Source organism: Notechis scutatus, chromosome 3 (genome assembly GCF_049901735.1).
Source record: "Notechis scutatus isolate UNSWTSFEM ecotype Mainland chromosome 3, rNotScu1.2, whole genome shotgun sequence".
NCBI lineage: Eukaryota > Metazoa > Chordata > Lepidosauria > Squamata > Elapidae > Notechis > Notechis scutatus.
This window is the reverse complement of record NC_142011.1, coordinates 344,613-482,679: the sequence shown is the minus strand read 5'-3', so window position 1 is coordinate 482,679 and position 138,067 is coordinate 344,613. Positions and strand designations below refer to the sequence as shown.

At 58.3% G+C, this 138,067-nt stretch overlaps 3 protein-coding genes across 4 annotated transcripts; 2 read left to right on the top strand and 1 right to left on the bottom strand.

The window, feature by feature from the left end:
• Nucleotides 1-18,688: 18,688 nt before the first annotated feature.
• On the top strand, nt 18,689-87,684 carry SLC12A5 (solute carrier family 12 member 5). The gene is given in 27 exon segments (XM_087959073.1): nt 18,689-18,935; nt 69,565-69,659; nt 69,871-70,002; nt 70,301-70,447; nt 71,262-71,316; nt 71,980-72,110; nt 74,451-74,692; nt 77,363-77,574; nt 77,860-78,027; nt 78,465-78,563; nt 78,961-79,018; nt 79,309-79,483; nt 81,195-81,313; nt 81,473-81,571; nt 81,657-81,776; nt 81,967-82,049; nt 82,052-82,070; nt 82,537-82,705; nt 82,827-83,022; nt 83,294-83,463; nt 83,678-83,809; nt 84,113-84,220; nt 84,591-84,713; nt 86,054-86,250; nt 86,373-86,387; nt 86,506-86,639; nt 87,255-87,684. Coding segments are annotated over 27 exon segments (3,396 nt in total). The 5' UTR covers nt 18,689-18,826; the 3' UTR covers nt 87,344-87,684.
• Nucleotides 87,685-93,751: 6,067 nt separating this feature from the next.
• On the bottom strand, nt 93,752-103,174 carry NCOA5 (nuclear receptor coactivator 5). The gene is given in 9 exon segments (XM_087959072.1): nt 93,752-94,805; nt 94,911-95,039; nt 95,042-95,233; nt 95,905-96,104; nt 96,231-96,357; nt 96,440-96,570; nt 96,650-96,904; nt 98,398-98,464; nt 103,043-103,174. Coding segments are annotated over 8 exon segments (1,692 nt in total). The 5' UTR covers nt 98,436-98,464; nt 103,043-103,174; the 3' UTR covers nt 93,752-94,185.
• A 5,840-nt stretch (nt 103,175-109,014) lies between these two features.
• Nucleotides 109,015-113,901, top strand: CD40 (CD40 molecule). Of its 2 annotated transcripts, none has more exons than XM_026687493.2 (9): nt 109,015-109,078; nt 110,324-110,417; nt 110,659-110,784; nt 111,023-111,169; nt 111,440-111,533; nt 112,048-112,106; nt 112,312-112,428; nt 112,988-113,013; nt 113,166-113,901. In XM_026687493.2, the coding sequence occupies exons 1-9, from the start codon at nt 109,028-109,030 to the stop codon at nt 113,286-113,288; spliced, it is 837 nt and encodes a 278-aa protein (XP_026543278.1). In that variant the 5' UTR covers nt 109,015-109,027; the 3' UTR covers nt 113,289-113,901. The 2 variants fall into 2 exon arrangements, with proteins under 2 accessions (XP_026543278.1, XP_087815196.1); XM_087959070.1 differs by having other exon boundaries at nt 112,048-112,155; nt 112,240-112,428.
• Nucleotides 113,902-138,067: the final 24,166 nt, after the last annotated feature.

Genomic DNA, 138,067 nt, shown 5'->3' with positions numbered 1-138,067 from the left:
GTCTCACTGCTGATTCAATGGCACCTCTCAGCTGATCCAATGGAATCTCAGATCTGACCCAATGGCATCTCTCAGGTGATCCAATTCCATCCCTCAGCTGGTCCAATGGCATCTCTCAGCTGGTCCAAAGGCATCTCGCAGCTGGTACAATGGAATCTCTCACTCGGTTCAATGGTATCCTCCAATCTGATTGAATGGCATCTCTCAACTGGTTGAATGGAATCTCCCAGATGTTTGAATGGAACCTCTCAGTTGGTCCAAAGGCATCTCTCAGCTGGTCCAATGGCATCTCTTCCCTTGTTCAATGGTCCCCACCAATCTGGTCGAATGGCATCTCTCAACTGGTAGAATGGAAACTCTGATGGTCGATTGTAATCCCCCAGGTGGTACAATGGCATCTCTTACCTTGTCCAATGGCTTCTCTTACCTGGTTCAATGACATCTTGTGTCTGGTCCAATGGTGTCTTCCCAACTGGATTAATGGGATCTCTCATATAGCCCAATAGCCCTCTCCCAGCTACTCCAATGGCATCTTTCAGCTGGTCCAATGGCATCTCTCAGCTGGTCCAATGGCATCTCCTACCTGGTCCAATGGCATCTCTTACCTGGTTCAATGTTCCCCTCCAATCTGGTCAAATGGCATCTCTCAACTGGTTGGACGGAACCTCCCAGATGGCCAAATGGAATTTCTCAGTTGGTCCAAAGGGATCTCTTACATGGTTTTCTTGTTGGATCACTTGCCTGATTCAACGGTCCCCTCTCAGCTGGTCCAAAGGCATCTCTCAACTAGTCAAAAGGCATCTATCAGCTGATCCAATGGCATCTCTCAGCTGGTCCAAAGGCATCTATCAGCCTATCCAATGGCATTTCTTAGCTGGTCCAATGGAATCTATCAGCTGATCCGATGGCATCTCCCAGGTGACCTAATAGCATCTCTCACCTAGTCCAATGACATCTCTTACCAGGTCTAATGGCATCTCTTACCTGGTTCAATGGTCCCCTCCAATCTGGTCAAATGGCATCTCTCAACTAGTTGAACGGAACCTTCCAGATGGCTGAATGGAATCTCACAGTTGGTCCAAAGGGATCTCTTATATGGCTTTCTTGTTGGATCACTTGCCTGATTCAATGGTCCCCTCTCAGCTGGTCCAAAGGCATCTCTCAACTAGTCAAAAGGCATCTATCAGCTGATCCAATGGCATCTCTCAGCTGGTCCAAAGGCATCTATCAGCCTATCCAATGGCATTTCTTAGCTGGTCCAATGGAATCTATCAGCTGATCCGATGGCATCTCCCAGGTGACCTAATAGCATCTCTCACCTAGTCCAATGACATCTCTTACCAGGTCTAATGGCATCTCTTACCTGGTTCAATGGTCCCCTCCAATCTGGTCAAATGGCATCTCTCAACTAGTTGAACGGAACCTTCCAGATGGCTGAATGGAATCTCACAGTTGGTCCAAAGGGATCTCTTACATGGTTTTCTTGTTGGATCACTTGCCTGATTCAATGGTCCCCTCTCAGCTGGTCCAATGGCATCTCTCAACTAGTCCAAAGGCATCTGTCAGCTGATCCAATGGCATCTCTTAGCTGATCCAATGGCATCTCTCAGCTGGTCCAATGGCATCTCTTAGCTGATCCAAAGGAATCTATCAGCTGACCCAATGGCATCTCTCAGCTTGTCCAATGGCATCTCTCAGCTGGTGCAATGGTATCCCTCAACTGGTCCAATGGCATCTCTTAGCTGATCAAATGGCATCTATCAGCTGGTCCAATGGCATCTATCAACTGATCCAATGGCATCTCTCAGCTGGTCCAAAGGCATCTTGGCGTCTCACTGCTGCTCCAATTGCACCTCTCAGCTGACCCAATGGCATCCCTCAACTGGTCCAATGGCATCTCTTAGCTGATCCAATGGCATCTCTCAGCTGGTCCAATGGCATCTCTCAGCTGGTCCAAAGGCATCTATCAGCTGATCCAATGGCATCTCTTAGCTGGTCCAATGAAATCTATCAGCTGATCAGATGGCATCTTCAGGTGACCTAATAGCATCTCTCACCTAGTCCAATGACATCTCTTACCTGGTCCAATGACATCTCTTACCGGGTCTAATGGCATCTCTTACCTGGTTTAATGGTCCCCTCCAATCTGGTCAAATGGCATCTCTCAACTAGTTGGACGGAACCTCCCAGATGGCTGAATGGAACCTCCCAGTTGGTCCAAAGGCATCTCTCAGCTGGTCCAATGGCATCTCTTCCCTTGTTCTATGGTCCCCACCAATCTGGTCGAATGGCATCTCTCAACTAGTTGGACGGAACCTCCCAGATGGCCGAATGGAATCTCTCAGTTGGTCCAAAGGGATCTCTTACATGGTTTTCTTGTTTGATCACTTGCCTGATTCAATGACCCGCTCTCAGCTGGTGCAATGGCATCTCTCAGCTGGTCCAAAGGCATCTATCAGCTGATCCAATGGCATCTCTTAGCCGATCCAAAGGAATCTATCAGCTGATCCAATGGCATCTATCAGCTGGTCCAATGGCGTCTCACTGCTGTTCCAATTGCACCTCTCAGCTGGTCCAATGGCATCCCTCAACTGGTCCAATGGCATCTCTTAGCTGATCCAATGGCATCTCTCAGCTGGTCCAAAGGCATCTATCAGTTGATCCAATGGCATCTCTTAGCTGGTCCAATGGAATCTATCAGCTGCTCGATGGCATCTCTCAGGTGACCTAATAGCATCTCTCACCTAGTCCAATGACATCTCTTACTGGGTCTAATGGCATCTCTTACCTGGTTCAATGGTCCCCTCCAATCTGGTCAAATGGCATCTCTCAACTAGTTGGACGGAACCTCCCAGATGGCCGAATGGAATCTCTCAGTTGGTCCAAAGGGATCTCTTACATGGTTTTCTTGTTGGATCACTTGCCTGATTCAATGGTCCCCTCTCAGCTGGTCCAATGGCATCTATCAGCTGGTCCAATGGCGTCTCACTGCTGTTCCAATTGCACCTCTTAGCTGATCCAATGGCACCTCTCAGGTGACCCAATGGCATCCCTCAGCTGGTCCAATAGCATCTCTCAGCTGGTCCAATGGCATCTCTCAGCTGGTCCAATAGCATCTCTCAGCTGGTCCAATGGCATCTCTCAGCTGCTCCAATAGCATCTCTCAACTGGTCCAATGGCATCTCTCAGCTGGTCCAATGGCATCTCCTACCTGGTCCAATGGCATCTCTCAGCTGGTCCAATAGCATCTCTCAGCTGGTCCAATAGCGTCTCCCAGCTACTCCAATGGCATCTTTCAGCTGGTCCAATGGCATCTCTCACCTGACCCAATGGCATCTCTCAGGTGATCCAATTCCATCTCTCAGCTGGTCCAATGGCATCTCTAGGCTGGTCCAATGCCATCCCTCAGCTGGTCCAATGGCATCTCTCAGCTGGTCCATTGGCATCTCTCAGCTGGTCCAATGGCATCTATCAACTGATCCAATGGCATCTCTCAGCTGGTCCAAAGGCATCTCTCAGCTGATCCAATGGCATCTCTCAGCTGGTCCAATGGCATCTATCAACTGATCCAAAGGCATCTCTTAGCTGATCCAATGGCGTCTCTCAGCTGGTCCAAAGGCATCTCTCAGCTGGTCCAATGGCATCTCTTACCTGGTCCAATGGCATCTATCAACTGATCCAATGGCATCTCTTAGCTGATCCAATGGCATCTCACTGCTGATTCAATGGCATCCCTTAGCTGATCCAATGGCGTCTCTCAGCTGGTCCAAAGGCATCTGTCAGCTGATCGAAAGGCATCTCTCAGCTGGTCCAATGGCATCTCTAGGCTGGTCCAATGCCATCCCTCAGCTGGTCCAATGGCATCTCTCAGCTGGTCCAAAGGCGTCTCGCAGCTGGTACAATGGAATCTCTCACTTGGTTCAATGGTATCCTCCAATCTGATTGAATGGCATCTCTCAACTGGTTGAATGGAATCTCCCAGATGTTCGAATGGAATCTCCCAGTTGGTCCAATAGCAAGTTCCAGCTGGTGCAATGGCATCTCTTCCCTTGTTCTATGGTCACCACCAATCTGGTCGAATGGCATCTCTCAACTGGTAGAATGGAAACTCCGATGGTCGATTGTAATCACCCAGGTGGTACAATGGCATCTCTTACCTTGTCCAATGGCTTCTCTTACCTGGTTCAATGACATCTTGTGTCTGGTCCAATGGTGTCTTCCCAACTGGATTAATGGCATCTCTCATATTTCCCAATAGCCCTCTCCCAGCTACTCCAATTGCATCTTTCAGCTGGTCCAATAGCATCTCTCAGCTGGTCCAATGGCATCTCCCAGCTACTCCAATGGCATCTTTCAGCTGGTCCAATGGCATCTCTCAGCTGGTCCAATGGCATCTCTCAGCTGGTCCAATGGCATCTCTCAGCTGGTCTAATGGCATCTCTCAGCTGGTCCAATGGCATCTCTCAGCTGGTCCAATGGCATCTCTCAGCTGGTCCAATGGCATCTCTCAGCTGGTCCAATGGCATCTCTCAGCTGGTCTAATGGCTCTCAGCTGGTCCAATGGCATCTCTCAGCTGGTCCAATGGCTTCTCTCAACTGGTCCAATGTCATCTCTCAGCTGGCCCAATGGCATCTCTCAACTGGTCCAATGGCTGGTCCAAGGGCATCGTTTACCTGGTCCAATGGCATCTCTTACCTGCTCTTGTCCCAACTGGTCGAATGGAATCCTTCAACTTGTTGAATGGAAACTCCGATGGTTGATTGGAATCTCCCAGTTGGTCCGATTGCATCTTATAGATGGTTCAATGGTCTCCTCTCAACTGGTCGAATGGTGTCTCTCAGCTTGTCATATGGCATCTATCAGCTGGTCCAATGGCATCTCTCAGCTAGTCCAATGTCATCTCTTAGCTGGTTCAATGGCAGCTCTTTTTTTTCCAGTTTTAGAATATTTACAAGAAAATGTTTAAAAACAAACACAAACATAGAATTATACAAAAATAAAATAAGAAAAACTGTATAGTCAGAACAATAAACATATTTCTTTCTATTGCATTTGGTAGTAGATTGGATATTTCATAAAAAACAATAGTAAATAATAATTGGCAAGTATTCCTTGTCACTTACAGATTACATATTAATTAATAAATAACATCTGTTACTGTATTATTCCTATTGGATTATAACTGGATCATTTAGTCGATGAAACCTTCATAGTGTTTATATAATAGAAAAGAAGCTTGAGATCGCTATTATTATACATTCGATATATAAAACTATATACAATATATTTCTTAGACTCATTTATACTATACACTCTTTTTCTTACGTTCTACCCAGCTGTACCATTTCTCCCAAGCCAGGTAATATTCTGAGTCTTCCTTCTCACTTAATTTAAGCGTGAGCCTCTCCATTTCGGCACATTCATAGCTTTTTTGAATAATAATGTGTATCGGTGGTACACTAGGCCTTTTCCAATATTGCACTAAAGATATTTGCGCTGCTGTTAATAGGTGGATGGTCATAACTTTAGGGGATAATCCCCTTTAATCATTCCCAGGAGGAACAGTTCTGGTTTCCACTCCATTCCCCATTCAATAATTTCTTGTATCCATATTTTTATCCTTGTCCAATATTTCTTAATCTCAGGGCATGTCCACCAAAGATGAAAATAAGTACCAAATTTCTCTTTACATTTCCAACAGCTTGGATTTGCTGTTGGATATATTTTAGCTAATCTAGAAGGTGCCAGATGCCATCTATATATCATTTTATATAAGTTTTCCTTGTATGATACTGATTTAATGTAAGATTTCTTTGCCAGATTTCCTCCCAATCGTCCAAATCTATATTATATCCATAGTTTTTTGCCCAGGCTAGCATTGGTCCTTTTACAATTTCCTCAGCCAATTCATATTCTAATAGGTAATTGTATAGTTTAGATATCATATTTTTTTCTGGAGTATTTTATCTAATTGAGTATTTCTTATTTCAAAATGTGGAAACTCTTCCCAGGTTCAATGGTCCGCTCCCAACTGGTTGAATGGAATCTCTCACCTGATCCAATGGCATCTCACAGTTGGTCCAATGGCATCTCACAGCTGGTCCAATGGCATCTCTTAGCTGGTCCAATAGCATCTCACAGCTGGTCCAATGGCATCTCTCAGCTGGTCCAATGGCATTGCTCAGATGGTCCAATGGTACCTCTTACCTGGTTCAATGGCATCTCTTACCTGGTTCAATGGCATCTCTTATCTGGTCCAATGGCATCTCTCACCTGGTTCAATTGCATCTCTTACCTGGTTCAATGGTCCCTTCACAACTGATCCAATGGCATCTCACAGCTGGTCCACTGGGCACCTCTCAGCTGGTCGAATGTGGTTCCTCCTGCGATGGGTATGTCTGGCCTGGTATACAAGTACTCTTTCAGGATCAGTGCAGGTCCTAGAGGCACCAGGGCCAAACCTTCTGCTTGGATTGGTTTACCTACCTCCCCACCGAAAAACTCTGGACAGATGATAGGGTGCTCCTGATGGAGGAGGGGAAGGCGCTGCTGCCCCCCCCTTCCAGATCTTCCTGCAAGTCCTGCAAGGCACAAACCAGATTGTGGCCCCTCCTGTGTGGGACCTGAGCAACAGTTGATGGACATCATGACCCCCCCCAGTCCTTCCCCAGACCCAGGGCAGGAAGGTGCAGTCGCCCCGAATCCCATCGGGGATGTGGATTCTAATCGTGGCTCTAAGTCATTCAGGAAAGCCTTTGAACATTGGGGTAGCCACTGCTTCAGTCCCACAGCGCAATTCAACACCCAGATCTTGCACCCTGCGACCTACAGAGCAGGAATCTGCCCTCAGGGGAGGCCTCCATGAGCCCTTTTTGGTCACATTTTAGGAGGCACCACCCATGTCTTCTTCTTAGTTCACAGCTGCAATAGTGCTTGTATTTTCATCTCGGTATTATAATGCAGATATTCTTCAGAACATTGGCAAGATCATTAGTTTTAATTTCTAAACAAGAATGGAAACATTCAATGCACAGCACAGCTTTCTCCCTGTCTGTTGCTCCTGTTCTTTTTGAAGAAATTATATCTTTTAATGGCTCTGTTCCAGTCACCCCACCAGGTCTCCTATTACACTCTTTAAAATAGAATTTCCCTTTCTTTCCTGTGCTCAAGAGCTCAAATGGATTGGCTTATTTGTCTGAATATCAGTATCTAGATAATAAAAGGACGGATTTTGTGAGGTACTACACAATCCCTGTCCCACTAGACAACCCAGCCCCTGCCCCATACTTTGTCAGCAGGGGTGGGATTCCATTTTTTTAACAGCAGGTTCTGTGGGCGTGGCTTAACTGGTGTGTGTGGCTTGGTGGTCATGTTATTGGCTGGGCGTGGCCAACTCAATATCACTCACATCGAGGCACCATCTCCTTGCCTGGCCTCTCATGACTGTGGGGATGCTGCAACAGTCGTAAGTGTGAAAAACGGTCATGTCACTTTTCTCAGTGCCATTGTAACTTTGAATGGTCACTCCACACAAGCAAAGTACCAGAAAAGGAGGGGGAAAAAACTCCAGAGAAGTTCCTGAGACAGGAAGTCCAGTCCTGCCAAGAATGTAATAAGGGTTAACGGAGAGGCAGTTTCTGTAAGCAACACCAGAATGTTTCCTTCCTGCCTTCCTTACAGGATTATCCCAGTAATTTCTTCTAACAACCGGTTCTCTGAACTGCTTAGAAGGTTAACAACCGGTTCTAGCGAATAGGTGCGAACCGGCAGAATCCCACCCCTGCTTGTCAGAGGTATTCCCTACCTGATTCAATGAAATCCTAGGCTGCATTAAGGGAGGGATTGAATCAAGACGACATGAAGTGTTGGTTCCACTTTATAAGGTCTTGCTAAGAGCACACTTGGAATATTGCATCCAGTTTTGGTTGCCCCAAAAGAAAAAAAAGATGTTGAAACTCTACAAAGAGTGCAGAGAAGAGCAACAAAGAGGATTAGGGGGGCGGAGGATAAACCATTCAATAAATGCTTGTAGGAATTGGGCATGGCTAGTTTAAGAAAGACTAGAGGTGACATGATACCAGTGTTGCAATCTTTAAGGGGCTGCCCCAGAGAAGAGGGGGCCAAACTATTCTCCAAAGCCCCTGAAGGCAGGACAAGAAGCAACAGATGGAAATAACCAAGGAGAGGAGCAACCTGGAACGAAGGAGGAAATTCCTGACAGTAACAACAAACAACCAGTGGAATGGCTTATCTCTGGGAGTTGTGGCTGCTCCATCACTGGAGGTTTTGAAGAAGAGACTGGAATGGCAGAGGGCCTCGTGCTTGGGCAGGCGGTTGGACTGGAAGCTTCCCCCGGGCTCCCTTCCGACGTCCCAGGATTCCTTCAGCAAAGGCAGAGCTGGAAATCAGGGGAGGCCTTCAGAGAGCTGCCTCTGCCTTGAAACAGCCCATAGTCAACTGCACACCACAAACTGCATCAGCACAGGAGGCCTTTTGTGACACGTTGGCATGACACTATGTCATCAGCTCTTTGATGACAGTGTGTCAACGTTCTGACTAATGAACCCAGCCAATTCAGCATTCCGAGACTGTTTTATTGAGTACATCATTTCGGCATGGATGAAAACACAACCGGATCTACCTATTTCCTATGGTTTCAGTATAATTAAAGAATAGATAGCTGCCTCTCTTACTGTCACAGGTCACATTGTCCAATTAGATGTTCTGGCATCTGTGTAGCCAGCTGAGAAACAGAAAGATGCCTGTGGAAGGCCTGATCTGTTTCAAGGTTGACAGTTGGATCCCCCTAGAACAGGGGTGTTAAACTCACGGCCTGCAGGCCACATCTTGCCTGTGATGTGGTTAGATCTGGCCCGCGGAGCAAAACAGAGAAGGACTGGCTTGTGGTGCCTCAGGCCAGCCCAGGCCAGCCAGGTGCTGATCTGCAACCTGGTGGCAGCCATCCAGGCCAGAAGGCAGTGAGCCTTAGATCCAAACAGCCCTCTTTTCCTGCTTTTTAACTGCAGCTGTGGCTCGTTCGGCAGCTGAAGTTGAAAATCCTTAAACAGCACTAGGGCCGTCCCATGGGATTTGGCCTGCTAGATAAAGCCCCGGATTATGTTTTTATCAATGTAGTTCCTTAGTTCCTCCATCTCCTTTGGGGTCATAGAGTACATTTTCAGCTTGTGGACTTCCCCCCGACCTAATCCCGATAGTACAGTCAGTAGGGCGGGTGGGGAGGTAAGACGTTGCATTCCTTCTTGGTGAACACCCCCAGGTCTCTGCCTCTTTAGGAATGAGCAGGATCTCCGGCAGCTGCTCTGAGGTGGACTTCAAAGGATCCCCTTATTCTTTGTTCTCTATTGTCCGGCCTCTCCCTCAAGGGCTCCCACTGGAGTGGGGAACCTCTTTGCCGGCCTCATCTTTCTCTCCCCTTCCTTCCACCATCTGGTAGGGTCCCATTGGTCTAGCCAGGACGGCCCCAGGACCACTGCTTCCATCATTTTCAGCGCTATCATAAAATGGATATTTTTTGGTGTTGGGGTATCTCTAGCCGCATGGGCTGTCAGGTGCATCACAGGGGAGCCCCCTGTCAGTGAACCGCCCACCTGCTTGAACTTCATGGATTGGGGCAGCTTTCTCACTCTTATTCCAAGCTTCAGCATAGTCAGCATGCTCATGAAGCACCGGGTGCAGCCTGAGATTATGAGTGCCTCCCTGGGTCCCCGACTTAGTCCCTGGGGTAGAGAAGGGACGGAGGGTTCCACTTACCATTGGGTCGCTCTCCCCCTCATCCTCGCTCTCCTAAGGGGCTGGCTGCTGGTCCTCCTCGGCCGGAGTTCCCTCCCTCACTACTAGGGAAGGAGACCACCTGGCGTGTCCCTTTCACTGCAGCTTCTTCGGTTTGGTGGGAGCAGGTAGCCAATCACTTGGCTGCCCTATGGTCCCACAGGCTGGAGCAGCTGGGAAAGAGGCCACCGGGGCAATGCTGACCTTCATTCCAGCGGGCATCATTCTTGGTTCCTCTTTGGCTTTGACTCCGGGACATGCTTCTTGTATTTTCTCATGTCAACGTCTATCACCATTGCCATCCGGTACCAGTTGTGGATCCGGTTGGATATTCCCCAGGACAGAAGGTGTAGAACAGCTCCCAATTCAGGCCATCTTTGAAGAGGTAGACTAGCCCCCACTCTGGTCAGTGCCTCAACTTTCCAGGGGCCCCCCGAAACTCCAAGGTGTACTCTGCCACCGTTCAGCACCCCGAGGGCTTGTATCTCTGATTCAGTTTTTCTGGGTTTGGGTGTCATCTTTGAACCTGGCTCAGAATTCCACCAGGAAGTCATCAATGTTCCCTAATTCCGGCGCTTCTTCATCACGGAGGACTGTCATCCCCTCTGCTACTTCCCCTTCGAGGTTGGCTGTCACAGCTTTCATGATCGCCACCTCATCTGAGTAGACTGGGGTGTACTGACCCAGGTGGGCCCACACCTGGTTCAGGAAGAAGGACAACTTCTCCGGGCTCCTGTTGAATGTGGCTTTTATTAGGGGGGTCTGCAGGTGGAAGCAGGGGTCCCCAGTGCCCAGGAAGCATCTCGACATAACTGTGAGTCACCTTGAGGATACCTAATATAATCCAATAAAAGAAACTTTGTATGGAAGAATTTGTAGAGTTATTCTATTTGTCTTTATATTCAGCAAGTGAATCAAAAGACAGAATAATAAAATGATAGTTATCTCTTCCCTTTCGTCCCATATCGTAGAAGCAGGGGGTAGAATATTCCTGATCCATTCCCACCCCTGCACTGCGTGGCAAGCTGAGAACCGGAAAGATGGCTGCGGCAGGCCTGATCCACTTCAAAGTTGGCACAGCGTTTATGTCAGAAAATGTTTTATAAAATTTGCCATATTTCAATGCCACAGAAACCATGGATCCGGATTTTGGGCGCATTCTGAAGGCAGCTCATTTGGGGACCTCAGTCCAAAAGGTTTCGCCTAGTGAAAGGCTGCGGGCACAAGAGCTCCCGTGAGGGGCATGGGGCGTGGGGTTGGTCCTTGAGTGCCCAAGAGGCCCCACGCCAGTCAGGCTGCCACCCTCTGCCCTCTTCATTTTTGTCTGATTTCTTTCGCTTGAACCTCCCCCCCACCGGATTCCCAGATTCCTGATCTACTTTGCCATGCTTTGAATAACGGAATAATGGAAGGGACCCTGGAGGTCTTCTAGTCCAACCCCATTGCACAAACAAGAGACCCTGTACCATTTCAGACGACCGACTGTCCAATCTCTTCTTGAAAACCTCCAGGGATGGAGCCCCCCCCACCTTCTGGAGGCAGAAAGAGTTTTGGCTGAACCTGTTTCGGCAACCGTCTTGGTGAGGTGCGTGATGTAGGTGGCAACCCTGCACCGTCCTTCTCATTTCTGGCCACCTCTGTGGGCTGGAAGGCTGTGGGGTGGGCTTCCTTCTTCCAAGGTCGGAGGCGATGGGGTTGCAGCCATTCTTTGCAGTGTATCGGCAGAAAGGGGGAAGGGGGGCCCTGATCCTCCCCCCACACCCGAGGGGGCAGCGTCCTTCCTGAGTGAGGGGTCCAGTCCACCCGCATCTCTCCCAACGGCTCACAGTGATGAGTGACAGCCTTGCAGGACTCTCCTCCTCCGTCTCGTCTTATGACCTGGGAGTCTCCTGTGTGACCTTCAGGGATCCACCACCGTTTTCTGTTCTGCGGGATCTTTTTCCCTTCCTGGGGACACTCCAGCCTTCTCCAATATCCTTCTCCAAGTTCCAGCAGTCACCTGATCACCTCTCTCCTGCCTCTGGTTTCACCTTAATCCGCTGGACTTGTTTCCTCCTCTGTCCTCCTTCCTTATTCAATCAGAAGAGAGCTGGAAGGGACCTTGGAGGTCTTCTAGTCCAATCCCCTGCCCAAGACCCTATGCCATTTCAGACAGGTGGGTGTCCAGTCTCTTTAAAAAAAACTCCCAGTTAGGAGCCCCCACAGCTTCTGGTGGCAAGCAGTTCCACTGGTTACTTGTTCTTGCTGTCGGGAACTTCCTCCTTCATTCCAGGTTGCTCCTCTCCTTGATTGGCTTCCATCTGTTGCTTCTTGTCCTGCCTTCAGGGGCTTTGGAGAAGAGGTGGACCCCCCTCTTCTCTGGGGCAGCCCCTCAAATACTGGAAGACTGCCATCATTCACCCATAGACCTTCTTTTCCCTAAACCAATCCCAGGGGTGGGATGCGACAGGGTTAACTACCGGTTTGGGATTTACGGGCTTCCCTGCATGCTGTGAGCCGCGCGCCTGTAAATCGTCATCAGCACGCTGAGTGCAGAGAAGCAGCCTTTGAAACAGCCCTCTTTTCCTGCTTTTTTAACTGCAGCTGTGGCTCGTTCGGCAGCTGAAGTTGAAAAATCAGGAAATAAAGATCAGGTAAGAGCCCGGGTGGGCGGGTGGGTGGGCAAAAACATCAGTAGACATAGAACCGGTTCTATGTCTGCTGCTCTCCAGAGCGACCGGTTCTACAGAGGTGGACAGAACCGGCAGAAACCCACCCCTGCCCTATCCTGCCACTGTTCTTCCTACGTATTTGCCTCCAGGCCTTCCGTCCTCTTAGCTGCTCTTCTCTGCACTTTTTCCAAAGTCTCCACATCTTTTTTTTTTTATTGCAATGTGGGTGACCAACACTGCATGCAGGATTCCAGATGTGGCCTTACTAAGGCTTTCTAAAGTGGTACTAACGCTTCACATGACTTTGATTCCATGCCTCTGCTTATAAAACCCAGGATCGTATTAGCTTTTTGGGCTGCCGCGGCTGCCGCACAGAGCTGGCTCACGGAGGATTGCTTCTACTTTCTGCCCCTCCTTTCTTTCAACGGAAAGGTCCTTGTGATCGTCACATCAGCTGGCAGGTGATTCCAGGTAGATCCTTGACTTACGACCTGGAGTGGAAGCTACCCATGACTGTCACAGGCCGCAAGGGTCACTAAGTGACATTTCAATCCTAATGAGCCCCACCCGCCACCTCTGGTTTCCCCAATGAATCTTGCTAAACAAATGGGGGAGTACGTGGCCACCGAGTGGCAGGGGAGGCTCCTGGAGGCCTGGTGCAGCCCCAGACTGGGACGCTCCGGGTCTCCCAAGGGCTGCTCCACTCCCCGCCCCTCGGGACTCCCCCGGGCAAGGCCTGCTCCCTAGAAGGCCACTCAGCCACACCAGGGAGCCTGAGGAAGTGACCAGGGCAGGGAGAGCAGAAACAGCCTGCAAGCCTCAGGCAACGGCCCCACTCAAACGCGGCCCCCCACCCCCCCATAAGGGACTGCGGAGCCCAGCAGCCCCCAGCATCCTCTTCTGCTTTCCATCCACAGGGGAGCCCGAGGCTCAGGTTAGCTTTTTGCAGAGGCTGCAGCCTCATGCTATTCTTCTCACCGAATACAGGAGCTGGGAGGGACCTTGGAGGTCTTCTAGTCTGACCCCCTGCTCAAGCAGGAGACCCTCTGTCATTTCAGACAAAGGACGGTCCAGTCTCCTCTGAAAAGCCCCCACAACTTCTGGAGGGAGAAGTTCTAGCAGGAGGGGCTTCTCTTTCAAGGTGTGTCTGGGCCCCCCCTTAGAAAAGCTGGGCGGGAAGCTGCTTTAGGCTTCCGTGTGTGGCTGAACGGCCGGCCTGGGAGGAGGCCAAGGCCTGCCCGGACCCAGCAGGATGGGCGGAGGTAGGCGTGGGGGGGCAGGGGCTGCTGGAGCATCCCTGTGGTGGGACACAAGGATCAACAACGGCAGGGAAACTGCAGCGGCCATAACTTTGAAAGCAGGTTTGAACCGTTTTGGGTGCCTGTTGTAACTTTGACCCGTTGTGAAGCGATCGGTCATAACTTGAGGGCTACCTGTACTTGAGGCTCCAGCCTTCTTTGGACATTTCTTTCCTGGGCTTTTCTGCGCCTGCAGCCGACAAGGCTCCTCTCAGGCCGGAGGGTTGCATGCCGGAATGGCAGCCTCCTCCTGCCTGCTGGCCCTTCCCTTTCCCTGGCAGCGGATGGCAGAGAGCACGTTGGCGAAGGAGCGCCGGGACGCTGAGCAGAACTGCTGGGAGATGATACAGGAGGAAGGGCCGGCCTAGGCCAGGCGCGGGAAAGGAAGCAGGCCGAGAGAGAACCTGGTCTTGGCTCTGTTTGGTGCCCTGGGCCGGAGGGACACTCTGGCCGTCTTCCCAACCACGGTCAAGCGCCAGCAGTTCTTGTGGCATCTGTTTCCTTCCCCGCCTTGAAGGGCTGGCCTCCCTCTTTGGGTCCTCCCACCTATTAATTTAAACATTAAACATTTAAAAACCGTGAACGCCTGGCCTGGCACCAAGCCGAGCTTCTCAGGCGCAGTTGTCCAACCTTCTCCCAGCGTTTGGGGCGGGGGGGGGGGGGGGGAGCCAGGTCTTCAAAGCTTTAGGGAAGGCTGGGAGGGCCTGAGGCCAGCCAAACGTTGTGGGGCGGAGGGTTCCGTGGGGCAGGGGATGCCACCGAGAAGGCAGGCTTTCTACCGTCTGGGAGGGTGCCCACCCTATCTGAACTGGTTGGGGGGCGGGGGTAGATGTTCCGGGAAGGGGGTCCCTCGGATAACCTGGCCTTGTGCCAGAGAGGGCCCAGCGGTGCAATGCAGCCGGTTTGGCCCGGTTGGACCGAAATGGTAGTCAAGAAAAAGCCACCGACGATCAGCTCAGAGGAGAGAGGAAAGCGCAGGATCGGCCCTTCCATCGGCCCCCTTGGCTTCCCCCTTCTCTCTCCTCTCAGCTGGTTGGGCATTGCAAGACTCAGCTGGTGCTTGGAAAGCTGCGCACGCGTATTAGGTGCGTGCGCACATGTGCGGAGTGCACGATCACCGAACTGTAGTGAAACTGGTAGAAACTGAGAGGGCCCTAGAGGTCACGGTGACCACCCTCCTTTCCCTTCCTCTTGTCTTCTCATTTGCCAACTACAGGTAGTCCTCGACTTCTGGCCACAATTGAGGCCAAAAATTATGTTGCTAAGGGAGACAATAGTTGAGTGTGTTTTTTGCCCCGTTTTGCGATCTTTCTTGCCATGGTTGTTCAGTGAATCTGGCTTCCCCGTTGACTTTGCTCGACAGAAGGTCGCAAAAGGGGACAAGGGCGACCGTCATTAAGTAGGAACCGGTGGCCAAGCATCCATATTTGGATCCCGTGATCCTAGGGATGCTGCGACGGTCACACGTCACTTTTTCAGGGAAGCTGTAACTTCAAACAGTCACTAAATGAACAGTTGTAAGTTGAGGATTACCTGTACTTGACTTCTGACTTTGGGGACACCTTAAGGTCCCTGGCAGAGGGGGAACCAGTAACGGAAATTTTGGGTAGTTCGGAGAACCGGCCAATCCCGCCTCTGAGTGGCCCCGCCAACCCCATCTCTTCCCTGCCTCCCACTGAGTCCCAGCTGATCGGCTGGGTCTCCTTGGGTTGCCCTGCAGAGGAGAACGGAGCTGGAAAGCAGGTCAGTGGGGTGGGGAGGGAAGGGGGATTTTGCGGTATATCCTTCCCCTGCCACGCCCACCAAGCCATGGCACACCTACCAAGCCACGCCCTCAGAACCGCTAGTAAAAAAAACTTGAATCCCACCACTGGGCAAAGTCCTGTTAACTCTCCCTGTCGGCTCTTGACGAACTCGCCCCGTAGAGAGCAGGGACCCTGGTGGCCCCCAACAGGAAGCAATCGGCCCCCAAGGGCACCCAGAGGCTCTCGGGGAAAGGAGCTCCCGGCTGAGCCCAGGGCTTCTCTGATCGCCCTTGCCCAGCGAACGGCTCCCTCCCTCCCTCGCTGCAGGCTGCCTGACACGGCCTCCCTCTCCGGCGTCCCCCTTCCAGGGGCTCCTTCCGGCTCCAGGGCTGGATTCACAGAGCGCTGCAGCAGACCCGCTTGCAATTCAGCCGGTTGTTGGGTGCCAGCCAGCCAGTCTTCTTGGCGCCGAGATTTCGGCCATCCTCTCCCTGCGGATGTCAGGAGGCCAAGTTGCTCGGGCCCTCCTGACCCTGGGGACTCGATAGCCACCACTGGCCGCGTTCACACAAGGTGCTTCCCCAGGTGAGGGAAAGGTTGAGCGGCAGCAGGGGCACAAGGCCCCAAAGCCTGATTAGATTTATTTGGGTTTCTACGGCAGCCCACACTGTAATTTTAGTGACTCTGAGCAAGTGACAAGGTTAAAAGCTGAAAACGAACAAGCCGCCCCCCCCCCCAGGGGTTCTCGAGAGGATGCAGCCCCCAGCGTAGCCTCCTCCCCAGCACCCAGAAGAGAGCGGAGGTGGGGCCAGCAGGGCCAGAGGGCTGCCAAGACCCCCTCAGAGGACCCTCCTTGAGGAAAGGGGGCCAGAGATGTGGGGCAGACGGGGCAGTTGCAGCCCTAGGCTGGGGGCTTGAGGGGGCACCCCCAGCCCCTCGGAAGCAGCCTGGGAGCCAGCTCCACGGGCAGCTCATGGAGCAGAGGGGCAACCCTGGGTTGTGTGTTTGTGTACGTAGCCTGGGTGGCCGATGCGTCGGAGTCGGGTGCCAACCCGAGAGGCAACAGACGGAGCTCACAGGGGAGGGAAAACAGCAAAATTCAGCGATCATGTTAGGCACGTTGGGTGACAAAGGGGTCTCCACTGCTGATCCTTTTGGGGGCCTGTGGGGGCACAGGTGGGCCTCTCCTGGGCCAGAAAACCTGGGGGAGAGGGAGGGGTTGTTCCAATCGGCAGAGAAGATCCCGATGGGGTCCCTGCATCCTGGTGAACCCCCCACTGCAGCAGGAGCACAGAGGCCCTTTGGGACCTCTCCCCCACCCACCCCGAACCTTGGGTATGTCCTGTGGGGGGTCTTGAACCAACCCCCCTCCTGGTCGGGGAAAAACTCAATGAAGAGGGGAAAGGATGATTCTCTGCTGGAAAGGGGCTGTTAGTTGTCCGCCCCCAAGTGCAGAAGGGCCTGGGGTCTTCAGTCCTCTCCCAGACCAGGCGAGAACAAAGGGGGATGGGGGCATGTGGACCAGGAAAAGGGGGGGATGGGGGCATGTGGACCAGGCACCTAAATGCATGCATTACCTGGAGAAGGAAAGCAGGGAGGTGCTTCTCCCCTCTCCCCCCAGTGCATCCTCAACCTGGGGGGGGATCCATGTGACAAGCTCAGCGATGGCCCCTCCCCGACGGCTTCCAAGAGGCCTGGAGAGACCAGGGGGAAACTACTGCCCATTCTGGCCCAGGGAGGGAGGGGTCCCTGCCTCCTGCTTGCAGGTGCCCCCCAAGGCCCCAGCGTGTGGTGGAGCAGTGGGAGAAGCTGGGGGCCTTGGGGGGGGGTCTTTTCCCAGGGTCTCCCCCCTTGCAGGGCAAAGAGGGTCTCGGCCAGGGCCTGGGGACCCACAGGGGGGCCCACGCTGGGGGTCCCTGAGGCAGCAGCTGGGCTGGAAATAGAGCCAAATCAGAGGCGTAATGGGGATAACTGGGAGGCCAGTTATTGATAGGTTTCTTTCGACACGTATGTGGCTGGTTTTTGCCCCGGGGCCTTTAGCTGCCTGCAGATCGAAGCAGCACAGAAGCGCCTGAGCCAAGCAGACGAACCCGCACAAGAGGCCAGCTGGGGCCCCAAAGGAGGCTGGACTCCCTCTTCCCCCTCTGATGACCCACCACTCAGCCCACCCCTCGGGGGGGGGGAGGAGGAGGCCCCTTTGGAGGGTTGGGGGGGCTTCCCTTCTACTAACCAGGAAGGGCCCCTTCTGGCTTATCTTCACTGGGTTGGCCTGCCAGGTGTCCAACGGTGGATTGCATCCTGGCCCCTTATAGGCTGAGGGCCTCCACCTGTCCCTTTGTTCCCACCTTTTTCCAGGTAAAGGACGCTGCAATTCAGTGGTTAGATGGCCAAGACACAGTCAGAGGCCTCCTTCACAGTCATAGTTTAGTCTGCTTTTAATTGAGGGGGAATGTACCTTACGCCATAGGCTAAACGAAGGGCCCGCTGGGGGAAACCTGGGGGTCCCTCTCAGGGCAGGGCTGTCCCCACCCGAGAAGAAGGCTACTCTTCCACGGGGTGCGGGGGGAGATGGGGAGAGCCGCAGCCCCTCATCCAGGGTGCAGCCTTGGTCAGCCTGCAGGGTCTGCCGGGGACCCGAATCGGCTCCTTCTGCAAGGAAGGGAGGAGCGGGGTTGTTAGGTTGGGGGGCTGCGAGCGAAGAAAAACCCGGTATTTCGCAGCTGCTCCGGGACCCCCAAGTCGGAGGCTCGCCGAGGTACTTAGGTTCCCCGTTCGGCCATTTTCAGAGAGAGGCAGAAAACGGGGGGACCCCGTTCAGTTCGGGGGCTCAGCATCTGATGCGCTCCTTTCGCCGCTTTCCGTTCATTGCCGCCCTTAACACCTGCGGCTCTTCCACACGAAGCCCCCCGCGCCTTTGTTCTACCGGCTGCCGCAGTTTCCTTGCAGTCCCTTTTCCCCGGGAGGGAGGCGGGGGCTGCCCTGCTCCTGGAGCCCAGGAGGGAAGGGGCTCTGCGCCCCCCGGCCCCGATCGGCCACCAGGCTGCGCGCGGGGAGTTCCGCCGATTAACGGCGAGCTGTGACGCGCGAGGCGTGGGGGGCAGCGCGCGCTCATTCGCTCCCGCCGCCGCCGCCGCCGCGTGTCTCCCCTCCCTGCCGCCCTCCCTCCTTCCCCGGCAGAGCAGCTGGGCGGCGGAGCGGGCGCGGAGCCAAGGCGCCAGCACTGCCCACCGGCCGCGGACCCCGCCAGTCCTCGCTCAGCCGCCGCGCCGGAGGAGCAGCCCAGCCGCCGCCGCCGCCGCCACTCCCAGCGAGCGGGCGAGCTCGGAGAGCCTGCCCGGCGCAATGAGCCGCCGCTTCACGGTCACGGCCGGCGAGGAGCTGCGCGCGGGCACAGCGCCGGCCGCAGAAGCCGCCGAAGCCCCGGCGCAGGTGCCGCTCAGCAGCGGGCAAGGTAAGGCGCGCGCGCGGCTCGGCTCGTGGCCGGCGGGGCTGCTCGGCTGCCCACGACACGCCCTCCCCGCCGCCTGCCCGGCCGCCGGACCTCCGCCCGCTGCCCGGCGGCCACCGAGGGGCAGAGCTGGCGCCCGAGCGGGAGAGGCGGCGGCGGGGCCGGGCTGGGGTCGCCTCGGCGGGCTCGGTTGCCGCGACCACCCTGGGCTGGGCCGGGGGCGCTTCGGCCGCCTCGCCTCCTTCCGCTGGAGACCCTCCTGGGCCGGAGGGCGTCGCGGGGCCGGAGTCGCGGGGGAAACAGCCCCCCTTGAGATTGTCCGCGCTCCTTTCGGCCAGTCCGTCTCGAGCCCCTGCGCGGGTCCCGGGGCGGCGGTCGCCGGGGACAGAAACCCGGCCGGGCAGCCGATTCAGCCCCTCCCGCCTTGAGCTTCCTCTCCTCGGAAAGGGCGAGAGGCCGGGGGGGGCACCGGGCGGGGGGAGGGGGCGAGCCGGTGGGCCTCTACTTCTTTGCGGTGCTGGGCGCCTCGAAAGCCCCGGGCCCACTGAGAGCCCCTTGGCTGGTTTGGAGGCTTTTTCTCCTGGTGCTGCGCCCATTTCCCAGACGGTTGGAGCAAAGTGGGGGAGGCCGCCAGGTGACCAGTTGGTGGGCAGTTGGTTTAAGGCATGGAGGAAGAGGAGGAGGCGCCGGTCCTGTCCGGGTGGTGTGTGAGGGTGAAGAATTGTCCAGGGAGGAGGGAAGAGGCACCCTTTAAGCCCTGATTTGTTGAGCAAGCCAACATGGCCATCCAACTGCCTGGGTTCTGCCCTTTATAGCTTTATGATGTGTGTGTGTGTGTGTGAATGCAGCCCCAGTTGACTTGATGCCTTGAGGTCAAAGAGGCAGGCGATTCCCTTGAGGTCTAAGCCTCTCTGAAAAAGACCCCCCTCTTCAGACCAGGAAACTGCTCCTGGGGGCAGCAAGTGCGCTTGAGGGTGCAAGAAGGACCCCCACCCCCACCCCACGGGCCCCACCTTGCCAGGCCCATCAGTTGTGGCTTCTAAGCCACAGCCCTTTTGTGGCTCCTTGGCTGGCTGTGGGAGGGGGAGGGCGAAGGCCTTTCAAAGTCCAGGCCCTGGAGCCATGGGGCGGGGTGGGGATGGGGACACACACACACACACACACACAGCAGCTCTTTCCTCCAGGGAGGATGTGTGGAGGATTCCCCCTGGGTGGAGTCTGTGGGACCTTGTAGTAGCGATCAGTCAGGCGGAGAAATCCACTGAGGGCGCCAAGCAATTGAGAAGCTGCTTCCTCACTGGAGGAGGAGGAGGAGGAGGAGGAGGAGGAGGAGGAGGAGGAGGAGGAGGAGGAGGAGGCCCTCCGTGCAGACCTTCAAAGGATCCTCCCGGCCAAGGGAGGGGAGGGGGCAGCCAGCTGGGCAGGGGGCGTTTTGGGGCAGGCAGGCAGGGGGGACGCTGGCCAGAGGCGGCTGCTGCTGCTGCTGTGGGAGGGAAAGAGCCATGATGGCCACTGTGCCTCCCTTCCTCCCTGGGGGTCACGTGCCAGGAGTGCTGTGCGCTGCTTATCCACATGGGGGGGACTGGAAGGGTGTAGGGAAAGCCACTGGGGGGTTCGGGGCCTGGAGCAGCCCCCCAGGGAAGGCCACAAGGACCCCCAGCCTAGGGGAGAAGGGTCCCCCAAGGGAACCTGCCTGATAGGTTGTCTAGTAAGGGGCCACGGGAGGGAGAAGAGGGCAGGAAACTGGCTCTCCCCCTCCCCCCCCCTCCGGTCCTGGGTGGGACCCCTGTAGGAGACTGGATGGGGGGAGGCCCCCTTCCTTCCCCCCCTCCCCCCGTTTCTCCTTGTTTTCCTTCCTTCCCTGCTCTGCTTTACTCCTGCCTTTACAGGTGGTCCTTGACTTACAGCAGCTCGTTTAGTGGCCATTCAAAGTCCCAACAGCTGAAAAAAAGGGACTTATTGCCGTTTTTCACACTTATGACCGTTGCAGCATCCCTATGGCCACGGGATCAAATGTCACGTGCCTGGCAACCGACTCGTATTCATGACGGTCGCAGTGTCCTGGAGGGGGGCAGGTGATCCCCTTTTGCGACCTCCTGAGGAGCCAGGCCGGGTTCACTTCACAAGGGCGTTATTCACTTAACAGCTGCAGTGATTCACTTAACAACGGTGGCAAGAAAGGTCGTAAAATGGGGCAAAGCTCCCTCAGCAACTGTCTCACTCAGCAACAGAAAGGTTGGGCTCAGTTGTGGGTCGTAAGTTGAGGACTTCCTGGGGGGGTCGAGAGGGGGGGCAGAGCCCGGGGACAAGGCTTCTGCGCTCCCTCAACCCCTGGGCCTCCGGAGGAGATCCCAGCCGGGGCAGCCTGAGATGACCCCGGGGGCTGACCGTCTCTTCAGGGCTGCCACGCCCAGAGCGTGTGGCTTCGGCGGCTGCCTGGGACTTCCCTTCGGGTCAGCTGGTGGGCTTCTGTGGCTGGGTGGGCTGGAAGGTCTCGGCCAGGGGCTGCCCTGCCTTGAAGGCCTGTGGACTCCAACTCCCAGGCTGCAGCTGGGCTGCCTGGGGAATTCTGGGAGTTGGAGTCCATGGGTCTTAAAAGGGTCGGAGGTTGGAGAGCCCTGCTCTAGGCTCTGCGAGGGGCGGGGAGGCTGGAGAGCTTAGGGAGGCTTCTGGACGGGGGGGGGGGGAACTGCTTGAGCCGCCTTCCCTTGTAGGAGGCTGAAGCCCTTCCGGGTGAGGGTCAAACCTGGCGGCCAGGTGGGGGGGCTGCTTTGCCAGAGAAATCCGGCTTCCGAGCCCTCCGGGGTGCAAACTCCAAGCTCTCCCTGTGGCTGCAAGGGGACCCCCAGGGCGGGTGGGGAGGGCCCGGTGGAAGGGCTGCTTCCCACCCTGCAGCGGTTGCAGAAGAGCCCTTAGCCGGCTCCAGACAGCCTGACACCTGGCTGACATTTAAGCCGCACAGCCCCTGATGCTTCCGCCCACGATGCGGCTCAGCCTCAGCCGGTGGCATCAAATGGCAAAGTGGCCGGGCAGATGTGGGAGGCGGGAGCCTGGAGAGGCAGCTCCTGATTTCACAGGGCCCTGCGCCCAGGGAAGCCGGCCGCTCGCCCTCCCCCTCCTCCTCCGAAAGGCACCGGACAGGGGTGCTGCCTGTGACTGGCCACTCTGGCCTCCCTGCCCGGAGGGGACCGAGCACTGGGGTGGTGGTGGCTGCAGACAGAGACACCCCCTGAGGAAGAGGACCAAGGGATCCCCTTGGGGGGCTGTTTCTCTGGGGAGTGTGAAGGCAAGTACCCCCCACTTCATGCATGTCTGAGAAGGGGACATTATTGGAAGACCCCCAAGTGTCAAGGCAGGCTGCAGCTGGCAGGCAGGCAGGCACATTGATAGGTGTGGTGAAAAACCAATGCAGCCGGGGCCCTGAGTGCCTGCAGGGGCAGATACCATGGGGAGGGGGCTCAGTTGGAGAGCTGGAAGGCTTTATTTTAGGCTGTGTGTTGTCCTAAGGGAATCTGGGAGGAAGCCCCTTCCCCTCAGTCCAGTGCCATCCCTCTGTTTGCCCCGGCAGCACCAAAAGGCTGGCAGCGGATGGACCGGTGTGCAGGCCCAGGGCTGGGAGGGCAGGGAGAGAAGGCCACGCCTGCCCGAGTAGGTGTCCACAGGAGCTTCCAGGCCAGTGGATCCTGCTGTGCCCGGCCACTCCAGCCCCCTGGCATACCTGAGCTCCTTTGACACTCGACACCCAGGTCTTGGCAGGCAGGGTTTGTGCCGGGCTTGTGAATTTGGGCAGGGCTGTATCTGGGTTGCTGTCTGAATGGCTATCATGGCTTGTTCCCTGGAGAAATGGTGTATTTCCTGGCTTTGTTTGGGTCACTCTTGGCTGTTCAGATCCAGAGATCTAGAGGCAGCTTCTCAAATCAAATCAAATCAAATCAAATCAAATGAAACCTTTATTGTCAATGCACAACATGTGTACAAGGAAATGGAATGAGCCTCTCTTGGTGCAGCTCCCTGAAACACAAAATACACCTCAATAACTCAAAGAAACAGAAATCCCTAAACCCAAATAAGTAATAATTAACACACATTCCCAAATTAGCTATATGTATGCCACATTACATTATATTACACCGCCATGAACATGTTGCACGTTGCGCTGGCACTGCAAGCTATTGGCATTCAGATCCTTTTGCAACGTGGTTTATGAGGGCCTCCGTTTATACAACCAAGAATGACATATTAGCTTTTCTGGCTGCTCCCACACATGGCTGGGTCATGTTTAAGGGATCGTCCACTAGGACTCCAAGGTCCCTCTCACAGTTCCTGTTTTTGAGCCAGGTTTCGCCTAATCTGTACTGGCACCTTTGGCTTTTCCTGCCTAGCTGTAAAACCTTGCTTTTCTCCACATTTTGTTGGATAGGGCCCATTATTCAGGTCTGTCAAGATATTTTTGGATCCTGCGCTTGTCTTCTGGGGTGTTGACTATTCCTGCCAGCTTAGTGTCATCTGCAAATTTGATGAGTTCCCCTTCTATTCCCTCTAAGTCTAAGTTGTTAATGAAGGTACTGAAGAGTTCTGGGCCTAAGAGGGAACCTTGTGGCTGCTCACTTCCCTCCATGCAGACGTAGACCCATTAAGGGCTACTCCTTGAGGACGGTTTGCCAGCCAGTTGCAGATCCATCTGGAGGTGATGCCGTCTATCCCACAGCATCCCAAACTATCCCAGCTGGTTTTATTGCACCAGGCAAGAAATTAATTCTGAATCACTGAGCAACTTTGGATTCCATTATCTTAAGGTGTTCAGAGGTTGGGAGGAGCCCAGTCAGAAAAGGATGTTGGGGGACTTCTGGTGGATTCTGGGCCCCCCAAGACCAGGGACGGAAGACCTCTGGGGCCTCCAAGGGTCTTCAGCATGTAAGAGTCAGACGGGGGACCATCCGCAGAAGCTGCCTCCGTATCAGAGGGTTGCAGGGGCTGCATTTGAGGGAGGGGCTTGCTCTTGATGGGGACCCCCTCCTCTGAAGGAATAGCTTTGCAGCACATGGCCACAACTAGACGGCTGCTATGTGCTTTGCGCAGGGCAGCCCTTGAAGATGCTTCAGAAATTGCAGCTGGCCCAGAGTGGTCAGGCGGCCTGATGCTGGTCTGGTCTGGTGGGATCCATTTTGGGAAGCCTGGCTGATTCCCGGGCTTAGTGGTGCCTATTGCACAGTTCCAGCTCCCCTCCGCACCCCTAAGTCCTTGGGGGAGGGGGCATATTTTGTAACTTCTGCATTTGTTGGCAACAACCAGTTCAGCCTATAGCCAGAGTCCTTAGACTTATCTACCGCTTCACAGTGCTTCATTGCCCTCTCTAAGCGGTGTAGAGTGTGAGCCTCTGGACCCCAACAATCTGGGTCCTCATTTTACCCACCTCGGAAGGACGGAAGGCTGAGTCAACCTGGAGCCTGGTGGGATTCGATCTGCCAAATTGCAAGCTGCCGGCAGTCGGCAGAAGCAGCCTGCAGTACTGCACTCTGACCACTGCTCCCCTGCAACCAATTGGGATTCCATCCGCGCCAGGTGTCCTTTATTCCCTCTGTTTTTGCAGTGTTCCTTGGCTGTCCCATTCCCAAACGGAGCAATTCAGACAATCGGATTCTGCGAGGAGCCTTGACACAACCTCCCCCTCGTTCCTTGGAGCTCAGCCTGGGAGGGTTTGTGCTGGTTGATTGACCCTCCATTTCCCAGGTGTTTCTGGAAGCCTTGACCCGAAGCAGAGGAGGCGCCCCCTGCTTCCCAGGCCTAATGGCAGCCTCCTGTGGTCACATGGTCAGAATTCAGACATTTGGCAACCGACTCGTATTTATGACCGTCGCAGCGTCCCGGGGGGGGTCACATGATCCCCTTTTGCCTCCCTCTGACAAGCAAAGTCCATGGGGGAGCCAGATTCACTTAACGACCATGTGACTAACTTAACAACTGCCGTGATTCACTTAACAACGGTGGCAAGAAAGGTCGTAAAATGGGGCAAAGTTGACTTAGCGAACCTCTTGTTTAGGAACCAAAGCTTTGGGCTCCATGGTGGTCGTGATTCCAGGACAGCCCAGGAGGCTCTGCCGGAGCAAGCAGGACCAGGGCTGGCTCCCGGGAGGCCTCAGCCGGTGGGGAAGGGCTCCGAAGCCCCCTTCCATCCCTGCTTGCCTGGCTCCAGCCAGCCCCGGCTGCCCTGCCTCTGGAGGGGGTGGGCTGGTTCAGGCATGGGAGCCCCTCGGCCCTGGCCCCCCTTCGGCCTCTGCTCCGCCTGGCTGCCCAGCCGCGTCTCCCCCCCTTGCCTCGCCTTCCAAAGGGGGCGACTGGGCCTTGTGCTGCCCCCGGGGAGGGGAACCAGAACTTCAACTCCCAGAATTCCTCAGGTTTTGCCTTCCTACACATTCCCTTTACGGGAATTTCTTTCACGCCAGGCACAAGATCCCAGTCGATTCATTTCTGCTCTGATGTGTCATAAGCATAACAGGCTGGGAGGGACTTCGGAGGTCTTCTAGTCCAACCACCTGCTCAGGGAGGGGAGTCTGTGCCATTTAAAGGGTTATCCAATCTCTTCTTTAAAAGTTCCAGTGTTGATGGAGCACGCCCGACTTCTGGTGGCAGGCTGTTCCACCGGTTACATTGTCCTCACTTTTTTGGAAATCCCTCCTTAGTTCCAGGTTGCCTCTCTCTTCAGTGGGTTTCCATCCGCTGGAGAACAGGCCGACCCCCCCCCGCCGCCCTTTGGGGCAACCCTCGGATATTGGAGGCTGCTGTCCTGTCCCCTTCGTCCTCCTCTCCGTTAGGCGAGACATGCCCAATTCCTGTAGTCTTCCCACAGGTGGGTGCAGGTGGTCCTCGCCTTACGTCCACTCATTTAAGAACCATTCGGGATTACGACAGTGCTGAGAAAGTGACTCACCAGCAGTCTTTACAGTTATGGTGGCTGCAGCATCTCCCTGGTCACGGGATCAAAACTTGGGTGTTTGGCTGGCCAAGTATTTGCCACACTTGTGACCTTCCTGGTCAGCTTCTGACAGGTCAGTGGGGGGACCAGGGCTCACTTAAAGACCATGGTGATTTGCTTAATGACCATGGCATAATAGGTCACAAAATTAAGATTAACTTACTGACCACCCTGCTTAGCAACGGATGTTCTGGCCCCAATAGTGGTTCTGAGTCGAGGAGCAGCCGGGTGCTTGGCCAACGCCCTCATTCTTAACTTGAGAATATGTATGTGGGCAATTTTTAAAATAGTACCTGCTTATTTCTTTGTTGTTTTTATTGTTTAACTCGCCCAGTGATGAATGATACAATTTAGAAGCCAATCTGAATCTTCCCATTTAGAGAGGCAAATGCATGTAATGCAATCCACGGAGGGACTAACGGGAATTAGTATATTATGTAATCAAACTGACCTTTTTAAAGGGATGGTTCACATTGAACTGACAGGAACAGAATTTGGTTTCTTTGCAGAAAGAAAAAAACAAGTTCTTTTCAAAACATCTCTTAAAAATCTGGTGCATTTTAAAATCTGACTTTCCCTGAAGATTTCGTGTCTAATTAATTTCCCAGTAGCTTCTTTTCCAGACAAGCCAAGGGAGGATAAATCACTGAAGTCTGGATGCTGCAGAGTCCTCTGCGCTTGGTGGTTCTTGGGCAGCTGCTTCGCCTGGCCGGGGGCTCCTTCACTGCTGCCCTGATGAAGCTCCCTAGCTGGGCCTGAGAGGCCCAGCCCCGAGAGTGCCAAGGGCTCCGCAGGCCCAGCCTGAGCCACCCAGAGAGCCCCCTCCTCTTCTGGAGCTCTGGACGTTGGCAGCCGCATCTATCACAAAGCAGCCACAGGCTGAGCAGCAACGCGGCTGCCAATCTGGTGCAGCGATTGAAGTGCTGGGCAGAAACCAGGGGAGCTGAGGCCGAAGTCCACGCTCCCTCCCTGGGTGACCTGGGGCCAGGGACCGGCCACGCGGGGTTTGTGTGGGAAAGTGGGAGGGAGCAGTGGGACCTAGGCCACCTTAGCTAAGTGGGCTAAAAAAAATATTGAAGCAGGCGCTGGGTGCGTTGCTTTCACACGGGCCTTTGTTTCTTTGGTCACAAAGTGTGCGTGCTGCTCCAATCACCCTAGTAAGAGAGAAGGGAAGGGAAGAACAAAGTTGAAAGGGACCTTGTAGGTCATCTAGTCCAACCCCCTGCTCAAGCAGAAGACCCTGTACCATTTCTGACAGATGGCTGTCAGGTGGCTCTATGGAGAAAGTCACCTGGGTCACACCCTGCATTCCCACCCCCCAAAACATGGATAGGTGCGGGTCAGAAGCCACCGAAGGACCGAGGCTCTCGATCTCCGATGCCCAGGGCATCAAGCGCCCACATCTGACTCCACTGCCGGCTCCCGCTGCCTTTGGGCTTCCATTGAACGTTTCCCTGGCTAGGCTGGCTTATGGGAAAAGGGGGCAAGAGACGGAGGAGGGTGGAGGCCCCATGTGGCCCCGACGGAGCCCCTGTGGCCTCAGATGGAAGAGAGGCTGGGACTTTCACTGCAGGTGAGGAATGGCAGCCGTGGGGCTCCCTCTGCTGGTAACCTGCGGTAGTTACCGTGTTTTGCATTTCCCCTGGAACCGATGGCGCTTTCCTGACTGATGGCATGTGGGTAGAGACTGGCACCACTGGCTGGAAGCGTGAGGGGGCTGCGCTTCATTCCCCGTTTGTCCTGTGTAGAAGAGCCAGGATTGGGGTTCTGGCTGGAGCCCGGCTTGCTCTCTCCCACCCGACAGTCGCTTGCCCAACCTGAGGACCGACCGACCCTCCGTGGGCAGAGCTGCCTTCCTTGCGTCTTCTGCACACAAGGCTGGCTGGGGGGCTCTGCCATTTCCCTCAGCCTTCCTGCCATGCCAGCCCCCCTTCCTCTGCCAGGGGCCGCTCTGCTTGGTCATGAGTGGCAGCCAAGAGGGCGTGCGGGGGATGGGAGGCTGTGCCACCTCTGCATTGACTCCCCTGCAGGGAATTGTTCTGGGGGGCCCTTGGAGTCCCCGAGTCCCCTTGCTCAGAACCACAACCGGACTTGAGAAATAAAAATGCCTCTCAGGGATGATTTATCTCCCCTGTCAAAAACGCCCCCCAGTTCATCTGAAGATGTGGATGGAAGCCACAAGCAGGAATTAGTGCGGGTGGTCCTTGACTTACGACCACAGCTGAGGCCAGAATGGCTGCTGTTAAGCAAGGCAGTTGCTAAGTGAGTTGCACCCAATTTTAGGACCATTTTATGCCACGGATGCAGCTCTTCAGTGGATCGTGTGGCCGTCGAGCCAATCCGATTTCCCCTCCCCCGCTTGTCAGAAGCCCGTTGGGAAGGTTGCAAGTGGTGATGGCGTTGTAAATGCATGCCAGGATTTCATGAGGCCGGAGATGCTGCTGCAGCAACAATGGCTGTGAGTTGTGAGTCCACCGGTGGTAATCCACTTTATTCAGTGCCACTGTAACCCCGAGCAGTCACAAAATGAATACTTGTAAATCAAGGAGTCCCTGTAGTGGCTCCAGCCTGTTTCTTCACACACACGCGCGCGCGCACCCTCTGCCTTCCTGAAGAGGTGAAAAACCAAAGCCCCAAAGTTTAGTCTAACCTGTTAGCGTGAAACTGCTTGGTCCTGCCTATGATGGGAACCCTGCCAGCATTAAGCCATGGTTGTTTAAGTCACAATTGGCTTGCTTCACAGGCCACGCTAGGTTGCACACACTCCTCTGCGAAGCCATCGAGCGCATCTCTTTCTGGTGCAGCCGTGGGAGGGCGAGAGCCGCTGGAGGCCTCTCCGAAGGGGCTGTCAGCGGAAGGCGGGCCACACGCTGCTAGCGGGGGGCTACTCAGCAGTGCCTGGGGAGTGTGAAGGGGGGAACTGAGCTTGTCGTAGGTGTGGATCATGAGTTGGTATTTCCCTGGACTGTCCTTGTGGGGCAGGTTGTGTAGCTGCCCGTCTCCGTCTCACCGACGTGACTCTTGACTGGGTGACCGGACCTCTGGGGGTCCAAAGGGGAGTCAACCTGTCAAAAGCGAATGGCTGCCCTTGGGGAGTGCTCTGTGTGTCCGTCCGTCTGTCCTGGACTGGCAGAGCTGCTGGAACAAGAGTGGGGAGGACTAGGAGGGTCTTTTCCCAGGGGGGCTGATTCTTGGACAGGAAGCTGTTGTGGATTGACTGCTATAATAGACTCTATATGGGGCCTCCCTTGAAGGGCGTCCAGAAAGGAAGCAGCTGCGAGCAGGGGGCTCGCCCTCTTTTGGCCCTTGATGGGGAGGGGGCGGTCCTGGCAGAGAGGGAGGCCACAATGCTGGGCTCTCTCCTGCCTTCCGGCCAAAGAGGCGCCACTGGGTGCTGCCCGCCTGCCGGACCGGGTCAGTTGCCTCCACAGGCGGCCGAAGCCCACAGAAACGGCGAAGCGTCCCGGGCCGCCTCCTGCAGCCGCAGCCGGATCGGCGAACCGGCCCCTTCTCCATCCCGCAGGCACCGGGCGCCCGGCAGAGGAGAGGCGGCGGCGGCGGCGGCTGGGAGGAAGCCGGGCCACCATGACAACGCCGGGGCGCGCGGCCGGCCGTCGTCGTCGTCGTCATAGCAACCTGCGAGTGCAAGCGGGGGCCCGCGGTTTCCATGGCGACAAGGGGTTCGCCTCCCTCCGCCCGGCTTGCCGGGGGGGCGGGGGTCTCCGTGGGGCAGCCGTTCGTGGGCCGCCAGCCCCCTGCGGGTCTCCCCTCTCCGGCCGCCGGGCTGGTGGGGCGCCTGCTCTGCCGGGGACGGACCGGTCCCGGCGATGCGTGGCCTCCGCGGCCGCTTTGGGCCGAGCTGGGCGTTTTGCGGGCGTTTGGGAGGAGCAGCTGCCCGGAAGTCCCGCTGCGGTGCCCCTTCCCTCCCCCGGGAGCCTCTTCCTCGTCCCCGGCCGCCTCGCTTCCTCCGCGGAGGGCTCCCTCCGGCATGCAGGACTGGCCCGGTTCCCCCGCTGCGCAGGGAGATCCACAACCGCACAGGCGCGCCCTCTGCACGCGCACACAGAGCCGTTTGCGTAGAAGGGGCTGAGCCAAGGGGGTGGGGACCCTCGGGTCTCTCGCCCACCGCAGCAGGGAAGGAGAAAGTCTGTTGCTGGGCTTCCTGCACAAGAGAAAGTCCGTTGTGGAACAGGACTCCAAGCCTTTCTCCTGAGCTGGCCTACCTTGCAGGGCTGGCCGGGCAGCCTAGAGGCGCTCAGGAGCTGCCTTGCTCTCATTGGGGGAGCTTTCTGAACGGAGGGTCTTTGGGGCCAGTTGAGCCCCCCCCCTTCCCCGATGCAATCACTGGCCTGGAGGAGGAAGAGGAGGCCGATGGGATCCAGGGCAGGTGGGGCTCTCCCATCCGCCCAGGTCCAGCTGAGAAGCAGAGCAGGGGAGACCCAGGAAAGGCTCGGGCGGGGCAAGGGGTGGGGGGAAGAGGGCATCGTCCATACACACACACCCCTCCATGAAAGAGGCCAAGGAATTCTTGGGGGGGCTGGCTTGATTTAGCCACAGCTTCCTGAACAAACCATTAGGGACTCACGGGAGGCAAAGCTGCTCCCAGGATGGAGGGGGCTCCATCAGGGGAGGTTTTCAAGAAAAGACAGGACCACCATTCCTCCAGAGTGCTATAAGGTCTCCTGCTTGAGCGGGGGGGGGGGGGGCTGGACTAGAAAACCTCCAAGGTCCCTTCCAGCCCCAGGACTCTGTCATCCCTTCTAGCCATCCATTCAGGTGGCTGCTTGCTCCCAGGCGATCTAAGAAGGGGCTTTGGGGGACAGGAAGCCCCCAAGGCTGACAGGATAGATGACCCCCTCTGTGACCTGAGCAGGACTGATCTGGGGGGGGGGGAATGAGGCCACCCACGGAGACAGCCATGGCTAGCCGCAGTCGGGGCCTGGTCTGACCCCAGACTCTGATTGGTTCCTGACCCCTGCCCATCTCTTGGTGGGAGGGGTCTTCATCTGTTTCAACCATTCAGCTTGAGGGTTTCCAAGGGGTTCCTGGCAGTGGATGATGGGCTTCAGCATCTGTGGCTCCTCCCCCCCAATGGCTACTCCATGTCTTCCATGCAATTTGCCTGGTTGGCCACCCCGTTTGACAGGAAGAGCCTCCATATCAGTGGGTAGTCTATCTGCTTGGGGAGAGGCTCCTCGTGGGCGGGTCAGACACTTAAATGGATCGGAGAGGCCATTGCTGCTCTGGGTCCCCAGCCCCCTCCTCCTCCTCCCCTCCCTCCTTTGGGGTTGCCCATCCTTCCCCCCCAGCCTCACTCCAGGTGCCCCACAGAGACCTGCCCCCCTGCTTCCCCGCTTCTGGCCTCTTTGGGCACCCGATTAGCTCCGCTGCTTTTCCTCTCATTCCTTCCATTTGTACGGCTGCCCACCTCACGAATGGGGCTCTGGCTGGCATGCCATCCACGCAGACCCTCGACCACTTGGGAAACCCTGCCCGGGTGAAAAGGTATCGCCTCTAGACGTGACATACGGTGCTGGCATCTCGCCAGTTCTCCGGTGCCCGAGATCCCCAGCCGGCTGACAGGTCCACCTGGGTCTCCAACCTTGGCGACTTTAAGACTTGTGGACTTCCGTTCCCAGAATTCCTCAGCCAGCTTTGAAGTCCACAAGTCTTAAAGTGGCCAAGGTTGGAGACCCCTGTTCCGGAAGATTCCCTTGCACCAAACTTTGGGGCTTTGCTGTTTTATTTTCTGGCGAGAAAGAGAAGGAATAGCATGTAGCAATAGGATCACTTCAGCAGACCTAAACACGTTAAAAGCATAACCGGCCACACACAAACCAAACCCTGGAGCCGTCCTGGGCCTGGCATTCCCTGGCGCAGGTGGAGCACCTGGGACGAAGTGGGACTCCACATGCCCCACCGGGGCTGGCATCCACTGAGGCAGCCTTAATTGTGGGGCACGTGAAGTCCCACTTTGTCCCAGGTGCTCCACCCCCGAGCTCCACAGCAGCTTCTTGGCCTGGCCCTGATGCTCCTCCCCTTCCCTCCCCCAACCTCCAGCCTCTCCACCATCCTCATGCACAGGAGAGGCAGGGCCCCCTGCGCCCACAGCCTGCTCCACTGGGGGGCCACAACCACCTCAGCACGACCGGCCTGGATTTGCCCAGCTGCCCAGAAAAGCCTCCGGCTGCTGGTGGGGCCCTTCCTCTTCCTTTGGGGCCAGTGGCTCTTCTGCAGGGGTCCCTGTGCTACTCTAGGCAATGCTGATTCACACGCACACACACACCATCGCACAGTAGCCTCTGGGAAAATTTCTCCCTGCTCCCGTCCAGCTTTTCCGCCCTGCCACCCCCCGCTTTTGTTTCCAACCGTGCAGACCCAACCCCTGGGCTGGCGTAATGCTGGAATGCTTCTGCCTGCGTGCAACCTGAGTCCGCGTTAGGGTTAAGCACCCGGGCTCTGCTCCTCCCTGGCTCTTTCCCTCCGTGGGCATCGCTTTTCTTGCCTTGAGCCAGGAGGGTTTTGTCTTGTGTGACCTATTCCATGATGGCTTGTCGTGCCCACCCCGCCCACCCCTGCCCTTCCAGGTTGCAGAGGGCCCTGGTGGGCTTCGTTTGCTGGAGTGGCAACCTGGGCGCATTTACTGCCTTTCCAGGCAGCCACAAGGCAGAAGAACAGAGTCGGGAGGGACTTAGAGGTCTTCTAGTCCAACCCCCTGCTCAAACAGGAGACCCTGCACAATTCTGGATAAGTGGCTGTCCAGTCTCTTCTTGAAAACCTCCAGTGTTGGATCACCCGCAACTTCTGGTGGCAAGCCGTTCCGCTGGTTAATTGTCCTCACTGTCAGGAAATTCCTTCTTAGTTCCAGGTTGCTTCTCTCGTTGGTTAGTTTCCACCCTTATTGCTTCTTGTCCTGCCCTCAGGGGCTCTGGAGAATAGCTTGACTCCCTCTTCTTGGGGGCAGCCCCTCCGAGGTTGGAAGACTGTCACCCTTAATCCTCCCGTTCGTTAAACTAAACATGCCCAATCCCAGCAACGGTTCTTCCTCTGTTTTAGCCTCCAGCCTCCTAATCCTCTCTGGGGCTCCTTCTCTGCCCTCTTTCCAGAGTCCCAACCTCTATTTTTACATTGTGGCGACCAAAACTGGATGCAGTATTTCCAGGTGGGGAGGAAAGATGCTCCCTTTCCAAGGCTTGTTATGCAACCGGCCGTCACGTCAGGTGAAAGGCTTCATGACCAGGAAGTCACCTGGTGGGGAAGCCGAGGTGGCCTGTCCTCACCCAGGAGATGCTACAGCCTTCCGCATGATGGAGCCGGCTGGGCCTTTGTTTCCCTTCCGCCCTCTCTTCAGACATAAGCAGCTCCGGTGGGGGAAATGTCTTTGGGTGAGAGCCCTAAGGATGCCACCTGAACCCCCTCCCCCCTTCTCAAGCAGTGTGGAAAATCCTCGTAAGCAGCTCGGCCACCTGTACCTGTCGGCTTTCTGAAGCTCCTTTGAAGGAGCCATCTGGAGCCTCATTTGGCAGGAGCTCTGACTCTTTTGTAGGCTAATGCTTCCCACCAGTTTATCCATTAAAGGAAGACAGCCAGCTTGGTCTGGGGCAGGCAGGGGTCTTGGCAACCTGAAGATGGTGGACTCCAGAATGCCAGCTGGGGGGTTCTGGGGATTGAAGTCCACACGTTTGGAGAGAGCTCCTGGTCTAATGGTTAAGGCACCAGGCTAGCCAAAGCAAGACCACGAGTTCACGTCCTGCCATAGCCATGAAGACCAGCTGGGTGTCAGCCCAACCCACCTCACAGGGTTGTCGCTGTGAGGAAAAGGAAGGAAGCCTTACTTGGGGTCGTGGAACGCCTGCAAGAAAGCAAGCAGGCTCAGAGAGCACCCAGGGCCCTATCAGGTCAGCCCCTTGATTAAAAGGAAGGTGTGCTGGGTATGTCCATCACCCAGAGCAGGGCTGTCTAAGTCACGGCCTGGGGCCCGAACCCGCAGGGTACTTAGATCTGGCCTGCGGGGCTGCCCTGGAAACAGCCAAGGACCGCCCCGGGGTGCCTCTGCCAGCCGAAACGGACTCCCGAGCTCCTTTCCACTGGCAGAGGGTTGCAGGAGGCTGTGGCAGCCGACAAGAGAGCTCCAGAACCTGTTTCCCATGGCCGAGCACTCAGGCCGCCCCAGGCGCCCTGGACAGGAGGGATGTTGAGCTAGCCCCCCCCCTGCCCCCCCCCAGACCCTCCCCCCCAGGTCAAACACAACCCTGATGAGGCCCTCAATGAAATCGAGTTTGACACCCTGGCCTGACCTAGAGTTATTTGTAAAAAAAATAACAATGGCAGGTTACAAATAAGTAAACCTTAAATAAATGTTTCCTTGCTTACTTACGTGCTCATGTGACTTATTCCCACCCTTCGGTCTGCTGACTGGCTGCTCAAGGCAGCTCCCGTTGAAATAGGAGCACAGAACAAAGGAGAAAGGAGCAGAACCGAAAGGAAATCCTGGATTAAAATCATCTGAAGGAAAGTGGCTCTTGGAGGCTCTTCCCCAGCCGGGGCCTTGGGCAGGTGTGGCTCCCATCCGAGGGGCGGCGGCCCCTAAACAGCCAGGCCCTAAAGGCCTCTGCAGCCCTGCCCAGCAGGCCCTGGGGACCAAGGCAGCCGAGGAAGGGCTGGGCCTTGCAGGGGCTCAGAGCCTTGGGAGGGTTTTCAAGAGCAGCTGCAGGCAAAGGGCCTTGCCGGGGTCAAGCCAGTTCAGACCAGCGTCTCTGAGATGCTTGAGGGGGGGAGGGTGATGATGGAGGTGCCTCCCCTCCCTCCTCCTCCTTTCCCTCCCTCCAGGTCCGTCCTTGGCAGCACCCAAAGCTCTGCAGAAGTTGGCTGGGGAGGGGAGCCCACACCCTGTGCTCTCCCCTTGGGTCACCAGTCCAGAGGAGCCCCCCCCTCCCTTGGGGTGTTGGGAGGTCGTGGGAATTCTGCGAAGATCTTCTTGTATTCTTGCTAAAAGAGCAGCACATTCATCTTGGAAGATTTGAAGAAGGGTTGGATGGGGCCCCTTCTTTTAAAAGCTCGGCCCGCCTGCCCGCCCAACGTAACCAGTGCTGAAGACGGACACCCGGCCTGAATTCAGCGACTCTACAGTCTCTTGACCGATCATCAGACTGAAATGCTGTAGGAGTCTGAGAACGGCTTTGCCTCTTTTCCTCGTGATTCATAGAATAGTAGAGTTGGAAGGAACCTTGGAGGTCTTCTAGTCCAACCCCCGGCTCAAGCAGGAGACCCTAGACCAGGGGTCTTCAAACTTGAACAGCTGTAAGACTTGGGGACTTCCACTCCCAGAATTCCTCCTCCTGTCATGTTAGCTCAGGAATTCTGGGAGTTGAAGTCCCCAAGTCTTGAAGTGGCCCCATTTGAAGGCCCCTGCCCTAGACCATTCCAGAGAAATGGCTGCCCAGGCTCCTTTTGAAGGCCTCCCGGGATGGAGCGGCCACAACTTCTGTCCCACTGATTGATTGTTCCCCCCGCCGGGAAATTTCTCCTTCGTTCCAGGTTGATGAGTTTCCATCCATTGCTTTTGTGCTGCCTTTGGGCGTTTGGGAGCATAGGTCGCCCCCCCCTCTTTGTGGCAGCCCCTCAAATACTGGAAGGCCGCCTTCATGTCCCCCGTGGCCCTTTTCAGAGTTGGCTTCTGGTTTGTAAGGGATCTGGGAGGTGATAGGGGTCATATTTACTGTTGGTGGCACTCAGGGTTGTCTTAGCACGTTGCGTGAGCCCCGGCCATAATCTGGATGGGGCCAGAGGTTATTCCTATGACATTTATGGGGCTGCCTGGTTTCATTGCGACAGGGCGATGAGGGGGCCGCTTTCGATGCTGTCCTGCGTGGGGAGTTGTTCAGCCCAGCCTCCCGGTCTGCTTTCCATGGGATTTGGGGAAAGGAGCCAGCAGGTCCTAGTGGCTGATGAGAGAAAGGAAGGTGGAAACTAAGAGGCAGGGAGACCAAGGGAGGAGACGCTGGGGGGAGGAGGAGGAGGCACGGAAGAAGCAGGTTTAACGTCTGGGACCTCTGGAGCTGTGGAGGTCCAAGGGAGCCTGAAGGCGTCTCAGAGTTCCTGTGCGTCCAATCATCTATTCCCCAAAGGCAACTGGACTTTCTTGGGGGTGGTTTTTTTCTTTGAAAACATTTCACTTCTCATCCAAGAAGCTTCTTCAGTTCTGAAAAAGGGTTTTGGATTAAAAGCGAAATGTTTTCAAAGGAATTAAAAAACCAAGAAAGTCCAGTTGCCTTTTGGGAAAGCATCTTTGAGGGCCCCATGACCTGAATGATTGAGAGCCTCCGTAGGCCCCATCACACAGCAAACAAAACCCAGGTGGGTTGATTCTGAGTTTCCACCTTCTGTTTCTCAGGGTTGAGGTGTCTTTTCTGGAAGTCGCTCCTTGGTGGTTTGCCTCCTTCTCGTTCCTCCCACAAGGCCATTCCTTCCCTCTCCCTGGGAGGCATTTCAGGTGGCCACTGAGGAGAGAGAGAGGGAGGGAGGGGGGAGGGAGGGAGGGAGATGGGAGATGGGAGATGGGAGATGGGAGATGGGAGATGGAGATGGCTGGGTTTTCACACAGTCCAAGGCTGAAGGGTGGCGTTCAGTCAATGTGGAACCATGGTTGGCTTGGATGGAGGTTGCAGTCCCCCGTTGGATTCCTTTGTGAAGAAATGTCCGGTGGAAACTCACCAAGGGCTTCAATTCAGTCCCGTGGTGTGAAAAGAGGGGACGTGAGAAGACGTGGGGGTAGAATGTGGGTCAAAGGACTCCCTTGGCACCGCCCCCCCTTGTCCCCCTGGTCTTCTGGGTGGACCACCTGGAGTGATACATGAGGGCCCCCTTTGAAGCCCTCTTGGAAGCAGCCCGTTCTGTGAAGGACTGGCACCTCCCAGAGATGTTTGCCAACTCAGGGTCCACGGGAGACCCCAGCAAGGTTGGCCAGGCTGGCAGCCCTCGTTTCCTTAGTCCCCAATACTGCTGTGCTCAGCCTGGGCCTTGGCTTGACTCGTTTTTTGGGTGCCTGCGATCTGTGGAGGTACAAGAAATCCTAAGCAAGATTCACACCAAACAGGTTTCATGGGGGGATATCATCATTGGAGGGGACCCCAAAGACCGTGTGCTGCTCCGGTATCTCTCTAGAGCTGAGCTTAGCCAGGCTGCTCTCCCCCCCTCTTTTAAGTGGGGGGAGGCAGCCTATTTCCTCTTCTCCAATCCTCTGGCACTCCTGGGGGTGACTGGGAGCCCCGCAGCTCTTCCACCTGTTCCTTCAGCCTTCTAGGGTATGCGGGTAGTCTTCTACTTACGACTACAATTGACCCCCGACATTTCTGTTGCTAAGGGAGACAGCTCTTAAGTGAGTTTTACTACTTTCTTGTCACAGTGAAGGGAACCAGTTGTGAAGCACCTGAACTTTGATCACGTGGCCGTGGGGATGGACGGTCACTCAATAGACCGGTGTAAGTCAAGGACTATCTGCCTTTCATCAGAGCCAAAGGCTGGAAGTGTCCTTTTACTGCCTCTCTGCTCACCTGCAGGAAACCCTCCCCTGTTTTGTGTGCCCCCCCCCCACTTCCTCCAGGTGTACTGATGGGGGCAGAATGAGAGTTGAGCCCCCCTGATTCTCCGGCTCATTTTCTCCTTGGGACTAAGCAGTGAGGTGCCCCCCCGCCTTCCTCCTGGCCTCCCTCTGCTTCCCCAGGCCATTAAGGGATTATTTTTAAACAAAGCTTCACTTTTATTATAACGTGTTATCGCTGTTAGCCTGAAGTGTTAAATTGTACTTTCCTCTGTTCTTCCTGTATTTATGACCTGTTATGGCCTCACGGGGGTTATGTTTCTTCCTCTGAAAGTGATGGACAGTCATAAGGTTAGAAAGTCCCCCGTTTTGAAAGACTCTCACTTAATTGGGGGAGCAGACACGCCCCTGTCTGGGGCCTGAGCCCCTCGTTGATTGGATGAGTAAGTTTTAATACTGGCTTAGTTTGCAAAATGGTAGACAATTTCTTGGACAAGTTTTGAAAACAGAGGAAAAACAGGAACACCGAGTGTTGCACCTAAAGTGGGAATGAAAATTTCAGACAGGACATAGAGCATGAGAGCTGGAAGGGACCTTGGAGATCTTCTAGTCCGTCCCCTCAGTCAAGCAGGGGACCCAATGCCAGATGGGCGTTTAGTGTTCACAGTCCCCAATAACCAGATTACTTGCGGGGGGGGAGTCTTGTTTATATCTATTTGTGGAAAACTTTCATCAATAGGACCAGATCTGGTGGGGGAGGGGGAGTCCTCATCCAAACTGGAGACTGGGGTCCTGACAGAGAGGGGGTCCCCAGAAGGAAGCCAGTCATAGAAAGACCTCTGCGGAACGTGGCCTGTGCGGGTGGCAGTTGCTGCCAGAGGAAAGCTGGCATCTGCTCTGCGTCGCCTCGCCCCTTGAGCTCATGGGACGGCAGGAGAACGGAAGGGAGTGGAGGGCCGGCCTGGCCTGAGGGAGGGGCTCAGCCTCCCCCCAGCCCTATGCCAGTTCCGCCCCCACCCCCCTCTTTGCAGGCTGAGTCAGGCTCGTCGGGAGAGGGGCACAGCGGGCACGGCCTTGGCACGGGGCAGGGAGGAGATGGGCTGGCAGTAGAGCCGAGCAGCTGCCAGGGGCCCAGGAAGAAGCCAGCGTCTAATTACAGCCCTGCAGGGGTAATAAGGGTTTGCCATGATTGGCGCTGGGATCCCCGGGCAGAGCCGAGCCTTCTTCCCTTCCCCGCTTGGCCAGTCCTGACTGGCTCCCAGCCTCAGCCCAGACAACCCTTCCTCCCTGGGGCAGGCCAGGGGCCTGGGAGGCTGGTCCAGCTGGAGTCCAGGCCCAGCCAGTCTGCGCACCAGCATGGAGCTCCTGGACAGCCAGCGGAGGCAGTGACCCCCTCCCCCCCAATGTGTGGCTCTGGGGGGCTGGGAGACAGTTCCTTCAGGCAGCTGCTGGCAGCAGGAGGGGGCTGGCATGTGTGGGTGCGGCGAGTGTGTGCACAGACTGGCGGTTCCAGGCGGGGCAGCCGAAAGGGACCAGCGTGTCACAGAAAAGGGGCTGGGCCAAGGAGGGGAGCTGCATTACCTCCTCAGCCCCCCGCCCTTGTCCTGTGCCTCAGGCCCCCTGGCATTGGAAGCAGCAGGTGACTGTGCATTGGTTCCAGGGAAGGCCCTGTCTGCGTCCTGGGGGGCCTCTGCTTCCCTAGGCGAAGGGTGCTGGGGGGAGTCCAGCCACTGCTGGTGGCACTCAGCCCCTCCAGAGGTGGCTTTGGGGGCTTCCTCCAGGCTCCGGGGGACCGACGCCCCCCCGAGCCAGTTCAGCAGATGGGGAGCCAGGTTGGGCTCCTGACAGCTTCCGTGCAGCCCCCTTGGCGGGAGAGTCGTGAGCCCAAAGCTCAGGCCCTCCTCCCGCTCAAAGTTTGGCTTGGGCCAGGAGGGGGAGCAAAACAGCCAGGCCGCCTGCTCCCAAGCTCTCCCTCTGCCTCGGCCAGGGCTGGGCCTCCTGGTCACCCGTCTGCAGGCTACAAGAGGAGCATTCTGGGGCCCCTGGAGAGGAGCCTCCTCCACCAAACCGGTGTGCAGTTTGCAGGTGGGGGGCTTACCTGCCAGGTGCCATTTTGCACCATTCCTGCCTGCTGGCGTGGCTAGACCCAGAGGTGGCAAGGAGGGTCTGGGTGCCCAGAGATGGGAGGGGTAGAGTTGGTCCCCAGCTCTCTTCCCCCAAATTCCACTCCACTGGGGGGGGGGGGTGAAGGAGGGGAGGGGAGGAGCAGGCAGCCCCAGACGAGACTGCATCAGCGCAGGCGGATTGCGGGGGAGAGCCGCAGTGCCAGCCCCCAGATGCCCTAATTCTTCTGCCGCTGGCTCAGAGCTGCGCTGCCCTCGGAGGTGGCGCGTGGCTTCGTGGACGCTCCTCGCCCCTCCTTGGCCAGCTCGCTTGCACTGCTGCGCCCGCGATCTGCGCCCCCTCCCAACCTACGGAGAGGTGTCTCCTGAATGCACGATGAAGTGAAGGGGGCTGAGCGGCGGCGGTGACAGCAGCGGCGGCGGCGGAGGGGACGGCTCTGCTCTGCACTGCAGCGGAGCACGAGGAATAGCGGAGAAGCCTCCGGACCGGCAGCCGGTCGCCGGGAACCGGGAGCCGAGAGGCGAGCCGAGCTGCGCCATGCTCAACAACCTGACGGACGGCGAGGACGGCGAGGGGGGCGAGCCAAGGTAGGAGCGCGCGTGCAGCCCGGCTCTGCGCCCCGGTTGCCTCGCCCGCGCGGGCCATGCGGCGGCGGCGGCGGCGGCGGCAAGAGCGGAGCCGGAGGGCGCCGCGGCTGCTTTGATCGGCGGAGCGCTGGCGGCGGCGCGGCCTCTGCCGCTGTCCAGGGTGCTGGAATGCGGCCGCCGTCCAGGTTGGCATCTTCCGAGCTGCGCGCCGCCCGCCCGCCGAAAAATGGTGGCAACTCGCGAGGGAGACATTTTGGCGAGGCAGCGGCGGGGATGCCCGCCTGGGCTGTCCGGGAGCCCCCTTGCCCCTGCGAGGGCGGTGGGGAAGGCGCCGCTGCGGACCCGGGCTCCGCGCAAAGCCCCCGTGGCCCTCCGGAAGGCGCCACCCCCGCTGCGGATGCGCCTGCCCGCCCTTCGCTCCCTGGCGCTGAACTTCCGCGCTGGGCGAGCTGCCGGGGGTCGCTTCTGCGCCACGGAGGGACCCCCCCCCACCTCTCCGGCCCAGAATGCGGCGCTTCTTCTCCCGCGGCCTTTGAGCCTGCGCTGCTGCCTCTCCGAGAGGCTGAAGGTGCCGGCTCCCCTTTCGCTGCCCGCCGCTGCCTTCAGGGACGGATCCTTTGCAGCAGACCCAGAGCGCAGCGCTAGTTGAGCTGCGCTGTCCAGAAGCAAAACATTTGAACCCGGGCCCCTGCAGCATCCTCCCCCCGACCTGGCAATGGCCCCCATGGGGAAAGGGCAGCCAATTGTGCGGCCGACCTCTGGACGGCTGGCCTTTGGACGCCTGTCCCCTGCCCGGTGCCAGCGCAGATGAACAGAGAAAAAAATCCAGCGGGCGGCCGTGGCACGGCAGGGGGGGGGGTCATCCTGGGCCCTGCGTATCTACAGGGAATGTGTGGGATGGCATGAGCCCAGGCAGACTGGAGAGGGCCCCTCCAACCCTCTGCCCCCACTTCCCCCTTGCAGTCGGAGGGTCGGAGTGGCTGCTCCGTCCTCCCTCCAGACCCCCTCCTCGCAGAGGCGAAGGGGCTTTTCTGGCCGTTGATCTGGGGGAGGAAGCGCTGCAGGAGCTCAGCCTTGTGGGGGGAGTGAGCGTTGCGCAGAAGCGTCTCCTTGCCTTGTTGGCTGGAGGCTCCCGCTCCCTCCCTTCTCTTCTTCAGGCTCAACCAGCCCGCAAGCCCTGCTGAGATGGGGCTGGCCTGCCCAGCTGGGGTCTTGCTGCCTCCTGGCTCCTGCCCAGAGGCTCTGCCCGGCTAGAGGTGGTGGAAGGGGATTTGGGCAGCCCTGCTGCAAGGGCTCCGCAGCCGAGATCCGGCTCTCCCTCCGTGGCGTTTGGCAAGGGACCTGAGCAGAGGGTGGGGGTGCCCTGGTAGGAGCCAGGCATGTCTCCAGACCGTGATGCCCAGGGCCCCAGGGCCCCTGTGGGAGGCTGGTGTTGAGGGCCAGGAGATGGGACGCCAAGGGCAGGGGCATTCGGCATGAGTCACAGCCCCCCTAACCCAGGAGCAGCATATTCTGGGGGGCTGAGGTGCGGGCTCTTCTTCTGCAGAAGTCTTTGCCATGCCAGAGTGTGCCCAGCATCTTTTGCCAGGAGGGACCTGGGGTGTTTGGCAGGACTGACTGGGTGCCTCACACAGGGGGAAAAAAAAACCCAACCCAGAGCTCCTCACAGCCTCCCTGAGGGCCAAGGACACCTGTGGAACCCACGTTTCCAGGCTGGGGTGGCAATGCCACGAGCAGAGAAACATCGTAAAGCAGTTTAGAATCCTGTAATCAGATTTATTTTAGAGGTATAATTACTGGAGAACCGAGTCGAGCTGTGGGGGAAATCTACAGCTGAATGTGGGTCAAGTGCCTCCAAGCGGGAGACCAGGTAATTTGGTGGGGGGGGTGATTCCTTGGTTCCTCGGACAGGGGACCCCAAAAGGAAGCGGAGGCTTCTGCGCCTGGGGTCTCACCTTCCCCAAAGGGGCGTGAAGAGGGAGCCACAGGTGTGCTGGAGCTGGCCCCTTGGCCTGATGGCCCCTGGCAAGGCAGGGCCAGGTTGGGGGCAAGAGATGACGCCGCCATTCCCGTGTCGTCTTCGTGTCAGTTGCCATGTTAAACAAAAGCCGGGTGGGGGAAGGCTGGGAGAGCGATTATTGGGGTGGGGGATCTCAGAGCTGTTCGCATTGCACGGCTTTAATGGGGGGGGAGCTGCAGTTCCACCCATGACGCTGAAGTTTCTGTGACAGCCAGGCTGGTGATTTTCATTGCTTGTTGGGTGTGTGTGTGTTTTTTAATCAAAAGCAATGAACATATAAAATATGACACATTTGATTGGGAAATGAAGTGATGACTAAAGAGCCGCTAGGAAGTATAATTCACCCACCCACAAAGCCTGCTGCTCCTCAGAGGGGGTCTTTGCAGACCCTGCTCTGCTTGGCAGGTGGTGCAGGGGAAGCCTTGAAGCCGCTCGGCGGGCGGGCTGCCTCCTCCCAGCGCCAGCCAGATGCCCACCATTGGCGGGAAGCAGGGGCTTCGCTCCCAGTGGCTGCCCCAAATCTTCCTGCTCTGCAGGACCCCCACAAGGACCCCAAGCAGGAGCCCCCTCGGCCTGCCTCCCCCAAGGCTGCTGTCCGCAGGCCTCTGCCGGCCCTCCCCCTCCCTTTCCAGACCCGGGGGGCCTTTCTTTGCCGGGGAGGGGGCGGCTGCATAGAGAGAGCCGGGTTCTGGGCCACCTTCGGCCACCCTCAACAGGCCAGGGAGTCCTTCCCCTTTGGGGTTCCCTGACCTCCCCATACCTGGTTCCCTTCGTGCAGGATCCGGGAGCGAGCCTGCTGGGGCAGCCACCTCAGTCCAAGCAGGAGGCCTGGTCAGTTCTGGAAGATCCTTGGCCAGGATGCTCCTCTGCTGGCATTGCAGGTGCCCGAACAGGAGGAGGTTGACGGGATAAGAGGTTGCTTGAGGTCCTCTAGTCCAACCCCCACCCAAGCAGGAGACCCTAAACCATTCTGGGCAAATCTCTCCTTGGAAACCTCCAGGGATGGAGCCCCCACAGATGGTTCTGGCTGTCCCTCCTTCCTTGCAGCTTTCTTCCCTCCTTGGTTCGGTTCCACCCACTGCTTCCCGCCCTGCCTTGAGGCGCTTTGGAGACTAGGCGCCCCTCCCCTTTGGGGCAGCCCCTCAAATACTGGAAGGCGGCTCTCCTGCCTGCCCTGGCCAGACCTACCCGGTTCCTGCAACGGACCCCCCTCGTAGGTTTGAGCCTCCAGCCCCCTCATCCTCTGGGTTGCTCTTCTCTCTGCCCTCTTTTCTATAGTTTGGTGACCAAAACTGGGTGCAGGGTTCCACCTACGATCTAACCAAGGCCTCATCAAGGGTTCTAGGACTTCCCTCCCTCTGTTGGCACAGCCAGGACTGGTCGGTCTGTGGGGCGGCTACAGCACATTGCCAGCTCCATACGTTCCAGCCTTACCTGAGGGGGCAGAGGGCTGCCTTCGGTGGGCTGCCCAGCCAAAGCAGGGAGCAAGCAAGGGCCGAGGGCCTGGCACTTGGGAGGGGGTGTGTGAAGGTGGGCAGGGAGAGTGGGCAGAGCACCCGGTGGACTCTTGCAGCTGCTTCCTGGCTGGCCCTGGGCCTGTCTCAGGTACCGGCCATCTCAGCTGGCCCTGCAGGAGGCTGGGCTGTATGGGGGGGACCTGTGCTCTGACCAGGAACATCTGGATCCTCCTGGCTTCCAAGAGGGGCGAGGAGGGAGGGTCTTGGGTTGGGGGGGCTCTGAGAGGCAGGGGGAGCTGAGCAGGCCTGCCTAGGAGCAGCAGGTGGGTCTGGGGCGGGGGGAGAGGGCGGGTCAGTCCTCCTGTGGAGCCAGAGGCCTGGCTGGCAGCTGCTCCAGCTATTGACTCTGCCCCCTCCCTCCCCCTCCCTTGCGCTGGGGCTGCTCTTTCCTGCCAGCAGCCCATGGGCAGCCTTGCCAGCCACCGCAGAAAATTAAAAGGCCGGTTCTTCTGGAGTGATCCCTGGGGAGGGAGGGAGGGAGGGAGGGAGGGAGGGGTGGGAACTCTCCCAGAACCTGAGATGGAGAGATGCTCAAGCCTGCTGGCTCCCTGCCCCCACCCCCGCCCCATCTCAGTCTGCCGGAACCCACCTGCCCTTCCCCACGCCTGTTGCAATGGGCCCTAGGACTCCATTCACTCCTAGCGTGCCCTTGCCCCCCCCGAGCCCCCTCTGGCTCCCAGACCTCCGCCCTGGGCAACCGGGCCAAGGATCCGGTGGGAATTGGGGGGTGGGATAGGCCATGGGGCCTCCAGAGAGGAGGGCCAGAGGGAGGTGGCGGCTCAAGGGAGGCCTGGCAGGCAGGCGTGGGAGCGGGTCCCCTGCTTGCCCAACCACAATAAGAGGCCCAAATGCTGGGGGGCTGCGGTGCCCCCCTGCAGCCAGAGCAGAGCCGGCCCTTCCTCCGCTCCAGGGGAAGGAGGCTGAGCCTAAAGTGTTGGGAGGGGGAGCCACAAGAGGAGCTCTGCTGGAGGGAGGGGAAGGGATGACTCAAAGGGGGAGGGGGTACTTAAAGAGATGCCAAAAGATCTTGACAGGTTTCAGCAGTGGGGGAGGGGAAAGGAGGGAGAACTGGCAGGTTCTGCAGTGGCGGGGGGGGGTCTGGGAAAAGGAAAGTGCAAGGGGGAGGCTGGCTGGGAAGTGGGGGTCTGAAGGGCTGCCCCGCCAGAGAAGGAGCAGGACTGGCCTCTCTTGCCCGGAAGGCAGGCTCAGAGCTTCAGGCAGGCCAGCCCTGTGAGGTAGGCCAAGCTATGCCAGGCAAGCGGCTCTGCTCTATGGCCACTGGCTGCATAGCCAAACCATGCAGGTCGGTTGGGGCCTCCCCTCCCCCAGGGGGGCCCACCGGAGGCCCTTTACAGCCCCTGGTTCCTCGGCCTGTGTGAGCGGGAGACTCCGCAAGGCTCCTCCCCCCAGGAGCCCCGGATGCCTGGGGAATGCTGGGAAAGGAAACCTCCGGGAATGGACGTGGCTGCAGGACCTGCCCCAAAGTCCCAGGTCGCGAAGGGCGTCCTACTCCCGCACAACCGCCTCCCTCCCTCCTGGGGGGTGAAGTGGGGCGAAGGCCTGGGGCCTTTTGGGCAGGACGTGCGGCCAGAGCAGCTGCAGACTCAGGGTGACCAGAAGCAGATCCTGCCCCTCCTGGGGCAGGGGCACCCAGAGGCCAGCCAGCCTCCGTCCCGTTAAAGCTGCACCGGTCCCTGGCAGTTGCTGTCTTTGGGACTGAGGATGAGGCAAGGGGGAAGGGGAGCACGGAAGCCTCCAGGCCGGCCCACCCCAGGGCTAAGTCGCCGCCTGGGCCACATCCCAGGCGTGTCCTGAACCACAGAATAACAGAGTCGGGGGGACCCTGGAGGTCTTCTAGTCCAACTTGCTGCCCGAGCAGGAAACCCTCCCCCACTCCAGACAAATTCTGAGTTTGCAGCCCTGCAACAGGGCATCTCCTTTAGGAGCCTGGCAGCTGTGCCAGGGCCCAGTCCGGTGGGGGGGGCACGGAGACCCTTCAGGCTGTCAATTTGACTGGGGCAGTTCCTGGCATTTGCAGAGTTGGGGGGGCCTACTCACCACCACCCCCCGTCACTCCTGCAGTGGCAGGGAGAGCCCTCCTGCGGGATCCACTCACAGCAGGGGAGCCCCCAGCGCCCCTTGGGGGGGGCACCTTGGCCTCGTCTGGCTCAGCTGAGAAAGCTTTGCTGCCTCCCCCTTCCCACACAGGAGAGGAGCTGCCCCCAAGGCCCCTCCCCTTTCTGCCCCAGGGAAAGGCTCCTGAGGGAGGGGGGTCCCCTCACCCCCCATCATGGATGCAGGATAGATGCGTCTTCGGTCTTTTGAATCCGGCCCTCGGCTGGGCCTGATGGGGCTTTGGTGGGTCTGGGGGGGGGGCACAGGGGAGAAGCTGATCCCCTGGGCCTCCGCTTGGCCGGGGAGCCTTGGTTGGGGACAGTCACACATGATTTTTATTATTTCATTTGTGAAATGTATTAGCTGCCCATCTGGCTATGCAGGAACTCTGGGTGGCTTACAATATAGAGGAAAAAAATACATATTATAATAACCCAGATACAAGACTATGAAGTAGGTCCTGCCGAAATGCTCCCTCCCTACCTGAGCCTGGGCCAGCCAAGCAAGCGAGCAGAGGTGGAAGCCCCCCCCCCATCCCTGCTGGACCCTGGGGGGGGGGGCAGCCTCCTTTTCTCTCTCTCACGGCCGGTCCCTTGAGAGCCCTGGAGCAGGAGGCCCTCAGGAGGGAGGGAGAGGAAGAGAGGAAGAGACAGACTTAGGGGAGAGAGAGAGAACATGGGCACACAGGGAGTCCTTGACTTACAAACACGAATGTTTGGCCGTTGTTGAGCAAATCACAGGGTCATTAAGAGAATCTGGCTTCCCCATTGGTTTTGCTGACTGGGAAGCCAGCTGGACACGGTGACCCCCTGGCCCCAGGACAGGGAAGCTGTCCCGAGCTCAGGCTGATGGCCAAGTGTGAGGACCAGGCGTCACTTTGTTCAGGGCCACTGTAACTTCGAATGGTCACTAAACGAGTGGTCGTAAGTCGAGGACTACCTGTGCCTCTGTCTTCCTTGCCCCCCCATCTCTTGTAAGGCAGTGGCTCCCTCAAGGGGAGGGGCTGGGACGGAGGGGCGGCGGGGTCTCTAGGGGAGGGGACTGTCCAGCGGGGAAGGAGCCGAAGCAACCGGGGCAGAAGAAGCCGAGCGGCGGGGATCGGGGTGGACCCCGGGGCTACTCGCGGCCCGGCCCGGCCCAGGCGCTGCAGCGGCGGAGGGGCTGGCGGGCCGGGGGAGGCGGCAGCTGGCGGCTTACATAAGCCTGGCTGGCCGCCGCCTGGGTTGCCAGGAAACCGACCCAGGGCCGGGGGAGCGCGGCCTGCCGGGCTCCGCGACCCCCGCCCGTCAAGCTGCGTGCCGGCCCGGGTGGGCTTTCTCTCCCGGGCCGACTGCTCCGGGCAGCGGCGGGTGGGGAGACGGGGCTGCCCTCCTCGGCGCGCCGTCCCGGCCGGTCCGGCTGGCTCTCCCGCCGCGGGGGAAGTCCGGCCCGTGAGCGGCTGCCCAGGCCGGGCCGGGCCTAAGGGCGAAGCGGCACCCGGGCTGTTCGGCGGGCCGGCGGAGCCCCGCGGCGGAGGGCCTGTGGCTGCTGTCAGGGTCGCCTGGCGCTTCTGGCCTGGGAAAACGGAGGGAGCCCGGGGGCTGCTGGCAAGGCCCGTGTCAAGGGCTCATGCGGCGGCGGGGGGGCTGTTCTTAGGCTGGGGCGGTGCATCTTCGACGGGGGGTGACTTGGGCGCATTTTCTGGGCGGTCTCCTCTGCAGGGCTGGTCGGGTCTCCTGGCAGCTTCCCCCTCCCCGCGGCGCCCCCTTGACCTGGGAAGCCAGTTGATTTCCGGAATGTGATGCTGCCTTTTCCAGCAGGCTGAGATGAGGGGAGGGCAGCTGGAGGGGCCAAGCGGCCAGCAAGGATGGGCAACCGATTGGGGCCCCTGCCTGCCTTGCTCCTCTGCTGCTTGGGCAGCGGTTGAAGGACTCTGGCACGGGGTGTGCCAGGCCGGGGGGTGGGTGACAGCTCCTGCGTCTAGCCAGCCGTGACCCCTCGAAGGCGTCCTTCCTGCCTGGGTCTGTGACTGGGCCAGCTCTCTTCCACTGGAGCCATTTTGTGAGCACGCCCACAACCTTCGAAAAGTGCCACACTAGCCGCTCCAAATCACCATGTCTTAGGCAGAGCTGCTGGTGGCATCTGCTGATACCAGCCTCTTTGCTCAGAGCCAACGGTGCCACTTTCTGGACTTCCTCCCCTTCCCCTTCGGGGCAAACCGTGTTTGAGGCTGCTGGTGGAGGAGCCCTTGATTGTGGGGGACCCTGATCGGAGGCCCTGCCAGGCACATGCCCTGCCCGTTTCCTCCTGCTGGACGTTCCTGATGCCAAGCCAGCTGTTCAGGCTGAAGACATTGCTCTGGGGCCCCTCCGTGAGTCCAACGCTCCCCTGGGTGGGCAGAGGGAAGCCCCTCAGGCAGCCCCTCCCTGGAGGGGGGGCCTTTCTCCGTCTGAGGTGCTGGGGGAGCTTTCTCGGGGGTGGGGCTGCTTCATGGGGGGATACCGCAGGTGGCTGCTGGGGTCTCCGGCATCCCAGATGCAGAGAGGTGGCCCCACAAAGGCTGAACTGGCAGGTTCAGCTGCTTCCCCTGGTTGGGCCTTTGGGGGTGGAGGCTCCTCCCTTCCTTCCTGGGTCACAGGTGTGGCTGTTTGTAGAGGACAGATCCATGACTGGACTGAGCGGGAGTGGAAGCAGAGCCCAGGCAGATGGGGGCTGTGATCTGAGTGTTTGTGGCACAATTGCACCTTTTCCAGAAGCCTTAAAATTGTGTGGTGTTAAAGTGATCAGAAATAAACATTGATCTCAAAGCGAAGCACCTTCTGTGAAGGGCATAAAGCCCTTAGAGACCAGGTAAAGGTAAACGTTTCCCTGTCCAGCGTTCTCCGACTCTGGGGGTGCCGCTCCTGTTTCTTGGCCAAGGAAGCCAGCGTTGCCCAAAGGCATTTTCCGTGGTCGTGTGGCCAGCATGGCTTATAGACCAAAGGTGCACAGAATGCTGTTCCCTTCCCACTGAAGGGGAACCTATTTATTTACTCGCATTTGTGTGTTTTTGGACTGCTGGGTGGGCAGGAGCTGTGGCAGGTAACAGGAGCTCACCCTATCCTGTGGCACTTGGGTCTTGAACCAACCAGCCCAACGTCTTTAACCTCTGAGCCATCATGGCCCCCTTTACAAACCACCGTGCAGGCCCCATAAAGGGAACAATCAATTGATTGGTTGGTTGGTATTTGAATGGTTGACTTTTGACTCCTAGCAAGCCTAAAGATGGACGTTTTCCTTGACGATGTCTCCCAACCTGCTCCTTCTGCTCCCCAAAGGGTCCCCCCCCCCCCCAGTCGCCTGTAACCGAGCCCCCTTCCCCCTCCACTGCTGGTCATCCTCTTTCTTCTTCTCTTCCTTTCCCCCTTTCCAGCCTCCAGGCCTCGTCCAGAGAGCCGGGTCTTCACTCCATGGGCTTGAAGGAGGAGGATTAGAGCTTTTATACCTCGAGTGACAACTGCGTGTTGGTTTATTCAGTGATCCACTTGTTCGTTTTCTTGTCTGCCATGATGTAAATGCTTCCTTTCAACCTGACTAAAATAAGACGCGTTTTAAAGCCAAATGCCTGCATCTACATCCTTTGGGGGTAAACAAGGTTATGCAGACTGCAGGGGAAAAACAGTGCAGGGTAAACTCCCCCCCCCCCAAAAAAATATTAAAGGCACGAGATAGTGGAAAGGAAATCGGCTAAAACCTTTCCCTGCGTTTAAACCCTCCTTGTCTCTGTGCATTCAGATACGGCTGGCCTTGTCTTCTGCCCAGAGCGCCTCGGTCTCTTTCTCCGATGCCACGGCGTTTTTTCTTCTCTCCGTATTATGCAACCGCCTTCTCCCATCCTCGTTTCTGCACAATCCTTGCCTGACCTGCCTGCTTCGTCCGTCGCTGTTTAGCTCATCGTCCGCTGCGACTCTGGTTACCTTTTCCCCAGGCAGCTCCACGTCCTCTTCGGTCCACGTCATTCCCTGGCCGAACCCATAGGATCCCTGCCTCCTTTTCCTACGGCCCTTCTGCCTTCCCTCCTTCCTTCCTTGTCTTCCACGTGCCTTTGCTCCCAAGTGTCAATCCTGATATTAATGCCAAGGTCCCTCTCCCGTTTGGAGCCTCTGGTCCCGCTGGCCTCCGCCGCTAATCCCCTCCGCCTTTCCTCAGAAACCATCGGATTAATCACACTTTCAGATGTACAGCCCTTCCGGTGCCATGCGCACGCGGGAATCACCCGGTGGATCGCAAACAGGCCTTTTTCCTCGGGGATGCCCATCATCCGCAGCCTTCTCTCAAATTATTCTTGGGGTCTGCGAAGGGCTCGCTTGCTTTTTTGGCCTCCTCTCCCCTCCTTCCCACCCAGCCGCTCAGGCCCTGAGCCGGAAGGCACCCCTCCTCCCCCGAATCTCCCGTCGGTTCGGAGCCATTTCGGAACTTCCTTCAGACTCCCGTTTCTGGCCCTCCCGTTCTCACCACTCGGTTGTGGGAAACCTGCAACCACCACCAACCGCCCTCGGACTCCTTCCAACTTCGACACGCACCCATAGCAACCCACCAGTTCCTTCCTTCTGACGTAGGTTTTAGTCGTCGTTTTATTCCTCATCTGAACCTCCTCCTTCGCTTCCAAACCCGCCTGGCAACTCCGCTCCCCGAGAGCAGCCGACTCCATTCGGATCGATTGTCCCTTTTGTCCCAGGCAGTTTATTGACAGGCATCTGGGCTGCTTCAAGTAGATCCTAATTAAATGAAGGCCTGCAGAGATGGAGAGTTAAAACTCGGCAACGCGATATCATTAACTGGAACAGCGGTATAACATGAAGTGGGTCCAAGGCAAGCCAACACCATTCTCCTATGTTTATCTCCTCTTGCTGCTTTTACTCTTCTGAGTAGAGCCAGGAGAGGACAGAGCAACCTTCTTCTCCCTTGGATAGCTGGCTTTACCTGGTGAACCTCCCTGGGTGACGGGCTGCCTTTCAACCTGTGCCAGCTTCCTCAAGGAAGGAGTCCAGCTGCGAAGGAAGGGATCTCCCTCCCTCCCGGCCTTAGGCCTGTGATTTATAGGCCAGGAGGCCCATTAGGCAGCCCCCCCTCCCCCAGCTGGGCAGGTTTACAGAGCCGGAAGAGGGACATTCATCACCGGCCCCAGTTCAGGCTTCAGTGGGTCTCGCTCCTTCCTTCTTTGCGGCCCTCCTGGACCTGGGAAAAGGGTCCAGGCACCGAGGAGGGGAAGGGCGTTGGGCACATCCAGCGGGGGAAATGCGGCTTAATCTTGGGCTGGGCAAGCGAGGAAGCCTTTGCAACCATGAGGATCTAGGCAGCCATAAATCCGACCGAGACAGAATCCTCTGAGTTCTTTTGAAGCTTCTGAAGAAATAGGTCACGCTTTCTGGAGACTGGCTGGTTTCATAAATAGATGCTGCCATACAGGGAAAGAAGAGTGTAGCTGCCGCTTCGCTTAGCCTGAGGAGCGTTCGGCTATCGGCAGCAGCAGCATCCGAGCGGAGCTAATGGTTCAGAGAATACTTCAGGATCAGTTAGCATCCAGGATCATAGCAGGTGTTTGTTTTTTGTTCTGTTTTTTTCTGAACCTTGTTTACTTTGGAAACAACCACCCCGTCCAGGCGTTATCCACCTGAGAGTACGAGAAAATGCTCAGTATGAAACCATTTCCATGTTTGTTCTTAATGACATCCATCCTGGAATGGTAGGTCAATGAGATTATTGTCTGTTCTGGGTAAATTTAGAATTTTTATTCAGTACCTGGTTGTATCGAAGGCCTATTTTTCCCCATAACAGAGGAAGGTTGAGGAGGCTCAGCCAAGAGAAAGACAGGGACCAGCTGGGAATCATCCAGGCTGTGGGCAGCCGTGGTCCTCACCAAACGGTTGGTTGGCGTGTAATTGGCCTAGTGTCACCCAGGAGCTTCTGGGGCTGAGGAGGACCTACAACCCAGGTCTTTACTCGTGAAAGCCTCACTCCTTGGCCATGACGTTGGATGGGCTCCCGGTCAAGAGCGACAGTTAAAACGGCCAAGCTCGCCTCTTTCTTACCTGGCCAAAGGAGAGGGGGGATCTGCCTTCAGTTGTGGTAGACCCTGAGCTACGTGCCACAGTTTTTGGGGACTACTGACAACCACATTGTGGAGTACGATGCAAACTTTACAAAGGGTTTAAGGCAGTGAGTGGTTTTCAATCTGTGGCCAGTAAGGAGGGAAGCTGAGAGGGGCCCATGGAAAGGGAGCTGTGTGGGCAGGAGGGAAGGCCCCCCCCACTAAGAAGGGAACCAACTCAATGGCAAGGGTGGATGCCCCACGAAACGCCCCCCGTGGCTGAGCACTTGCGCAATGGGAGGCCAGTTGCTGAGGACCCCGGTGGGAAGACGTCCCTGATTGTCAGAGGAGGAGAAAGAAGGAGCCTCACCGGATGATCTGGGTGGGAGGCCATGTGGGAATCAGCGTCAAAGCGGGAGAATAGAATTCTTCATTGGCCAAGTGTGATTGGACACCCAAGGAATTTGTCCTAGTGCAGATGCTCTCAGGGTGCATAAAAGAAAAGGTGCATTCTCTCCAGATCTCTTGGGGTGCAGAAGGGGAGAGGTGTGAATCAAGGGGAACTGGGAAGGAAGCGGCTGTTCCCGGAATGGATGGTCTGGAATGGGCCACTTAATTCAAATGATGACTTGATGGGCTGGCCATATTGGAAAGTCATTGCTAAATATTGCTCCGTCTTAATCCAATAAATGATCAGTGTTGAGGTAATTCCCCGTTAGGAGAATGAGCGCATACAGGGAGACGTATTTGAGAGGAGTGTTGGAATAATACAGAGCACACAGATACACTCTACAGTAAATGTAGGTTTTTACTTCCAGAAAGGTTTAAGCAAAGTCCAAAATAAGCAATCCAAAGTCATTCACAGGTTAAATCAGTCAGTTTTTCAATCCAGGGATAATCCAGTAACAAAGTCCAGTGTCAAAAACAGTTCAGTATCAGACTTACATCAAATCCAGAAATATCAGTCAATTAGAAGAAATGGAGGAACAGCAATACTCTCCAACAGAAGGAAACAGAGATACACTCACACTCTCTTCTGAGACTCAGACTAAGACTAAACAACCCAGGTTTCTGGCTCCATTTTATGGCCTGAGTAATCGCACCCAATTGCAGTTTTTAGCATGCTCTTAAAGAGACAGTATTAAAATGTCTATCCTGGTTTATATATTTCCATCCCAAATAGCTGTTAGGTTACTTACATTCCTAACAATAGGGTCGTGTTTAATGGCCTCCGTCTCTTAAAGGGGCCGCAGCGTGTGCCAGGGGTGCAAACAGCTCTCTCACACAACTGGCTCTGTGGCTTTCCCTGAGATCACACTCAGGCTGCTTTAAGGAGCGGCCAACAGATGTGCTTCAGGGCAGAATGCTTCAGACCAGAAAGGCTGCATGGCCCCAACATCTGTCAGAATCAGTGTGTATCCTTGTCTTATTAGCCTTCGTTGCACCTGTGCCCCACACCGCATTCCTGCCAACAATGGCCAGACTGGTCAGCCTGCGTGCATTTTGGCCACTGCGCCACAAGCATAATGCAAAGCCCACCCGTCTGATTTTACTCCAGCCGGGATCGCCTCCAAAAACCCAGGTTGCAGGTCAGTGCACTGTTGCCTGCCTTCCTGTAACTCGGGCGAGACACAATCCAGATGGATGTGAGAAAGAAAATGCAGCATCCACCGACAGGGCCAGATAAAGCGGGGAATAAAATGAATGAGCTTGAATTATGGAATGGGACTTGCAATAAAATGGCCTCAGAAGCTGCTTGCTGGATGTGGCCGATGTGGAGCATGAAGGCAGCAAAGCTTCAGGGTAATTGCCAAAAAAAATTGCTTAGCAAAGGGCCCAACCGTAGGTGAGGAGAGAGATCGGATGTGTGATGCCCCCCAGTACTTTATTTATGGCCAAATGGGTCAGGGGTATTGGTGGTAAGCAACACAGGTGTGCATGGAGCATCTGTCACACCTTTCCCAACCTGGGCTTCTAGGGAAGGAAGAACCTCGACTCCTCCATTTGGGCAAAAGGTATTCTTATATGGAAAGCCAAGTGGTTTTTATATAGATTATGCCGGGTTGTGGATTGAGACTGGGAACATTCTGCAGCTAATGGTAGAATGTATGATGCAGCAAAGAATATGGATTTGAAAATTAACATATCAAAGACCCAGGTAATTACTGCTTGATGAGGAAAATTGGGCAAACAGTTGAGAGCTATGTGTAGATAGTGAATCACTAGAACAAGGAGGGAGAGAGAGAGAGAGAGTTGTATTATGGTTCAAGCTCTGGGCCAGAAATGGGGAGATGCTGGGTTCCAGTCCTGACACCTGCCTTAGACACAAGGCCGGCTGGGAGCCAGCCACTTTCTCTCAGCCCTAGGACGAGGCAACCTCCAAAACTGATGGCGCAGCCACCAGAATCAAGACTGACATGAAGGCATTTAAAAAAAAAAAAGCAAAGAAGAATGTCTGTCCTAAAGATGAGAAATTGTTGAAGAATTTTACACACATAAATACTGTTAGAGGATCTGTAGGTCATTTGTGGCCTGTTGCAAGGAGTGACTGACTTGCCAAACGCCTGCAGACCTCTTGTTAGGGATATACACCCTAGCAGAACCTGCACGGCAGTCAGGCAGTCAGGCAAATATGTGAGACAAACGTTGTTGTAGCTTACACTCAGTAAAACAGATACAATGTGCTAGTTAAATAGTTTATTCCAGTAATAGTTTTAGCATAGTCAAACAGTCCATATATCATACACTAGTTCAGTCCGTCTGGGGATTAATCAGTTGCAAAGTCCAGTGTCAAAAAAGAGGTCAGTAAACTTACAAAATCAGTCCAGCAATATATCTCTTCGCAGTAGAGATATGAAGAAGTTAAAACCTCCTTTCTTCCTTCAGCAACAGCAGAGAACACGCAGTTAACAATCCATCATCGTCAGCAAGCAATCCAGTAAGCCAGCAATCAATCAAGTTCTCTTTCTCCCTCTTATGGCGATTTACAGCCGCACCCAAAATTACATGCTTTGCTGTTTAAAGTGACACAGACCTAAACTCACTATCATAGTTTATATATATTATTTTACCCAAACTATGTTAGGTAACCTATGTTATTCCTAACATACTCCCCTTTGGGTAATATAATATATATATATCTATTTACAACCTTAAACCATAGTCATCACAACTTGCTTTGTGTTTGACTGAACCTTGGGCTTTTGTAAACTGATCGGCAATATTTTCTTCAGTCATGCAATATTCCAATCTTATTAAACCACTTTTTACAGATTGTCTTACATTCAGATATCTAAGATCTGTATGCTTAGATCTCGTTTTACAGCAATATTTGTAGCCAACCGTATGGCTGCTTGATTGTCCTCATAAACTACAATAGAATCATTAACAGTTATTCCCATATCTAATAACAACTGTTTATACAGAATTAAATCAGTACATAATAAAGATAGACATGAAAATTCTGCTTCCATTGTGGACATACTTATGTGTTGCTGTCTAATTGACCTCCAACCAATCAGTGCTTTTCCTAATAGTATAGCATACCTGAAGTTGATTTCCTAGTGTTTATGTCTGTTGCAAAACTTGCATCAGCATATGCACTTAATATCAGATCATCTTTTGGCTCCAAATACAATGCATAATGCATTGTCCTTTTAAGATATCTTAAGATACGTTTTGTGGCTTGCCAGTGTTGTTCAGTGGGTTCAGCGTTGAATCTTGCCAATTGATTAACGCCATATGCAATATCTGGCCTTGACCAATAACTAATGTACGATAAACTACCAATTAGTGATTGATAAATAGTCTTATCAAATTTTGGACTTTGAGCATCAGTGTGGCCAAATTCCTGACTCATTGGAGTTTTAGCCGGTTTACAAAGTTCCATCTTGTATGTTTTTAGTAATTGATAAATCTTATCCTCTTGAGATATCTTATAGCCACCTTTGGTTTTATTTATTGTCAATCCTAGATACTGTTTTATCTCTCCTAATTGCTTTAATTTTATCCTCTTCCCTAATAATGATATTATTTCAGTAGCTTCATTATTAGTTTTTGTAATTAAGGCAATATCATCTGTAAACAACAATAATAATGACACTGTTCCATTTTTCTCTCTCTTAAATACACATGGATCAGCTAAACCTGCTTTAAACCCTATATTGTTTAACTCCTTAACAATATATTGGTTCCATTCATAACCAGATTGTTTTAATCCATAGAGACTCTTTTTAAGTTTCCAACAGTCATTATTAGTTTTATCATCCTTAATTCCTACAGGTTTCTTTAAGTATATAGTGTGCTGCAATGGTGCATGCAGATAGGCAGTTTCTACATCTAAGTGATTTATAATATAATTCTTCTTAGCTGCCCACACTAAAGCTGCTCTCAAGGTTGTTGCCTTTAGACTCGGTGCAAATACTTCATCATAATCACATGCAGTTTGATTAAATCCTTGAGCTACCAACGTAGCCTTATGGGTAACAGTCCCATTTTTACCTGTTTTTAATTTAAATATCCATTTACAGCCAATGGACTTTTCTCCTGGAGGTAATTTAACATTTTCATAAACTTCCATTTGTTTTAATGAATTTAATTTTTTCTCCATTGCTCTTTGCCAATTTTCCTTGTTCCTTTACTGGAAACATTCTAAGTTCTTCAACAGTAGTTGGAACTTTACTAACTTGGCAAACTACACTTGCTTGGTACCTGTCAGGTGGTCTGGTTTCACGTGATGATCGTCTAGGTATTACAGGGCTTACAGGTGGACTTTCATGTACTACCTGTTCCTGGTTATCTATTTCTTCCTGTTCACCTATTTCTTCCTGTTCTGGTCCTATGTGCTCTTCCTGTACTTCCTCTTTAATTGTACTCTTCTTATTACTGATATGTGATTTTGGTGTTTTGTAGGTTTCTATGATTACTTCCTTACTTGAATCTTGTTCCAGTTTTTCCCATCCTACATGTTCAAGGAATTGTGCACTAGCACTACAGTAAACTCTAGGTGTACCTTTTTCCCAGAATCTGTATGATTTGTGATTAGATTCATAACCTACAAAGAATAACTTTTTAGCCCTATGCTGCCCCTTGTGTCTCAGTTGTGTAGGAATATGCACCCATGCTGGTGCTCCAAATGTGTGCATGTAGCTTAGGTCAGGTTTTCTACCATGCCACCGTGTAATGGTAATTCACCTGTTGTTGAGTTAACAACATTATTCAATATATGATTACCACACATTATTGCTTCTCCCCACAAAGTTTCAGGTAATCCTGAATCCGACAACATAGTACGAGCCATTGCCTGTATTGTTTGGCCTCGTCTTTCTATAAAGGAATTATGTTGTGGCCTATATGGTGCAGACTTTTTATGTTCAACACCTGCCATCTTCAGTCTATTTTGGAATTTATTATTTATAAATTCCGTACCATTATCAGTTACAAGAGTTACTAGTTTCCTTTTAGTTTTTCTTTCTGCAAACTTCAACCAATTAAAGAAATTCTGATATGTTTCCGTTTTACTCTTCATTAAATAACAGAAACCATATCTGGAATAATGATCCATTATGCTTAGTATATAACAAGCACCTCCCACACTTGGTTTTTTAGGACCTATAATATCAGCAAATATGACCTCTAGAGGTTCCTTTGTTTTAAATCCATTTATTCTATTTGCTGGTATTACCTTACTTTTTTCTTGACTGCAAGCATTGCAGTGCAAATACTTACTGCAAGGCTTTAGTTTTATACCTTCAGACAGTTCAACCGTTTGCTTGAGCATTTTAAAATTTATATGCCCTAATCGTCTGTGTAACAAATGTATGCATTCATCATGAGGTTTAACGTTATTATATACTGTGTTAGCTACCTCTAATGAATTATCATTTAACACATACAATTCACCTTTTAAAGTTGCAGTCACTTTTTTACCTTCCTTTTCTATTATGCAGTTTTCTCCCCTAAAGGTAACTACATAACCTAGTTTAACCAAAACTCTAACCGAAAGCAAATTAAACTTAAGTTGTGGTACATATAACATTTTTACATTTTCTTTTATGCAAGAACAATGTGCAATACCTTCACCTTTTGCTTTCATTTTCCAGCCATTAGCTAACGATATCTGCTGTGAACTCGTGGACATCTTAACAAACCTTTTCTTATCTTTCGTTATGCAGTGCGATGCTCCACTATCTACAACCCATAAATTATTATTCACAGTTTCGTTGCTATACATGGCTAACTCTAAGCATTTTTCATCCTTTTGATGCCTTTTAGCATTCTGGCTGGGATTGTGGCGTTTTCCTTTCTTACAGAATCTAGCCAAATGTCCTTTTCCTCCACAATTAAAACATTTTCTAATTGTATAGGCTGTCGTAGATTCTTTATCTTCTTGTGGTTGTTGTTCCCTTCTGAGTTGATCCCTTTCAAGCCTTCTCCTGGCTTCTTCAATTAATCTGCCAGTAATGTCAGTTAATGTGAGGTTGTCTTTTGGCAGTACTTCCAGTGAAGTTACGTAGTCATCATAGCTCTCATCTAACGAAGACAAAATTATATAAACCTGATGCAGTTCTGTGAAGATAAGTTCTTTTTCATGCAGTTCCTGAAAAATTCTCTTCATTGTATTTATATGAGTTAACATGTCTCCATTCTTTTGAAGATGTGTTCTGAACAGTTTCCGTGTAAGATTTATATGTGCTCCTACACTGTCTCGAACATAAATCTTCTTTAAATTCTCCCAACATTTCGCAGCTGTTTCTTCTCCACGAATATGGACAAGCTGCTGGTCACAGAGAGTCAGTCCTATTATACAGAGAGCTTGCTCATTCTTCAGTTTATATTCTTGTATTTTCTGGGCATCATCCTCATCTTCTGGATCCCATGCATCTACCTCTGGTGGGTTTTGAATTATACTCCACAAACCTTCTCTGCGTAGAAGTAGGCTGCATTTCATAGACCATGAAACATAGTTTGTTCCATCCAGTTTGGATATTAGAGACAAACTTGGTAAATTGACTTGTGCCATCTTTTTCTGGATATTAAACTATAATTAATAAAACACAGCTGTCTGTTTACAGTATTGTGTAACTACACAAACTCTCACTTTATATAAGCCTGTTATATCCTGGTTAGTCTGACTGTGCAGCTGGGCCCATAACCAGTGTTAGGGATATACACCCTAGCAGAACCTGCACGGCAGTCAGGCAGGCAGGCAAATACGTGAGACAAACGTTGTTGTAGCTTACACTCAGTAAAACAGATACACCGTGCTAGTTAAATAGTTTATTCCAGTAATAGTTTTAGCATAGTCAAACAGTCCATATATCATACACTAGTTCAGTCCGTCCGGGGATTAATCAGTTGCAAAGTCCAGTGTCAAAAAAGAGGTCAGTAAACTTACAAAATCAGTCCAGCAATATATCTCTTCGCAGTAGAGATATGAAGAAGTTAAAACCTCCTTTCTTCCTTCAGCAACAGCAGAGAACCCGCAGTTAACAATCCATCATTGTCAGCAAGCAATCCAGTAAGCCAGCAATCAATCAAGTTCTCTTTCTCCCTCTTATGGCGATTTACAGCCGCACCCAAAATTACATGCTTTGCTGTTTAAAGTGACACACACCTAAACTCACTATCATAGTTTATATATATATTATTTTACCCAAACTATGTTAGGTAACCTATGTTATTCCTAACACCTCTGCTCTTTTGTCCTATGGAAGGGAGATTGGGGGGGGCTCCCCAGTTTGGCAGCTGCTTCCCAGGTTTGGGCACAGACACCAAGGAACAGCTCCCCCCCCCCAATGCCTTCTACTGCTGACCCCAGCGGAAGTTTTCCTCTTGCGTCAAGCAGAAGTTGACAGGAAAAAATCAGGATTTAGCCTCTCCCCTCCGTCTGTGATTGAATTCCCAGGCAATGACCGAAATGAAGGAGAATTAGATTTCAGGCCTATTGTTTCTTTTTCTCTCTCTCTTTTTGTCTTTCTGTGTTTTGCATAAGACTCCAAAAAGGGAGGGAGGGAGAGAGCCTGGCTTGGGGGGGGGGAGGGCTGCGGACAGGTCTAGCGAATAACAACATTACACCCATGTCCGTTCTGCCTCCAGCGCCTTCAGTGCAGAAATATTCTGGGGTTGCTGGGACATAGAGGGTGATGGGTGGGTGCCTGATGGAGCTGGAACCAGGGGAGGACTCGGAGGGGGAAACGCTTGTAATGCAGGAGGACAGGTGTGTGTGTGGGTGGGTGTGGGTGTGGGTGTGGGTGTGGGTGTCTTGTTTAGAGAATTCCCTGCCAGGACCGGCCTCAAGCACCACAGAGGACCCGCAGACTCTGCTGCACCCCGACTTCCCTGCCCCCACAACCAGGGCCTCAAAGGGGCTGCAGGGCGGAGAAAGGCAGCCTTGCCAGCCAGGAGGGGAGCAAATTGTTGCCTGGATTGGATTGGCACAGCCTCCCATCCCCATCAATGGCTCTGCCAGGCTCAGGGTTCAAAAGGTGCACTACAATTACAAGGACAAAAACGTTCTGAAACACTAAAACAGCAGCCCCGATAAACACACAGAGCAGCCGAGACCCTCAGCCACTGGGCCATAAAGCCAGGAGGGGGACTTTGGGGGGGGTGGCTCGCCCATTCAGGGCCCCAGGCTGAGGAACGCAGCCAGGTGGGGGAAGAGCCCGTGAACTGCTGCCCGGAGTCCTAGGGTGGCTTGGCCTGCAGGGCCTGCAGGGAGTCAGAGCCTGAGAGGAGGGGGAGGAGGAAGCGGGGAGGAGTCCTTCCCCCTCCCCTGATGCCCACGGGGCGAGGGGGGCACCATTTCCATTCCTAAGCAAGGCGGCGTCAAGCAAGTTAGGACCAATTTTGTGATCTTTTCTACTACGGTTGTTAGGCAAACCATTGCAGTTGTTAAGTGAATCACTTCATCATTAAGTGAATCTGAGTTCCCCCAGTGGCTTCGCTTGTTGGAGGCCGGCTGGGAAGGTCAGACATGGCGACCAGGTGAGCAGGAGGGGCTTGTTTGAGGTGCTGTTGTCACTTTGACAGTCGCTAAATGAACGGCCCATAGAATAATAGGCTTGGATGGGACCCTGGAGGTCTTCCAGTCCAGCCCCCTCCTCAAGCAGGAGACCCCCATACCCGTGATGGTGAACCTGTGCCACACGTGCCGGAAGTGGCACACAGAGCCATTCCACTGGGCACAGCAGCTCTTCTGGTTTCTGGCGCTCCCCCCCACGCACGCCGGCTCCTGTTTCGGCCCTCGGTGCCGACAAGGTTCACCAGCGCTGCCTCAGACCCCTGCAGACCACGGGCTGCCCAGCCACCTCTTCAAACCCTCCCGGGATGGAGCAGCCACAACGGCTGGAGGCCACTTCTGTCCCCCTGGTTCATTGTCCTCCTGGTTAGGAAGTTTCTCCCCAATTAAGTTTCCCTCCGTTGCTTCCTGTCCTGCTTTCTGGGGCTGTAGAGAGCAGGTTGTCCCCTCCTCTCTGTGGCAGCCCCCCCCGCCAGTCCTTCTTTTCTCTAAACTGCCCAAACCCAAATCCTGCCGCCGTTCTTCCTTTGTTTGAGTCTCCAGGCCTCTCGTCATCTCAGTTGCTCTTCTCTGCACTTTTTTTTTTCAAAGCCTCAACATCTTTTCTGTAATGTGGCGACTGAAGCGGATTGACCAAGATTGGTTGTAGGTTCTACCAGAGAGCCCCCCCACCCCCCAGTCACCCAGCAGCCGCCTTCGGGGGCAGCCCCCCTGATTCTGGCCAAGCTCAGTCCGTTTCTTGGGCTGGGCTGTGCGGGCGGAATGGCCGAGTCTCCTCCTGGTTGCTGGGGGAACCCCCCTCCCCTCCCCTCGGCTCTTGGGCCCCCCTGGATGCCAAGAAGCCATGAAGCCCCCAAGGCTGACATTCTAGCCGGGTGGGATCTTCCTGCTTCTGCCCACCGAGCAACTTGGAGGGGGGGGGTGCATTGTTGCTTTCCCCACCGAGAGTCGTGGGGTTTTGGAGAGCAGGGTCTCTTCTGTGGCCTATAGATAGTTGGGAGGGTCCCTGGGGGGTTTATACTTGGGGAGAGTAAATTGGGGAGGCTACTCAACTCTTCGCTGCCTCTGCAGAGTGCAGAGCAAAAATCAAGATTGTGTCTGGTCCCTGGAAAGCTGCTCAATTGGGGCCCTGAAGGAGGCTCCTCTGGGGGAAGAAATCTCAGAGACTCGTTATCCAGGCCATTATCCATACTGCCCAAGGAGAAAAGCTGGAGCCACCTGCAGCAGGGGACCCCCAACCGTGGCAACTCCCAGAATGTCTCAGCCAGCATGGGAGTTGAAGTCCACACCACAAGCCTTCAAGTTGCCACGGTTGCGGACCCCTAACATACAACATTTTATTTGTTTTATTTATTTATTTGATTTGTCAGTCGCTTACAAGATAATAGGTATAAGTATAAACACGAGTAAGAATACATGAAATGGATAAGAATGGGGACAATAGGACAGGGTCGGGAGGCACCATGGTGCCCTTCTGCACGCCCCTCCCAGACCTCTTAGGAATGGGGTGAGGTCAACAGTGGATAGTTGGAGGTTAAAGGAGTGGGGGGCTAGGGGATGTGACAACAGAGTCAGGCAGTGCATTTACATGCAGTGTAAAGACTGCAGCGGCCACTATAGGACAGAGAGGCAGAAACTAGCAGAGAAGATCTATAAACGCTAACCAGCAGTCGGAAGGCATGAGGGACCCTCCTTAATCCCACCATGCACATGGGCGGCCTCAGCCACAGACCAGGAGCCATGCTTTGCAGCAGCCAGCAGCCCGATAAACAAAGATTAACACCAGACAAACAAACAGAAAACAGTAATCAAGGAATCGGCAAGGAGAAAACGAGATCCCCACCAACACTATATATACAGGGCAATCTCCTGTACATAGACTGGGAGAGAGAACCCCCCGCTCCCTCACTCACGGATGGTGTGACCTGGTTTGGGTAGAGGCAAACTGTCCGAGTAGATTCCTGAACTGGAATAGGGCACCAAGGAGAGATGAGTTGGGTGCGGAAACCCACTTTGAGAATCCTCTGTTCTGTGCTCAGCTCTAAAGTGAAAGAGAAACTGACTTGCTTGCTTGCTGGAACTGAGTTCTGCTCTCAGCTGCTGCCGCTCCTGCTTGTGTTCTTGCTTATGTTACCTTGAAAGAATCTGCTAATGGTATGGTAAACTTTACTTCGTTGATTATGTTGATAAAGAAGTGAGTGATCCTGCTGAATCAATCGTGTTTTCTGCTGCAAACTCTAACACAACCCACTGAGAGGCTGAGAGGTCACCAAGGGCTCCACCGTTCAGCCCTGAGGGACAGAGGCTGCCTTCTGTAAGAAACAGGCTTGGAAAAAGTGGCCATCCAGCGCCAAACCTAACCACCCAAATGGGGAGGGGGTCCTTGTGGGAGCGTTGACAGGGGGTGGACCTCAGTGTCTCTATGACCATAGAGCTATTCTTTCACAGAGTGGTTTACGAGTAAAGCCGACTCGCTTGGAACATGGTTGGATGCTCTGGGTCTGGTGGCAGAGCGGAAACTTGCTGAGCTGGTGCCGGGCACCCTGGCCAACTGTGCCATTTGTCACTGGAGGCCGGTGAAGCAGAGCCTCCGAGCGGAGGATGCCGGGGTGGATTAGCAGCAGCCCAGAGAGCGTCTCGGTGGCCGCCTGAGAGGGCAGCTTCAGCAGGTTGGCCAGGAGGTGCCAGGGAAGCTGCTGGGCTGTGCCAGAGGCTTGTGGCAGGTCAACCTATCCAGCAGGAAGCCTCTCCAGGGGTTGGGAGAGGTGGGGTGGGGTGGCCTGAATGGGTTTGGATTTGACTCTATGAAGCCACCAGAAGGGGACATGCAGCAGTTTGGGGTGCAATTCCACCCATATGCAGGTGAAACCAGTTGCATCGTCAGTGTAGGGACGGGGTGGTGGAGACATAATCTGTATTAGAAGTTGTGGGTGCTCCATCACTGGAGGGGGGGCTTTAGGAAGAGGCTGGGCAGCCATTGATCTGAATTGGTCTAAGGTCTCCAGCTCGGGCAGAGCGGGTGGACTAGGAGACCTCCAAGGTCCCTCCCACCTCTGTTAAATTCTGTCTATTCCTACCCCAGACCCATCCAAGTCTCCTCCTGGGACAGGGGTCCCCAAACATGGCTACTGGCTGGAGAATTCTGGGAGCCGAAGTCCACAAGTCTTACAGTTGCCCTGTTTGAGGACCCCTGTCCCAGGGCCTGGGAGTGGTGGGGCTCCTGAAGGAGTCAGCCATACCAGGGACGCCCACAACTCAAAGAGTGAATGAACAAATGAAGGGAGGTGTGCAATGGCTCCGGAGCCTCCGTTCATCGGGCGCTGCAGGGGACGGGCAGGTCTGGGCAGGGGAGAAGCCAGGGCCTCTGGTGGGCACCCAGGCGAGGTCATGGAGGGGGGGGGAAGCAAGGGCCGCGAGGCTCAGCAGGAGGAGAGGAACGGGACCTTCTCCCGTGGTCTGCACGGCGGTTGGGTGAGGAGGGGCCGGGGTTGCCCCCGGGGTCCTTGGGAGGAGGCAGAGAGCCTGCAGTGAAGCAGCATCAGATCAATCCCAGAATGAATGGAGGGGGTCTACATGTGGCAGGATAACCTTGCAGGGTCCAGCCTGGCTCGGTCCCGGGACCCCCGAGGCTTTGATCTTCCGAGCTTTCGGACTGGTGTCGGGGCCCATCCCGGGGAGCTTCTCTCTGGCCAAGAGCCCAGAACAGCACCGATTCTGCCAGAGAGAAGCTCCCTCGGGATGGGCCCCGGCACCAGTCCGAAAGCTCGGAAGGCAAAGCCTCGGGGGGTCCCGGGGACCGAGCCAGGCTGGACCCTGCACATCTCGGAATATTCTTTCTCGGGAGACCAGCCTTCAGTGGCTTCCGTCATCAGCCCACCCGCTTTGGGCCGAATCCTGGAAGATAAGGGTGGGGGTGCTGGAGACCATCTCGCCTAGCGCCCTTCCCAGTGCAGGGGTCTCCCACAAGGGTGTCCCCAGCCAACAGCCTTGGTGGAGGCAGCCTGTCAAACCGTTAGCCAAATTTTCCTGGTCTGTAGCAAACTCTGCTTCCTCCTCATTCCAACCCACCGTTTCTTATTTTCCTTTTGGGATCCATTCTGAACATTTCTGCCCTGATTCCTCCGCTGCAGCCCTCCGGATCCTCAAGGACAAAGATCCAGGCTCCACGGAATCTTCTTTCCCCCAGACCAGAGTTGACCAACTTCTTTCTTCCTTCCAGGCTCCTGGGCATCCCAGTGGCTCTCCTCTGGAGAGGCTTCAGCCCATCAGGGTCCTGTCTGAATGGGACGCTGCATGATCCTAGCTAAGGCTCGGCCACTGCAGGGTAGAGAGGAATGGTGGTTTCTTTTGAGCTTGACGCTGTTCCCTGCCTGGATCTGCCTTCCTTGCAGCTGCGTCATCCAAGGCTCCGAGGTCTCTTCCATCGGTATTTCTGCCTAGAATCGTCCCTCCCCTTCCGTACTCAGCCCTCTGATCACTCTCCCACAAGTGTCGGACTTCGACTTCCACAAGTGTCGGCTTCTGCCCATTGTCCTACCTGGTCAAGAGCCTCTCACCACCAAGTGTGGCTCTCCCCAGTGTTCATCTCGTCATCTCTGAGTGTAATAACTATTATTATTTTTTGTAGAGGGTCTTTGGTGCTCTCTGAGCTTAGTGGTTTTCTTGCAGATATTTCATTACTGATCATCAGCACTGATGATATTCCCTAGTTGGGCCATGAAACGTCTGCAGGAAAACAACAGAGGTCAGAGACCACAAAACCCCCACAATTGTCGCTTCCTCCTCCTCTCCTCCTCCTCCTCCTCCTCCTCCTCCTCCTCCCTCCTCCTCCTCCTCCTCCTCCTCCTCCTCCTCCTCCTCCTCCTCCTTCTCCTCCTCCCCCTCCACAAACCCCCTCCCTTCTAGCACTGATGATGTTCCCTAGTTAGGCCATGAAACGTCTACAGGAAAAGAACCAAAGTCAGAGAGCACAACCCCCCCTCAGTTCAACCCTGAGCTGTAAAGTCTGTCTTCTACCACGTGTATCTTTTAATCCCTCTTGCTGGTGGCTTGTCAAAACGATGGTCATTGTCGCAGGCGCCAATCGGAGCCCAGGATGCCCTCGCAGCCTGATTTCTGCCCACCTCTGTACAGTACCCGTGTAATGGCCGTGTTGTCCAGGCCACACTTGCTCCCTTTTTTCTTAATTAGAACCTCATGAAGATTTTGACCTGTTTCGCTAAAGTCTAGATGTTTAGGCCCCCTGCGTTCCCCGTGTCAACTAAACGAGGCTGCTCTAACAAAAAATAAGTCCAGGTTCGTTTGCCATGGTTTATTTCTCAGGCTTAAAGCGTTTTCTAAATGCTCACAAACTGACTCCTCCAAACTTGTCTCTGGTGTTTGTTGACGTCCGGCTGACACGTCCGCAGCCACCTGGGTCCTCTTTTCCCATTTTTGAGGACAGGAAAACCCGTTCCCTTCTCCAGCCCTCTGGCCCCACTCCGGTGCTCCGTGAGTCTCCAGAGGTCACAGCCAGGAGCCCAGCGGGTGAGGCTGGCTGGCCCTTTCAAGGCTGGCACGTGCAGCCATCCTGTTCTGGGCACTCAAATCCTTCATGGTGTTAAATATTACAGCTAAGCCGGACACCCATCCATCAGGACAGGGGGGCTGCGCATCCTGCATTGCAGACCTTCTCAGGGATCCTTCCAGATCCTTCCAACTTTGCTTATCGGCCTATATTTCTCCGGGTGTCCTGGATGGAGGCAGGATTGGGCCAGGCTGCTGGCGTGTGGGGTTATCCAGTTGGAGCTCAAATGTTTGCCACAGCAGAAGCTCAACTTTGGTCTGGGGCTTACAGGGGGGGTGGCACACACACCCCCCCCATGTGGAAGCCCTGCAGAGATTGGAGCAGGGAGTCAGTCAGGAAGGGCCTCCGGAAAGAAGCCATGGGGCTGTTTGGAGCAGAGGGCAGCCAAGCAGGGCAGCTCCCTTGGACCCAGCAGGGCATCCGTGGAGCTCAGCTGCCTCTCCCCTGGAGCCCAGCAAGAAAGGCCTGGAAAGGGGGACATTTGTTTTGCTTGTCAACTGGTTAGCACAAGGTGGTGGTCTGTCGTTTTGATTTATGAAGCCTGGGTTTTGCTCAGTGTATGAAGCCGCCATCCCTGGCCGCCCACTGGCTGCTGCCCACCAGGGCTCTCCGTAGCGTTTCTGCCCCTGGTGGCCTGCCGTGATTCCCAGGGGGCTGCGGGAGGATCCTTGCTCCAGAGGCGAGACCGTCCTTTCCTCGCCTGCCGTTGGCTTTTTCGCTCCATGGGCACTTCTCCTTCCTAACCCTGAATCCCAGCAGCGATAATGGAGGCGACCGGGGGGGCGGGGGGCTTTGAGGGGCCGCTTGCATTTCTTTGCATGGAGGTTTCAGAGCGTCGGAATTCCTCGGCCATTCCCACCCACCGAAGTGCTGCAATCTGACTCGCCCGGGATGCCCACAAACGTGGCCTGGGTGCCTCGTGACCAGGAGTGGCCTGTGCTGCATCACCCATGAGGCTGGGGCGGGGGGTGGGTGGGCTCCCAGTGATCTCTGGCCATCCATAGGCACTGCTCTGTGTGTGTGTGTGTGTGTGTGTGTGTGTGCCTGCACAAGGGATGAGCCATGGACAGCAACAACGTTGAAGGTTCTGGAGAGACGCCATCTTTCCCTTGGGTGACCCAAAGGGACCTCAGGCCGATCTTGGCCCCCGATGGACCCAAAGCAGCATGGCTGCCCCTCTGTCCGGAGTCTGCCAGCAGCAGAAGGGCACCTGCTAGGCCACTGGGAGAGGAGGGGGAGCCTGTTACACACCTGAGCTGGCTGTAAAGCTCCCAGAGTCACCCTGGAGCCCTCTCCTCTCCATCCATCCATCCATCAGAATAGAGCTGGAAGGGAGCCTGAAGGTCTTCTAGACCAACCCCTGCTGAACCCTCGACCATTTCAGACAAGTGGCTGTCCAGTCTCCTCCTCCTCTCCTTCTGGCAAGCCGTTCCACTGGCTAACTGTTCTGACTTAGGAAGTTGCTTCTCTGCTGGATGTTTCTCGTCCGGCCTTCAGGGGCTCCGTGGGATAATTTGGCCCTCTCTTCTAGGGGGCAGCCCCTCCAATATTGGCAGGCTGCTCTGGTGTCTGCCCCAGTCCTTCCTTTCTCTAGACTGGCCGTGCCCAGTTCCTGCTGTGACCGTTCTTCCTAGGTTTCGGTCTCCGGGCCTTTCATCCTTCCAGTTGCTCTTCTTTGCCCCGTTTCCAAAATCTCCCCATCCTTTCCGTCCTGGGGCGTCCCGGGTGGATGACACCAGAGCAGGCCAGCCCGGCCGTTGTGCACACATGGCTTGGATGTCCTGGCCCTTCCTGCCCACCACTGGCCGCTCCCAGGGGCCCCCCACCCCGGAGTCAGCCGGGAGGCTGCCAGGAAACCCCTCCTGGGTCCCCCTGCCTTTTCCTGCGAGAAAAAGTAGCAAGGAGGCCCTAAGTGGCAACTCGCTCTGTGAATCGTATCATTGGTGAAGGGGGGAGTAACAGACCTCCGAGCGTCACTATAGGTCTCCGCCTGTCTTCTTGGGGGAGGGGGCATAAAAGCATTTCAGCGTTTGTCCCTTGGATAAGAGGCAGGCCCCGTCTTCTGACCAGACCTCCTTCAAGCGCCACCCCCGGGCGAGAGGAGGACATTTGTGGGTCAGTGGGGCTGTAGGAAGCCCGTGTCTCTCTGGGTGTGGCTAACACGTTCCTCAACACACTAGTGTAGCTGGCAGGCTGGGCTGTGGAATGCAAACCTGGCCACTCTTCTGGGGTTAACCCAGGTTTGGATGTTAGGGCGTTGTGGGAAGCCTTCTTGAGACGGGGGGGGGGGCGGCTTGGCTTCTCTGCCTCCTCTGAACATTGTGTAGTGTAGGGTCTTCAACCTTGCAAGGTTAAGACCTGCAGACTTCAACTCCCAGAATTCCCCACCCAGCTATCCTATGCTGCCTGGGGATTCTGGGAGTTGAAGTCCACAGGTCTTAAAGTTGCTGAGGTTGGAGGCCCTGAGCCGCCGTCTTTTCCCCGCACAGCAACCCCCCCTTTGTGGAAAGCTGCTTCCTGCTCCTAGGAGGGGCTTTGGGTGTCCCGTGGCTCCAGAACTTGGGGGACACGGAGACACGAAGGCTTAGAACCGTTCCAGAGGTTGGCCACACACCTGCGGGGGAGGTGACTCCTGTGGGGCAGGTGGCATCAAGGTAGTCCAGGCTTTCTCAGGTGGAGAGCCAGCGTCCGGGTCAAAATGACACAAACTCTCCTTGGCAGGCAGGGAAGACCTGCTGATCCTGGGCATGAGGGCCGGTCAGCCAAGGGGTGCCAATCAAGCTGGACTTGATGGGCGCCAGGATTCACGCCATGCCAGGCGCCCAACTCTTCTGTGAAAGCTCTAGATCCTGGGCGCCTCCTCTCAGAGGGGCTCTGCTTCTCAGGGCCCCCCCTCCTTGGCCAAAGCCTTGTGGGGCAGCTGGGCAGGTTCTCTGGGTCAAGCCTGGGCTCACACCTGGTCTGGGAAGGCCGTGTGGGCCCCGCCGGTGGGTGCGTCCTGGCAAAGGCCTGGCCTTCTGGGTGGCCTCCAGGGCTGCTGGCTGGGCTGGGCGAGGCTGGTGAAAGAAACGGGGGGCAGCCGGGATGGCGGTCTCAGCCCTTCTCTCTCTTTCCCTGCAGGCGATGGAAACCCCAAAGAAAGCAGCCCCTTCATCAACAGCACCGACCTGGAGAAGGGCAAGGACTACGAGGGGAAGAACATGGCGCTCTTTGAGGTCAGGGGGAGGGGTGGGGGGGCTGGCCTGCAGAAGCTTCACACCCCCCGCCTGAGTTGCCAGAGCAGCCCACCCGGGGCTCCCCCAGGGCTGGGCAGGGGAAGCTTCAGCCACAGGAATCCAGGGGATGGATGGGGCTGGCAGGCCAGAGAGGCAAGCCTTCCTCCCCCCCCAGCGGCCACCAGCCCTCCTCCCTCTGCTTCCCCAACAGGAGGAGATGGACACCAGCCCCATGGTCTCCTCCCTGCTCAGCGGCCTGGCCAACTACACCAACCTGCCCCAGGGCAGCCGGGAGCACGAAGAGGCGGAGAACAATGAGGGGGCCAAGAAGAAGCCCGTCAAGGTGCGGGGGGGGGGCGCAAACGGTCACCCCACAGTGGGCCCCATAGAGCAGCCAGCTAGGAGCAGGAGAGCCCCCTCGGCCCCCTCAGGGCCAGATCTGGGCTGCAGCCGAGCGCGGCCTTCCCTCCTGTTCTGCACGCTGCCCTCCAGTGGCGGTGTGGGGTAAGAGGCGCCCCGGCTTGTGGCTCCTCCCCCGTTGCCCGGGGATCCCGCAGGGCGGAGCCAGGAAGGCACCTGCTAGGGGAGGGGAGGGAGCCCCCCCTTTGGGCACAGCCTCAGGGCCCCCACTCCCCCTGCAGGCCACCCGGATGGGCACCTTCATGGGCGTCTACCTGCCCTGCCTGCAGAACATCTTTGGCGTCATCCTCTTCCTACGCCTCACCTGGGTGGTGGGCATCTCAGGCATCCTGGAGTCCTTCTGCATGGTCATCCTCTGCTGCTCCTGTGTGAGTAGTGCCCCTCTGGCCGTGGGGCCTGGCCGGGCAGGGGAGGGTCTGGCCGGAGGAGCCCCTCCTGACACAGCCCCAGAGCCAGTCTGGCCCAAGAAAAGGCTCCCCCCCTCGTCACCCGCCCTGTCCCCACTGGCCCACAGGGGTGCCAGCCTTTGGGGGAGCACCCACGTTAGACCCGGGAGGGCAGCCAGGCTTGGGGCACCTGGCTGGGCGGATGAAGGTACAAGGAAACGGGTGGCCAATGGACCCAGCACCCTCCCCCCCCGAGAGAGCCCCCTCCCTCTTGGGCAGCCAGAAGTAGCCAGCCAGGCCCGGCTGCCCAACCCAGGGCCCCAGAGGCAAATCCCAGCGGCCTCCAGGCGACTCCCCCGCGCAGCCCACAGCCTGCCCTCTGCTTGTGGGGTGAAGCCCCAGCTGGCCGGCCAACCAACTAGGGGGCCCTGGCAGAGGTGGGGCAGGCGATGGCTGGGGCCAAGCTGGCTGGGGGGATCCTGCCCTGAGAAGGTGGGGCTCCTGTGGGCTCTGGGCCCCTCCCAAGGACTCCCTGGGGTTTTCTGCCCCCCAGCATGAAACCCCACCGGAAGCTCTGCGGTTGTAGGAGAGGCTAGCAAGCTCTCCCCCCGTTGGCTGGAGAATTCATTCAAAAAAATTGGGCCTCAGCCCCCCCCCCCCCGCTCCCCAATGCCTTCTGCCCCCTCCTCTCTGGGAATCAGCCAAATCACGCGCACGCACACACGGTCCCAGGGCCTGGTCGGAACTGGCTTCCCCCTCCCTGCTGGGTCCCCACGGCTGCCCTCTCTCCCCACAGACCATGCTGACGGCCATCTCCATGAGTGCCATCGCCACCAACGGAGTGGTGCCAGGTGGGTAGCGGGGGGGCAGAGGGTGGCCTGCCTCCCAGGAGACCCTCCTCCCCCAAAGGAAGGGACTGGGGGGAGGGGGCTGCCAGAAGCCAGGCACAAACAAGGATCGGGCCGGCACAGGAGAACCCCCTTCTTTGGGGGTGAAGGGGGCCGTCTGTGCCTCGTTGGCAGCATTAAGGGGGTGCACAAGGTCAGGGGGCCCCTCTGAGGGCCCCACCTGATGAAGGGGGGGGTCCCGGCTGGAGGGAGGCAGCCCCAAGAGGGAGGAGTTTCCTTCTCTGGGGAGGGGTCCTTGCCTTCCCCCTCCCTGCCACCTGGGGATGGCGGTGCAGCCAGGCAGGATGGGTTAGTGGCTCGGGGGGGGGGGTGAATTTGCTTCTGAGACCTCCCCCTGCGGAGGGGTTGGGACAGGGGTGTGCCATCTCTCACCCCCGGGGCATTTCTGGCAAAAGTCTTCTTCCCCAAGGGGTGAACTGGGCAAAAAGAAAGGGGGCACCCCCTATTGGTCCCCACAGAGCCCCACAAGAGCCTTTGGTGCCCCTCCCCCGCAGAAGAGCAATGGGTGCCTTGAGGGGCTGGGGCAGCCAATGCCCTCCTCCCTGGGCAGTGCGGGGGTCACTCCAGCTGATGTTTCCCCCTCTCTCCCTCCCTCCCTTCCTCCAGCCGGTGGGTCCTACTACATGATCTCGCGTTCGTTGGGCCCGGAGTTTGGAGGGGCCGTGGGACTCTGCTTTTACCTGGGCACCACCTTTGCAGGTGCCATGTACATCCTGGGTACCATAGAGATTCTGCTGGTGAGTGCGGGGGTGGGGGCTGCGGGGGTGGGCAAGGCAGGGCAGGGAAGGCCCTGGCCTCTGGAGACGAGAAGAGAAGGTGGGGGGGGCTGCCCTGGGCGCCCCTGGAGCTGCCAGGGGAGAAGCTGGGCAGGAGGCTGGCATGCAAACCTTTGCCCCCACGGCTGCCAAGGAAGCGGAGGGAGGGAGGGAGCCAACTCCCGTCCTGGAGGCTGCGATGTTCACCCCACAGAGCTGACTCCACCCCCAAGGGGGCCGCTTTGGGGCTGCCTGCAGTGACCCAGAGCTGGGCTTGCTGGGCGCGTTCAGCCAGCGCCTGGTGAGACCCGGAGCGCTTCTGCTGGAGTGATTTCTGCCAGCGAAAGGCCTGAGTGGGCCGCAGCTCTCGGCACCTCCGGAGCCAGGGACCCTCCGCACCGTCTCACGGGGTCCTCCTCCGTGCGAGGATTCCCCCAGCAGGGGGCGGCAGGAAGGGGGCGGGGTCTATGGATCCGCCCCTCCTTCAAGCCCCAGCCTTTAGCCCGGTGAAGTGGGAGATCATTCCCCCCGTTGTGGATCCCGATGCTTTTCCTCAGGGAAACGGGCTAAATGGCAGCGCTGCCTAAGGATTGCAGCCGGCCGGTCTCAGACGTCACCTGAGTCTGTAACTGGAGAGCCGAGAAAGGCTTCGGCCTCCCCAGGTGCCCCCTCCCTCACCCCCTCCTTCTCTGGCTGCCCCTCCTGGCTCCCTGGCACTCTCGGCCTTGCCAGACGCTCCTGGGGCATCCCGGGTGGGCTTAGCCGAAAGAGCTGAACTCGGGCGAACCTGAGGGGGCCGGTTTTCCATCTGGTTTTCAGTCTCTGAGCTGCGGCCACCCGAACCAGGCCGGGCCGGGCACGGAGCCGGTGAGGCTCTTGAGCTGAGGGCTTCAGGCTGGGCACAGCCAGTGGGCCTCTCAGCCTCCCCGCCCCCCCATCTCTACAGCAAGGGGGCACAATCTCTAATCTCTACGGGCTGCCAGGATGGGAGAAGCCATCTTATCCCCCCCTTAATAATAAGGGGACCCAAGAGAGGAGCCGAATCGGGGATCTATAAAGGGACAAGAAGCCAAATATCCGACTTCAATCCACTTTTTCACACCTTTGAACCGGCCTCCTCCCTCCCTCCCTCCCTTGTGAAAATCCAGGAAACAGGAAGCACTCCTGGGGGGGGGGCTTGGCTGCTTCTGGGATGGGGGGCTTCTGCCAAGCCCCGCTGCTGCTTCCCAGGATTCCTTTGCTGGCCCCTCCTGGCTCAGGGTGCTCAGCAGCCTCGTGTGGTGGGAGGGGGCAAGCATGTAGTGTAACCTTCCCTCTCCACCCCCCAAGAGATCCAGGGGCCTTCAGATGGGGCCCCTCGCTGGAGGAAGGGCCCCAAGCCCCACCGCTCCTCCCAAGAGGGCAGAGATCTTGCAGGCTTTAGGGGTGACCCCTTCGCCTTCTTTTCCCTCTAATGGCCTGTGGAGGCTTTCCCTGAGCAAAGACCCTCCTACTGGAACTGCCCCCCAGACTCCCCCCGGCCACATTTCCCTTCGGCCAGGCCTCCTTGGTGGAGGGGCTGAGCAACAGAACCCCAGTTGGACCTCAGAGCCCTCCCAGCTAGTCCCTCTGCAGGAAGCCCCCAGGGGCTCTTCAAGGGCCGGGAGGGACCCCCGTCAGCAGAGATACCTCCCTGGATAACCCTTGGCTGAGAGGGGATGAGGACTAGATGACCTCCAAGGTCCCTCCCAGCCCTTGGGTTCCAGGGTTCTAAGCCAGCCGTGGTTTGTCCCTCCAGAGGCCCCCAAGAAGCCACAGGGGCCGAGGAGGCCGCTGGGGGGCTCATGCAAGGCTCCCCACCCACCCAGGGAGGGCAGGGAGGCTCAGGAAGGATCGGCCTGGGGAGTGGGGAGGGCAGCAAATACCGAAAGAACAAAGAGGAGGAGGAGGAGGAGGAGGAGGAGGGGTTCGGTCTCTTGTGCCGGCCAGTGGCACCTGCTGCAGGAAGTCCCAGCATCCCCCATGGGAGTCGGGTGGGAGAAGACAGACTGGCTGCCTCAAGAAACCTCAACCTGACATTTAATCCCCCCCCCAAAACTGAGCAAAGGGGGAGAAAGAGATGCAGCCCCCCCCTCACCAAAGTGCTGGGGAAATGGCCCTTTGGGGGCCACGAAGAGCCCCCCCACCTCCCCTGCTGAGGGGCCCTCGGGCTGAAGGCTGATCGGCTGACCGGCCTCTGTGCTGGCTTGCAAGGGCCCCGGGCAGCCTTGGGGGGAGCAGCTCCAAAGAGAAGGGCTGGAGACCCCCAAGCCCCCCCTGAGCGCCGCTCCTGCCTCCCGCCAGGCCTACATCTTCCCCCCGATGGCCATCTTCAAGGCCGAGGACGCCAGTGGGGAACCGGCCGCGCTGCTGAACAACATGCGGGTCTACGGCACGTGCGTCCTCAGTTTCATGGCCACCGTTGTCTTCGTGGGCGTGAAGTATGTGAACAAGTTTGCCCTGGTCTTCCTGGGCTGCGTCATCCTCTCCATCCTGGCCATCTACGCGGGGGTCATCAAGTCCGCCTTCGACCCGCCCTCCTTCCCGTAAGTGCCTGGTGGGGTGGGCGGCTCTCGGGGCTCCTGGCGACAGTTCCTAAGGCTGGAGAAGGCGGCGGGGCGGCTTGACCGGGGGACTCTGCCTCCACCAGCGTTGCCCACCGCCCGGCTTCCCTGCGACCCGGCAGGCGCCCCAGGGAAGGCCGGAGTGCCAGGGCCGAGCGATGACGAGCCAACGGAAGGCCTGAGCCCAGCGACCGGCACCTGCAGCCGGCACCCAGGGCTGCAAAAACGCCTCCAGCTGCCTCCTGCAAGGTCCCGTCGTCCTTCTTCACCCTGTGGGGCTGAATAGGGCAGTGGTGCCCAGATGTGCTCGGAGGAACAGCTGCAGGGAAAGGAGCTCTGGCCTTCCCCAGAAGGGCGTTGAGGGGACTTGGCCTGTGAGATGAAAGTGGGACTCTGGGCACCTTCAGCTCCCGTTTGCACAAAGCAAAAACCCCACCCAATCAGCAAACAGGAGGAAGGGCTACGCGCGCACACACACACATACACACACAGCCCGTCCTGGGAAGTCCAGGGTGGGAGTGGGCTGGAGGGCCTCCTGACCGTTACCAGACAGGCTCCCCCATGGACGCCTGGAAAGGGGGGCCAGGAACAGGGTGCAGGGCTGGCCCTCTGAGTCCTTTCCACGCTCGATGAGAACGGCAGGCGGGTATCGGAAGGTGGAAAGTCACGCAGACCACGCCCTGTTTCTATGCCACAGGTGTGCAGGAGAAGGACACAAGGCAGAAGAGGCAGCCGGAGGGTCTCCAGACAGGAAGGAAAGGGGGGTGGGCAGGCCCAGAAGGGTGCGGAGGGTGAAGTGTTGATGCGCCCAGAAGGCCAGGGGTGGGGGAGCCGTGGGGGGAAACGGGGCAGAACCCCCCCAAAGCCAGGAGGGGCTCCCCGGGAGAGCCAGCCTCTGAGAGGGCGAGGGCCGGCTGAGACCGAAGGGAAGTGTGGAGCAGACCGGCCTTGACGGGAAGAAAAGGTGGCAGGGAATTAGAGCACCAGGCGCCTCCGGTGAAGAGCATGGAATTAAAAATAAAAGGGAGGGGGAGAAACGGAGGCCTTCGTTGGGGATTCGGGGGTGGGGGTGAGAGTGAAGCGATGGCCCTGATGGGAACCAAAGTGACTGCTCCACATCTGGGTGCCTAAGGGAAAACCAGAGGCCGTCACCAGTGGTGCCAGAAGGCTAAACGAGGCCAGAGAAAGGTGGTGCAACTGGGAAAATGCTCCATTATGGATGCGCTTGGCTCTGGGAGGGAGGCCGAATTGGCAGGAGGCCGTTCTTGCTCCCCGGTGCGAAGGGAAAATGGGTTGAAGGGTGAATTCGGGGTGGGTGGGGCAACCGCTGGGTCTGCGAAGGGGCTTCCCGGGGTTGCTTTAGGGCAGGGGAGGTTGGGCTCTTTAGCACCTCGTTAAGCAGTGCAGCAACGGGGGAGGGAAAGTTTCCTGCAAGCTTATTAGTTTTAGGAAAAGGCTGCAGCTCGACTCAGAAAATGTTAAACATGAATAATTCACAGCTGATTGCTGAATGGAAGTAAAATGGAGAGCGAAGACGGGATGCTTAGCTTGGAGGTTCAACACCGAGTAAGAATTCCACAAGGATTGTGATGCCCCAGTTTCATTTTTTACGAATGGGCGCACAAGAAACCCGTGACGTGAATGGTCTCTTGATCAGGGATGCCCGCAGAGGCCCATTCTCTGCCGCCCACGGAGATCTGGAAGGTTTTGCCACAAACTCTGCGTTGCAGTGAGGATTATGACTCTGAAAATCCATTCATGGGGAGGAAGGCTGGTGTGTCTGGTGGGGAAATAGGAGCAGACAATTGCAACTTAGACGGCAATTGTGAAATCTCTGGGGAGCAAATCAATGGGAATGAGGGTGGTGGCATGTTTGTAAAGGATCAGAAGCGGACGGTGTGCAAGGGCTGGTTGGAAGGAGGTGCTTGTGGTCTGGGATGGGGAAGGAATTGTTGGTTCAATTGTCCTGTGGCGAATTTGGCTGGAGTGAGTTGCCCCGTTCCGGCACTGAGTGGGGCGGCAGTTTAGGAAGCTGCAGGAGAGGAGGAGGAGGAGGAGGAAAGCTAGGTTTGGGTCAGATCCTGCCCAGGAGAGCGGGGAGACCCAAGGGCAGGAGAGGGGGAGGGGGAAGAGCTCTGTGCCGGGGGGGGGGTGTGCCAGGATGCTGGCAGGAGCCGAAAGGGATGGAGAGCAGCAAAGGGATCCCCCTCCCCTGGGTGCTCTCTGCCCCTCCCCCGCACTCTTCCTCCTGCCTTTCACTTCCAGCACCCATTTTCTTTGGGGGCTCCCTTGGCCCGAGAGCGGGTGGGGCAATGGGCAGCAACAGGGGCCCCACCTTCTCCCAGAGGCTCCTCGGGGCCCGAGTGCCGTTGGGGCCTGGAGATTTCCACACCCGGCTTCCAGAGGAGTTGGAGAGAGGCTGGACGACCCAAAGGGATCCTGGCCGCCCCACTGAGCCACCTCTCCGCTGGGCTGTTTGGGGGGGCAGAAGCACCCCGAGGTTCTGGGTCCTCAGCTGGCTGCCTGGAAACGCCCCCTTGCAAAGGCTGTCCCTGCCTGAGGTGGGGGGAAGGGAGGGGAAGGGGGGCTACTTGCAGGGCCCATTTGAGGAGCCGGCCAAGAGCCCTCAGTCTCCCTTCGGCTTTTGGGCAGGATTTGCCTCTTGGGCAACCGGACTCTGTCCCGCCACGGCTTTGACGTGTGTACCAAGGTGGTCCAGGTGGGCAACGAGACGATGGGCTCTGAGCTGTGGGCTCTCTTCTGCTCCTCGCGCTTCTTGAATGCCACCTGCGACGAGTATTTCAGCCAGAACAACGTCACAGAGATTCAGGGCATCCCCGGAGCAGCTTCTGGTCTCATCCAAGGTACCAGGAGCCCCGTACTGGGGGGGCAGAGAGACCCTCATGATTCATTGGGAGGGGGAAAGCCAGCTAGGCCCTCTCCTCGAGGGCAGTGGGGGAGAGCCGCCGTCCACGGGGGTCTGGCTAGATCTGGTGGAGGATTTTGGGGACAGGATGTTCCACTTTAACCCCAGAGCCGCCATCAGCCCCGGGGGTCTCTCTTATTCTGGTGGGGGAGAGGAAGGCGCAGTGAGGAGGGCCCCGGCAGGGGAGGATGGGTCCTGGAGCTGCAGCCTCCTCTCTCCTCAGTGAACCTCTGGAGCACCTACTTGCCGAAGGGCATCTTCATCGAGCGGGCGGGGATGAGCTCCGTGCCCCACACCGAGGGGGTGCCGGACATGGACCAGCCCTACGTCTTCAGCGACATGACCTCCTACTTCACCCTCCTGGTTGGCATCTACTTCCCTTCCGTCACCGGTGAGAGGCTCTCCCGGAAGGGCTGGGAACCCCTTTCCGGAGCGGAAATCCTGGCGCTTGGCCTCCAGCTCAACGGGGGAGGATCAGGCCTGGTCAGCCTGGGGGTCTCCTGGAAAGGTGGCTGGCGGAGGCTCTCCTGCTCCCCACAATGCCTGGAAGAGGAGCGCTCCGACTCCCCAGGTTGATGCCAGCCCTGCCAGGTAGCCCAGGCAAGGAGCGTCAAGGCAAACCTTCCCTTCTTCCACTTGCCCAACTCTGGCCAGGAGTCCAGCAGCACCAGGCCTTGGCCGGTCTCCCCCACACACACACACACAAAAACATACGCCCAGCAGCCTTTCCCTCTGGTCATTCTGCCGCCTCCTCCTCCCCCTGCCTAGATTGGGGGGCGGGGGAGCCCCGGGGGAAGGCAGGCCTGAACCTCCAGCTTCCCTCCGCAGGGATCATGGCTGGCTCCAACCGGTCCGGGGATCTCCGGGATGCGCAGAAGTCGATCCCCACAGGCACCATCCTCGCCATCGCCACCACCTCCGCTGTCTGTATCCTTGGCTGGCACGGGTGGGCTGCCGGGTGAAGGGTGCTGCCTCGAGAGCCCTTCCTTTGGGTCGCAGAGTGACGGGGCCCCTCCAGACAGGCTCCCCCAAAGGCCCCGTGGGGTGTGCACTGGACCCTAGACCGGGCCCTGGCGCTGCAGGCAGACCCTCTCTTGGGGGGGGGGGGCTGGCCTCAGACTCCCTTGCAGGCCTCCTCTCTTACAGAAGCTGAGCCTACGTGGGGAGAGGGAGGAGGGCTGGGGGCTGCCAGCAAAGAAAGTGGCCCCGCGGGGAAGTCGGACTTCCCTGGGTACCACTGACTGGGGGTGGGAGGGGGGCCCTGGCCACCTGGCACAGATCCTCCTGCCTTCCTGCCCGCCTGGCTTCCTTGATGCCCCTGCAGACATCAGCTCCGTGGTGCTGTTTGGCGCCTGCATTGAGGGCGTGGTGCTAAGAGACAAGTGAGTGCCCGGGACACCCCTCCTCCTGCAAGCACACCCTCCCCACTGCCTCTTGGGGGAACCCAGCTCTGCCTCCAGCCCCTCCCCCGGTCCAGGTGGCATGACCAGCTTTCAGGGCTGGGAGAGACTGGCAGGGGAGCTTTCTCCCTCTTGGCATAGCTGGGTCTGGGACAGGTCCTCTGGTTGCGCAGGGGAAGCCTCCTCGGGCCAAGGCCAGCCCTGGGAGGCCCCTGGAGGCCGGGGCTTCCACCCGAGAGGGGCCCACCTTCAGCGCCCTTTTGCCCTTCCAGGTTCGGCGAGGCGGTCAGTGGCAACCTGGTGGTGGGCACACTGGCCTGGCCCTCCCCCTGGGTGATCGTCTTCGGCTCCTTCTTCTCCACCTGCGGAGCTGGGCTGCAGAGCCTCACGGGGGCCCCTCGCCTGCTGCAGGCCATCTCACGCGACGGCATCGTGCCTTTCCTCCGGGTAGGTGGGGAGAGCAGGGGAGGGGCAGGACCAGGGGGCCCTTTAGGACGAGCGAGCCTGGGACTGCCCCCCAAAAGAAAAAGGCGGCTCTGAGGTTTGTGCCCCAAAACTGCCTGCTGGCTTTCCCCTTTCCTGGGTCCTTCCCTCCCCCCCACCCGTTATCTCCCCGGTGTCCAATTGGATTCAAGCCGATTGTTTTGGTTCTGGTGCTTGGCGGGCTCGGTGATGGTCCGCCTCCCATGCCGGTAGCCTTGGGGTCTGCAGACGATGTCTCTGGCAGGCACCTGGAGTGGTTTCCGTCTCCGATCTACACACACACACACACACACACACACACACCAGGGTTCATGGCAGTCTGGCAGCAGCAAAGCAGCGATGGAGCAAAGCAGGTTGGCAGCCCTGGCACATGTGCCTCCTCTTGGGATAGGCTGGGGGGCACCCTGGGCATCTGGGCCACCGAGTCGAAGGGCCCCTCAGGGTCCCCCAGTAGGATAAGCTCCTGCTGTGACTTGGTGAGAGGGGCCACTGCAGCCCCCCCTCCCATTGCCCAGAGTCTGCCTGGCCTGCCACGTTCTTTGGAGAGAGAGAAGCCGCTGGTTGATGCAAGGAGACACCCGTCCTCTCGCCCTTCGCACAGAGACACGCACACACTCAGCGGGGGGAATCTCACACACACACACACACACACACACTGCACTGACCAATGAGCAGCTGGCTGCAATGGCTTTTCCTGCAAAGGAGCATTTTACAAAGGATGCATCCCTCGAAGCCGCTCTAGAAGCAGCCTGGTAGGAGGTTACCTGGCTGCTCAGCTGGGATCCGCCCCCTCCTGAGGCCTCAGGGGTACCTTAGAGGTTATCTAGTCTAGCCCTTGGCAGGGGAGGAATCTGCTACTGCAGCCCCCCCCCAGTCTCTTTTTCCCAGAATGGGAAAGGACCTCCAAGATCGTCCAGTCCAACCCGGGGCCAGTCCAGCCGTTCTCTTCTGCGCCGCCAGAGCTGAGCTCCTCCCAACCTTCCCTCCTTCCGAGGATTGAGCCTCCTGCTGCAGCCGCGGGATAGAGGAGGCCCAGGAGGCCAAGGGACACCTCCCTCGCCCTTCCCTCTGGCGCTGTGGGCCTCTCCGGCCGCCCGTCACCCGTGGCCCCCTCCTCTTTCTCAAGGACACCACCCTTTACTGCCACGTCTTCTTTGCTCTCGGACCTTCCACTTCCGTCCTCCTTCCGCCGCTCTTGCTGACCACCTGGGCTGGGCTTTTTAACCCTGACACTTGTTAAAAAATTTGAATACCACCCCTGTGTGCAGCCCTCTTGGAACTGCCGAAACTGCCCCTCTCTCCTGCCCCTGTTTTCTCCCCACCCGCATAGCCCACTGCCGGGCTCTGTGCCCACTCTGCCTTCCCCATCCCTCCTTACACACACACACCCCGGCTTGCCCTCCACCCCCAGGCCACCTCGGCAGGCGACTGCAGCCCACAGCAAAGGGGATCAGGACTTGCAGGGGGCAGACAGAATCTGGGGGGTGGGGGGGATGCAGAACATGCTGCCCCCTCCCAAAGACCTGGGGATGCTTGGAGCTGCAAGGAGGAATTCCGTCTGAGAAGCAGCTCCTCTCGCGGGGATGGGGGCGTCTGGTCCACCCTGGGGGGTCCCAATGCAGGGTCTCTGGACCCTGTGGCCCAGCCCCCCTCTCCTCCTGCACTTTCTCCGCAGGTCTTCGGCCACGGCAAGGCGAATGGGGAGCCCACCTGGGCCCTCCTGCTCACGGCCTGCATCTGCGAGATCGGCATCCTGATCGCCTCCCTGGACGAGGTGGCCCCCATCCTCTCCATGTACGCCCCCCCCATCTGAGCCCCTTCAGGGCCTAGAAGGCCGGCAGGGGAGCCAAACGAGGCCTTGGAAGCCGGGGAGGGGAGGGGGCTCTGTCCTTGCAAGCTGGGCGGGGGCTCCTCCACCTCCCCAGCACTGAGCACCCCTCTTCCTCCTCCCAGGTTCTTCCTGATGTGCTACATGTTCGTCAACCTGGCCTGTGCAGTGCAAACCCTCCTGAGGACCCCCAACTGGCGCCCACGCTTTCGCTACTACCACTGGTGGGTGCCCTCCTCCGGGGAGTCCCACGGGGGGTGGGTCCAGGGGGCAACCTCCTGCCTCAACGTGGCCCCTGGGGTCTTGCAGGACCCTCTCCTTCCTGGGCATGAGCCTCTGCCTGGCGCTGATGTTCATCTGCTCCTGGTACTACGCCCTGGTCGCCATGCTCATCGCGGGGCTCATCTACAAGTACATCGAGTACCGAGGGTGAGTGGCCCACGGCTGCCCCCACCCAGCCCCACTGGCACACTGGCCAGGTGGGCAGGATGTTCCTGCTGTGGGGGGTGGGGGGTCACCCGCTGGGCTTTGGCCCCGTCTTGCCGAGGAGGTGTCTCCCCTCCTGAGGGACACTGGGGGCGTGGGGGGCAAAGCTCAACCCCCACCCTCCCTCTTCCAGGGCAGAGAAGGAGTGGGGCGATGGCATCCGGGGCCTCTCGCTCAGCGCGGCCCGTTACGCCCTGCTGCGCCTGGAGGAGGGGCCGCCCACACCAAGAACTGGAGGTGAGTCGGCTGTGCTGGGGGCATGGCTGGTGCTGGGCCTGGGTAGGTGGGGGTCCCAAAGGGTGGCCGGCCGCTCTTGCCCTACTGGGCCAGGCTCGGCATTCAGTGGCAGCCTCCCGCTTCCCAGGGTGGCACCTGGAGCCGAGGAGAGGGGGCAGTTATGGCTCCGAGGAGCAGAATCCGGGCTCCCTCCAGGCTCCAGGGGGTCTTGGGGGCAGCCCGCAGCCTTTTCTCAGGTCCAAAGAGGAGCCAGCTGTGTGACTGGAGGGCCCCTCGGGACCTGGGCCTGGAAGGGGGCTGCCCGTCCTGGGTTTCTCCCAGAGGGAAAGAGCAGAAGAGATGGGGGGAGGGCTGGCAGAGGCGGAGGGCTGCTCTTTCAGGTCAAAAGACCAGGGGGAAGGGCACCACGGGTGGGTGGGTGGCTGGCTGGCTGGGGGCTAAAGGCCTCCGGCTTCCCTCTTCCCAGGCCGCAGCTGCTGGTTCTCATCCGGGTGGATCAGGACCAGAACGTCGCTCACCCGCAGCTGCTCTCCCTCACCAACCAGCTCAAGGCCGGCAAGGGGCTGACCATCGTGGGCTCCGTGCTGGACGGCACCTTCCTGGACAACCACCTGCAGGTCCAGCGGGCCGAGGAGGTGAGCGCAGCCGGACTGCCTGCGGGAGACCTTCCCCTCTGCCCAGCCTCTACCCCACGGGGCTCCCAGGGCAGGTGTGGGGCGCCAGGCACGACCTCCCCTCTCTGCTCCCCCCGCCCAGTCGATCCGGCGGCTGATGGAGGCCGAGAAGGTCAAGGGCTTCTGCCAGGTGGTGACCTCCTGCAACGTCCGGGACGGCATGTCGCACCTCATCCAGTCCAGCGGCCTCGGAGGGCTGCAGCACAACACGGTGCTGGTCGGCTGGCCACGCAACTGGCGCAGCAAGGAAGACCACCAGACCTGGAGGAACTTCATTGGTGAGAGGGGTGGGGGCCCCACAGGCAGCAGCAGGGAGGAAGCATCTGCCCCCCCCCCGCACCCAATTGCAGCTGGCCTTCTCCGGCCAAGGGGGGGAATCTCTGCGCCCCCCCCCACTGCAGGCCCTCTCCACCCCGGCACTGAGGCCTCTGCTCCGTCCTCGGTTCTGCTTGTGGCATTTCTGCTGTTCTTGGGGGGGGGGGGTTCCTTGGGGATTCCCTCCCTTCCTGGGCATCTTGGCACGTCTTCCCCTTTGCCTGTTTCCCCCAGAGCTGGTGCGAGAGACCACGGCTGGCCACATGGCCCTGCTGGTGGCCAAGAACGTGGCCATGTTCCCGGCCAACACGGAGCGCTTCCCAGAGGGCCACATCGACGTCTGGTGGATCGTGCATGACGGGGGGATGCTGATGCTGCTGCCCTTCCTACTGCGCCAGCACAAGGTACCCCCCAGAGGGGTTGGGCCTGGCATGGCAGGCACAGCCCTGGGGCCTCCCTTCCCCTGGCACTCCTGCCCTCCAGGGCCCCAGGAGCCCAAGTAGGGAGGGGCCCTTCTTGCAGGGAGCCCAGCACATCTTGGAGATGGGGTGGCAATCGGGAGGGTCCACATGGCTGAGCCCACGGAGTGTGTATGTGTGTCTGTGTGTCCCCATGCAGGTCTGGCGCAAGTGCAGGATGCGCATCTTCACAGTGGCCCAGATGGACGACAACAGCATCCAGATGAAGAAGGACCTGACCACCTTCCTCTACCACCTGCGCATCACGGCCGAGGTGGAGGTGGTGGAGATGGTGAGGGGCAGCAGCCCAGCCCTGCTCTTCGGGCTCCTCTTGGCCGGCCCCTGCCTGCACCCCCCCCACACACACGCCACGTCCTGAGCAGCCCGGAGCCTCCCCGCAGCTCCCCCTTCTCGGCCCAAGAGGGGCAGGGAGACCCCGGTCATCTCTTGGCCAGGCCGCCCCCTCTTCCAGTCCCTGGTTCTGGCTTTCCCACCTCTGGGCTCCTGGTGGGGCCTCTGCCACGGGGGACCCCCCACTGGTGCCCACCGATGCCAGCCCTGCTGAAGGCAGACGCCGCTCCCTCTTGTCCCGCAGCATGAGAGCGACATCTCAGCCTACACCTACGAGAAGACCCTGGTGATGGAGCAGAGGTCGCTCATCCTCAAGCAGATGCACCTGACCAAGACGGAGCGGGAGCGGGAGGTAGCCTGCCCCCCACCCTCTCCCCCCGCCGTGCCGAGAAAGGGGAAATCCTGGCTTTTCCTGGCTGGCAAGGCCAAACCCCCTACCGCCTTCACACAAGCCGGCCCTCTGCTTCCCATCTCTGCCCTGGGCCCCTGGGTGCATCTCGGTGCAATTGGGCCAAAACGCCCCCAAAGGGCAGAGAAGCACCCAGCAATTTCTGGGTTGTGCATTTTTAACTGGGGGGTGGGGGTGGGGGTGGGGGGGGAGAGAACCCAACATGTGTCGGAAAGGCGCCGCATGCGCTGTGCTGCCACCATTTCACCCGTTCCACTTGAGCCTGGTTGGCATCTGAGCAGAGAGCCTGAAGCCGCCTTGCCTTCTGCCCCAGATCCAGAGCATCACGGACGAATCCCGGGGCTCCATCCGGCGCAAAAACCCCCCCAACACCCACCTGCGGCTCAGTGTCCCAGACGAGCAGGTGGGCGACAGTGAGGAGAAGCCGGAAGAAGAGGTAAGGCGGCCAAGTGCGGGGGGGAGGGAGGGGGTGTCAGAGACAGCAACGCAGGAGAGGGGAGGGGGAGCCGGCAGGGCAGGCGTGGGTGGCATGGAAGGTCAGGATTGGAAGGGCTGGGGGAGGGGGCTACTTGCCCAGCTTGTTGTGAGTTGTCCTCCTCCTGACAGGCCCCAAAGCCTCTTCCATGGGGCAGCCCTTCAGCAGCTTCTACCCAACCTCCCCCCCCGGGGCTTCTTTGCCATGTTAAAGGCACCCAAAGCAGTTCAGACTTTTCCCTCCAAGATCTTGGGTCTCCTCCTGATGGGCTCCAGGATCTCCCTCTCCCTCCCCCCATGGGGCCCTGGAGCCCGGGGGCCACCTTCCGGAGTGGCCAGAAGAGCCATGGAGGGAGGGGGCTGGCCCTCTCCGGATGAAGTCCAGCCTGGGTGGGGCACACCCCCCACCCCCACTGCCTCTGACATGGGCCACCCTCTGGGCTGCCTGCACATCTAGGCCTCCCCAAGGGGGCTGCCACCAGAACCCACCTGGGCAAAGCCAGCAGCAGCTCCCTCTCCAGCGACCGAGAGAGACCGGACGGGAATTGAGCTGCAGCCCAAGGATGGGCCTCTCCAAGGGGGAAAAGTTGGGCTGATGGGCGCGCACACACACACACACACACACAGGCACACACACAGAGAGAAAGGCAGGGGTGAGATGCAAATATTTTTACTACTGGTTCTGTGGGTGTGGCTAGATGGGTGTGGCCATGTGACTGAGTGGGCGTGGCTTCTTCTTTTTGCAACAACCCTCCCCCCGGCACTCTGTTTTTGGCCTCCTGGGCCTCAGGGAAGCCTCCTGGGCGAAGCAGTTAAGACAACGAAAGGGATCCTGGCACAGCTGATTATCAGAACAGCTGATCGTTGGAAGGAAAAAACCCCTTAAGGAGTGACTGGGTGGGGAGAATGCAGCCAGTGATGTCGCGCATGTGTGATAAGGACGGACTGGGTGGAGAGGGGCGGGGCCAGCCATTTGCCGGTTCTCCGAACTGCACAGAATCGTAACAACCGGTTCTATAAAACCAGTCCAAACCGGTAGAATCCACCCCTGCACACAGGCATCCCTCAGGGTCTCCCCATCCTCCTCTTCTCCCAGCCACCACAGCTCAGTCCCCCAAAGCCACAATACCAGCTCTGCTGAGCAACCCGGGATTCAGCTCTGCCTGGGGGCTGTGGGAAGGGGGCCTCACAAGAGGGGTTGGGGCCTGTCGCGCCCAGGTGGCTCCGTCTTCCGAGCTTTTCAGGTCTGGAGCAGCCCCCTTGCAGACAGGAGGGCTGAGACACTGCTCGGCCACTCAACAGGTGCAGCTGATCCACGACAAGAATGCCACCGGCTTCTCAGGCGACCCGCAGTCCCCGGGGGGAGAGGAGGAGGCCGAGGCCGAGGCTGCCCCCGAGAAGGTGCACCTCACCTGGACGAAGGAGAAGGAGGCCGAGAAGAGCAAAGCCAAGAGCCCCGTCAGCTCCGAGAGCATCAAGGACTTCTTCAACATGAAGCCGTGAGCGGGGAGGGAGACTGGGGGAAGTGGGGGGTCAAGCAACCCCCCACCCCAGTAATGACATGCTCTCCCTTCCTCCCTCTGCCTCCACCACTGCTCCTGCCTGCTGCGGTCGCTGCCAGGGAGTGGGAAAGCCTGTAAGTGCCCTGTTGGCTGCTCGGGGAGGGAGTCTCCCTTCTGCCATCCCCCCTCCTGGCAGGCTGTACCCCAGACCTGCATGGCCGCCCCTTCCCACCGGCCCGTCTTCTCCCCCAGGAACCAGTCCAACGTGAGGCGGATGCACACGGCCATCCGGCTGAACGAGGCCATTGTGCGGAAGTCGCAGGACGCGAAGCTGGTGCTGCTCAACATGCCGGGTCCCCCCCGGAACCGCAAGGGGGACGAGAACTGTATCCTTGGAGGGCCCAGCTGGGGGTGGGGGCTGGGGAGGGTTCGGGGGCTGCCAGATGAAACGCTTCCCTGCCCAAGGGAGCTCCATCTCCCAAGGTCTCCCGGAGAGCAAGCGGGCTGGGCTTCTGCCCCGTCGAGAGGAGGGGTGCTTTCTTTGCAGCCGCCAGCACTGCCTGTGGAGATCCCCCTGGGGAAGGAAGGAGGCCAGGAGTGCTGCAGGGGCTCCAGGGCAGCCCCTTTTAAAATCAGAACTGCAGAGTGGCAAACCACCTAAGCGGTCATCTAGCCCACCCCTCCCCTCTGCTCAGGGAAGGAGCCACCAGAGTGGTTCGAAGCCTCCGAAGGCAGGAGAGCTCCACTTCGTGTGGCAGCCTGTTCCGCTGGCCTTCCTGCCAGCCCTCCTGGGCCCACAGGGCCTCCGCCCCCTCCCTCCCTCAGGCCCCCCTGGCTCTTCTGCTCCTGGTGGGGCTGGGTGTCCTTTGGCCTTTCGGAGGGGAGCCCTCCCACACCTCAGGCTGCGCTGCTCCGGCTGTCCTGGGTGGGGAAGGTTTTGGGGGAGGGGCTCTGCCGCACAGCGGCTCCTGCAGAGACAAGCCTTGACACCCCTCCCCCAGATATGGAGTTCCTGGAGGTGCTGACGGAGCACCTGGACCGGGTGCTGCTGGTTCGTGGGGGGCGGGAGGTGATCACCATCTACTCCTGAGTAGCTGGCCGAGGCCCTTCCTTGCCCAAAGGTTTGTGCCCCAAGAGCCTTGCCCCTCCCCTTTGTGCCCACCGCCCCAAGCTGCAGCAAGCCCCACCCGGCCTGTGTCTTGGGGTGGGAGGATGAAGCCCCACCCTCAGCTCAGCGGGGCCCAGATCTGCCATGGGGGTGGGTGGAGAGGTTCCTGCCCTCCGCCCGGCTCCCAGGTGGGGAGAGGGTGCCAGCCGAGGCCACCAGCATGCTTCCTTTGCCAACGCTGGCCTCTCCCCCCCACCTCCTGTGCCAGGCTCTGCGCAGGGAAAGCCCCCCACTCAGGGCCCTGCCCCTCTCTTGGGACCCGAGGTGGGGTGGGGGCTCTGTGGAACAAGGAGCTTCACTTCCCCCAGGCAATTGGGGAGAGCTTCCCGGGCCAGGGGCCTCTTGGCACCCACTGGGCCAGCTGACAAGCCTTGCTTAGCTGACCAGCCCCTCCCCAGCCTGACCACCAACCCCACCAGCCCCTCCCCCAGAGGCCGGGGAGGGAAAAAGGGCTCCACGCAGCAGCTTTGCAACCCCCGACCTTTCTGGTTTGTCTTTCGGCCCAGGCTCCCATCACACACACACACACACACACACACACACACACACACACACACAAATGGGTGTGTGTGTGCGCAAGGGGATCTCTGCCGCTCCTCAACCCCGTTGCACTTAGGGTCTTCCAGCCAGCGGCTCCCCTCAAGCCAGAATCGTAGTGAACCCTGGACAGCTGCAGGCCCAGGGATACCGGAGGGGAGCTAGGCTGCCCCCTTGGATGCAGAGTTGTCCCCCCCCCACCCCCCAGTAGGAAGGAAGGGGAGTGCTCTGCTTCTGTCCCCACCCCCCACCCCGTTTCTGGTGCCTCACCTTATACCAAAACACATGCATTGGACCCCTGGGGGCAGCCCCTCCCCAGAAGAGGAAAACTGTGGAGCTTTTAACCAATGTGAATAGTTCTCCAAAAGCAGAACGCTGCCCCCTCCTGGGAGGCTGTAAATATATAGATATATATAGATATATATAGATATATATATTCTGTACATAGCACAGGACTGTATTTTTAAAGTTGTCCTATTTAGGTGAGAATAATTGAGAGGAAGCTGCGGGGGGTGGTGGAGCTGGGGCGGCTCCAGGACACTCCAGCATCTTCATGGGCTGGAGGGGGGGCTTTTCCCCCACCCGGGTCGGCCTGGGGCCACAGCAAAGTCCCTGCTCTGCCACCCGGGGGCGTCCTCCGGTGCTGAGGCCAAAGGGCAGGGGTCCCTCCCGGGCACCCCAAGGCCACGCTTCTTCTCAGGACAAGAGTGGCCCCCTCCCCACCTTGCAGAGCTGACCTTCCACCCTGGTCCAGCCTGCTGGCTCCAGGCCTCCCCTGGCCGCCCTCTAAGCAGCTGGCCCTTCCCTCCCTCCCCCCCCAGCGACTAGCCACCCCACAGCTGAGGGTGAACCAGGGGGGAGTTTTGGAGAATGCTTCATGTATGGAGGGATGCCCTCTCTCTTTCTCTCTCTCTCTCACACACACGCACACACGCACTCTGCCCTCCAAGAGCAGGCCCCTTGTCAGCACTTTCCAAGGGACGCAGCCCTGACACACACACAGCCCGGAAGGCAGGCAGGCTTCTCTCGCTTGGTGGCAGAGGCCCAGCCTCCCTCTGGCCGTCCCCGGGGGAAGGCGCCAGGCTCGTCTCATGGCGGTTGCTGCCCCTCTGTGCCCACAAGCCTCCTCCCGGCCTCCCGTTCCAGAGGGCCCCACAGCTGGCTAGCCGGAGCATTGCATGCCCCCACTCCCGACCCTGCATGTTTGGTCCCGGTGCTGGCTCCTGCTGCCCTCTGGCGTGTGGGGATCCAGGGCCCCCTTGACCAAAGCCGGAGGAGGAACTGCAGCCCTGCACGGAAGACGCCAAGGCCGCCTCGTGCTCTGGGAAAGCAGGGAGGGGGGCCTTGGACGCTTGCCCCCCCCCTGGATCCAGACTGCAGCCCACTGTACTGTTGCTGCACCCCCTCCCTCACCAGGCGGAGGCCGCCCTCCCGGCCGGAGGGCGCGTGAGCGAGGCGGCAAGGGGCGAGCGAGGAGGGCCCACGGCTGGGTCGGCAGCAGCTCTTCTTCCCGTGCTCCTGTGCAATATCTTTGTTATGAATGTGGCACCAGTCAGCTCATGAAGTACCTTTATAATCGGTCACCGTAGCTCCCGTTTTCTGTCCATCCGAGTGACTTTGACTCCAGTGCGATCTTGCAGTTGCTGTCGTGAGCTTCTTCATAGGCCTTGTGTTCTAGGGAATCCTTGTGCAGCGCAATGCCAACGCCCCCCCTTTGCTCTTTGTAAATAACCCCGGTTGTCCCCCCAGGGAGGCGCATTGGGCTTGCGTTTACTTTCCGCGAGTGTTTGTGTGGCCGGTGCTGTTAGGTATCCGGGGGCGACAGCCCCTCTTCGCTTGTGTTGAGGCTTATACCGTATACTTTGTTTTCTAGACTTCTGTCTGCACAAAATGCAATAAAAGGATTTTATTACACCCTTCACCCTTGCTGGTTGTGGCAACTGCTGTCCTCCGGGCTGCCCCAAGCAGCCCCACCTCAGTCAGGCTCTCAGGGTTCTCCCGCCGCCGCCATGTGTCTTCTTAGGATCCCCAAACCAGACTGGCGCCTGCGACGCTTTGCCCTGACGGAAGGCATGTGTGTGTGTGTGTGTGAGAGAGAGAGAGAGAGGGAGAGGGAGGGAGGGAGGGAGGGAGGGAGGGAGAGAGAGAGAGAGAGAGAGAGAGAGAGTGAGAGAGAGAGACTCAATCCTCCAACCTGGCTGGGCCACCCGCACTCTTGCAGGGGTCCTCTGGCTGCCCCTGGGGGCCTTGTGTTGAGAAAGCCTCCAGGAGCAACACCTCCCTTGCAAAGGCAGGATTGGGGCCCAGACACCCTGGAAGAGGCTCCTGAGGGGCTGCTGGGGAACGGGATGCGGTGCAGGATGCAAATCCTGCAGGGCCAGTGAGGCGCTCTCGTGCAGCATTAGGCTGTCCCTGAGGCAGCCTGGGGAGTCCCAGGGAGCGGGAAGGGGGTCCGTCTGCTGAGGGTTGGGGGTCTGGCAGAAAAGAGGGGCTGGGGGCGGCCCTTGGTGCTCTCTGAGCTTGCTCGTTTTCTTGCAGACCTTTCATGACTCAAACGAGGGAAAATCATCAGTGCTAATGATCAGTGACATTGACGATGTTACCTCGCTGGGTCGTGAAACGTCTGCCAGAAAACCAAGCGGAGGGAACACCAGGAGCTACAAAGGCTCCCCTTTGTTGGACGCTGATACAATTCAGAACACGGTGAAGGGAGAAGAGGATCCTTCAGGAGGAGGAGGAGGAGGAGGAGGAGGAATGGAGAAAATAAAGCGGGGGAGCTCATGAATGAGAGACGGGAGGGGGCAGGAGGGAACGGGGGGTGTCTCCCAATCGAGGAAGAAGGAAACCAGTGAGGGAAGCGGGAAAGGGGGAGAGAGGCAACGGGGCACAGAAAGGAGCCCAGCGGAGTGGAAGGACACGGGCAGCACTCTGGGGGCAGGAGGCAAACCCCCACGGGAAGGGGAGCTGCCTTGCCGCCATCGTCTTCCTGTCCCGGTCGGTCGGGGGAAGCAGACCAGCTGAAAAAGGACCAGCCCTGGTGGTGGAAAAAGCACAAGTGGGGAACTCGAGGGGTCGCCCTCTGTGGCGGGAAAAGGTCAGCTCTGTGCTGAAAAGGGGCTGGCCTGAATCGGCCACCGTTGTGTCCCCCCCAAAAGGCCGAAGAGGTGAGGACATCTGGCCTTGGAAAAGGGGCGACCGGAGGGAGGGTGGGATGCGAGTCTGGTGCAAATGTTCTTGCAGGTGGGCTCCCCCCTCCCCCCCCCCCACATCCTCAGCTGGGGGATTCATTGTGAGAAGGCTCCATGATGGTCGCCTCCAGGCTCAGGGAGGGAGGGGCCATGTCCCTTGCTTGCGACCCCTCTGCCACCCAGGCCAGCCAGGGGGAGCAGCGAGAGGCTCCCCAGGGCCTCGGCCTTCTGCTCATGCACAGAGAGCAGGAGACATTCACTAACTGGGGACTATTCCAGGGACAGGTATCCCTGTTCCCGGAACCTTTTCCTTCCCTTCTGCAACTGTCCGGCCTTCCAGGGACTGCCCCAGAGAAGGGGGGCTCAACCTATTCCCCAAAGCCCCTGAAGGAAGGCAGGCAGGACGAGAAGCAACAGACGGAACTAAGGAATGAAGGATAGAAGCAACCCGGAACGAAGGAGGAATGCTCTGATCATGGGGAAGAATTAATCAGCCGAGCGGCTGCCTCCAGAACCTGTGGGGGCTCCATCGCTGGAGGTTTTCAACCGGAAGAGATCGGACAGGACGGGATAGATCTCCTGCTGTAGCAGGGGGCTGGACTAGAAGACCTCCAAAGTCCCTTTCAGCTCTCTTATTCTGTCCCCTTTGACAAGGGCCGAGCCTGGCCTGGGCATCTCAGGGGCGTTGGGGGCCTGGAGCTCTCCTCTTCCAGGCAGCCTCCGCAAGGTGGTGCTGCCGGTCCGCTCTTCCACTGCACCAGCGCAGTGGCGCTAAAGGGGCAGCTGCCCCGCTTTCCCCTTCCCTTTGCCTGAGCCGGCAGGAGACCCACCCGCCTCCTTTAGCCTCTGTGGGCAGGGACCCTCCTGGGCCCCCGTGGCTTCCGAAGCCCCCTCCCTCCGAAGCCGGACTCCTGGAAGGCTACTGCCGATGCCCACGTGTTCCTGGCCTCTGGGTGCCTGGCGGGGAGGAGGAAGCCCCGCGGGCCTGTTCTGCCCTCTCCAGAGCCTGCACCGTGCCAGCTGACTCCCCCCCCCCACACACACACCGGGGTCCCTGCCCTGCTCGCCCCACAATTCCAGGGGATGGGAATGCTGGAAGCAGGCTGCCCTGCCCCGGAAGGGAGAGTGGGGAGCGACGGGAGCCCAAGGGGGGGGGGGAGCCTCAATCGGGGTGTGGGTCGGTCGGTGCATGGCAGGGGCTCCTGTGCCCCTCGCCCGCTCCTGCCTTGAACGCACCTTTGGACCGGCTGAGGGAGCCGCAGGGCAAGGGTTTCCTTGGCGTTGGGCAGCAGCTGCCCCCTTCCCCCAAGGCCCCTTGCAGGACAGAAGGGAAACTGAGCTGGCCTGGGCCTCTGAGGAACCAGCAGGTGGGCCGGGCGAGGCTCATCGCTCCAGGCAGCAGCCCCCCCTGACTTCCACCATCCCGCTCAGACGTCCCAGGACACCATAGCCCATCATCCTGAAGTCCTTGGATTTCCCCTGTGCAGCGGAGGCCCGGCACCCGCCTATCCGCTTGGCCCACCCCCTGCTCCCCAGCGCTCCTGCCCAGAGCAAAGCAGGCCCCAAGGGCGGCCAGGAACCGCCCTGCCTGCAGCAGATCCCGTTTCAACTTCACTGCCGGGCTTCCTTCGCCTCCTCCCTGTTGCCCCCCTGCCCCCCCATATTTCTTTCTTTCAGTCACTTCACCTGCCAGGTCGTTGGCGGCTATTCTGGACCGAAAGCCACCTTGGAAGGTCATTGAAAGGAGGCAGTGGGTAAATGAGGGAAACCCTCCGAATCAGAGAGAAGCTGTGGCCCATTTGGGGGCCGTGGGCGGGGGGGGGGAACAGGAGGAGGAAAGTTTGTTCAGGCTTTTCCAGGTCCGATTATTCTCCTCCTATTCACTGGCCTGAATCTGCTGCGACCGTGTGGAATGCCAGGCGGTGCTCAGGGCCTTTTCTCTCCAAGCCTCAGGGAAGACAAGGCTGCCCCCTCCTGGGATGCTCGCAGGGCGGACTGGGACCGTCCCTCCCTCCCCCAGGAAAACCGGCCCTCCAGGCAGACCACCATTCCAGGGGCCTGGTCGTTTCCAAGCAACCGAGCGAGCAGGAAGTCAAGGCCCCCGGGCAACAAGGCCCAGCCAAGGGCCGGAGAGCCCCAAAGCGAATGCAAGAGGGAAGGAGCCCCCCCCTAGGCTGGGGGCACCTTCAGGCCGGGCAAGAGCTGATCCTAAAAGAAAAGCCCCCCCCCCCTTTGGGCTCAGGAAAGGCAGGAGACGCCCAGGGAGGTCCTGGTTGTCCCAAAGGCCACTGGAGTTCCTGGGTGGTGGTTTCTTCTCCTCCTCCTTCCACTTGGCTTCCACTTGCCTTGGGAGAAGCGCCCTGGGAGGGAAAGGTGGGAGCCCCCCCCCCCTGTGAACTGGGCTGGGGGCAGAACCGCCAAGTGGCCCCAGACCATCCCTGGTAGGCCAAGGGGGGACGTGGGAGCCGTGGCGGCTAATCCGTGGCATTTCGTGACACAAAAGAAACCCCCCAGACGTTCCAGCAGCCGCAGCCTGAAATAACTGAAGCGGCCACTTTCGGGATATACGGGGGCGTCTATATACACCTACATACACACGTAGACGTTATGGAAGTTTTATTAAAAAGTGACGTCCTCCTGCCTCTACACAACCGAACCATCAAAGAACCGGCCTCCGCCAAGAGCCACCCGGGAAAGAATCTGAGCTGCCCCAAAACTTAACTTTCAAATTTTACAACATTAAACAGAAAGGGGGGAGAACAGGCCAGCCAGAAAACCTCTCAGGCAGCCACACGCACAGATCGGCCCCTAAGCCCCCCTCTCTCCCCTTTGGCCAGCTCTGGACCGCCCCTTGTTGCTTGGGAGGGTGCAGCCCTTCGTGGTCCCCCTTCCCAGCTGAAAAGGAAGGAGTGGGCCGGGAGGGGGGTCCAGCAGAAGAGGGGGCTCGCTGCCTTCTCCAGCCCTTGTCTGCCCAGGGAGGAGAGGGGACATGCACCATCCAGAACATTCAGCAGCGGGCAGCCAAAAGCCCAGCGGGCATCAGTAATGCCGCTGGTAGGAGCCCAAGGCCTGCTGGGCAGGGGGCCCCGCCCGGGACTGGCCCGCCGACTGGCTCACCAGGTGGGAGAGGGCGGGGCCGCTCTGGATCAGGGTGTCCAGGGCCTTCTGCACGCTGGGGTTGTCGAAGTTGATCCCCAGGGATGGAGCCTGGCGCGAGGCAGCCATGTTGTTGGGCGCAGGGGCCCGGCTCTGGTAGTGGGTCTGGGAGGGCGGTGGGGGAGCCGAAGGCCGGGGACCGCCCGTCCTGGAGGACCCCGAGTGGCTGGAGTACTGGGTGCCCTGGGAGGAAGCTCGCTGCTGAGACTGGGAGCCTCCAGCCACGCCCAGCTGGGGGCCACGGCCAGGCGTGCTGGACCCGGAAGCAAACCCTGTGTTTGCAGACCCCCCCACACCGGAGCCGCCCCCGGTCGCCACATTCACCGCCCCGCTGGCCGCCCCGCTGGAGAAGAGGCTGAGGATCTTGGCCTGCAGCTCCTGCTGAGGATTGGAGGGCCCAGTAGCCGTGGCAGAGGCCGGCAGAGGCTGGACGCTCTGGTGCCCCTGGGAAGCGGGCCCCAAGGACCCCGATGTGGCTCCCATCGTCTGCCTGGGAAGCGAAGCTGTGAGGAGGGAAGCCGCAAGGTGAGCCCTGCCCCACAGCCTTGTGCCTCTCGACTGCCCCCCCCCTCCCCACCCAGCATTCTGTGAAAGGGGGCGAGGCTTACCGGAAAGGGGCTCGGTGGTGGCGCGCAGCTGCCGTTCCTTGCGTTCCCGCAGATAGTTGATGATCTTGTCCGTCTCCTCCCCGGTCAGGTAGCGGTTGTCCGCCAGCAGGTTCAGGAGGGCCTGCATGGCTGGGGGTGGGTACCGCGGAGACCCTCGTCGGCCGGCAGGGGTCGCTCCCGCTCCTGCAGGATGGTCTCGTCGGCCATCTTGGCCGCCCGCCTGGCAATCTCCTCCCGCTCCTTCTCGCGGACCTCCGACTTGTAGCGCTCGTAGTTCTTGGCCACCAGCACCATGGCATCCGCCTGCGGCATGTTCCGGTGCTCTGCGTGGGAGGGAGAGAAGCCGCCCTGAGTCCCCCCACCACGCCCACTTCTCTGCCCTGGGCAGCTTACGAGGATGACCCGGAAGAAAACCAATCTGTATCAAGCAGGAGGATAAACCCCGGCAGGTCCAGGGACCAGACTGAGGGAGGGGGCTTCCTGCACCCCCCTCCCCACTCTGTGCTCTTTAACCTCTCTGAAGGCTCCCCGGCCAGCCTCTGCCAAGGGTCTCCTGGCCAAGACCCCGGAGTCAAACTCCCTCCTCAAATTCTTCCATAAAATAAAGTTCCAGGTGAAGAAGCAGCCGAATGACCCAACTTTGGGCCCCTGAGTTCGGAGGCCTGGGAAGGGCAGGATCCACCCGGGATCCAAAGAGGGTTGGAGACAGCTCGACTCGTGCAGCAGCTCGAGGCTGCTTTTGGGGGGGGTGGGGGTGGAGTGGAGCCTTAATTGAGGTCAGAGAGAGGTTTTCTGTCAAACACAAACACAACCTCACACACACACACACACACATGTACACACACACACACACCACAGGCAGTTTGTACGATGCCAGTTATGCCCTGCTTAATCAAACTGCTAAGCTGGTCAGCTAGGCTCAAGCCAAGCAACGGGGGGGGGCTGCCCGGCCCTCCCTGGATGCACCGTGCGGGGCTGGCGGAGGAGCCCCTACCTTGCGGGGTGCCGAACATGATGTTGACGGTGCAGGAGTGGTGGACCTGGTGCTGGGGGGTGATGACGATGGCGAAGGCAGAGCCCCCCTGGCTCACGTCGTCCAGGGCCTGCTGCAAGGACATCTCCGAGTTGAGGAAGATCAGGTCCACCATCATGCCGAGGTCGCGCACCTTGCGCCCCACCGACTCGGCGTAATCCCTGCGTCGGGCAGAAGCCCAGAGAACAGCGTCCACCAGAGGGCACCGCCAGGGCCCTTGAAAGGAGCCCCTGGCCAGTCCTGCCCACCCCAGTCGGATGGCCTCGCCCCCATCCCCAGCCACCTACTTGGTCTGCTTGTTGACCACGATGACGGAGCAATCCACCGGCCGCTCGACATCAATGCACTTCTTGATGTCCTCAAAGAACTGGCGGTAGAGCTCCTCCCGGCGCCTCTCCTCCCTCTTCATGCGCTCTGCAGGAAGGTCGCCGGCATGAGGACGGCCCTCGCCTCCCCACCCCACCCCACCCCCTTGGGCAGCCGGGCGTGGCCTGACCTTCGTTGCTCAGGGTGGGCCTGTCCAGGGTGTCCCCACTGCGGGGGGCCACGTAGCGGTCGTAAGAGGGCTCCTCCCGCCTGCGGCAATAGTCGTCCATCCGGGCATAGCGGTCGTAGCCTTCCTCTCTCCTGCAGAGGCCAGCAGCAGCCCGTCAGCCAGGCGGGGGCCTGACCCCTCCCCCGCAGCCTGCCTCCCCCTTGCACCAACCTGTAGGGGGCCTCCCTGGGCTCCCTGTAGCGGTCGTAGGGAGGCTCTCGGGAATCTTGCGCGTCCCGGGAATCCCTGGGATCTCGGTGATCTCTGGAGCCCCGCAACTCTCGCCCCCGAACGTCCCGTCCGTCCCGGGAATCTCGGCCGTTCCTGCCATCCCGGCGTGGGCTGCCCCGGTTGGGAGAGCGGTCCCTCCGCGCGTCTCTCTCGCTGAAAGGGACGGGCTCCCTGCCGGACGGACCGGGAAAAGACCTTAAGAGGGAAGGGGGTCAGGAGAGTGAGCCAGGCAGGTGTCCACGTCCAAGTCTAGAAAGGCAGCCACGCCATCTCGGCCTCCCTCTGGAGCACGTGGCCTAGTGCTCCTCTCCAGAGCAAGCAAGCAAGCAAGCAGCGCACGGCACAACGATGGAAGATTCCCGAGGCCGGAAAGAGGCCTGGGAGGCGCCTTCAGCCCTACACGCCCCTCCCTTCCCTGACCCCAAGCATGAACAGCCCCACAAGGAAGCTGGCGTGAGCAGCCCTGGAGGGAGGGAGGGAGGGAGGGTGGGTGGCTCCACCTTGGCCCCAAAGGAAGTTCATGGGGCCACCGAAGCCGGTGGCTGGTGGAAGCCGAGCATCCTGGGAGGGAGGGAGGAGCACTTCCCAGGAGCCACGACACGGCCCCGGTGAGGCCAAACTCCCGAGAGACAGGCAGGGAGACCCCCACCTTCCAGAAGGGCCAAACCAGCCAAGGAAGCCCACCCCACCCCAGCACCAGTCCTCCTGGCCCCCCGGCTGCCTCTCCACCAGCAGCGTGGAGAGTAACTGGAAGAGTTCCCTGCCCTGGTCCCTGCACAGCGACCCGCGGAGAATCCAGGAGACGTGGGGAAACGGCACTTCAGTACGTGGGACACCTCACCGAAAGCTTTTGCCGATTGAGAGGGTGACCTTGGGGGTTCTTGGACTTCACACGAGGAAAGTCTGATTTCGCCAAGTCCAAAGGAACCGTCTACTCCAGGGGGACACAAGAAGGGCCAGAGAACCGGAAAGGATGCCCAAGGTCGGCTTAAAGAGGAGCCAGGCAAACTTGGGGCAGGACAGCAGCAGGTAGAACCGTGAAGAGAAGTTGGGGCGATGCCCTTCGCTGCGCTCGGCAGATGTGGGGTAAGCAGGCGACGGGAGCTCCGGAAGGACTCCAACCAGTTGACCCCCCCCAACACTGTCGCTTTCTTCTCACCGGCACCGGGTCAAGGCAAGGCCCAGGCGCCCGCATGCGCGCTGCCCACAGCCTCCAGACAAAGCCAGGCTCGGGCACCTGCGTGCGCAACCCCACGCCCCGGTACGTCCCAGCTCCTGCCCTGGTGGGAAGGGTCTTCAGGTCAGAGGCTGCACACCGTTCTGTGCTGATGCCAACGTGGTGGGCACAACGCAGATGGAGTGCCAAGGGAGGGCCGAAGAATCCTCTGCCAAAGGAGATCTCGCGTCCATCTTCGGGGCAACGTGGTGGCAAACCAGGGCCGCCTCTGTAAGGGGAGCTGCTCCCCTGAGGCCTCTGCCCTCAACGCACGCAACCCCCACGGCGGCCCATGGCGGGGCCACCCGAGGCACTCCCCAGGGAGGCCCCCGAGTCGAAGAGAGAGGCAGGCTCCCCTCCCTCAGGAGGAGGCCGGGAATCCCCCAGATTCCCCTCAGAGAGAGAGAGGCTCCACCGGGGCCTGGGAGGCAGCCTGCTCAGCCAGTCAACTGGGGGCTTCAGAGTACTTTACCTTCGCGATGGGCTGGACCTTGAGGGAGGCTTATTCATTTCTCTTCTTTCCGCTGCTTTATTAATATCTGAAAAGAATAATCAACCCATCCGTTCAATGCTATGAAACAAAGAGAAGATCGTCAGTATATTGAAAAGAAAGCAACAAACGTGAAGCCGGGAAATCCACGCAAGGAACCAACGAGTGTCGGAAAACCTTTATTTACATCCAGGATCCGGCAGGCAGAGACGGACAGGGAAGGCCGCCCTTCTGAGGCCTCCTGCCCCCAACACAGGTCAGCTCCTCACCTGCCAGGGGGACGCGAGCGGCTTCAGCACCCAAAGCCTTGCGACGAACCCAACGCGGCCCCCACAAATGGGCAAAACGGGCTGGGGAGGGACTCCTGGAACCCGGCCGTCAAGCCCCATTAATTGCCTCCCTTAATTATACAAATCTGAATATACAGAAACAAAGCCCCCCCCCCCCCCTTTAAATGGCTGTTTCCAGAGACACAAAAAAGGATCGCGAGGAGGGGGGCTGCTTTTGAAGGGAGAGAGAAGGAAGAAAAGGGGGAACTCCGGCCGGCTTCTCAGGTGGGACCTGCCTCCCAAGGCCTCTGGACATGCTTGCCAAGCCCCCCCACCGGGTGAAAGAGTGGGAGCCTCGCCCCCGCTCAGCCCTGTTTGGGGAGGCAGGTTCTCCTGGCTCTGTCCCCGGGCAGAAGGCCTGCCAGTTCACTCTACAGAATGAGGAGCAGAGGCCTCTTTGGAGGGGAGGAGGCAGACGAGGAGACCCCGAAGGGAGCCGACAGACGCAGAGACCCCCGAGGCACGCAGAGCTTCATCCCCAGCCCTGAGGGACAGGGCTCCTCGGAGGGGCCACCCAGAGGCCTTCTTCCACCCCTGGATTGGAAAGGCTTTCACAGGACTCCCCCCACTATCTCCGAAGGGGAACCCACTTCCCTCCCCAGGCAGGGGCCCAATCACGGGCCCGATGTGCCAGCACACGCAGCCAGGCGGAGCACAGGGACACGAAGCCATTCCCCCTCAATAAAAGTCCATTTTAGCCATAACACTTACGCTCAGATAGGGCTCCGTAGTGCTTTACAGCCCTCTCTGGGCAGAGTCAGCACCTCCCCCCCCCCGACACACACCATCTGGGTCCCCATTTTACCGACCACAGAGGGAGGGAGGCCGAGTAAATCTCAAGCCCATCAGGATCGAACTCCCGGCTGTTAGACAGCTATTTGTCTGAAACAGTAGGGGGTCCTGAGCAGGGGGCTGGACTGGATGACCTCCAAGTTTCCTTCCAGCTCTATTCTGACTAAAATTGGTTGAAGGTGGAAAGCAACCTTGCGGGTCTACCCCAAGAGTAAGCCCAGCAAGGGCCAGTGGAGGCTGCCCGCCCCCAGCCCCTCCAGCCCCAACCCCCTAGAATTACAGCAGTCCCCCCCCATCGCCTGCACCTTCCCTCCAGGGCCTCACACTCACCCCCCGCCCCCGCTTCCAGCTCTATTCCGGTCCTGCTAGATCCACCCAGGTGCAGCCACTAGAGGTTGGGCTGGGCAGGGTCCAGGAAGCACACCCAGGAAGCAGAGGCAAGCCAGGGAGCAGCTCCAGGTGTGGCCCAAAGGGCACGCTTCGTCCATGGTGGGGGCAAGAGGGCAGCCGGGGCAGGGGAGGGCAGGGGTCTTGGAGCGCTGCGGCTGGGACTGGTTGGGGGCTACCATAGAGAGGCTTCGGGTCCGAGGGGCCAAAGCTGGAATGGATCGGAGCAGGCCAACACTCAAGAGCCATTTCGACCAGTTTCCCACAGGAAAAAAAAAAACACCTGGAGCCCAAACCTGGGTGGGCGTGGCCAACTCAGCGTCACTCACTCCCACCCAGTCACATGACGATTCTCAGTTAATGACCGCAATGGGGAATGCGGGGAGTGCAGTCAAACGGCATCTCGTTTAAGGCTGCATTGATCTGCCATGGCAATCCCAGTCTAAACCGAGGACAGCCTGAAGACGGGAAAAGGGTTTGTAGCTGCAGGGCTCCTTCCCTGCGTGGCTGTGATCCAGGGGATAGGAACCTGCTAGCAACGTCTCCAGAATTGCTGCCTTATCAAGGGAGACCGGGGGAGCAACTGGCCAGTTTTAAGTTTCTGGGTGTTACCCTAAAAGAGGACCTGAGCTGGGGGCTCACGTTGCATCCCTGGTCAAAAGGGCCCAGCAGGAAACAACTGAATGGAAAACTGCTGGTGACCTTCTACCGCTGCACCAGAGAGAGTATCTTAACTCCTGCACCTGTGTAGGGTTTGCCAATTGCACAGGGGCAGATAGGACAGCGCTCCAGAGGGTCAACGTCATTGCCCAGAGGATCCTGGGTTGCCCTCTCCCCTCTTTGGAAGAGCTTTAGAGCTCCCGCTGCCTTAAGAAAGTTCAAAACATTCTCAAAGATCCATCTCAACCTGGGCACCCCCTTTTTTTGAACTACTACCATCTGGCAGACGGTACAGGATAATAAAAACAAGGACAAATAGGCTGAAAAACAGCTTCTATCCCAGGGCAGGAGCTCTGTTGAATTCTACCGTATAGTGCAGTGTTGGTGCGGTGTCGGGGGCTTTCAGTTCAATGTGTGGAGGGTGAAGGATGTGTGTTTGTGTTTATTTTCATGGTCATGATGTGCACTGAAGAGGGTGTTTGCTTTCGTTGTATGAGGTGCAAGGACAATAAACTGAAGTAAACTCTCAGACCCTTCCACCCTGTCTGGCTGTGGAGGATGAAAGGGAGGGAGAGCCATGTGGGCACCACCCTCCCTCTTCCTAGCTCTGGGGGTGGGTGGAGAAATAGGGAAGGAAGGAAGGAAGGAAGGAAGGAAGGAAGGAAGAGAAGGAAGGAAGGGGAGGGAGGGAGGGAAAAGTCACTATAATAAAGGCTGAAGAGGCTGCAGTGGCCTTCAGGCTGCCCTCTTCCTTCTAGGGGCTCCTCTCAGTGGCTCTCCGGCAACCTGCTCTGAGCCAGCGGGGCAGAGTGTGGCGGTTGCCTCTTCTGAGGGAGTCAGTTCTTCCTTTCCAGTTTTCAGATTAATCCTAGCCTGCTGATCCAGAGTCCTTTCCCTTCAACACTTTACACCTTTTGTTGGCCGATTGTGCCGAGCAGCCCCGATCCTCACACGGGGCTTGAAGGCAGGCAGGCCAGCCGGGCGGGCGGCGCCTCTCGTGAGCATCTCCTCCTTTGTCTGGTCTTCTCTTTCCACTTGTCGGCTGCAGATCTAAAGTTACCAGGCGCTTCTACAGAAATGCCCCAAAGCTGACATCTTCTTCAGGCTGCAGCCTTCACTTGCTAGGAATTGTATCCCGTCCCCAAAGGCCCTTGCCTCCCCGCCCCCCCCAAGCTCTGCTTTGCCCCTCTGGGTGATAAGGGGACTGGAAACTAAAACAATGAAGGACGGTTACAGGACCTGGGCCTGGATAGCCGAGGGAAGAGAAGGACCAGGGGAGGCAGGAGAGGAAGTCTTCCAATAGTTGAGGGGCTGCCCCAGAGAGGAGGAGGAGGGGGTCAGGCTATTCTCCAAAGCACCTTTGAAGGCCAGAGAAGGAACAATGGATGGAAACTGATCCAAGGAGAGATTCAACCTGGAAATAAGGAGAAACTTTCTGACAGGGAGATCAACCAACCCATGGAGCAGAAGTTGCCCTCAGAAGTTGTGGGAGCTTCATCCCTGGAAGCTTTGAAGAAGAGACTGGACTGCCATTGGTCAGAAATGGTGCAGGGTCTCCTGCTTGGGTGGGGGGTTGGACTCCATGACCTACAAGGTCCGTCCCAGCTGATTATCTGTTCTGTTATCTGATTCTCCGGAGGGTCCCGAGTCGCCCACCGGCCGCCCCTTCAGCGCCTCGAGGGAGAGCCGGGGGGGGGCGCAACCAAAGACGCCGCGCGAGGACGGGCCCCGGAAGCACGTGGCCGGGGGTCCCGAGGTCGGACACCGAGACGCAGACGCAGAGGCCCAGGGAAAGGCCGGTCGGCGCCGAGGAGGAAGGCGCCGCAGCCTCGCCGGAGCGCCTCCCGCCGCCTCCCACGCGAAGCCCCGTCAAAGGGATCCGGGGATGCGGCCGCGGCGATCCAGGCGGCGAAACACCGAAGTCGGACGCAGGAAACCCTTTCCGCGGCAGGCAGGGCGACGGAGGACCCCCACCCAGCGGCCCAGGCTCCCCGCCGGCCCTTCTCGGCCGGGGAAAGGCGGCGCTCCGGGAGGGAGGCGGGGGCCTTCCGGGGACAGGGGCGGCAGCTGGGAGGCCCTCCGCCGCCGCTTCGCCCACCGCGGGCCTCCCTCCTCGCCCGAAGAGGCCGCCGAAGAAGGGCTCCGAGAGCGGCGACGCTTCGCAGGCCGGGAGACTCCAAGGCCCAGAAGGCCCGGCCGGCGGCGGAGGGGATGCCGGGGCTGCGCGGGGGCGGGGGCGCCCTCGCAGCGCTTCCCCTGAGGCGGGGGGAGGGGCGGGGGGAGCCGTCGGACGCGCGCGGAGGAGGAGGAGGAGTCGGGCACGAGCGCCAAAGAACACAACAGCCACAGGCGGGAAGGAGCGTTTATTGCCGGCCTCCCGGAGGGGAGGAGCGCCCGCACGCGCGAGCCCCGCCCCGCCCCGCGCACGCCGCCGCCGCCGCGCTCGCTCGTTCACTCACCGGGAGGCCGGGCCTGGCCGCGCTCCTCTCGCCTCACCACACGGTAACGGCCTCCTCACCCTCGCGACGCGTCGCCCACCGGAGGGTGTGGCCGGCCTTTCCGCTTCCGGGCCGCCTTCCCGTCGCGAGACCGCGCAAGCGCGGTCCCGCCCCTTCCGGTGCTGGCCAATTCGTCCCTGCGCCTTCCTCTGGCCTCCCTCGCGGCGCCACGGACTTTAACTCCCACAATCCTCAGGGCAGCTGGCCGGAAGGGAGGGGCCGGAAGCTCTGTCTCCGGAAGGTGGCCCAGGGTTGCCATCTGGCCGTTTTTCCAGCCAAATTCAAGAAATCTGGCCATGTAGAAATCTGTTTGGCCATGAAAAGCCAAATATATTTGGCCGGAAATTTGGCTGTATGAAAGTTGCTTGGCCGTGAAATCGACATTTTGGCCGAATACCAGTTTTCAATACAATATATTTGCATGAAAATGACTGTCAGATCGTCTGAAAACCTCTGAAAAACGACGCGATACACAGGCCGAAGCCTTCTGACTGTGAACAGCGCTGTGTAATATAAGCGGATGTTAACCCGGATGTAAACATCTCAGTATTGGATTGTCTTCTCGCCAGCCGGCACGCGGCATCACGGAAAATCCCGGATGTGCGACCGAGAGAATACGCCTGTGGTACATGTAAGCTAGCTAAGCGCATTGTGCGTGTACTCTGCATGCATGGTGAGGCAGCTATGTGTAATGTGTATGTGCACAGCGCATGTATATTAGCAAGCGGAAGCCTTATGTTAGCGTTAGCCTAGTCTCTGAACCATATTTTACGCCGAACAAGTGAACAACTCTACATCTACGGAAGATGGCAGCGACGGGAAAATGGAAAGGGAAATATGACAGTGGTAGAAAATATAAGAAATCGTGGGAACAAAAGTTCTTGTGGCTCACAAAATCTAGCGATGGAAGTGAACACGGATTGTGCAAGCTTTGCAAGACACAAATTGCACCAAAGCTTTCTCGCCTTTCGGACCACGAAAAAACGAAGGGGCATACGGAAAGAGCAAGTGCTAGTTCTCATTGTGCAGCATTACCCTTTTCTCAGAAACTGAAAATAGACAAGGATATCGAGATAACCAAACGCATAGAAATTGAGCTTGCTGTGACTATAGCGTGTCACTGTGCAACGTCCACTGTTGATCACCTGGCAGAATTTATGAAGAAGAATGGGGAAGGTAGCAAACTTGCAAACCTTCAAGTTCATCGCACTAAGTGCAGTAAACTTATCTCTAAAGTAGTTTCCCCTGCTTTGAAAGAGACTCAACAGCATGATGTCAAGAACAAAAAATTTGCAATCCTCATCGACGAATCAACGGACATCGCTACTGACAAGCATCTCTGTATTGTCATCAGGTATTTCAACCAGTCAAAGTTACATATTGTGACTGAATTTGTTGCTCTAAAGCCCGTTGTTGGGGCTACAGGTAGAGAACTCTTTGAAATACTCAGGAACACACTAGATGAATTCGGTCTGAAGCTGGTTGACTGCATCGGGTTCGGCAGCAATGGTGGATCTGCGATGATTGGGGAGCACAACTCCGTGTGGTCTCGAATTCGTGAGCAATCGCCTCATTGTCAGCTGAACCGATGCATATGTAATTCACTTGCACTTTGTATCGAGAAGGCGTTTGATAAGCTTCCATCAAACCTGGGGTATCTCCTAGCAGAAATTCCCAAGTGGTTCAGCCAGAGTATCCTCCAGAGAGAAGCATTCTCAGATCTGTTCAAAGTGATGGATGCTACGGATGATCGAAAGGGAACACCTTTTCCTTTCCAGAAGCTGTCTGCAATGCCATGGTTGGTGAAGGGCAAAGTCATCTGCAACATTCTTATCAACTGGGAAGAGCTGAAGGCTTACTTTTCGGCAGTCGTCCCCACTGCTGATGCCTCCTGCCGGTACAAGGCCAGGGAGATCCTGGGGATGTTGTCAGATCCCGTGAACGCCTTGTACTTTCACTTTGTGTCCCCCATCGTCGCCGAATTTGAGGGGGTCAACTCTTTTTTTCAAGCAACTGATGCTGACCCAGAGGAGATGGTGCAAGAATTGCTCATGCACTACAAAAGGTTGAAAGGTCGTATCATCAACAGCGAAGGGAAACCACTTGACCTGGACAGAGTTGATTATGGGGCCAAATTTACGAGTGAGCTTCATTCCTTCGTGAATAGCCAAAATCGTTCCCCTGACGCACTCAACAAGGCAACGGAGATGAAGACACGCTGTGCAAGCCTCCTGAGTGAAGCCCTCAGTCAGCTCGAGAAGCGCCTTCCGGCATCGATGGAAGTCTTCAAAGGTCTAAGAAGCTTGTCACCGAGTAAAGTGTTGAGCCAGACCGCCAGGGTTCCATTTCGAGATCTGCCAATGCCTCATCTCCGAAGTGCAAATGAAGCTGTGATTGAGGAGCAGTATCGGAGAATTCTGCTTGTGCACTGGGCAGAGGAGTCAGTGTTTGATGGAAGAGTTCCAAGTGACACAGCAACCTTCTGGGCAGGGGTGTTGCAGTACAAGTCCAAAGCGGGTAAGCAGCCGTTTGAACAGTTGGCAATGTATGTGCTGTCCTGCCTTGCAACACCAACGAGTAACGCCGTTGCAGAACGATTTTCTCTGCAGTAACACATGTGAAGACGAAGGCTAGAAATCGCTACAGACAGAAATGTTGGACGCCATCATCAGAATTCGTACACATCTACAATTTCAGGGAAAGTGCTGTACGGATTTCAGCGCAACAGAACGCATGCTTCAGCTGTTCACATCAGAGAACATGTACGGAAACCAAGCCGGTCAACCAGATCATCCTGAGTATATTGACGAGGAGATCATGAACATTCTAGGTTAGAGCACTTCGTTCATGACTTTGCTCCTATTTCAGTCATACTTGACAGACTTGACCTTATAGTTTGTTTGTTTGTTTTTTTACCTTTTTCTTTCTTCACGTTGCTACATTAGAAGTACTCTTTGTTTTCATGTAATTATTGGGATAATTCCTCTCTTTTTGAAAAGATGGTTATTGAGCATTCAGTTTTCATAAGGATTCTATATATAATTGCTATTTTTGTGTCGTTTTATTTGTTTAGTGATTATATTTTTTCAATCGGGGGGGGGAAATCCCCCTAAAAACCCTCATGCCCTAGCTCCCCCCTCCTCAGGATCGCTGCATTTGGCCCTGAGCTTTCCAAACGGTAGTAGCGGTTATTTGAAGTGAGCTGCCTAGCCTGGATGTGAGTAAAGAAACACAGAAATTCCCATGACGTCACGTCACGTCGAATAAAGACTATTTTTTATGATTTGATTATTTAAAAACAGTTAAAAAAACAAAAAACAATATATCCTCATGTTATATTGCATAAAAAAATTTGGCCGTGAGAGAAAATAATTTGGCCGATTTTGGCCGTATTTTGACTTGAGTTTGGCCGCAGAGCCAAGCTGAGATCTGGCAACCTGCCCCCCTCCGGAAGCCTCCGCCCTCCAGGCCGGTGGGACCCTCTCTGATCGGGCGCCTTGCACGATCCTTGGGTTGTGCGGCAGATGTAGACTTCCCTCAAAAACACACCTTCTCCCAGGTGCCCCTGTTGGTGGGGCTGTTGGAAGTTAAAATCCACCCCTCTCCGAGGAAAACAAAATAGTTTAGGATGTACTAAAAAGGCAGAATACTTTCCCTAAAAGAAAAGTAGAAAATCAGCCCTCCCCCCACCTTTGCTAATGGGCCATTACTCTGGCCTGGGCCAATCTATTCTACATAACAAAGATCTACTCCGGGTAGAGCTATAATAGGAATTGCCCAAAAGCCCTTGCAGTGCATCACCATCCAGCCAGGCTCAACCAAGCCTGGGACTCAGGACAGCCTACAGAGTTGCCCCTGCGTGGCCCCATGGGAGCCTGGCCACCAATCAGAAGACAAGCTGAGATCCAAATCCCAACAGAGGGCATAAACCCCAGGGACCCCCCGCATTCCTGGAGCTCCAAGGCACGTGTGGCCCTGCCCACCCTGAAACCATCTTTCCCAAGAAGCCTCCATGTTCCCAGTGTCTTCTTCCTCACTGGGAGCTGAGTCCGGAGGGGTATCTCTTCCAACAAGCTGCAAGGTAGAGCTCTAGTGCAGCCCCCTGGCTGTCCGGGTCTCCTCTCCAAATCCTCCAGGGATGAACAAGTTCTGGAGGGAAGCCGGACCAGGGATCCTCAGGAAACCCATAAGAATGAAATCAGCTGGGGGGGACCGAGTCATTCAGGATTTCCAGGAAAAAATGGCCTGGAGCAAGACGGGCAGCAAACCATGAATCAAAGGGTCCCAACAGATGGGCACCCGCAGGTGGGGGCAGCTCAGCATGGCCAACCACGTGTTTTGCCCTGTTTTCAGAGCTTACTAAGTGGGGGGGCGTGTCTGGTGCCCAGGACAGCAGGAGCCCCTTCCTATCCTTTGAAATAGAGCTTTTACGGGGGGCTGAACGGAGGGAGAGGAGCAGTTGCAGGGCTTTTTCTGCTGAAGAGATGGGGAATGGGGAGGGGCTTTCCAAGGCTGTGGGGCCACTTCCCAGCAAGCCTCCAGCCAAGCGTAGCACCAAATGGGGAAGTGGCCCCTACTGGGGTTTTGAGTCCTGGATGGGGGGAGGGGGGACATTCCTCTCTACCCTGCCAGGTGGAAAACCCCAGGGGAGGGGGGAGGGGGGGCCGTTTCCTCTGCTTCCTGTCTTCCCCTCTTGGGTTCTGGTTTTCTTCCTCAGAAGCAGTAATAGAATTTGGGGTGCAGAATTTCACTGTCCCCTCCACAGTTGGCTTGTGGCTGAGCCATGACAAGAGGGAGCGGGGACCCCTCCCCATGAAATCAGCCACGGGATGCTTCCAATCCTAAGTGGGAGGGACAACTGGGGCCCCTTCAGCTGACCAACGGGGGTTGGGTGACCTTTCCTGAGGCTCCGAGCTGAGGCGCTGCATCACTCCAAATGGCCCCAAACCCAAAGGGAAGCCTGCTAGGCAAGGTGCCACACCTCTCCCCTTGGGGGTGACGCCTGAAAGCCGTGCAGGCACTGCAGGGCCCCCCAGGACCAGTCCAGGCCTTCGCCCAGGGCAGGGGCATCTCCTCTACTGCAGCGGGTGGCGGCTGGGGGGGGCAAGCAGAGCCCCAAAACAGACCCCTCCCAGGATGTTTAGGCTCTGCTGCAGGGGGGGGGGGCTCCCCAGTCCTTTTGCCTGGGCGAGGTAGGCTCCACGCTCAGGTTCACCAGACAAGCCGCCACGTGGAACTGCTGTGAATCTCTCTTCTCGGAAGGCTGGAGGGACTGCTTGGGGGTGGACTAGATGGCCTACAGGTCCCTTCCGTTAATCTGCATCTGAAAACAACTAGGACTAATGTGATAACAGTGTTGCAATATCTGAGGGGCTTCCCCAAAGAAGGGAGGGGTGTCGACCTGTTTTCCAAAGTACCAGAAAGGATGGAAGCTGAACAAATAGAGAAGCAACCAAGAATGCAGGGAGGTGGACTAGAAGACCTCCAAGGTCCCTTCCAACTCCGTTGTTTTATTTGGTTGCTTGAGGTGAACCCCGCTGCTCGCAGGCCGAGGCCCAACCGGCCCCTCGCCCGCTTGGGAGAGCGGCAGCAGCTCTTCGCCGGGCCGCCGCCCCTCCGTCCCCTGCCCGCCCTGCCCGCCCGGCGCCCTCGAGCGCCGCCCTTTCGCACAACGGCCGGACCGAGGGGGGATATAAGCGATCGACGGCCAGACCCGACGGCTCCCCTGTCCCACAACAACCCCGCGGGGCGGCTCAGTCCCAGCTCCAAGAGCCGCCCTGGAGGGAAAGACGGGCGACCGGGGGGCGGGGGGGGGACTTCCCTCGGCGGGGGATTCCCGGCAGGCGGGTGCGAGGGGCGCCCCGCCCGATGGGCCGGCGAGAGCCCCGCCGCCTTCCCGCGCCTATAAAGGGCTGGGGCTGGGGGCGGCCGGCCGAGGCGGCGCCGATGGAGGGGCGAAGGTGGCCGGCGGGGCTGAGCGCGGCGGTTCTGCTGACGGTGAGTTTCGCTCTCGCCCGACGCGGCCCGGGAGCCCCCGCGAGTCCCGGCTGGCGCCGCCCGAGTTCCCCTTTCGGCGCCGAAGCTGCCGCCTGCTCGGTCTGCCTTCCCCCAGAGCCCGGATCTCTCCGGCAGGCTCGTTTTCCTAGACGTTGCCGTCCCGCCTTTGTGGTTGTTCCTCAAGACCCCCGAGCGCTCCTCCGCCTTTCCCCACCGCCCAGGGAGGCACTGGCCCCCGTCCCCCGGGCGCCAGTAGCCCCCCTCGCCCCGCGTCCCGGCTGGCTGGCCGGCACAGAGGGAAGCCGGTCCCCTGCGGGAGGGCAAAGGGCGGCAATCGTCTTTGAGCCTGGCAGAATCGGGCCCTTTTATGTGGCGGGGGGTAGCCATGCTCTTCCCCCATCCCATCACCTTCTCTGCACCCCCGGGTGTGCTGCTCTTACTGGGTCTGTGAAGCACGGGGGGCTCCATTCACCCGGTGCCCCTGTGACCCAGTTCGGGGCAAACGTGGCCAGTGAATGAAAAAGGGAGGGGAGCGTAGCCTGGATTCCCCGGGGGCTGCATTTCAGAGGGCAAAGAGGCATCTAAAGAGAGAGAGTTGGGGAGGGAGGCAGTTGGGGGCTCCTCCCTAGAGACTCTCACGGGGTTATTTATCATATGCAAATAGTTGCTTTAGTTTGGCCAGTTTCTGTCTGGGGGGGCTGAGGAACCACAAAGGAAACTGCTCAGAAGAAGAAACTCCACCCGTCTTCCTCATTTGGGGGCCTGACATGAGGTTAAGCGAAATGTGTCCGTCCGTCCCCGGGTGGATACAGCCAGGATGCCAGAAATGGTTCCCCAAGTTTGAGGTGGGCTGGTTGGCACTCGGGACCCCCCTCTGGATAGGCTGCCTTCTGGGCCCAGGGCAAGGGGGGCAGCAGAAGCCTGGTGTCACACACACACACACACACACACCGGCCAGTTGCCTCAGGAGGCCAAGGGGAGACGGGGGCCTTTCCCTGGGGGAGGGGGCTCTTCCATGGGCAGCCCAGCAGTTGCTAAAGCTGGTCCTGCCTGTCCCTCGTGGGCGGCTTTGAGAAGAGCAAACCCTGAAGGCTGAGCCCGCCAGATGTGGGGACCAGCACCTACCTATCCTGCCCAGGCTGCTCGAGGGAGCTCAGCCTTCCTGGCCCTCGCAGGCTGGGGGGAAGGAAATGGGGGGGGGCGTATGCCTGCGGGGGGGGCACTAATCCCCTGCGGTGTCTCTAGTTGCAGGGCCTGGCCTTCGCACAGGGGCCCAGCTGCAACAAAACTCAGTACCAGTTGAACGACGACGGCAGGTGCTGCAGTCGATGCCCTCCAGGTAGAGTGTGGGTGTGGGGCAGCCGTCTCTCCCGGTCTCTGCTTAGGGCAGCTCCTGAGCCCCCTTCTGCTCTACCTTGGTGGGGGGTGGCAGGGGGGGCAGAACCCCCCACCCCATCTGAATCCAGCACCTGGGCTCACTTCCCTCTCGGGTTAGGGTCAGGTTGGGGGCTTCCGAGCGCCACCCCCAGTGCTCCCCCGTCCCGGCCTCAGCCCCTCCCTGTTTCCTCCCCATCTTGCAGGCCGCAAGGTGGCAGCTGCCTGTTCCGCGGAGTCCGATACAATCTGCAGCCCATGTGAGGAGGGTCACTTCCAGGGCGGCTGGACCAAGGAGCTTCACTGCACCCAACACCACACCTGCAACCTGAGTGAGCGCAGCTCCCCTGGATACCCAGCTCCCTTCCTGGGTCCTCGGAGTCTCTGAGCTGGGTGGTTTCCTTGCGGACGTTTCATGACCCAACTAGGGAACGTCATTAATGACGTTGGTGTTTGCTGATGACGTTACCTACTTGGGTCATGAAACGTCTGCAAGGAAACAGACTCCGAGGACCCCTCATGTCAACCCTGAGCTACAAGCGTGTCTGTTGGTGCCCCCTCCCCTTTCAGAAGCCGGCCTGACTGTCTATCGGAATGGCACCAAAGAGCAAGACTTCATTTGCCGGTGCCGGGAGGGCACCCACTGTTCCAGCCCCGAGTGCGAGACCTGCAAGCCCCACACCTCCTGTGGTGCAGGGGAAGGGGCCCAACGGGAAGGTGAGGGCAGCAGCCCCGGGGCCTCCTCTTTAGGGGGAGCCCTGGCCTCCCTGAGAGATCCAGCTGGACAGGGCTGGGGGAGCCCCCGGCTCCACTCCCTGGGGCCTGGAAGCTTCCCCCTGGGCGGGGCTCCTCCTGTCCTGGCCCTCCCTGGGGTGAGCGGGGAGGGGGGAGGCTGGGTGGGAGGGCAGGGTTGGCGCCTGGCCTACCCTTTCCTGCCTGCTGGGTAGGCCACCAGCCTAAGGGCGACTCTGCCTTGCGTATTTCCAGGCAACCACCTCCATGACACTCTCTGCGCTCCCTGCTCTTTGGGCTCCTTCTCCAACGTCTCCTCCTCCACAGCTCGGTGCCAGCCCTGGAGCAGGTATGCCGGGCGGGGGACCGTCCTGGAATGGCCACTGGCCTCTTCAATGGCCGCCTCGCCTGGCCCAAGGGAAGAGCGGGGGGCAGGAAGGCCACGGTGTTCCACCTTGCAGGCCAAGAGATTGTCGGGATTGCCACTCCTGCGGGCGATAAAACCATCGGTCCGTGGCAGGCGGGCAGTAGCAAGGGCCCTCCCCCTCCCTCCCTCCCTCCAGAGGTGCCTGAGCGAGCCACAGGGCCACCCAAACGACCGTGCGCCCCACCTATGCGCAGGTGGTGCAGGAGCTGCCCCCAAAGGGTCGCGGAGCCCGTGGCTCTTGCAGGAGGTGCTGCTGGGTTGGCTGCCTGGGGGATCCCCCGCCCCAAGACCTGGCAAGGGGTGCAGTTGCGCCCTGCTGCCCAGAGTCCTTGGGTGGACCGCTTGGCTGGAGCCCCTGGGGGGGGAGGCTTGGCCCTCTTCCCCAGCAACAGGCGGGGGGGGGGAGCTGCCTCCTCAGGCTGTTCTGTCTTGGCAGGTGCCAGGAGGGGCAGCTGCAGAAGGCAAATGGCACCCAGGCCACGGACGTCACGTGTGGTAAGCAGGGCCGGAGGAGCAGAGGCCACTCAAGGAATGGGGAGGGTGTGTGTGTGTGTGTGCGCAGGTGTATGTACATAGAAACCCAGCTGCCAACTTAGCCCCTAAGTGCCCTGCTGTCCCTGGTGGGGAGGGGCTCCAAGAGGCCGAGAAGGGGAGCCCATCTGGGGGGCTGCAGCAGGCGGCCTTCTTCTTCTTCCCACAGAGACCGCCCCATTGAAGCCCCCCGAGGCCAGGAAGAGCTACCTGCTGGTGCTATTGGTCCCTCTTGGTGCCTTCCTGCTGGGAGGCCTCCTGTTCTTGTGGCATGGACGTGGCGGATGTGAGTGGTGGGATGCTGGGAAGAGGGTGGACAGGCTGGAGGCGGGGGAGGGGCTTGCCCCTGGGGGCCCTCGGGTTGTCCATTTGCAGTCCTCCTTGGATCTGGGGTGGGGAGGCTTTCCAACCTGCCTCTGTGGCTCGGTCGGTGTCTGTTAGCCTACCCTTCCCACGCTCAGCCCGCCCCCCCAACCCCAGGCCTCTTACGGGGGGAGGGAGGAGCAGGAAGATGGGGGCCCCAGGGAGAGAGCAGGTGGGCGGGGGGGCTTCAGGGGCGAGTGAGGTGGTCGTGGGGCTTCAGATGCTTCCCAGTCCAGCCTGAACCCCAAGTCTGTACATGCTGAGGCAGGTGGGAGGGAGACTCAGCCACACGCAATGGCCCATTTGGGCCGAAAATCTCTCCTCCACCTGCCACAGACACGTTGCTCCAGAGCAGCGCTCTGGATGTGAGGGAAGGGGTGGCAGCCCTCCAGCCCCCTCCCCGACGGGTCCAGCAGCCCAATGGGTAGAGCAGGCCTCCTCCGGAGGGTCCCGCGGTTGATGTCTTCTTTCCTCCTGCCCAGGTCCTCGGAAGCAGCACCAGGATCTGGTAGGTGCTCCTTTTGGGGGGCCCCCTGGGCGGAGGGGGGCGGGGCCAGACCCCTGGGCTGCAGTTCCAGCCCTGCCGTGGATGATGACCGGGGCGGTGCCAGGGGAGCTCTGCCAGCCAGCCCCCACCCCCATGCCCTGCTTCTCTTGCAGCCCCTGGAGCCCACGGAGAACGAAGAGGAGTGCCCTACCTTCCCCACCCAAGAGACCCTGTTGGGGCAGCAGGCGGGCCTGCAAGAGAAGGACGGCCGCCTTGCCCAGCAGGAGCAGGTCTGACCAGGAAGCCGTGGGGATGCGAGGCAAGCTGCACAGCCGGGCTGCCCAGGGCCTTCTCCCCATTGGACAAGGGCAGCCCTGCGGAGGCCTGGGCTCTGCCACGCAGGTGCCCTTCCGGCGGCTTCTTTGCTGTTCGGGGGAACTGCGATCCCAGCAGGCTGAGAGTCGAGTCAAGCCGCCTCCACTTTGGCTAAGAACCTGGCACGGTGTGGGTCTCAACCAGGGGAGACCCCCACCCCTCTCCTCCCTCGCCCAGATCTGCCCTGGAGGACGAGGCAATGGGTGGGCTCTGCGGGGCTCCAATGGGAACTGGAAGCCAAGAGCCACGAAGCCAATGATTTCATGGGAAGGCAACTCCCAGCAGCCCGTGGGGGTCTCCAGAGCAGCGACTGGTCCTGCTGGCCGGGGCCTTTGGTGGCAGCCAGCTCTGCCCTCCTGGCACGGTCCGGGTTAGAGGTGGCAGCTGTGAGGGAGGCCTCCGTCCTCCCGTCCACCCCTGGGCCGGCCGGCTGCATCTTGGAACAGCCGGGACGGAGCCCCTTTATTCTCCCATCTGTGTGTTTCTCGGACCGCAGCTCCGTGTTGAGCTCTTATAAATCCGACCTTTGGAAAAGCACGTTCTCTTCTTGGGGTGATTCAAAGTGATGTTAAGTTGGGGGGCAGAAGGTGCTTTGCCTCTGGGTGATTTTTCAGCCCCCTCCGGGATTAGAAAGCCGGCATTGGATATCGTCTGCTGGAGGCCAGTCGGGGCCCAGGGCGGCACTGGGCATGCAAACCAAGAGCCCACCCCCACCCCCGAACATCATGGGGAGGGGGCTTCCAGACAAGTCCGGTTCCTTGTTTTTCTTAACCCAGCCAAATCTGGGAGGGACAGGGCCCACTGCTGACCTAGACCTGCCCCAGACCACTTGGGGCGCTTCCAGGGCCGGCTGAGTCACCAGGCAAGGACTTTCCCAGGAGTCCCAAGGATTCGACTTCATTTCCCGTCATTGCACGCACGCACGCACTCCCACACAAACACACTGGCTTCGTTTGGTTTGGCTGCCGCTGGGCTTCGCGGGCCTCCCTCCCATGGAAGGGGAAGGTCCTGCCTCCCTCCAGAAAAACTCCAGCCTGGTTTACAAGAAGAACCGCTCGGCCGAGGGTGCAAATGGCTTCGTTGCACGCCTGAATTCGCAAGAGGGTCGTTTTGAGGAAATGCAACCCGCGGGGCGGGGCGGGGGGACTTCCCCCGGGCCACACCCGCCCTGCTCTTTGGGGGCGTTTCTTTTGGCAGCCAATGGCCGGCTCTCCCCCGCTAACTTCTGGAAAGGCTACAGAGGCGGAATTGCTTGCAATTGTCGCTTCGCGCGCCAGCCAGCCTCCCCCCCGCCGGGGGACTCAGTCTGGCTCTTCCCCCGCCCCGACTCGGTGGCTTCTGCCCTGGAGGGCTGAGCGCCGACCCTGCCCTTCTCGGCTTCGCTGCTCCGACTCCGTCCCTTCGCCCGCCCGGGGGCGGGGCAGTCCCCTCCTGGGAGAGGGGGTGCAGGCTGTGGGGCCTTCGTGCTTGTCTTCCCCGCCAATTGCGGGCCTCCACCCGGCCATTGAGCGCCTTGGCTCCACTCTGAGCCGGTTGCTTGGTGGCCTTTGGGTCTGAATTCCGAGTCACCCCCTGGGGACATCCGGCGCCTGCTCTGGCCTCTTGCATCCCTCCTCCTCCCTCCCTCCCTCTTGGGCCAGGGTGGCCCTGTCGCTGAGGGGGTGGCCCGTGCCCCTTCTTGCCTTGCCAGCCTCCTGGGCAGGGTGCGAGCCCAGGGAGGCCTTTGGGGTGAAGGTTCTGCCCAGGTCTGAGCGGCCTCCCTCTGCAGACCAGGACTCTGAGCCTTGCAGGCGGGCATCGGGCACCGACCCCTCTTGGGTAAGTCATGTTCTCCTGGTCCCATCTTGCAGAGGGGCTGCTTCATCCTGGTGGGGGGACTGTGATTCCTCTTGGCTGAACTGGCTCTCCCCTATTCCTCCCCCCCAGGCCAAATTCCTCTCCAGGGGTGAATGGTGAGTCCAGCCCAGCTGTAAATTGCCAAATTCTGCCAGATGGCTGAACTGAGTAACAGCAACCAAGCTGGCCAGACTAGCTGTTCTCCCGAGGTCCCTCTGCCTCTGAGTCAGCTGAATTCTGGGATAAATCAGGCTGTTTAGGAACAATTTTGGAATTTGTTGTTGTTCCATTGCAAAGTCATGCTTGACTTTTACAATCTCATGGACCACTACGCACCAGGACCCAACCCCCCCGCCCTCCACTTTCTCCAAGATTTTGTCCAAATTCACGTCCCTTGCCTCGATGACCCTCCCTAGCCACCTCCTCTTCCTCTGCCCTCCCCCTCTGCCCCCCCCCACCTGCTTGAGGAGTCCTCTCTTCTCATTGGGTGGCCAACGCATTGGAGCCTGAGCTCCAGGTTCTGCCCGGGGCGGATTTCTCCAGCACCACAAGTGCCTCCATTCTTCGCCCTCCGCCTTCCTTGTGGTCCAACTCCCACAGCCGCACGCGACTGCCGGGAACACCGGAGCTGCCACTATACGGACCGTTGTTGGCAAGGTGACGGCTCCGCTCTTACGTTTGCCATAGAATTCCGAATTGCAGCCCTGCAAATGCATCTTATTCATCAAACAATGATGCGAAGGAACCGGTGAATAGCATCATGTTTGACGTCAGTCCAGTCCCTGGAAGAGGCTTTGATAAGGGGGGGCAGAGGAAGAGGAGTCAGGAGCTGCAAGAAAAACCTGTAGGTCAAGAAGAGCCAGCCGGAGGGGGGAGGGGCTGTTCAAGGATGCCCCAAAGGGGGGAGGCCGAGCATGGCTGCTGCTTGGGGAGGGCGGGGGGCCTGCAGAAACGACTCTTGGATTATTTTTCTTCCATCACAGCGAAGCTTTGGGAGGCGTTTGTGAACTCTGGGGGCTGCTTGCCCTTCTAAGGGCCTGCCTGCTATTGCCTGCCTGCCTGCCCAACAAACCTTGTATGTGGCATTCTCACACCCAGATCGATGTGTGTGTGTGTGCACACAATTCTAGGCTTGGTTCCATAAAGGCTAGGTTAAAAGTTGTGTGTGTGTAGGCAATCTGAAGGTTGCTGGTGTGCAGGTGATACGGCTGTATAAATGAAAGGCAGGCTGACCGCTTCCCCCCCCAACCCCCCAACCCCACCCCCCTGTCCCTTCTTCCCCCTCCTGCCCAGTGCCAGGACTTCTGTCCTTTGGGCCCCCAGAAGAGGCCCAGGAATGCAGAAGCCGCTGGGGGGGGGGGGCTTTCTGGCCTTTGCTCCAGAGGCCCCTGCTGCCTTCCCAGGAAGGACGGGGTTCCCCCACGGCTGAGAGGAAGGCAGCCTTCCAACAGAAAGAGCAGCCCGCCCTCCTTCCTTCGCCTGGCCTGAGCCCCCAGCCCAGAAAGCTAGGAGAGGGTGAAAGAGCCCCCTTGAGGTCCCCCTCCCCACCCCGCAGCCCTAGAGAGCCCCTCCCCCCAGGCCAGTTTGTGCTGAAGGGAAGTCTACAGAGGTGCCCCACCCAATATGCCCTCCCCCTCCAGAGATCTGGGTGAAACGGAATGCCTGGAGGAGGGGAAGCGGAGGGGGGCATTGCCTGGGCTGGCTGCAGATGGCAGGCCTGGCTTGGCTGCTGCCTTTGCATCCAGGGACCAAGTGGCAGGAGGGCAGCTCTGGTGTCCTTTGAGAGCCCCCCCGTGCAGGCCAGAGAGCTGGGACTGCTGGGCCTCAGAGGCACCCCCCCTCCGAGCCAGAGCCCCCTCCTGCAGCCCCCTTGACTGTCAGCCGCTGCAGGGTTGGGGAGGCCTGACTGAAGGCCGCTAATTATTCACCCGGCCGAATTGCCGGCTCCTTGGGGAGGAGGAAGGCAGGGAGAAAACCAACAGAGGGGATGGCAGCGCAGCGGCTCCAGAGCTCCCCGGAATACCAATGACAGGATAAAGTGATTGGATAAATCTTAGTGCCGCAAATGAACTGTGCAGTCACTTACTTCTGTCCGGCTGTTATTAGCCCACGTGAGAAATGGCTTCCATCTCAGCTCGGCTCACCTGGCCCTGCCCTCCGCCGGCAGCCCTGCCCACCCCAGGGAAGCGAAGAGGAGGGGGAGAGCGGCAGGTCTTGCTGCTGGCAGGGTCCCTACACCGCCTGTCCCTCGGACCTGGGCCTGCTTTCCAGGCCAGGTGAGCCTCAGCTGCTGGTGGAGGGAAGCTCCGAGGTGGCTGCTGCGTCCAGGAAATGCCAGGGAGGAGGACCCTTCTCCTTCTTTGGGGGTCTCTCTGCAGAGCCCAGGCATCCCACGCGATGGCTGTGGGCTGAAGCCAGACCTCAAACTAGATCAGCTTTGCTCCCCTCCCTGGAGACCACCTCAGGCCAAAATGGCAGCATGGAAGGCTCCCGCAGAGGCCCCCTGTCCAGCAGTGCCTCTCAAGGGTCTGGCTAGAACAAGTGGGGCCACCCCCACCCCCCCACGGAGGAAGCCTTGGGGGCACCTCGGGGCTGCAGAAGGGACCACCATTAGGAGGGGGGTCCCAGCATGCTTGGTAGCCTGAAGCTCTTACAAAGGAGCCCCAAACGTGCTTCCTCAGCCAGGGGGTGGATTTGGAGGGGGGGGAGTTTCTTGGAGGATTCTCTCTGTTCTTGGTACTTTAGCCATGTTGGTTTATCAGCATTCAAGACTGATGATCATCCATCCAGAGTCAGCCTTGTGATTTATGAGCCTTCCCCACCTGGGATGAAGTGGGCATCTTTCAGGGGCTGCCTCCACCCCGTAATTTCTGCAGCCGGAAACGGAAGGAAGAGGCCACCGAGAAGAGAGGAGCAACAGGGGAGGGCGGCTGATGGCCAGGAAAGAGAGCGGCCCTTCCTGGGTGTCCCAGATGCTCCCATGCCAGCCCAGCTTCTCTCAGATAACAGATAACCAGTGTCGGAAGGGACCTTGTAGGTCATCTAGTCCAACCCCCCACCCAAGTGGGAGACCCTATACCATATCTGACCCATGACAGTCCAGTCTCTTCTTGAAAGCCTCCAGGGATGAAGCTCCCACAACTTCCGAGGGCAACTTCTGTTCCATTGGTCGATTGCTCTCACTGCCACGGACTCAGCAGCCTTCAATCATTAGCCCCCCCCCCCCATTATTGGCTCCTTTTCCTAATGGGGGGGCTCCTTTTAGGAAGAAAGCCCCACCCCATGAAGAGTGGCTGTGTCTTCCTCTGGGACTCTCTGACTGGGCCTGGGGTCCTTCACCTCTGCCTCTCCCCCCTCCCCAGAAGGCGTGGGGGATCCGCCTGCTCCGTCGCCCGGAGGGGCTTCCGAGGGGAGAGGCTGGAGCAACCGGCTGACGCCAAGCAGGGGCGGTGCGACCTGCAGCTCCCGGGGGAGGCTCCGGGCAGCCTCAGCTGACCTCACACGGGTCTGTTGTGAAATGCTGGGTTGTAAATAGCAGGGCCAGGGAAAGGTTACGGAAGAAGAGAGCGACCGTGGCGGCGGCTTCGGGGTTTCAGACCTGGAGGGGAAGGAGAGAGTGGGGGTGCCAAACTCCTCAGGGCAGCCTCGCGGGGGGGCAAAGGGGGAAGAGGGCAGGAGTGCCTCTGCAGCGCTTGTGTGGCCCCACTAGACAAAGCAGATGGCGGTTCGTGCCTGGCCCTGAGGTCTGGGGGAGATTTCCAGGCCCCGCAGAAGGCGTGGATTTTGCTAGGGCAGATCTTTTGGGGACAGATCTTTTGCAGCTCCCCCTCCCCCCAGTCTGGCCCAAGGCTGCCCTTTGCCTTCTGAGCCTCTGGCTCTGGCTGGCCCAGCGGTGGAGGGAGGGGCTGTGTTCTGGACAGCACAGGCTGGGTGTTACGGGACGCTGCCCTGCTGGCTGCCCTCACTTGGGGCAGGGGCTTCCTGGGCCACCAAAAGGCCTTCCAAGCTGTAGCTCAAGAGAGGCCCTGCAGAGCTGCCCCTCCTCTTCCTCCTCCCCCCCCTCCTCCTCTTCCACATTCCAATCAAAGGCAGGGAAGACAAGGCTACCCAGGAAACCTTTGGAGATGGGCACCCTGGCAGGAGCCGCTCAACACTCACTGGCAAGGCCCTCGGCTTCTGTGCCCAGGCCGGCAGGTGTGGTCAGCCTCCATGGCCAGGAAGGAGGAAACACAAAGAAGGCAAACACACACACACACACACACACACACAACACCTCTGCTGGGCGTCAGGTGGACTTGGGAAGGGGCTGCCCATCGAACCAGCGGCCAGGGGGAGTCCGACTCAGGAAGGAAGTCCCCAGGCCCAGAGGGTTGCCCCCCAGACGCAGAAGGAAGCGGGCGAGGCGATCACCCTGAGAACCCCTGGGGGACTGGAGGGTCCCCAAAGGCCGGGCAGAGCAAACAGGGCCCCTTCTTTCTGAGGAGGAATGAGGGGGATTCCCACTCCCCATTGGGGCTGCCACAGCCTGGGTCCACCCCTCCCCAATTGCCTTAGGAGTCCAGAAACCAGCAACTGAGGAGGAGTGGGGGGAGGAGCCTTCCTTTGACCCCCAGAGAGGCCAGAATGCTCTGGGGCAGCTGCAGAGGGCTAGCTGGGCCTGGGCAGGCAGGGCGGGGCTCCAGGAGACACCCCCCATCCAGTGGAGCCTCTTCTGAAGGCCACTGGCCTTGGGGATGAGTGGTCAGGCTGCCAGCATTGTCACCCTCCACCACACAACCGCCCGGCTGCTCCAGTGACCCCCCATTTCCCAGCATCAGCCCCCTCCTCAGTTATCCTGCTGAGTGCCTGCCTTGCCTCTTTCTTCCTGGCTTATGGGCTTTCTTCTGTTTACCCCTAAATGATTGCTGGGGCACAAAAGGCTTTTACGAAGAGTTACTAACTGGATGGCCCCCTTATCAGCGGGGGGCAGCAATGTTGACTGCTGGGGATATGTGTCATTGGCCAATCACCGCAGCCACAACCCCAGCCTTTCGGAGGGAGGGATGAGCAGAGCTGGCTGGGGGGGGCCTGGCCCTCCTGGGAAGGGGGGGCTGGTGGATGCCGGTCTTCTGGGCAGGGGAGGGAAGCCCAAGAGGAGCAGGATGCCCAGAGGCAGCAGCCGGGCTTCCCCCGGGACACCCCGCAGGCCAGCAGGGGATCCTGTGCTGGGATCCTGGGGTGCCCCGTGCGGGCCTTTGCCCTCCTGGACTGGTGCTCCCAGCCGATGCTGGTGCCCTTTCCCTCTGCCTGCAGAGAAGGCCGATCCCTGGGGGCGTGGATGAGCGAGCGGGCAGGTGGACCCTGGCAGAAAAGGTCCAGGGTGAGGGCAGGCTGCTTGCTTGGGGTGGCTGGGAACAAGCAGATCCCTGCCTTCCCAACGCCTCCTGAGCCCCACGGAGCTCTTCTTCTGGCCCAAGTCCAGCCGGGTGGGGGGACCAGGGTGCTGGTTGAGCAGGGGGAGCCTGGATGGTGGGGCCCCAAAGAAGGGCTGGGCCCCTGGGCATCCAGCTCCCCGTCGGGGCTTCCTTGGGGGCCTCATTTGAGCAGCCTGCCAGGGTCCCCCAGGAAGCTGTTCAACCCTGGGGCGTTTCCTGGTGCCTCCCCCTCCCAAGACCAGCCTTGCTTGACTGTTGCAGAGCGGGGGAGGGTTCCATCACAACCAGGTGGGGGGGCAGCAGCTGCTGGAGAAGAAGCAGGGAAGAGCCGCTCTGGCGCTCTTCTTTCAGCCCTGCCCACCTCATTGCGAGAAAAGCAGGCGGAGGATTCAGTTCCTCTCTGCAATTTAGGAGGGGGCACGACTGGCCTGGCTAAAGGAATAACCCCATTGCCCCGCGGAGGGCAGCTCTTCCTGCTTGATGCCCAGAGAGTCCCTGGAGGACCAGCCTGAGCTGAGGGGAGGTGGCTCCAGCAGATGCCAGCAGCCCTGCCTGCAAAACTGGAAAAACATTGGACAGTGGAGGGCACCCTTGCACCAGGCAGGAGAGGCTCCTGCTGCAGCTCCCGCCAGCCCCTGCCCCTCCTCAACAGGAAGGCAGGGAGCTCTGGGAGAGAGAGGGAGGGAGGGAGGGAGGGAGGGAGGGGTGCACTCTTTCACTCCCCCAGGGCTCCTGGCCAGGGAACGGACCCTTTGTGGGGGGCAAGAGCCCTTCCTGCGCAGGCTGTCACTCTGCAGGGTTGCCTGGGCAGCAGAAATCTCCCCAAAGGAACCCCTCTGCCAGACTGGCCAGTCCTGAGGGACCCCCGTGAGGCACCAGGGCTGCCTTTGCCCCCGCCCTCCTCGTGCCCCACAGCAGCCTAGCCCGGATGGGGTCCGGCACCGCTGGGGCCCATTTCCAAGTAAGGCTGGCCCTGGCACATCCGCCACAGCCCCCCTGTGCACAGGGGCCTTGCTTGGGGGGGCCTCTGGCCCATGGGGGTCTTCTCCACCCCCCACAGGAAACGACACAAGGCAGCAGGTTGCCCTGCGGGGAGAACCCGGCTGCACCCTGCAGTCAAGTTGGGCTGCGGGGGGGATCTGGCCAGTCCCCGGGGGCCCCTCTGCTGAGACCTGGGCAGCCCCAGCCCCCCTCCCCTCCTCCTGGTCTCTCCTGGGCCAGGCGGCTCCCCCTCCCCCCCTCGGCCTCAATTAAGAGGCTCTTTCTCCGGTTCCGCCTGCAGGAGCCGAGGGAGCTAATCTTGCCGGCTTTGGGGTTGAAAAGCAATTTAATTTCTCTCTGCATTTTGGCCCACGAGACTCTTCCTCCTAAATCCACACAGAGGCAACTTCCCAACTCCAGACCGAGCGCATCAGCCAAGTCCATGGGGGCAGCAGGTGCCAAGGCTGCTCCTCTCACCAGCCTCCCCCCCCACCAGGGTCCTATGGCCTCTGGGGCCCGGCGTCTCCCCCCCCCACCCTGGGCGCCACAAGAGAAGGGAGAGCAGCCCTCCTGGTCTGTGGTGAGACCCCCTTCACAGGGGATGGATGCTAACTAGGTCGGGAGAAACCTCAGGGCTTCAGCCACACACAGTGTCAAGCTCCATTCATTTCAACCTTGGCTAATTGGGGGGGGGGGGCGCAGATTGTGCAAGACCAGGAAGGGGTCACTTCATTTCTGAAGTTGAGCTTGTCCAGCCCAGGTGGGCAACGATTCCTCCTGCCAGGACGACACACACACACCCCACCCCAGTTGGGAGTGGAGGAGGAGCAGGCCAAGAGCCGAGAGGAGGCGGAAGGTGCGAATCCTGCCATGGCATCAGCCCCTCCGATGTGGCCAAGCCTGTCCAGGCAGGGTATTGGCACAAGTGGGGTGGGCACAAAGGCATGTGAGGATGGTGGGTTCACCAAAGACGCACGTGGCCCTGCGTCGCCCCAGCTTCCCTGGGTCCCGGGGGGCTCTGGGCCACACAGGAAAGAGAGCGTGGTTCCTGAGCTGGTGTGGGGAAAGGCCCCCAGGACGCCCCATGCTCCTCTGCCCCCATTCCAAGGGAGCCCCTCCCCCCACCGTGGTCCCTGGAAGGGAGGAGAGCTGAGCCCAGTCAGAGGCTGCTGGGTTCACTGGCCCCCTGGCAGTTGCTCTGGGGCTCCTGGGAGATAAATGTGGGGTTTGGGGCAGTCCAGTTTGGGCTGCTTCTCCTTCCCCCTTCCAGGTGTTTCTGCTAAAGGGAAGATCCAGCTGTTGGGTCCAGTGGGAGCCTCCCGCTGCCATTCAGAGACCCCCGGGGGGGAGTCCGGAGAGGAAGGCATGGCAGCCCTAAGCCCACTTGGCTTTTTGGGCTGGCTCCCACTCCTGGCTCGCCCTGGCTTCCTTGGCCCTCCTGTGGCTCCAGGGAGGAGGCCAGCCTGCGGGAGCAACGGCAGCCCCACTCCAGAAACCCGGGAGGCGGCGGCTGCCCGACTCCCCCGAAAATAGCAACGCGAAAATTTCCAAAGCTCAGGGACCGGTGTCCCCCCCGCCCCCCACTGCGCTGGAGGTACTGGCCAAGCTGCAGGGCCGCCCTCGGAGATTGTCCTGGGCCGCCAGGCGAGCGTGCAGGGAAGGCGGCGGCGGCGGCGGCGGCGGCGGCGGCAGCACAGATTTACGACGCCGGCGCTGCCTCCCCGCTCCGATCCGGGGCCATCCGTCTTGCTGGCGCTGAAGATGGAATTAAATTAGAGTAAAATAAATCTGCGCGGATGATGGAGAGCGTGTCTGCGGCGGGCGGGAGGCAGGGCCGTTGACAGCTCGACTCGGGCCGCGCTAAGCGAGCTCTGGCTGGGGCAGCGACCGGAGAGGACCCCCATCCCCCCCGGGCAGCCGCACATCGGAAGCTGCGGTTGCTCCGAGGCTCGACCCCGGCGGGAAGGGGGAGCCCAGCCCGGGGCTCTCAGACTCCAGCCCGAGACCTTCCCCCAGGAGGTGGGCCGGCTGGATAGGGTCACCCAGACCGCCAGGCCCGAGTTTACGCGAAAAGCCAAGCCGGCGCATCCCGAGAACGCGAAGCAGCCGGTCCGGGCTCCCCGCCAGCGGGACGAAGGCAGCCCCAGCGGGCGGCGGGGAGCGGCGGCCCAGCCTGCAGCTCCTTGGCCCCCGCCCAAGCCGCTTCCAGGAAGCCGTTCTCGCCACCGGCCCGAGGGACGGCCCAGCCGCCCGCCAGAGGCCAACAGCCATCGATTCGGCTCTTAAGCTGATTACTGCGGGCGGCGCTTGCTAAGGGGAGCGGCCTGTCACCGAGGCGCTGGCCGCTGCCCTGCCGGACCGGAGAGGCCGCGGAGGAAAGCCGGCCCCGGGCAACTGCGGGAGGGGCCGGCGCGGCTGCTCCCAGGCCATCGGCGGGAGAGAAGGGGCTTCGGCCGGCCGGCGGCAGGCCGTCTTCCCTGGGCCCAGGGGGCGCCCCTTCTGCTCTGCCGCATCGGGAAGGGAGGGCGCCCGCCCGGCCTTACCACTCCAGAGGCCACCCTCGGGAAGGGGCCCCACGGCCACGGAGTCCACAGCTGGGCAGGGAGCTGAACCTTCCGGCTTTCTTTTCCGAAGCTTCAAGCCTTCACCCGGCTACTGCCTTGACCGGCTCCTCCATGTGCGGATATCTGAGATCCTAGCCAGGCCTTCCGCCCCCCCGCTCTGCTCTCGGGGCTCCCGCGGGAATTTGCCTCGCTCGCTCGCCCGTTTCATTCTCTTTGCAACCGTTTGAGCCGCCCACCTCCCTAAACCCGAGAAGCAACGAGGTCCGCCCAGCCTGCCTCTGTCCCGTCTCCCACCCGCCGGCTCCGGAGGGCCGCCCTTTAGCAGAGGAATCCTCTGAAGCCCTGGGGGGCGAGGGGGGGCGTCCCTTCCCAGCCACTAATCTGGCCTTTGACCCTGGTGTGGGGGACGCCGGCTGGGCGTTGGGAGATCTGTCTGTCTGTTCTGGAAATAGGAAGTTTCGGCGTTTTATCTGTGCTCAACCGAGCGGAAACCGAATTTCGCTTCTCCTTCTGCCGTGCTCAGCAATGCCCGTAAAAGGAGCCCCTGCGAGCTGCCGAGCAACTGGACGCTGCCGGGGCGGAGGCCGCAACCAGGCCAGGAATAGGCGGGTGGGGGGGACTGGCCCAGGGGGTTCCTTGAGGGTTTGGGTCTCCTGAACCTGTGGGGAGCCCCTCCTCCCTTTCTAAGTGGCCGGGGATGAAGCCAGCGACCCCGGCGGGGACCACAGAGGCCCGGGGCCAAAAGCGCCGGCGGTCGAAGCCTTCGCGGTTCCCGAATTCCTGACCACGAAGGGAGCTCCGCCACTCGCCTGCCCGTCCGCCTCTCAGCCACGGTGGGAAGCTGACCGGCCTCTCCGGTCGCGGCCCTTGGCAAGGCCGCCTCCGACGAAGGATCCCGGCTGGAAAGCCCCGAGCCTCGCCGCCGCGCCCCCCGACCTGGCAGGAGGGCCCGGGTCGCCGGGGGCGCGTCAAGGGCTGTCCCAGGAGGGGGCCAAGCAAGGGAGCCGGGGAGGGAGGGGCGCCCGCCTGCTGGGAAAGCGCCGGATCGCGGAAGGGGAGAAACGGGCAATCATCGGCGAGTGGCGCGGAGCTGCGCCTGAAGAGGCCCTGATTGGAAAAGAGAGGCGAAGCAGATCCGGGGCTAAACGCCGAATCCCCCTGATTAGAAGGCAGGAGGGGAGAAGACCCCCGCCCTTCGTGGAGTAGGAGCAGCGGCGCAAGCGTGGGGAAGAAGGAACCTTGGCCGGGGGCAGCAGGGACCCACCGCGGCAGGGCCTTCCGGGGAGGCAAAGCCCCCCGCTAATCAGGATCAGGCTGCAGAGAATCCAGCAAGCCCCTCCCTCCAGCCTCCCCTTGCCTCCTCCTGGACTCTTACGCCCTTCAGAGTTATCCGGTCCGTTGAACGGAGGGGGGGAGTTTTGCTGGCTCTACTGGAGCCTCTGCGGTTTGGGGGGGGGGAGAGAACCTCCGTCTGTGCCGGAGTCGAGGAGGCCCGGCAATTGGGGTCTCCCCAAACAGGTGCGTTGGCTGAGGAGCACCTGGATCCCCCATTCTGGCAGCGGCTCCTGCCTGGGTGTGGAAGGCAGATGGCGGCGCCGATGCTGGGCTCTTCCCCGCCATCTGTTTGATTTAATTGACTTACTGCAGAAGTTTCTCTCTCTCCCTTTAAATTAAACCAGTTGCAAGGATAAATTTGTTAATTAAAAGGTCTTTTGATTAGATAGACAAATATTTACCAGTTATGAATGACCCCAACCATTCTTCCCTCTTTCTGCAAACTCGACACTCAGCAGATCCCAGCAATTATGTGGCCACTGAGGCTTCTTCCTCTCTGGAAGGTGGGCAGGGGGCTTGTGCAGCTGCGGGGGCGGGGGCAGAGCCCACCTGTGCCAAGTCAGCGCTTGCTACCCAGGCAAAGCCTCACTGGGTGTTGCACCGGTGGTTGATCTGTGCCCACAGGGATGCCAGGCCCAGCGTCTCCCTCCCTGCTCAGCTGGGCTGGGTCTCCTCCTGCCTTCCAGGAAGGTGGGCGGCTGTGCAGGAATGGCACCTGGCCTTGTTGCCCAAAGGAGGGGCCACTCTACATTAACCCCCCAGGTATGGAGAGTCTGCCCGGGGGTCCCGTGGTGCATCTCAGGGAGTCTGGGTGGTGGACAGAAAGAAAAGCGCCCCAGCTCAGCCCTCAGAAATACAGAGTTGGGAGGAACCCTGGAGGTCTTCTAGTCCAACCCCCCCCCTGCTCAAGCAGGACAGCCGGTAGCATTTCAGACAAACGGCTGCTATTGAAATCGGCTGCTCAACTCAGTGTGGGCCTGACTGGCATCCAGGGAAGCGGCTGTTCAGGGGCCTTTAGCCTCTTCTGAGCTGCTGCTCACCTCCCCCACCCCCCACCCAATCTGCTTTTCTCCCTCCAAACTTGTCATCAGGAGCAAAGCCGCCATTCATCAAATGGGCCCTGACTTGGCAGCCCAGCCACACACACACACACACACACACACACACACACACACACACACCGGACCCCTTCAGTGCTCGGTGGCGATCCATTGCTGTGGAAGTGAAGCAGGAGGCCGCCCCCATTGGTTTGGCCGGCCAGACGGCTGGCTTTCCAGGGAGCTCAGCTCTCTCCAGCCTCTTGGCACCTCGCAGGCGGGGCCTTCCTGCCCCCGGAACCCTTCTGAGGAGAGGAGCCTGCCAGGTAGAGGGACTGTGGATTCAGGTCATTCCCCCCCCCCCTCAAAAAAGAAGGGGCCCCTGCCAGGAGCACGCCAGCTTCAGTTCTGCTTTGCAAGAGTTGACGGGAGAGAATAACCCTGTGATGGCAAAGCTATGGCATGCGTGGCACAGGTGGTACACACAGCCGTTGGTGCAGCACACGAGCCCCAGCATGCCCAGCGCGCCTCCCAGCTGGTTTTCGGCTTGTTGGAGGCCTTTTTCGGCCTCTCAGTGGCTCAAAGGAAGCCTCTGCAACCTTTGGAGGCCGAAAAACAGGCCCGTTTCGTCACTTCTGGTACTTGGAGGCCAAAGGCCCATTTTTCCGTCTCCAAAGGCTGCAGAGGCTTCCCTGGAGCCTTTGGGAGGCTGAAAAAGGCCCCCCGTTGGGTCGAAAATCAGCTGGGAGGCGCAGGCGCGTGCGCAGTGCAGGTAAGGCGGTGGCGGGAGGGTATTGCGCAAGCACGTGCAGGGGGGCTCATTGCATTGTGGGTGCCGGCACACCCCGCTTTTGGCACCCCACAACAAAAAGGTTTGCCATCATTGGAATAACCTGCCCAGGTGGCAGGTAGGTGATGAATCCAAAGAATCTTTGCTCTCAGCTCCATCTTCCCCACCCAGCCTGCCACCCGCCTCCACGGCTCCTTCCCTCTCCCCCAAGTGTTCAAAGGGGACCCCTGAAGGCCCCTTTGGCCAAGCCACCCCCCAAAGGGCAGCTTCAGCGGGGGGGGGGGTTTCCAGGGGATGAGGAGGCAACCACCCGAGGGGGGAAGGAGGGGCAGCCCAACCTCTTCTCGGGCCCCAGGAGAGTCCACCCCACCACCCCTCTGGGCCCCTTGGTTTCACCCAGTCCTCTTACAACACCCCACGGCCAAGAGGGACAGTCTGCATGTGTGTGTGTGTGTGTGTGTGTGTTTAGGGCGTGCAGGCTTTGTGGCTTCAGAGTCAGGAAGCTCTTTTCTCGCCCCCTCCCCCAATTCCTTTTTCCTTGCTTTAGGAGAGCCCAAGGCGAAGCCCTCCGCAGCTGGGCGGGGCTCCTGTCCATTTGTCCTAATAAAGAGATTGTCTGACTTAAACGTCTCCAGTGCAGTTCCTGCTGCCAAGAACATGCTTGGCCATTTCAGCTTTCCCCGACTGTGGCATTGCCAACTGGGTGCCAGGGGTGCCTTTGCGTCCGTGCCCCTCCCCCTTCATTGGCACCTTGGTGGGTCTCTGCCTCGTTTCAAAAGGATTAAAAAGCCAGAACCTTCCTTCCCTTTCAGCCGCAGCCCCTCCCAAAGCAAAAGGGGGGGAGCTTTCCTGCCAGCCTGCTCCGTGGTCCCTGCTATTGACAAGGAGGCTGCACGCTGGAACCGCACCCACCTGTCCCCCCCCCAGAGGCAAAGGTAGCTGGGCAACGGAGGAGGAGCCTGATTGGTCGGCCGTGCCTGATGCTGGCGGGCGCCTGCTTCCTCCCGCCTTCCCCGAGGGCAGCAGGGGCATCATAAAGGCGGCCTCTAATTATGCGCCTGGTGCCAGCGGGGCTGTTTTGTAGCTGAGCTGCCGGAATGGTTCCATTTCTTTCTATTGCACCTACCTTTGCCCCAGTAAATGCCAATTGATACCACTTTTGACACTTCCCCCAGATGTTTATCATCTCCTCCGTCTGCAATTCATGGCATTTTGTAAGCCTTTTCCATCCCTCCCCCTCAACGTTACGGTGTCTGAATGGCTTCATCAATAAAACAAACGGAGTTCTTTTCAATCATAGCAACGTCTGTCTGAATTTTAAAATCCCATAAAATTTTTGCTCTGTCATTTGCAGTGACCTTATCTGGGATTTCATGTTTCCAGTAATTCTTCTTGACTGTGAATCCATACTTTCCCCATAAGTGCCAATCTAATCGCTTCTCAGCTCAATCATGCTGCCTTCTGCTGCCGGTCTGCGACTTCCCTGCGCCCAGTTTAGTCTTTTGTTGCCGTTGTGGCTCCTGTGTGTGTGTGTGTGTCTTTGAGTCAGCCTGAGTCCTCCTGGCCTCTGTCTGGAGCAGTCCCTGCCTTTTCCTGGCCCAGATTCCCAAATGCTCGGCTATGGCTGTTGCAACCAAGACCCCCTGCCTTGTTCCCCAGCATTCGGGGCTTCTCAAGGGAGCCGGGTCTTTGTTATGGGGGACCTTCGAGTCCCTGTTGACTCTGGGAGACCCCCTGGACAAGGCCCTGCAGTTTGCACGGGAAGGCTGGCCATGCCTCCTTCCTTGGGCGGAGAGGGAAGGTCAGGCTCCAGGGTCATCCAGCCAGCGCTGCACCCGTGATGGGACCAGCATTCACCCTCTCCCCTTCCTAAACTGGCTGCCTTGTTGTTACAGCAATGGCTCCTCCTCCTCTTATTCTGAGAGGCAACCACCAAATTCTTTCCTGGTTGTGCTTGTATTGTCCACCCATTTTGTGGTGGTTCTTGGAATTCCCAGCTGTCCAAAAAGCTTGAGGTTCCGGCCATAGAATTCAGGAATTGTAGAGTTGGAAGGAGCAGTTTGTCCCTTTGAAGTGTGCAGAAAGGAAGCCTCCTTGAGTGGTGGTGTCCAGCCAAAGCCCCCCGAGACGGAGAACCCACTGCTCTTCTACCCAGGTTCAGATCTGACTGGCAGGAGCCTTCTAGGGAACACCTGGGCAATTTATTTATTTATTTATTTATTTATTTATTTATTTATTTGATTTGCCAATTGTTTACAAGATAATAAGTATAAATGTATACATAGTTGTGAATACATGAAATGGGTACATATAAGAAAAATAAAAGAATAGGAGAAACAATAGGACAGGGACGGTAGGCACGTTGGTGCGCTTATGCACGCCCCCTACAGGCCTCTTAGGAAAGGGTGAGGTCAATAGTAGACAGTCTAAGGTTAAAGTTTTTGGGGTTTGGGAAGAAACTACAGAGTCGGGTAGAGTATTCCAGACATTGACCACTCTATTGCTGAAGTCGTATTTCCTGCAATCAAGTTTGGTGCGGTTTACTTTGAGTTTGTATCTATTGTGTGCTCTTGTGTTGTTATGGTTGAAGCTGAAGTATTCATTGACAGGTAGGACATTGCAATGTATGATTTTATATACCATGCTTAAGTCAGACCGAAGGCAGCGTAATTCAAGGTTTTCAAGTTCTAGAATTTCAAGTCTGGTGGCATAAGGTATTCTACAACGAGTAGAGGAGTGGAGAACTCTTCTTGTGAAATATTTCTGGACTTTCTCAATTGTGCTAATATCAGATACGTAATGAGGGTTCCAGACTGATGAACTGTATTCGAGTATTGGTCTAGCAAATGTTTTGTATGCTCTGGTTAGTAGTGTGATATTACCAGAGAAAAAGCTACGAGGATTAGGTTAACAACTCTTAATGCCTTTTTGGCTATGTAGTTGCAGTGGGCTCTAGCACTTAGATCATTAGAGGTGAGTATTCCAAGGTCCTTTACAGAGCTTGAGTCATCAATAAGATCTTGACTATTCAGCTTGTATTTTATTTTCTGATTTTTTTGCCAATATGTAAGACAGAGCATTTATTTGTTGAGATTTGAAGTTGCCATTTGTTTGACCATTCAGATACATAGTCAAGATCTTTTTGTAGGGTAGCAGTATTGTCTGTGGTGTTGAATAGCTTTACATCATCAGCGAAGAGAACGCAGTTGCTCTTAATATGATCACAGAGGTAATTTATGTAGAGTATGAAGAGAGTTGGTCCTAGAACACTGCCTTGGGGGACACCACTATTGACAGGTACTGGATTTGATAGGACGCTCCGATTTTGACCATTTGTTGTCTGTTTGACAGGAATGCTTCCATTCCAGCCCTCGCCCCTTATTTCTGGTCTCTTTGCAGTCAAGGCTGGAGCTGGTGAGCTTGTTCCCCAGGCCAGTGCATGCCAGTGGCCAGCTTCCTTTCTCAGAGGGCTGCCCCCAGGTACTGGCAGGGCCAAGGGGAGAGAACTGGCAAAAGGCACAGAATCCTAAAGCTGAAGCCTTGGGAAGAGCCACTAGGACACCGGATCCAGGGCTCTGCCCTCTGCAGGGAAGCATTGAAGTGACTTCTTCCCACTTAAGAAGAGACAGAGCCCCCACCCCCTCCCTGGAGGGACCAGGGCACCGTTGGCAGATCTTCTCTGGAGCTTTTTTCCCTTCACGTTAGGATGAACTCTTATTTCTGGTCCTGCTTTCCATGGCCCCCGAGAACAGTTCTTGATGGTCTTCCCGGTGGCCTCCCTTTCTAGACCCGGGCACAACTTTGGGGGCACAGACTGAACTTCCGATGCTCCTTTCAGATGGTCCTCAGTGGGCAATCAGTCCCTGTATCTGTTTGTCGTCCTCCCCAGCACCTTCTCCGACGGGTCAAGAGGCTGCTGGAAACGGGAAGCCCTGAACTGTGCCCACCACTCCAGGTGTGGCCTGACCGTGCTGAGTGGAGGCACCCTGGACTTCCTGCGTCTTTCGTACGAAGCTTCTCCTAATGTAGCCAAGAGTTGCAGCAACCCTCGTCCTGACCGCCTGACACCACGGACTTGTGTTCATTGCTAATGCCACTCTACAAAGCCTTAGTAAGACCACACCGAGAATACTGCATCCAGTTTTGGTCACCACATTATAAAAAAGACGTTGAGACTCTGGAAAGAGTGCAGAGAAGAGCAACCAGGATGATTAGGGGATGGAGGCTCAAACATAGGATGAACGGTTGCAGGAACTGGGCCTGGCTAGTCTAGGGAAGGGAAGGACCAGGGGAGACAGGAGAGCAGCCTTCCAGTATTTGAGGAGCTGCCTCAGAGGGGGTGTGAAGCTATTCTCCAAGGCACCTTTGAAGGCCAGACAAGGAATAATGGATGGAAACTGATCCAAGGAGAGATTCAACCTGGAAATAAGGAGAAACTTTCGGACGGGAGAGCAATCCACCCATGGAACAGAAGTTGCCTTCGGAGGTTGTGGGAGCTTCATCCCTGGAGGCTTCCAAGAAGAGGCTGGACTGCCATCTCTGTCAGAAATGGAGTAGGGTCTCCTGCCTGGTGGGGAGGGGGTTGGGCTAGATGATCTCCAAGGTCCCTTGCAACTCTGTTAATCTCTAAGGCTGAGGCCCAGTTTAGGGAGCCCAGCCTCCCTGGATCCCCTCCTGCAGGGAAGGTGGAGGCCAACCCTCCAGCCTCCTCCGAGGTCTTTGAGGGGTCCCGGAGAAGGCGCCCTTGGGAGGTGCCTTGGGGAGGGACCTTCAGCACCTGTCACTCTCACCTCAGGGGGCGGCTGAGTGGTATTATGGGATGCCCTAAGGAAGGACTGTCGCCCCCTGCAAGGCCACGCAGAGCTGCCCAAAGGGCAAAGGCTTCTCTCTGCAGAGGCAGCCGGAGTCTCTTCAGGGAAGGTGGAGAGGGGCGGAAGAGGGAAAGCGGGTGGCAAAAGCGGCTCCCTGGGAGGAGGGTAGCAACCGTGGCCGTTGCAGGCGGGATCTGGGAAGGGCCCTCGGAAGCCATGAAGGAGCCAAGCCAGGCGGGGGGTGGGGAGGGGCTAGGAGGGTGGCCCAGTTGCCCTGGGACAAGGCTTGGCCTGAGGCAGGGAAGGGAAGGGATGTCCAGAGACTGAAGGAGGCCAAGGGGGGCACAGAGGAGCCGGAGCCCCCACCCCCAACCGAGGCAGCGGGAGGCAGCAGGGGGTCTTTGGAGGCGCACACGGCATCGTGTCAGCCCGGCAGAGAAGGGAGGCTGGAGTGCCGGAGTGCCGAGGCCCCAGGAGTTCCCTCATTTCTATGACAACCAGCCTGTCTGCAAGGAGAGGCGCGCAAAGCCGCAGGTGCTGCAGGGAAGCTGCACTTCGCCCAAGCAGGCCAGCACATGCCAGGCTGCCTCCCCTCTGCACGTGCCCAGAGCGGCCTGGCTGGGCTGCCGGCAGAGGGAAGCAGGAAGGGCAGCCGGGAGAGGAAAGCGGGGCTCGGGCTGCAGATCTCTGCACCCCGACCCCCGACCCACTCCCTGCCGGCCTTCCCTGAGAGGAAGGGGGCTTGGCTGGGGGACCCGGGGACCCTAGGAAAGGGGCCGATGGAGCAGGCCCTCCCTCCTGCTTGCAGGGCAGAGTGGCCCCGAGAGAATGGGGGTGGCCAGGGGGAGTTCTGGCCTCTCCCACCTGTGCCCAGCTGTCCACTGGCCAAAGAGCAAAGTCAGCAAACAGCCCCCCCACCCCGCATCCTCACAGCTTCTTGGTGAAAGGAGGAAGATGAGTGGATGCAGCCAATGGAGGAGAGAGCGAGAGGATCCTGCTGGGAATCCCTTTGCAGGACCCCGCCCCCAGGAAGCCCCCTCCTTGGAATCCCCGGGGACGGGCCCAAAGGAGGTGATGAGTGCCACGCCCTCCCCCATGCAGGAATGGGGGCAACCTGCAAGGCAGCCCTGCCGGTCGAGCTGGCAGGGGAGAGGGGGCAGGGGGCTCACAGACACCAAAGACCCCACAGTTCCAACCTGAGCTACAAATATTCACTTCCAAGAATGCGGTGGAAGAGGTTCCTGCCGACAATGGAGACGGCAAAGCCCCCTCTTGGCAGGAGGCAGGCGGGACTGGGCGGGGCTCCCTCTTTCCAAAATGCCACCTTTCCAGCTGCAAGAAGCTCAGGGAGAACCTTCGGGGGAGAAGGAGGCGGATTCCATGTCCACAAAGAGTGAGTGGGAGCAGGTGGGCAGATCCACCCTCCTCACTTCGCTCGGCTGCTTCTCTCCTTGGTTACTCACAGGAATTTGCCGCCTCCAATTCAAGCAGCTCTAGGCAAATTACGAAATATTAAAACACCATTAAGTGCAGAATACCTTTATTTACCACCACCCTTACCACCAAGGAGGAGCTTCTCTGCCGAAAAGGCCAGCTTCTCTGCTGTTGCCAGAAATGGGGAGGGGGCAACATGATCTGGGGGCAGCAAGCCTCCCCACTTAGAGCCCCCCAGTCTCCCCTGGGTGGCCAAGCCCAGCTTCCTTCCTGCCAACCTGCACAGGGAGCAGCCAACCCCCCGGGAACCAGGGCCGGAGTCGTGAAGGGCAGGCACAGCCCCCCCGCTCAACTTGCCCATAATGCTCCCTGGGCCAAGCCAGGAGCTCCCCACCTGCTCCAGGGGTGCATTCCCTGCTGCCCCCCAGCGCCATCTTGCCCTTCCCTTTGGGACACAATGAGGAGTTGGGGGCCCAGCGGTTCCCCTGGCAGCTGCAGGCCCTTCTCGGGAGAAGAGGCGTCCAGAGGAAGGGGGAGGTGTGTTTCTTCCACTCAGTCAAGAGGCCTGTGAACTCTGCACGTGCACAGAGGTCGTCGGCCTGCTCCGTGCTGCATGCAAGTGGCAGGGACTGGCAGGGGAGGGTGGCCGGCCGGCGGCACCAGTGAGCTTTTCCCAAAGGGAAGAGAGGCAGGAAGAGGAGGCGACTCGGTGGGCTTCATTCATTCTGAGCAGATCCCCGAGGGGGGGGCAGGCCCCTCCTCTGCTCTCAGGACTTCTGTCACTCAGCCTCTTGAAAGCCGGCCCATCTTGGCCGCATCCATCAAAGCCCATCAATGGAGCGGAGGGGATGAGGCCACGCTGCCCAAAGGGGGGGATATGGCCTCTGGCTTCCTTGTTCCACGGGGGTCTTCTCTTCTGGGGGCCAGCCCCCATGGAGGCTGCAAGCCCCCCGTCCCAGATAGGGGCCCCGGCTGAAAAAGAGCCATTAGGCTCCTTCCACTCTAGAGGGATATATTTTATCTAAATTTGATAAGACAACTTAATTTCTCTCTGTGTCTGTTACTGGCGATAAAACGGGGGCACTTTCATGACCCAGAGTTCTCTGCAAGATTGTCAGGGACTTATTATACAAGGTATAACTGGATTTCTCTCCGCAGATGGCTCGCAGCCATGAGCTGTAACGCAATTCTGCAGCACATTTGGTGGAATGAATGCAAAGCACTTGTAACAGCAACTTAGATAAGAGGGAAGGGAACATGCCCTGGCAGGCTAATTCGGAATCAGGTGCCTGCCGGCTGCAGTGAAGGGCCGACTGCAGAAGGAAGCTGCCCTGCCTTTTGGAGGGGGGACACAAGGATTTAGGGTCTCCTGCAGCCCAAGAGGGGTGGTCCCAGGGGGCTCCCCTCACCGCTCCTCTTCTGCCAGAGCCGGAGGAACAGCGGCTGGCAAAGGGCTTCACAGGCTGACTGGGACGCTGGCAAGCTGGGCCCTCCCAGTGGAGGAAGGATGCCTCCTGGGGGAAGGGGGCACTGCTACTACTGAACCCCTGGTCCGGGCTTGGGCGGCAGATGGGAGATGCAGAGAGAGGGATGCAAGAATGCAGCAGGCTGAGTCTTTGGGGGCTCCTGGAGGGGAATAATATCCCCTCCCCCTTCAACAAGGGGGAGGAAGACGACCTGGGAAATGAGGAAGGGCTGTGGTTAGTCTGCAGAGAAGAGGACTGGGCTGAGGCCAGCCGTCTCCCCATCAGTGGAGGGTTGGCACGCAAGGAGGGAGGGAGGGAGGGGTGGGGTCTCTTTCGACCAGCAGGCCAGGACCAGGAGGCTGGAGGGAGACCTGACCTGGCTCTCGGGAGGAACTCCCAGCTCCAAAGGCCTCCATGGCCGCAGCATCCCTTGCCCCGTGAAGGGGACCTTCCTGTTAGGAATGTGAGTCACCTAACAGCTATTTGGGATGGAAATATATAAACTAGGATAGACATTTTAATACTGTCTCTTTAAGAGCATGCCAAAAAAACTGTAATTGGGTGTGGTTTCTCAAACAGCCATAAGATGGAGCCAGAAACCTGGGTTGTCTTAGTCTTGGTCTCAGAAGAGAGTGAATCTCTGTTTCCTTCTGTTGGAAAGTATTGCCTTCCTCCGTTTTTCCTAATTGACTGATATTGCTGGATTTAATGTAAGTCTGTTACTGAACTGTTTTTTGACACTGGACTTTGATATTTGGATTATCCCTGGATTGAAAACTGACTGATTTACTTGTGAATGGCTTTGGGTTGCTTATTTTGGACTTTGCTTAAACCTTTCTGGAAGTAAAAACCTACATTTACTGTACAGTGTATCTGTGTGCTGTGTGTGTGTATTATTCCAACACTCCTCTCAAATACGTCTCCCTGTATGCGCTCATTCTCCTAACGGGGAATTACCTCAACACTTCCCACCCATGGCGGAGGCTGCCCTGGGCAAGGGATGGCAGGTGGGGGAGAGGAACCTGTTGTTGTCCTGGGAGCAGCCCTAGGTGCCCCTCCCCAAGGTCAGGCAGGGCTGAGAGGGGAGCCTCTGGCATTCCACGCTCCCCTTGGCAACTGGCTTGCTGGCTCCGTGGCCTTGTGGGTGCCCCGTGGTTCCAAGGCAGGGCCCCAGGCCCCATCCTCTCCCCCTCAAACATGGGTGGGGCCCTTAAAACCTGGCAGATAGAACTCTTGTGCATGGGGGGGGAGAGAAGGAGGTGCTTGTTTCGCTAGAGTGAAGTGGCTGGCAACCCTTCCCAAGTGGCCCTTTGCGGGGGGCCTGTCGGGCGCTTTCTAGAATCTCCTGGAACGTGGACAGATTGGCAGACCCCAAGGAGCAGCTGCCATCTGCCATCTGTGTCCCTGATTGGCTCCTCCCTGGGGAGCCCGGCCTTTGGCTGTCATCCCCCCGGGAAGGCCAAGCAAGCAGCCGCTGTGGAAAGCACCTGGGAGAGGCTCCCCAGAACACTTGGGGGAGGGGCTGGAGAACCTCCAGACAAAGGGGCCCAGCTCAGCGGGTGGGGGCTGCTGTCTCTCCTCACCCCCCACCCTTCCCGGCATCTCCCCAGGAGTCTCTTGTGGAGTCTCTTCCAGAGGCTGAGAAAACGGGGCGTGCTAAAAGGGGAGAAGCCCCCCCACCTCAGCCTGAGCGCCCATTGGTCTCTTTCCTTTAAAAAGCCCGAGGGGCTTTGAAACCAGAAGGCCATCCAGTCCAGCCCTGCCCTTCGATGCACCCTGAGGAGAGGCCAGGCGCTCCGTGCCCAAATGAATTTGGCCAGCCCCGATTCAGGTTTCAGCTGACCAGGTGGCCCAAAGCCCCCCCACCCACCCACTCAACACCACTGGGGGGGGCGGGGGGGCTCCAGGGGGGCTGGTCAGCCTCCAGTCAGGGCCAAGCTCCCTCCCCCTGCGCCCTCCCCCCCCCCACGTGCTCCCCGAGGCAGGGATGCCCCTCAGCCCGGCTGCCTTGGCTCTGCTTTTGAGCCGCCCTTGCTTAAAATTCCGAAGAAAGCGGATTCCAAAGTAACTTTCTTATCGGCTGTCAGGGAGGAAATTATGAGCGCTGCGTTATCCAAGGTTAAAAGCGCGGGGAAGGCTGCGCGGGGAGCGACGCCGATAAGATGGAGCGTTTGCTATTCAAATGAACGGGCCTCTTCTGGGTAATAAACGATCGGTGTCAATATGACAAATTAATCCTGCGTTGAGACCCATTTAGAGGCTCCGGGAGGCGGGCGGGGGCACCAGGGCCCAGAGGGAGCTCAGCTGCTGAGGGACGGCTGGCAAGGGGGGGGGGCGAGGAGCCCCCATGGTTGCCCGTTGGGGGTCTGTGCCCACCCGAAGGAAAGGGGCGCCATGCTAGGAAGCCCCCCGCGAGGCGCTGGGAAACAGGGCTGTGCGGCCGTTCCAGGCTCCGTCCCGCCCAGCGGAGGCCTTGAGATGGAGGAAGGCCGGGGGCGGCTGCCCACCTCTCCATCTCCCCGGCATCCTGAAGAGCGCGGCTAGCCTCCGCACCGCCTGCCCTTGGCCCCCGGGCCTCCGCCTGCTTGGGAGGGGGGGCGGCGTCCCGGGGAGCCCATTGCAGAAGGGGGGACTTTCCAGGGTGCAGAATTCTGGTTCCTCCCCAGATGGATCGGCCCATTCAGGAGTCAAACTGCAAGAAGGGGGGGGGGGAGGCGGGAGCTTTTCCCACCGGTTCCTCTTGGGGGTCCCTTTCCTGCCCCTCTCTTGGGGGCTGCTCAGGTGTCTAAGGAGGGAGCGACCCTTTCCCTCGGCCAGAGACCCCAGGCCAGCCCCTCTGCATAGCGCCCCCTTCCCCGGGTTTGGCCGAGGTTACCTGACTCCTAAGACCTTGAACAGAGGCAGCCATCGGTTTCCTTCTCGCGCTCTCTCTCTCTTTGTGTGTGTGTGTGGGTGTGTGTGTGTGTGTGTGAAGGGAGGGGGCGGGGGGGGGGCGCAGAGAGCAAAGGCAAATACAGGTAGTCCTTGACTTG

Bases quoted from the DNA above. Each gene is read 5' to 3' on its own strand.
- CD40 (XM_087959070.1), top strand. From the start codon at position 109,028: ATGGAGGGGCGAAGGTGGCCGGCGGGGCTGAGCGCGGCGGTTCTGCTG. The intron at 111,170-111,439 runs GTGAGGGCAGCA...GCGTATTTCCAG, and splicing joins GGAAGGGGCCCAACGGGAAG to GCAACCACCTCCATGACACT. The intron at 112,429-112,987 runs GTGAGTGGTGGG...CCTCCTGCCCAG, and splicing joins GTGGCATGGACGTGGCGGAT to GTCCTCGGAAGCAGCACCAG.